Source organism: Pinus tabuliformis, chromosome 9 (genome assembly GCF_031772625.1).
Source record: "Pinus tabuliformis cultivar Carrire ecotype Pingquan chromosome 9, CPIR1, whole genome shotgun sequence".
Taxonomy (NCBI): Eukaryota; Viridiplantae; Streptophyta; class Pinopsida; order Pinales; family Pinaceae; genus Pinus; species Pinus tabuliformis.
The window spans coordinates 1,514,490,421-1,514,634,599 of NC_142307.1; the positions used below are offsets into that span (position 1 = coordinate 1,514,490,421).

A 144,179-nucleotide genomic window follows, 5' to 3' on the forward strand; every position below is an offset into this window, starting at 1 on the left:
AGGGTTTTATTCATATCTATACTATGTGCCATCAATTAACTAGGACTTGTAATGAATTCTGATACCAAGACGACTATGTTTATGAGTTCATGCATGAAAGGTCTAACATGTTTTTGCTCATTTCTATCTTTCAATTAACTTGAAACTTGATGAAATCTGACTTATGGAGGACTAAATTCATATTCTCTCTGGCATAAATCTAGTTCTTCATTTTTTGTAACACTCATCTTGTTTCTACAATGATAGTCTGAGGCATAGTTCCTTCTAGATAACGGTTAAAAATTCATTTATCTGATTAAGTTCCACTGTAAGTTTTATAGCAACTACCGAAGTGTTAAGCATATGTATGCCATTTATACATCTATGGTGCCTTCTCCTAGTTTTGTTTGATGTATCATGTGCACAATTTATGTTCATTCCATTAATTCTTATTTACCTTGTTGTAGTAGATAGGTTAAAGAATCTGTTGACAGTGTTGGATCAACCAATATTCAGGGGATCTCCACTATATGAAGTCCAAATTATACCTCACACCATTTGGTGTATAAGTCTCATCCAGTATGATGGCCTAGTTCCCATTTACTTAGAGATTTTCCTTATCTCTTGTTGTTCAGCATATGAGAGTGTTACATTGGTGTCTTCAAAAAGTGAGGTGAGTGTGCCTGGTGAGTGTGTAATGTGTGTATAGGTTCTCTTACTACAAAATGGGGGAGAGGAAAGTAAGCCTATAAGTGAGAGGCAATAGTACCGCCTAGGAAGAGACACACATGAACCTGAATGGTTTGTCCAACATCTAGTGGAATAGTCGAGAGTAGATGCAGCAGTCATTAAAACTGAAGTACAAGGGAAGATCTATCGACCGTCCAATAGAGTAGTCCACAACAGATGTGACAATTGTTATAACCAGTAAACAAGGAAGGTTTGCCTAGTATCCTGTGGAGTAGTCCACAAGGATGAGACATCAGTGGTAATCAATACAACACATTCCCAACAAGGTAAGTACTAAAACAACCAGAATAGTTCAACTATCTTAGTACATGTGAAACAAACATGAGTTACAAATGCCAAAAGAATAGTCTTACAAACACCTACAAAACATGCATGAGAACATGTTGGCCTTAACAAGACTTTTTATTAAGAAAAAAAATGCAAGACACATATGTACACCATACATCAGTAGCCCCAGTAATGGAACATTGGAGCCACTCCTCACTCCTCAAAGAACTGTTTGAAAGCTATTAATTCTTCGTGGGAGGAGCCAAGGTGAAAATTCCTTGCTCGTACAATGAGAGGGGCATATATAACCAAGGGTGATGCTTGACCCTTGTGACTCTTGGACTACCCTCATGACTGTTCAACTTCCTATGACTTTCAACTGACATGAATCTTTGTATTCATGTGTGTCTGTTGGACTTTCACTTTACATTACATTTGAGTTACAATATATATGGCCCATAATAGTGATGTGGCCTTTGACAACTCATGACACAACTTGACATGAGACTAATTACATGGGATAGCTAACTGTGTTGGAAATGTCAAGCTATTTTTGTTGTTGAGTAATGGATGTTTTCTTGGATGTGCTTTATTTTCTGCTATGCATGGATTTATGTTGTGGGGCCTTCGATGATATATGGTCTTGAAAAGAGGTTGCATGATTGTGTTCCCTTTGCTTATTCTTGATGAGATTCTTTTGTCCATCCAACTACAAATATGTCTTATAGCATGTTTGTTCCTTCTTCATCTCCTTCATCATCTCACCATGATCTAATAGTGTACATGTTCCTATAATTCACTCATGATGGGACAACATGAAATCCAAAAACTCCTAGTCTAAGGTGATGCATTGTTATCCATGGACTGGGCCTATGATGGATGATAGGTTGGGAAGTAGGACAAGAAACTATGCATTGTGTAGTTCCAGGTGACAGAGAGGGAGACTGGTCACTAAGACTGCACAAATCACATCTCAGGCTTGAATGAGGAACTCTAGAGCACAGTCTTCACTACCAGGAAAAATTTCGCAAAGGCCCCTGGGAAGGAGGATTGTATAGTTGGTATCGTCAGTGGTAGCTACAAGGTGAGACTCTGAGAGGTAGGTCTATGTAGTTTTCTGTGGGAAGAACGAACCAATGATAGAGGAACTAGATATGACAGTTCTATGCAGTTTTTGGGAGCAGTGAGTCCCAAATTAGGGAGGACACTAGGGGGAGACATCTGCGTAGTTCTAGGAAGCAAAGAAGGCTCAGGTCTTTATGTATTATGGGGTTCTAGCAAGCAGGTAGGAGGCCTAATGACTGATCCTGAGAAATGGGTAGTTCAGGTTAGGCTTGAGCTAACTTCTGCACAATTCTTGGAAGGAAGCAAAGTTTCTCAACTTTGGGATTGTGCAGTGCAATTGTCCCAAAGGATAGTCTCTATGTATAGCACAATTTTAGGCAGCAGAGCAACATCACTAAGGGCTGAGACAACATAGTGTAACTCAGTTGGGGTCCGGTGAAGGGGAGTTGTACGGTTGGAAGGATTTTTAGGAAAATGGATAAGTGTGGGAGGCAAGTGAACTTGTGAGGAACTTGACATTCTGATCACACACATAGCATAATTCGACGACACAACAACATAGACCACTAGAACAAAAAGACAAAGCATTATCCATTGTGAGACTATCTAGATCCAAAGCGACAAGTGTGACACTTGAGATAGACCTTGGAATGACTGTGACGACATTAGTGCGACAGTGCTTACAACTTCATGTATGAGCGTGACCGACGCTTACATAGAAAGGAAAATTCAAACACACAAAGACAAACCTTCGAAATCACTAGAACATGAGCGTAAGAATGATAAAGCGATCAACATTCCAAAAGAGGACAGTTGGTAAAATAAGAAAAAGGAGTGGAAAGACTCTAAGGGAGCTCACGAAATGATCTCGATTTTTTGCAACCATAAAGGGGAAACCAAGGAAGGCTCCAAATTCGAGTGCAAGCCAAAATTTTGGAGGGTGTTGCAGCCACTACAACACAAGGCGACACATGGTTGAATACCAACTTCTCTATATTGGTTCATTTTAGTGTAGGGCCTTGGTTCTTTGGGGAGTATTGATTCACTATGCAGATTACTTTTGTTTCGGCACTTACCCCATGGGAAAACATGGTTTGCCTTGTACCTTCTCAGCCGAACACAATATAAAATTCAGCCAAATCAGAGTGTTTCGAATCAGGAAGGATAGTTTAGTTTGCGAGCTTAATATTTTTAGAGTATATTTTTTCATCTGTGGTGTTTTTCCGTTGCTAGCGGGCTTGGAAAATACCCCAATGGAGTCACGTAGGAACACAAGCATTGCTCCACTTCCAGCAAGCTTGGATAGTACCCTAATGGAGTTTTTTGCTTCACCTCTCTGTGCAGGAAGCCTTTCTCTTCTTTCGCCTTTGTTATTTTTTAAAGAGAACTATGGATATGCAATTATTTAGTTTTGGGATGGAAGAGGGATCCCAACTTAATGAGAGCATGAGAGGTTGTTCATTCATAGAAGCATATGAAGACCTGTAATTCAGGTTTTCTCATTTAGATTTTCCCCTTCTCCATTTCTACTAATTGGATAAGCTTGAAAACACCAAAGCACAAAACTTAATATAGGCATGAGGTTTCACAGACTAGACACAGGTTCATGGATTGACCAAAGATCTCCTTACAGATGGGTCATATTTTATGTTAAGACTTCATCGTCCAAAAGTTACAACCAAACACAAAGAAGACAGATAAAGGACTAGCCAAGGGTTGTAGTGTCACAAGACTCATAGAACTTCATCGACGTTCATATTCAAAAGAGAGAATGCAGTGAGGCATGACACGTATTCCTAAAAAACAAACAAAAACAAAAGTAGGAAAGAAAAATAGAAAACAAAAAAAAGAATATGTACATAGCGCAAGAAGTGGCCCTGGATCTCATTGAAAATAACATTTTAAGCCCTTTCCACTAAGAGGGAGAGAGTCAATCTTCCCGTCAATTGATTGGAGATGATACGTTTGATGGACAAGCTTCTCATGGACAGTAAAAGGACCAATCCACATGGATTAAAATTTTGTGTGCTTGCCTCTGTCCTTGTGGGCTTTCTCTCGCTTTAAGACTAAGTCTCCCACACTGAAGCTAGTATTCCTTGTAGAATTTCTATAGAACCATCTCTTGATACCGTTATCATGGAGTGAAAATTTTTCTTTTGCTTTCATCCTTTCTTCCTGTAACTTATGCAATGTCTCCATCCTATGATGAACCAAAACACATGACTCACCTTGGGATTCTTGACACAACTATAGAGAAGGAAAGTAAATGTTTTGTAGAAGGATGGATTCCTTTCCATATACCATGAAGTATGGGGGAGAATTCAGAGAATGCTTAGGTGTGACTCAATCAGCCCATAAATCATTTACTAGAGCAGAGTGCCATTTTGACTGCTAAGAGTAAATGGTATTTTGGATGATGCGAATGAAGTTATTGTTTGTGGATTTGACAAGACGATTTCCCTATGGATAGTAATTAGTAGAATGCTTCAAAACAGTACCACTTTCCAATCAAAATTCATAAAGATTTAATGAATAAAAGTATGTTGCATTGTCAAAACAAGTGACGTAGGAACACCAAACCTGGAAATGATGTTCTGTTGTAGGAAGCTGATGACTTCCTGATCATTCACTTATTTCAGCAGAACTATTTCTGTCAACCACATGAAATAATCTATAGCAGTTAGAATATACCAGTGTTTCTTCCATGAATGTGGGAAAATATCGCCAATGATATCCAATTCCCAATGTTGGAATGGTTCTTCCACTAAAACAGGCTATAGTGGGGTTGCTGACCTTCGGTTTATGTCAGCGCACCTCTGACAGACCAGAAACTTGCCAGTATAAGAATGCGCATCCTTGAATAATGTAGGCTAGTATAAACCAGCCTGTATAACCTTGTGTGTTGTGGTGTTACCTATGAAGTTCCTCCCACCTATTCCATTGTAGAGATCACGTAAACATTTTCTGAATATTGTGCCTCCAGGCACCTGAACAAGATACCATTATGGTGCTTTCGTTAAAGTGCCCCATGCACCAGTTGGTATGACAAATCTTTTAGTTGGAGTGCCCTCTTTTGTTGCATAGAAAAATGAGAGGGAAAAATTCCATGCTCAACGTACTGGTGCACCTCTACGTACCAAGAGTTTCTGTGTGAAGTGGGAGGGCCTCACTCAACATTGTACACTTCTATTCTTTCTCCCATCTTGTTAGCTCTTCTTCTTCCCTTTGTGCGTGAACTGCTTCTACTGTTAGTTTTCAAAAACCATGACCCTTGATGGTATGAACTAGTTTGATGTCAAGATCATGCTCTTGTAGTCCTGTCATCCAGTTCACCCTTCTCTCACCCAGCTCTTATTGAACAAGCACTGATCTAACTGTTGGGTGTGGCACAAAGACAATGCAATTGATTTTCAACAGGTAGGATCTGAAATGTTTCACCGCCTTGTACACTACATAAGCTTACTTGTCCATGGCTAGATAGTTGAGCTCGAGTCCTTGTAGGATCACACTGATGAAAGAGATGGGTCACTCATTGTTAAAATGTTCCATCTGATTGAGCACCATAGAAAGTGAAGTGTCGGAAGAAAAAGTGTAGAGCAATAAATCTTAGTTGAAGTTTGTGTTGTATATCATTGGTGCCTCTCATATTTCTTTCTTGATAAGGGCGAACATGTCCTTTTCCCTCTTCCCCCAACTGTAAATTGCATCCTTCTTGGTCATCTCCTATATGGGCTTCACAATTTGTTCATAATCATAGATGAACTTCCTGAGGAAGTTGATCTTCCCTAAGAAAGACAACATAACTTTCTTTTTCACGGGGTAGGGAATCTACGTGTTGGTCCAAACCATGTCTGGATCTACATTGATCCCACTTTTGGCAATGATGTGTCCAAGAAGGTTACCCTTGGACACTGTGAAGATTCTCTTCTTGGGATTCAAGGATATCTCGTATTTCTGACATCACTCAAAAATATTCTTGAGATAGCGCAAGTCGTCTGGCCATTTTCTATAGAACATTGTTACATCATTGAGGTAGACCACCATGATCTATGTGATAAGCCCATGGAAGGCGATGTCCATTGCGCACTGAAATTTTACACCTACATTTACTAACCTAAACGACATTCTGTGAAAAGCGAGCATACACCACTTGGTACAAAATTTTGTTTTGAGTCTGTGAGGCTTTGCTACCAGAACCTGGTTGTATCTTGAAAAGTCGTCAAACAAAGAAAAAATCTCTGCTCTAGATATTGTTTGTAGTATACCTTCCATGGACGACACTAGGTAGTTGTCCTTGTCTGAGGCGTGATTGACATTACAGAAATCTACACACAGGCAAATCTCCCCAGACTTATTTCTGACAGGGACTAAATTAGACAACCATGTTGAATGTCACACTTTATAAATGATCTCAGCATCCAACAACTTGATCAATTATTTTTGTATAAGGGGCTCAAGTAATGGATGAAACTTCCTTAGTTTCTACTGAAAAGGCTTGGCCCCCTCCTTAATTGGTATGATGTGATGGATTATTCACGTGTCATATGTCTTGAGATGATCATATGTCCACACAAACGCATCACCGTATTGTTTGAAAATGTGGATGAATTCCTACAACTCTTGTGATGTACAACATGCACCGATATTCACAAACTTCGAATCCTTTTCTGTTCCCAGATTGATTTGTTCATGCATCAACATAGAGTTATGGGTTTTGGCATTTAGGGGTCTCTGAAATCAGTTATGCAAGTCATACATCTTCTCTGGTGATACCACACCCTTGGGGATGAGGTTTCCTTTACTTGTACTAGCTACATTCTGCAGAGACTATTCATTCTCATCCTCGTCTATTGTTGCATCCTTGAAGATGCCAGCGTTAGAAATGAAATGAAGTATTTGTTGATCATCATAAAAACCATTTAAATTAGTAATGTTATTTGGGAGATATGGTTTGTAAAAAATCTCAACAATAAATATATCCCTTAACAGTGACATCCTAGTAGCTACATTTTCCAAGACATATGCATTTGCATTATGCATTCTTGGTACTAAAATAAAGTTAAAATCTTGGAATTGAGAGATGAGTCGCCATAGCTCTTGTTGATAACTTTTACGACAAGGTGACATAGAGTGTATAGTTTTACACACTTGACTCACCACAATATTGAATCACCTACCACTTTTAGAACAACAACTATGAGGCTGATGGAATTCTGCAAGCCCAAGACAAGTGCTTCATACTCGGTATGTTGTTTGTGCACTTGAACTCCAAGCGGCTAGAGATTAAATGTTTTCTCTGCACTAGTTTTGTTAAAACACAACTGGCTCTAGAGACCTCCTGCGTTTTGGATCCATCAAAGTACATGGTCCACATATCATTTGTATAGGGACTACTCATTGTACTAGTACTACTATCACTACTGCTACTACTATTACAAACCACTATACAAGTTTCATTTTCGCTAGTTGGAAATGGAAGGAGACCTAACTGTGTGTCTGGTGGGGCAGGGGATGGCTCTGGAAGGTAACACCCCAATTGTGTCTCCAGAAATCATTGCCAAACATAAGTTTTGTGAAAGCTAGCGGTTCATTTTATCCATTCAAGGGTGTCACATTGTGTTTCATGTATCTCTCTAACAATACTTGAATTTTATTGTTTCTGCCCTTATGCAGAAGCCATAAGTGTGACCAGTTAGTGGCAAAGTATCCTTGCATCTTTCTTGACCAATATTTGTTGAGAAATACGCCCTATGCTTTTGAGATGTCCACAACTATAATATTGATGCATTGATGAACTCGTCCATCAGAATAACCAAATGATCACATCCCTAAGTTCCCCAATTGTTTGGACACATGTTTTATCTAGTTAGATGATTTGCGCACTTATCTTACTCCATTAGGAATTCATCTTCTTAGTGGTGGAAAGAGGCATGACATTAACTGATGTGCCAGAGTCAACCAAGTAGTTGTGAACATTGAAGTTGAAAATTTTGAATGATAAGAAGAATGGTGGGCAAAGTTAGTTTTATTCCTCCATCTGAAGTGCATTGAGCACAAACGCGAGCATGTTAGGAGACTTACTTGATCCCTTGCTAGAAGAGGTAGCATCACATGTAGAGGTTTTCCCAAGTACTTGTAGATGAATTTCCTGCTGACTCGTGATTTTTGTGAGCTCATACAATGAGATGTTTGCACAAGTCTTCTTGATGTCTTCTACAATGTTACAATCTAAAGTAGGGAGAATCACTAAGGTGTCGAGGGTGGAACCAAGTTCATGGTTTCCAGTGGGTTACTTTTGTATTTTCTGCTTGTGGAAACACTTTTCACTCAAGTTGTCTTCCCAGACTTGCTCTGAGTGTTCTGTGTTGAATTGACTGGCGGAACTACTGTCCTTAAAATTTTGGTCTTATTTTATCCCTTAGTATCTCAAACACATTGGGGACCCCTTCACTTCTCAAGTTATATTGATTGGTTTGCTTCGGGGCCAGACCGTCACTCGGACACTCCTTCTCGGTCGTGGCCTTCTGGGTTGTCTTAGTACACTGATACATGTTTACTACATGCCCAATACTTGGAGCTTCATTAGATGTGGCTGCTTCTTCTTCTTCAGTGTCAGGCTCAACTTGCTCATTAACCGTGATGGTGTCGGATAACTACGTAGCCATGTAACTCATTCCATGGTTCCATTCAGGGAACGTTCGTTCCGAATGATTTTCGTGCTGAAATGCATAGTATGAATATGTTGCGAGTTGGTCAAGGTTCAGAATTAGATTGGAGCTCTATGCAAATTTCTCCAGTTGGCTATTGTTATTTCATGAAGCTACATTCTTCTTCGGAGGGTATTTAGAAGGCCTTCTTCTCATGGTTGTCTCGCTCTTCCTTTGCTTATGTTCAACAAATTTTGTTGTCAGGGACTTGATGAGATGGGTAAAGCTCTCAATGTCATTTGCTTCCTTTTCCTTAGCCTTACTAACAGAGGCCTAAGACCTCTTAATCATGTCTTTGGAGTCCTTAGTGGATTCGTCATCTACAATGACTCCAATAGCATGCAAGTATTTCTCTACAGAAATAGCCTCTTCATATTTTTTTATCAATGTTGGTCTCGCAACTCGCTTAACAAACCATGCAATACTGGCTAGCAGTGCAAAAGTGTACTAGTCAATGGTGATGGAGTCATGAGGTTTAGTGTCAGCTGAGAACTTGATCAAAATGCGGTTAAACCTATGATTGAAATCTTTAACCTTTTATTTATAGTCCTTGTTAAGACTACCCAACTCCTTTAGCAACATGGTAGGGATCTTGTCCTCAACAAACTTTTCAAGAAAGATCCTTTTGAGCACCCTAGAGTTCTGGATGGAATTTAGAGGAGGGTTGTGGTACCATACAACTTCTATGCCATTCAACATATATGGAAACATTCTGCATGCAACGTCATCATAACATACCTCAAGTGTCTGCAGATGTAGGTAGAACATGTCTCAGTGATATTCTTCCTTCACTGTCTTGTTAGGGTCATATTTCGTTAAGAGATTCTCCGTGTGTCGCAACATATTGTGAAGTACACATGGAAGTGCCAATGGGCCTTGATTCATCCATTCCAAATTTTGTTCTGCCATGTTGTCCTCTTCATCGTCCTCCTTCTCCTCTTCAGAATTTGATAGTTCTTCTTATGAAATTGTTGGTTCTTCATCCTCTTCTCCTCATCCTTTATTTCCTTCCCCTCCACCTCCTCCACTAGAATTTGAGCCCGAGAGTAAGAGGTTGTCTTCTTCCTCCTTGCGAAAGATTGGGGGTTCCTCTTCTCTCTCCACACCTTCTACGATCTCTTCAAGAGTGGCAAAGATCGTTTCTTCAACATATGAAACTACCACTCTTGTGGGGGTATTATTTTGCTTCTTCTGAGAATATGGAAGAGCGTACACTCATGGACTCTTTCTAATAGGTTTTTTAAATTAATGGGTGAAAGGGACATACAAATCAGATGTTATGATACAGGATTTCACGTTTGGGTCTAGGAATTTGATGTATCGTGTGCACACAATTTGTGTTCATTCTAGTAATTCTTATTTATCTTGTTGTAGTAGATATATTAAATGATCTGTTGAAGGTGCTGGTTCTGCCAAAATTCAGGGGATCTCCGCAATATGAAGTTACAATTAGACCTCACACCATTTTTTTTAGTATTCCCATATATGATACGATGGCTCAGTTTCCATTTGCATAGAGATTTGCCTTATCGCTTGCTGTTGATCATATGAGAGTGTTACACTGGTGTCTTAAAAAAGTGAGGTGAGTTTGCCTGGTGAGTGTGTAATGTAACTGTGTCTAGGTTCTCTTACTACAAAAAAGGGGAGAGTAAAGTGAGCCTCTAAGTGAGAGGTAATAGTAACACCAAGGAAGAGAGACACACGAACATGAAATTTTTTCCCAAAATCTAGCAGAATAGTCCACAACAGATGTGGTAGTCATTAAAACCAAAGTACAAGGGAATACCCATCGACCGTCCAACACAGTAGTCCACAACGAATGTCACAGTCGTTATAACTAGTAAATAGGGAAGCTTTGTCTAGTATCCTATGGATTAGTCGACAAGAATGAGACAATAGTGATAAAAAATACAACACATTCCAAACAAGGTAAGTACTAAAAAAACTAAAATAGTTCAACTATCTTAGTACATGTGAAGCAAAGATGAATTGCAAATGACGAAAGAATAGTTTTACAAACATATACAAAACATGCATGAAAACGTGTTGGCCTTAACAAGATTATGTATTAAGAAAAGGTTACAAGACACATATGTACACCATACATCACTAGCCCCAATAGTGGGACATTGGAGCCACTCCTCGTTCCTCAAAGAATAGTCTGAAAAATCTTAATGATTTATGGGAGGAGCCAAGGTGAAAATTCCTTGCTCATACAATGGGAGGTGTATATGTAACAAAGGGTGATGCTTGACCCTTGTGACTCTTGAACTACCCTCATGACTGTTCAACTTACTATGACTTTTCAACTAATATGAATCTTCATATTCATGTGTTTCCGTTGGAATTTCAGTTTACATTACATTTGAGTGACAATAGATATGGCCCATGTGGCCTTTGACAACTCATGACACAACTTGACATGACATTGTTGACATGGACTAACTGGTTGTGCTCGTAATGTCAAGTTGTTGTTGCTACTATGTAATGGATGTGTTGTTGGATGTGCTTTCTTTTCTCCTATGCATTGCTTGATGCTGCGAGGTCTTTGATCATATTTGGTCTTGAAAATCGATTACATGCGTGTGTTCCATTCGCTTGTTCTTGATGAGCTTCTTTTTTCCATCCAATTGCAATAATTCTTATAACATGTTCACTCCTTCTTCATCTCCTTCATCATCTCGCCATGATTTAACAGTGCACCTATCCCTGCAATTCAATCATGATGGGACAACATCAAATCCAAAGCCTCCTACTCTAAGATGATGCATTGTTATCGATGGACTGGCCCGGGATAGATGAAATGTTGGGAAGAGGTCCCAACAATTGCACATTGCATATTTCTAGGTGACGAGGAGGGAGACAAGTCAGTGAAGCTACGCAGAGTGAAGCTCAAGCTTAACTGAGGAAATCTGGAGAATATTCTTCACTGTTGGGAAAAACATCATAGAGGTCACTAGGAGGCAAGATTGTGCAGTTGAGATCATTAGTGGCAGCTGCAAGGTGAGACCTTAGGAGGTAGATCTGTGCAGTTTTATGAGGGAAGACAGGACTGGGAAGCAGAGGGACCATATAGGACAGTTTTGTGAAGTTTTTGGGAGTAGTGAGTCCTAACTGAGGGAGGACACTGGGGGGACACCTCTGCGTAGTTCTGGGAGGAAAAGCAGGATCATGTCTCTACACATTGTAGGGTTCTAGTAGGCATGGAGGAGGCTTAATGATTGATCCTGAGAAATGTGTAGTTCAGTTCAGGCTCGAGGAAACTTTTGTGTAATTTTGGGAAGGAGGGAAGGTTGCTCAACTCTAGGATTGTGTAGTCCAATTGTTCAGAAGGAAAGTCTCTACACAATGTGTAGTTCTAGAAAGCAAAACAACATCAGTCACAGCTTAGACTACATAGTGCAACTCAGTCGGGGTCTGGTGAAGGGGAGTTGTACGATTAGAAGGATTTTCTGGAAAATGGATAAGTGTGGAAGGCAAGTGAACTTGTGAAGAACTTGGAATTTTGATTGCACACCTAACATACTTTGAAAACATTACAACATATACCACCAGAACGACAAGCCAAAGCATTACCCTCTGTGAGACTATCTAGATCCAAACCGACAAGAGCAGCACTTGACATGGACCTTGGGATGACCATGATGACACTTGTGTGAGAATGTTTACAACTTTGTGTATGAGTGCAATCGATTTTTACATATATAGGAAAACTCAAACATAAAAAGACAAACCTTTGAAAACGCTAGAATAGGACTGCAAGCATGATAAAGCAATCAACATGCCAAAAGATGACAATTGTTCAAACAAGGAAATGAGGCCGAGTGTTTGCAAACATAAAGGGAAAACCAAGGAAGGCTCTGAAATTTTAGTGCAAGCCAGAATTTTGGAGGGTGTTTTAGGTGCTACAACAAAATCTCAATTCTTTCTCGGCTACAGATGGCTCTATCAACATTGTTGGTTAGTTATATATTTATGTTTGTCACTATGGGAACACGGTTGTTTTTTTTCTTTCCTATATTAACCTTGTCTATCTACCCAGATAGTGGTAATTTTCCACTGATTCCTTGGGGCCTTGACTTCAAGGTATAAGCAGGAAGACTGAGTGACAATGTCATGACAATTTATTTTCTCAGATAAATTTTGAGCCCTCTACCTCTTTTCACCATATGGGTTTTTTTTTCACCTTAAGAACCGTTCATATAATTATCTAGATAATCAATCCTATTTACATTCTAACTGATTGCACTTTGTAACACATATTAAGCAGTCAAGGTCGATGCTATTTTTCACCTACAATATATGTGCTCTAGTCTTCTTAACATATTCCTCCTTAGTCCCGTTTTTATCCTAGCATGGTCACCACAGTATCGCCTACTTAAGTAGGAATAATGCGCCTCAAAGTTAATTAAATACCCAAAATTTACAATATGGGAAGAATTATATTAGTAATATCATGGTTAGAACTATACAAGTACATGAGACATTATTAAGTGATTCTTAACAATTTTCAAAACATTATAACTAGATCAAATAGATAACATCATCTATGAATGAATCTAAATTCTAAGAAATACACCCTATGGCCTATACCACAGATCCTCATGCATATGTATCTCTATGTCCATCAAAAAAGTACAAAATCTATAATTCAACAGTAATCAAAATGTATTTATTATCTAATTGAATTCTTCTTTTGTGTTGTGAAACTTCTCAAATCAAGAGAACCTCCTCCCAACCATGAACTACTACCACCAATTCCACTCAAGATAATTTTTCTTGTTGTTGGAATCAAGTGATCCCCCTTGATTCATGAATATTATATTTTATAATTATCTTTCCCAACATAATTTTGGGAGTGTTCTGCCTTTTAGGTCTACCAACCCAATTACCTAGGCCATTGAGTTGTTTTTTTTCTTCTTGGAAAAAAGGTACTTTCCTTTTTTCTTCAAATCCTGCCTTTTTCTCCCGTGATGCTTTATTTCACAACACACACCCAACCCCCCCCCCCCCCGCCCCCCCCAACTTAGTAAATTCTTCTAAGTTTTTTATTATGATCCTTTTCTCCCATTATATTAAACCTTATATTTTTCAATTATTTCTCCTTGGAATTTTAGGATTTTTTAGGGAAGTTATGGCTTGGATTTATCCATCCATAAATGTTTACAACTAGAAAGAATTTTTTGCCTCTCATGCTATTTCTTGGAGTAATTCCCAAAAATTTATTTATTAAGAATAATATCCTTCACGTTATATAAGTTACTATTTAATCATAATGTTTCACAAATTCAATATGGCTTCCTTAACCATGAATCCTAAAAATAGTACAGGTCTAAGAATAGAAATTCATTAACATAAAAATCAAAGGGGTATTACAGGTGCGCTCTCTAAAATGGTGGTTTATGAAAGCAAAAAACCAAATGAGTTATAGAAGAAAATTCTTCTATGGGAATTGGTTTAAGGCTGATAACAAACTTTGGAACTAGGCTTGAAGTAGTTCCTAGAACTATTTTGAATGTGTCTAGAAGCTAAAGTCTGCTATGAAAGGGAAGTGCTACTTGGTGATTGCTTAGCGATGACCAAAAACCAATAAAATTGGTAGTAGAAACTCAAATCTTGTATAAGAGGTGGTTTAAGGCTAGCCACCAACCAAGACATGCTCATGGGGCATGAATTTGTCTCTAGCTACAAATCTGAACTTGGTTATGGGTAAATTGGTTCCTAGGCTCTAGTACATGGATCCATTTTAGGTTGTTTCTTAGGCTCACATGTTATATCTTTGAAGCAAGTAGTTAAGCACAAATTTCCCCCCTGTCAAATACTAAGTGAGAAGGTGAAGGTATCTCCATTACAAGATGTATCAATACTCAAGAATGAACTCTAACATATGACCTATATATCTTATTTCCTGTTGAAGACCATTCCTAGAAGAAATCCATCCAAGGGGATTATTTGTTCTTATAGGAGTCTTGTTTATAGAACATCTCTCTAAATGATGCGATTGTATGTTGTCCATAACACTCACATTAGAGAAAATTTTAGCCTAAAACTGCTCATGAAATTTTCACGTAATTTCCATGTCATAATATGTAAACCAATCAAAATCCTTTAAAACAAAAAAGAGGTACATGTAAATATTTTGGAGGGAAAAGAAAAAAACTAATTTTAATTGTATTTTTGACTTATTTTCTTATAGGTTTACTCAAATTTCAAATACAGACACTTGTTGGATGCATAATTAAATTTTGTGTCCAACGAGTACCCATTATGTATAATTTTGAGAAGACTCTCATTGATAAAAATTGTGAATACATTAAAAAAATGTGTTGAAACACACTTTTTAATGTATCTATAATTTTTATCAATGTGTGTCTTCTCAAAAGTATGCATAATTCGTACTCATTGGATGCATAATTTAATTCCACATACAATGTGTGTCTACACTTAAATTTAAGTAAAAATATAAGAAGATAGTAAAGAAAACAATTAGAAAAATAAGTTTCTTCTTTTCCCTTCAAAATTCATAACTTGTATTTTATTATTTTAACTATTATTTTATTATATTTCCTTGTGAGGCCACTTTGAGGGTGAAATTTCCTCTAATGCAAGGGTGAAGATCAAAAAATTCATCTTTCACATAGCCAACTCAATCACAATGTTGGCACCTAGAATTATGATGTGCATGTGGAGCAGGATGTGGAATAGGTGCAGACGAATTATCCCAAGATAACCTCACACTATGAACATAAATTGGTTTGGAATAGTTTCTAATGTGAAATGAAACATCATTTTCATATCCAGGGCAAATTTTATTATTGTTGTTTGTGTGTTCTTCCCATGGTCTGATGGTTGGGTTGGGATGTGTGTATTGAATCTCTACATTTTCATGCAAATAAGTTCCTGAAGTGGCCTCATTGATCTAATTAAGTCCTAGATGTTGATTTTCAAAATGAAAAACAAAATTGTTTTGAACAAAAACTACTTCAAAATTATGAATATTTTGTTGTATTTCATCTTGTTGGAGAAACTCGACTTTCTCCTCTATGTTTTGCTAATAGGTTTAAATATCAATGACGATGCCTTTACTAATTTTGATTGTATCACTAACCATAGATTGTATCATTATATTTAGTAACTTTGACACCTTGCTATTTCTGGCCATTTTTACTAAAGAACTCAATTGAATCTCACAAGTTTTGGGATTTGACCACTTGTTATGCAACTAGAAATACTCGATCACGTGGGAACACATATAGATATGTGGTAAATCTATGTTAGGATTGATGATGTTTCAATGTAAAAGAGATAACATCGATAACAAATAACAATAACACAACATCCCTTAAGAAAGCACAGAAATCACAAAGCCTTTGTTCAAGTCATCCTGAGCTAATTATTGCATTTGAAACCAAGTTCAAGGTTCCTTAGACATCAACTTCTTTCAGAACAACCCCTAAAATAGCTCTCAAATCATCAAACGCATAAGTTCAAATGTGGATTCTATTCATAAATGATGAACCTCATCATTGGGTAATCATATGGGCCTTAATTCACCTCCTATCTTAGTCAAACCAACTCTTCTCACAACTTATTACATGTTTTGATTATATTTTGTTTAATGAGATGAGCTAAAGTGAGATATTATGCCTAGTGGACTAATATGCATTGAATGCAGTTTGGAAGAGAAAATCAAGGAATTTTGGCAAAGACTAAGGTTTAAAACTTGAATGGGATAAGGGAGAGGGATTGTAGTAGGTAAATCCTCCTCATTTAATCCTCTTCCGTTCGAATATTCCTCCATTAACCCCACCAGCTTGGAGTGCAAGCAGCCAAGTCATGAAGATTAGAAGGCAACCAAGCAAGTGATAGACAAAGAGTTAGTTCATCTCGAGTTTGGGAGCCGAGCCTCCCTAAATTTAAGGAATTCTTTGGGGACTTCAGTGGTATAAGTAGATATGCCTAGAGCCTCATTAGGATTTGAATTTTTGTTGTAAAAAAACTAGTTATTTTCAAGCTCCAAACTTGTGGAAGACTTTGATGTAATTTTTTATTTTGGCAACAGGAATGAGTTTTTTCTTGATTGAGTACTAAGATAACTCAGAGAGCTAAAGATCTTGGGTTAGGTCCCAACCTTATCAGCAACAGTTCCTCTTCTTGTATTTTTAGCTTGGCTTCATAGATTCATGGTTAAACTGGTTTTAGAAGTCTTTTATTGCAAGTAATGTAGATTTGATTAATTGTTCATTAGATTGCTTCCATTTGTGCCTTACTTCAGTAGCAGGTTATAAGGGATAAAAGAAGCACCACAAAGCTACCAAGAGGTTTCTTGGCCTCACTTCTTCCTTCTGGGATCATGATTTGAGGAAAAGACCTTTACGCAACCCCAAAAAGACATATTTCCATTTCTTTCATAAGATTTAAAGTTTGTTGTACTTAAAATAACATTTGATCAATTTTTAAAAGTAGGATTTCATTGCCATATCTTCTATCTTCATTCTTGCAGTAGATCTCATCCATGATTCCATTCTATTCAGCAATTTGCTCATGCATAAGGTAGACAATTAGTTCATTAAATTCTACTTTTCTAGCTCATGAGAATTCTTCTTGTTTACATGACTTTTTGGAAATTACACATTCTCTATGAAGAGCAGGTGCTTAAGAAGTAGAAATAAATATCATAGCCAATAACCACCTTCCAATTTCATCCACCCGTAGACATTCCTCGTTTTCATCAAAACCTTTGCGAATTTCATCATTTTACATAGAAATTTCTCCAAGCATGTTGAGCGAATCCAACCATATCCTAAACTTGATTTTGGGTTCTGAGTGATGCTAGGCCTTTTCTCACTCCATTCCACCCATCAAACACCTTCCCTAAGCCTTCCATCACCTCCAAAACCCATCATTTTGCTCTTGGTTGTATCCTGTAGAAATACAGGGAATCTTGTAGGTTTCTAGTACATCCTGTAGGTTTTCCTATAGTGGCCTAATTTGAGGCCGAATCGAGGGAAAACCTCTAAAAAGACTCCCAAGGTCACCCAAGGGTCTCCCAAACCTTCCAACCATCTCCTGAACCTTCCAGCCATCCATCGGCACCCCTAAACCACCTGCCACATCACCAAAAGAGATTAGCTTGCAGACTTGATTTTTCTTGAAAAGCACAAAAAGGAAAAACATATTTATTATAGTCCTTTACATGCATAATAGTGATGTTTGATGATGTTAACTTCCATGCTTAAGATAGTAGCATTTTGTTTATGTTAATTTAGCATTATCGCAAAGCATATCTCTTAGAAGTTAATTGGGAAATGGTGTCCCTTAGCATTGAATTTCGGTCATTTTCATTGTTACAGTTGATCAACTCTCTCTTAGAGTAGATTTCTATTTCTTTTATCAAGGAACCAAGCTTCTTAAGAATCCATAGAAGTCTGGCTTGAAAACCCTAGTGGTCTCTCGCTAGCTGAATAATGACAAAAGGAAAAACCATCACTTTTACTTGTGTATACAGCACTGTCACCTCCAAGTTTGTATGAACCCCGGGTTGATAAAGTAAAGTTGGTAGCTACAGGAGTCGCAACATTCTTGCTGCAATACTAATGCTCATCAGTAAACAATAATGTTCAAGTTGGAGCAATAATGTGATTACTTGAACTTTGGAATTGTGGCACCATTCCTAAGAAGTCTCAAGCCTTTTTTTCATAGGGAGATTAGTTTAATCTCTAAAGTAAGCTTGTCTAGATTTCTCTATGCAACATCTTAATTTTGGCCACGACCATACGAAAGTCATACTAAGCCTTCATTATGCATAATCACTTGCGAGTTATCCAAATTCCAAGCTCGACCCTATATGGCATGGATCCACAATTCATCCTACATGGATAGATTATACCAGGTCCATGTTCTCTTAGGCTTCCCTTTTCCAAATTTCCTAGATGGAAATGTCGATTGTAAGGTAAGAATCGAGGACCACAACTCTTAATAAATGAGCTAAAATTCCCTAGGTGTCTTCACCACTTGAGCTGCAATGATTATTTCATGACATTAGATAGTTTGTAATGTGATGCTGTAGGAATATAATATATACAGATTGTTTGTAGACTAAAACCACCCAATCAATCTCGCTAATCCACGCTTATTTACTTCCTTTGTAATTCATATTGTTACCATTGTATTGTGCCATGCATATCCCCTTTATACATTTCCTGCAACATATCCCTTTGTAGACTGGATTCTATGTTTATATCCTCCAATTTAACTTCACCAATGGGAAATGATAAAACTTCCCTAGGAAAACCTATTGATGGTACATAAGATGGTACTTCAACCTTATACCTAGAATTACCTAATCTTGTAAGAAATTTGAATTCTCCTTATAGGCCTTAACATCACTAAGCAACTTGAGCTAATGTGGTTGCAAGGCATAGGTTGAAGTTGTGACAAGCACATTGCAATCTTCACGATGATATGAAAGCAATAAATATTTCATAAAACCTAGTTGCGGGGAACAGATCCCACCAATGCCAATTTTCTGAAATTATGCTTTACACGTTTGACATAATGTGGGAGAACTTTTGTTGATGAAGACACTCTCCTCACTATCAAACTGTGAGGAAAGCTTTACGACCACATATGTTCTCAAATCGTGCTCAAATTTGATATTGGGAAGGGGTTTAAAGCAAGATTTTTTGGGCTCATTAGAAAATACTTGTAATGGCTTTGTACTTGGTGAAGGCAGCTGTGGACTTTAAGAATTGAAAGCCATGGAGCATAGAGAGTGCTTAGGGATCATTTTCTCTTTAAGAATTGAAGTCTGTGGAGCGTAGAAAATGCTTAGAGATCACTTTCTCTTCTAGAGGACAGATTTGTTTATGTAAAGTCCATAACCATCACGAGAAATATGTATCTTTGCATGAGGCGGAGAGGAATTATAGTGGGACAGGCATCCATGAATCTACAGTCAAGTAGAAGATTATTAAGGTGGGCAAAGAACACTATCAAATGACAGAGAATGAGGAAGATTGACAAATACTCCCCTTTAAAGCATTGATCATTCTCGTCCATTATTTTTTCTACATTTATGGGGGCATGTTAAATGCTCAGGATTTCCCAAAGGTTTAGAGTGGTAGATTCCTTAGTGCATGTTCAAAAAGCCGAGACTTACAATGAGTATATTAATGGTGTTACAGACCGAGATTTCATACCTTCTCTCGAAGTTGGTGGAACAGAGGAAGTGTATGTCATGCATGACAGACCTAGTCACAAGATGGTAGGAATAAATGAAATGCAGGGGCTAGGGATGTCTCTATGGTCTGATGCAACTGTTGAGCTCATTATTTAACTAGCCCAATTTCACTAGTAAATTTGGTGGAACAGGAAGTGCATCATTTTCAATTTATTATATACATTCAAATTCTAGAATATTTTAAATATTCGATAAATATAAGAGAAATTAAGGATAATTAATTCAAACTCTTATGGTAGCTGATTGAAATTGGCAACTTCATTTGAACTTTTAATATCTTTAAATCTATTATTCTTAAGTATTCCAAAATCCACCATTCCAATAAAAATAAGAATGACTGTCTTACATTAAACTTTAAATGTGATTTAACCATGATAAAAATTCCTATACGAGAAAAGATGTGATAGATATACCAGGTTTCCTTATTTCAATATCAATATCAATAGATCCATTTGAAATTCAATATAAATAAATAAATAAAAACAAATATCAACCAAATTAGATAAAATCATTTATAGAAATAATTTTTTTTATAAATTTCAGTTATTCTTTATTTATAATTAATTTAAATAAATTATTAGAATATTTTATTATTATTAAGATTTTTCATTTACTTTTCAATTCATATTACTTATATCAAACAAATAAACATTAAAATTATTATTGCCGGTAATGTGAAACGTAAATCTTACAAAATTATTTTAATATAAAAACAATAAACCATTTCAAAAATTAAAAAAATATGTTCGAATTCATTTTTAGTATATTTATTTTACATTTTTAAAATATTCAAGCATCTAGAGTCAAAATGTTTTTTTTAATTCTAATTCGACCTTTAGAATAGTTGTGCATGAATCAATTGGTAATATATCAACTTTATTATTCCAAACAAAATGACATGGTTAACGAGATTTAGAGTTTGATCGATGTCAGGAATTTTTGCGTCGATGGAAGGATTTGAAATAAATGTTTCATTGAGAGATACTTCCCATGGAGCTTTAAAACACAACTAGTTGTAGTATTTATAATGACCACTGCTGAAACATGACAATCATATTGTTTACTGAAGATTTATAACATAGATCATTATGATATTTACAATAACCGCATATAAACATATGCCGTTTGCTTCAACCTACAAATAACCATATTGTCTATGGAGTTTTATAAATCCATCTTGATACAATATCGACAATAATGCACACATATGCACATTTTCTCAACCAACAAATAAAATGATACAATGTCTGCATCTGCAACAAGGGAATTCAGACGCTCACACCTCCACCCTCAAAGTAATACCAAGATTCACCTTCTTCCCAAGAAGTCCATAATCCACTACAAAGTCAAATCTACATCCAATGTCCAGTGCTACAATCTAGTGCGACTTGTTCTCTCAGTGAACAATTACTGACTCATTGTTCTAGGGTGCACTCCCAATGTACATCTGATTCCATCTGGAAATGCTAATGGCCAAAACAAATCCATCCCCAGTCTCCCCTTCTCTGCTACACAGTCCCTCAGGCACTCAGGTCACCCTTCCATGCAGTCACTCACCTTCCAAGTTCTATTGGCATCCCCATCTCGGGCAGTCCATCCCTTGGCAAGGCTTCCTCGCATGGGAAGATATAGAAACCAAGGAATATCCATTCCTTAGAACCATCATACCAATCATAGCATGCTCACATAAATGAATGGACACTATTGGGTACCAGTGTCCCACAATGGCCCTAATCTTGAAGTGATTTACCAATATACTACTACATTTTCCAATCACTTTTGTTGTTACAAATTATTCCAGTCGATTTCAATCACCCAATCAGGCATTTCATGAATTCCTGTACCAAGCACATAACTTTCATTTGATTTAAAATAAATTCAAATAAATTCAAATCATACCTCATTCGTCTCTCATCAATAAGGTACACTCACACTCATGTTTACTTCCTATCACAACAAGTCAAAATAGCATCTTTGACCAAATCATCATGTATAAAAATATCTCGTCAGGTTAGCTCAAAACATAGCCATCATAGATCAAAGTCATAAATCACATGTAACCATCATAAACTAAAATCATAATTCACATGTAATCATCAAATATAGGAATCATAAATCACGTGCATAATAAAATTGAAATAACATATGAATACTTATCCTTTAATCAATCCTTACTTCTTCCTTTGTTCCTATTTCCTACAGATACTAGATCGGTTGCCACACTTGACAAACACACAATGCCTTCTCCTCAACCAAGTTCACATATACGTAGGGTGCATCAAAAACATACGACCACACATGACATACAACTCCATCCAATACATGCACCTACACCTGACATACAACACTTACACCTACGCCCACTGTATACAATACAACACATATGCCTACATCCAATGCATATCATAATACATACACCTACACTTAGCATATAACACAAAACAATACATCTACACTTGACGTACAACACCATTCAATACATACACCTACATAATGCACATACCTAGTACCACATGCCCTCAACACAACGTGTATGACATGCACACAATAACACACGTACACCAGTACCATATGTACCACATGTACACTATACCACCCGCACAATGTGTTCACATCATCACATGTAAACGATGCCACCTCCACAACGTGTGCACATCATCACATGTACATGGCGCCACATGTACACTACACCACCTTTACAACATGTATACAATACCACATGTACTTAGTACCACATGCACGACATCTATGCAACACCACATGTACAAATTGCCATGTGCAAAACATGTACACAACACCACCTGTGCATAGCACCACTTATACAACATGTACACAAAACCACATTCACACAACACCACTTATATAATCATGCACACCACACCATATGTACATAGCATCAGATGCACAACATGCACGCAACACCACATGTACATAGCACGACATATCCATCATGTACATAGCATCGTCTATACATAGCACCACATATCCAACATGCGCAGAACACCATATTCATATAACACTGCATATCCATCATGCACAAAGTACAATATTTACACAACACCGTATATCCAACATGTACATAGCACCATCTATACACAACACTGAATATAAAATATTCATACAACACTATCGGTACTAACACCTTGTACATAATATTGCATAAACAACATGTACACACACTACATATGCACAATACTGCACATGCACAATCATCACAGATTAAACATGTACAACATGTACGACATATGCACAATAGTAATGCCACACATCCGAGACCACACTACCTCTACCAAGCAACCTTTCTTCCAGCGTCTTATCCATGCTTGTCCTAGCATTCCACAGACCGCACTACTTTCATTTCGCTGATGTATCCCTTGGTATAATCTATCCATAACATAGATATAATATAATCACATAATATCAACTCATAACCACATGATATTGATCTCATATATTTTTCATGACTACACTTCCCAATTGATTCCTTGTAAGACCAAGAACCTCTTCATGTCATTTGCCTGCATAAGCAATCATTCCTCCACCAGAACAATTCTTGATGACCCTATCGGACAATGACATAGACAAATATACACATACATACATATACATAAACATTAGCATAAAAAAAAAGTATGATCCATGATGACCCTGTAAGATATCAATGTACATACATACATATATGCATATAATCATTAGTATAAAGCAATCATGATCACAACATAAATACTAGATATCAAGGTCAAGGTTAATATAACTTCTTTATTTGTGCACAACATTGAGAACCACCATTCCCAACTTGGTCAAACCATCTGACACCTCAAGTCCATTTACTTTACTTTTTCTCATTACCTTTCTCCTGACTATCTTGCGATCGTCCATTTACACTTATGGACCATGGATGTCATAGTCTTACCCTTCATTGCACTTACTCATGCACAGAGCTTCATATGAATCTTACATTACCTTTCAGGTACCACACAACTCTCCTGAGCTCTATCAACTTTCCACTTTCCCAAACAAATTCTTGAGACTCAAAACGTAAAAGGCAAGACAAAAAACAACCAAGAAGAAAACCATGAAAGCTAATAACAATATGACACCACAACAAAGTGGAAATTCCTTGCACTGGACATAAACAAACAACAAATCAAGCTCAAAAAATCACAAAAGACAAAAATAACAAGACTAGCAACAAACACCATGACTCAATCCACATGGTTCCTAGTGCTTCCAAAGGAAAGCTCAACCTAAGCCTCCTTCAAGATCTTATGGAAATCTCTTTTGTCATGCAATTCCCTACATCATACTGCCACAAAAACATAATTGTCATTACATAACTATTCATTACATCATACTAGTTCCCTTATGTTGTTGTGCCAAGCACGTTGCTTGCAACTGAACACATCCACACCATCTCTCAAGTGACTCCAATTCCCTTGCCAAATCCACCTGTAACTAGAGGCTAGATAATATACCTGTCAAGTACATATTCCTGAATCTAGCGTATATCCACATAATTTCATAGAAATCAAGGTTAAGAAGACTACCTATATGCAAAGCCCTCATTCATTTGGAATTAGGGTTTCTAAACATAGCTAAAGGAATTCTTGTCCAATTCCTTTCTTTTACCCTTTTACCTTGTTGCAATCGAGGCTTACTATGTATTGTCACATCACCCAAATATTAGTTATATAAACATATCAACTATTACCTTATCATATTAATACTAAGCATGTTTCCTGCAACTATTTACCCATGTCAATCACACATTCCAAATATCAAGACAATCATATCTATCAATTTGAAATCAACTTTTACAAACAATCATGTCATAATCCATAGTCAACTCATAGTCATTACTAATTAGACATAATGCTACAATTTTCAACTACATTCAAGTACTGTCTCAACACATGTGTGTTAGTACAATCATCTTAAAACAAGATCGTTTGAACACATACTCATATTATGCAATTCATCAAACATTCAACCAACTTTCAACCATACCATGTTAAATAAATCAACTAGATAACGTAATAGACATACAACACTGAAACACCCAATAGATGACATAATAAAAAAGTTAAGCACCAAGCATATGGCGTAAGAAAACTCATACCTTAATGTATCTGAATGGCGTAAATCTTGTCTGCGTAATCAATCTATGTTAGAATGATATATCTTCACAACATATTAACCCAAACATAAATAAGATCTTGATTTCCAAAATCGTCACTAGTTAACATGTTTACATCATAACTCATACACAATTATCTTTCACACATATGAATATTCAATCTAGATTGGTACAACACCATATCACAAATATGTTGGATCATACCTGAATATTGCAACCATAACCATCTGCATAGGCCAGTCCAAGTTAACACAATACATATATCATCAATATCTTCAATGCAATGAACATAACCATCATGCATTTAAAAAATCCAAATTACAACATCAAGATCTCAATGAAATAACCCTAATCATCAAGTTAACTAACATATAAAAAAAACAACTTAACCTATATCATACTCATCAACAACATATAACATGATCATCAAGTTATCTAGCATAAAACAAAAATAGCAATGCATACAACTAGAGATTACTATCCTTCATGACTATCTGACACATGTGCATATGACTATACTAATCAACTATCATCTATCATGAATGTAACCATAACATCAAAATGCATCTACATAAGCCTAATGTATATAACCTAATACATATGACAATCCTTAACTTACATAGCTGCATGAAAAACATACAATACCTGTATCATGATCTTCTCTTACCCCAAAGTCTAATGTTGCAACCTCATTATAATGATTTTCATCTCCTTCTCTATCTCAGTCAACACATTAGAATCATAACAACCAATAGCATCATGATGACCTAAATTGTATACCATGAATTCATAAGGCATGTTTGACCTACTATAATGCATAACTATAACAAAGACCATACATTCATGACAACTACATAATAAACCATACACAGAGGAAGACATACTCCATGACAACACCTTCAACCTTCACATGGCCACATCACTAAAACCATGATCATCACCATGCAAATGAAACAAGAACATGGACTACATGCATAAGGAACACATATGCAACCAACACGAAATCATGATCAATGCACAACCCAAGAAGAGCGCAACCACAATTTGATACCACTCTGTAACACCCTCCTACCACATCTAACGAAGCAATCAGCCAGATGGGGTAAACATGCGACGAGAATCCACTATGATCAAATTCCACCTTGTATGTGACCTTAAGGAAGTTGAATTGATGGAAACACAACACAGAGACATCCCATAGGTGCTTCAGGAGCACTAAGATGTAATCCACCACTTCAAGTGCCCAATCCGTGAGTTAACTTAGCATTTAAATGAATTAAACCCAAATTCGCTCCCATGACAAGGAATTCATGCGACTGTAACCCCAAAGTCGCTCTCATAGGCTTGCCTGCCAGTGAATAGACACCCAATTTGTCAGCTCTATGCCAACAACTCTGGGATTTGAGTCACTTTTTTCAAGCTTAGAGCCTAGGTCACTGCCCAGAATTGAACCATCTCTTCAAATCGGTAAAATAACATGGAAATCATAGTACTAAAGGAAATACTTCTTCAAGATCTTGACTGGAGCCCTTCTAGCCATGACAAACGTTTTGGAAAACAATTAGTAAATATGCAACCTACAGGTGTAAATAAGAGATCTGAGCATAGCAGTCTCATACTTATCTAAGATTCACTATGAATAATTTTTTCCTTATCACTTTAACTTGCATTCCATCCATTACATCATAGATACGTTGATCATTCAATTACAAGTAAAAACATGATGAAATCCATGCATGGTTGTTGCAATAAAACATATACATAACCAGCATAATATGGTCAGAAATACCAATGCAAGCACAATAATATAATCCATCATAATACTTATAAAGATACTAGGAGAAATAATCTTTCATTAATGATGCAAAATCTAAATCCGAGATGGGACTTCCACATTCCACTTGATCATAGAATGGGTGAGCCAAATCTCTCGTCAACAATTCACCCTCAAGCCATATTCCAAGCTTGAATGTGAGATCTTATAGAACACATCAATCAAAACTCATGTAGGGCTTCTATAGGCCATCCAACTTAACCCATCAAACAATGGTTCCACCTTACGGTCGGAAATCACAAAACCATCATCCAATTGGTCTTTATACCAGCCATCCTGGGCTCTAGAGCATTTGTTCCAAGCAAGGTTCCAAGATTAATAAATCAACCCACAAGTGTTGTTGGGCTCTAGAACGTTTGTCCAACCAAGGCTCCAGGACTATTAACTCAACCCACCAAGGGCTTTAGATCATTTTCCCAACCAAGGCTATGAAACTAATAACTCAACCCAAGATTTTCCAGGCCGCCAAAGCATTTTTCCAACCAAGGCTCCAGGAATTAGTAACTCAACCCAAGCTAAGGAAACATGAGAACCAACCAAAAAAAAATAGTGAAAGTAAACCCACAATCACCTTGACTATCGAGGGAATGGAAAGCCTAGGCAATCCACTGTCAATCTAGGTAATCCTCCATGCCATTGATAGATCACAACCAAGAAACCACATGCATGTGCCATGCATGCCAAAACTAGTGAAGGAAAGATACATGCAACTCAGTGCTTGCAAGAAAATCTGATGTAGTTGCTGATTTTGATGCCCTCTTGCACTTTCTTACTCTTCATTTTCCTTCTTGCTCCAAAAATCCAAGTATGCCACACCCACCAAGAGTTCTCCATGAAAACTCTAAGTCTCCAAGAGTATGAGAGAGAGAGATAATAACGAGATAGCTCCAAAACTGAACTAACCAACTCCTCCCCACTGATCTTGAGAAGCCTTTTTATTAATGAGGCCTCTATTTTCCTCATTTTCCATTATTTTCCTTCATTTTACTCCTCACATGCAACCTGTGACCTTTCACTTTTTTTTCTCCTAATTTCCATTATTTTCATAAATAAAATACCAATAAATGCCTCATTCATTTTCAAAGCCTTTTCCAATTTCCTTAGCCATAATAAATCGGATCAATGCCCATTAGGATGTTTCCCCCACCATTCATCTTGGAATATGTGTCCCATCACCATGGCCATATATGTGTGTGTGTCTATGTCTACATATATTTATATGTATATATATAGATGGAATTTTCACCAGAGTTCTTACACACGGTCATATGAGTGTGTTGATAAAAGAACATTTAGATGTGTCACTTGCCTACAATGTAGATGGAGTACACCTTTGGAAATCAAATATTCCAGTTAAAGTAGCTCGAGAACTTTTTGGACCTAAAAAAATCATTGAAGAGTCGAGGGGAATTCAATTTTCAAGAGGATTTTTTATGCTTGAAAAATTTTGGATTCACGCTGTTGATTTTTGGGTTGAGACAACCTCACAAGAAAATTCTCTCACTCTGCACATATCACCCTCAGCGGCCGAGAGAAAGATAGGGAAACACGAGCAAGAGTGTGGATCTACCAACGAATGCAAAATTTGGAATAGCTTTCCTCTTCAAAGCTCTGATCTTGAAAAGGAGTTGTACGAGTAGTATTGTGGCGTATGTCATGCAGAGACCGACGTGATTTGACAGGGAAACATGAGTGAGAGTGTGGATCTACAAACCACTACAAAATTTGGAATAGTTTTCCTCTTCGAAGCTCTTATCTTGAAAAGGATTTGTATGAGTTGTATTGTCGCGTATGTCATGCAAAGACCCACGTGATTTTCAATATTGTATCCACACATGACACCACTCCAAGACATAGTTGCCTATTTCACGTTTGTGCAATGCCATGATGAGTAGAAAATCTAATCATATTTTCACAGTGGATAAGGAGCAGTTCGATCTCAAGGCAAGATCCAATTTGAAACTGGCAGCGAAGTCATTCATGCCCCAGGTTTCGAAGACTAGATTCTTCAAATAGTCTTCCTCCCAAGAAAGGGTTGGATCTAAATACGGAGAGGGCTTATGTTTTCACTACTAAAAGGCTACTGGAATCTTCGGAAGATCTAGCAAATACGTAAATTTAATGTTCAGTGATGGACGAAGGTTTCCTCATTTGTCTCCATCAGAATCTTCGAAGGAGGAAGATACATATAACATGAATTTTCTACAATAGAATTTTATTCTTTAGATGTTTTGTCTCTTCTCTTAATACTAGCGACATCCATGTTCTTGAAAATGTTGACAATAGTAGTGACTAGTTTTGCTATTATGGACTTCAATTTTTTTTTAACAGTGGGTGAAAAGGTGGAATCACAGAAAATGGAAATCAGTTTTGTAGTCATGGTGTTTGTTACTTTTATTTATTTTTCTATCTTGGTTTGTGTGGAATGTGAAAGGTGCGAAAACAAGTGATGAATAGAGGAATATAATTAAATTAATGGTTCTCGATGCTCTTCGGTGCCGAGAGAACATATCACTAATTTGATTGTGTGGGTTTGTTATTCGATGATGGATCTTGTTGTGCTTCAGGCTTCAAGAGCATCAATTACAGGTTATGTTATGAGATCCATGTTTGTAGAAATGTCAAATGCATAATTAATGCTAGATACAGTCGAGTATCGAGATTGTCCTTCGGGAGATCGAGAAGGGCCAATTATACAAAGTTCATCAAAGATGGTTAGAGATGGTTTTGTCTTAAATGAGTTGAATGAGAAGCTTGAATATTGTGGTGGTGAAAAGAGCGTTGTCCAAGAGACTTCAGAGTGGGGATAAGTTTTGAGGAAGACCAATGTCACATGTGAATTGTAATTCATCATTTTTAGTATTAATCTTTGTAATAATGTAATGTAAGCATTAAAGGGGGGACTTGGAATAATTCTTACATTAGTAAATAGATAAGATTAGTTTGTTGAGAGATTTTCTCAACAACTGATTCCTTGTTTGGACTTTATTAGATCTCATGAGCATTATTTATGTAGCTTCTAATTTTGCTAATTTTGTGTGCATCATGTCTGTTTCTCCAAATTCCTTTTAATGTGAGTATGAAATCATAAATTCACCCAATAAAAACATAACAAGCATGCGTAAAGATATCCAACCATCTTACATACTCTTATTCACACCATGGGGAGCTCAAAACGAATCTAAGTGCCTTACTAATCAAGTCAAATAATAAAAGGAATGCCAACTAATGTCATAAATTTAATTATGAACATAGAAAACTAAGTACACATATAGTAATACAATCCTTTCCTCGAATAGAGGGTAATATTCCACGAAAGGAAATCAGTATAGAAGATAAACGACAATTTTCCGTATTTGTAAACAACATAGCAATAACTTTTTCGTTTTAGAATCCTAGATCAGCTATAAAAGGGCACTTCACCTCACCATAGGATTTATGTCATAGAGGCTACTTGAAACTAGAGTTATGGTAACAGTGTAAAATTTATCTATCATTATCGTTTGGTCTTTCACACCTAACCCAATTCCAAGAATCAAGGAGTGATAGATAATATTACCCTAACATAAAAATTTAATATATATCTTTTATGTTAATTTTTGTGTGTACATTATCATTATAATTGTTCATCGAAAAGTTCCTTTACGAAAATGAATAAGAGTGAATTCCTTCAACTAAATAAACATTGCTAATCTATTTCCTTACCTTAAATGCCTATTATTACTAAAAAGAATTCATACGTTATTTTTTCACAAATCGCGTGCAATTTTGTTCTCATATCTATTGTGGTACATAAAGTTTGGTATAAAGGAACCTTAGCTGGAAAAAGGCGCATAGATTTTTTTATTCTGCATATGTTTCAATAGATAAAAAAATTAAGATAATGTAATTCATAATTTAATTTATGAAACATTTTGAGAAGAAATTGCAAAGGAAAACTACATATTTCAAATCCTTTTACAAAAGCCCACTTAAAAAACAAAATAAATAAACCTTCGAAATGGGATCCACAGAGTGTAGATATGAGTGATCTAAAATCAATAATATATAATATTTATTTGAGGAAAATAGCATGAATTTTACAACGTGGCCAATGTTTTTTTTGGGTCAAATAGCTCCAATGAAGAAGTGATATGTTTCACAAACTCTACTTCCATTTTGAAATAATTAATATATATATATATATATATATATATATATATTATATATATATTTATTTATTTATTTATTTATTGGAAAAGAATAAGGTTTTAGTATTAAATAATTTATACAGAAATAAAATAATTGAAAATTTATTTTACATTTATGTTTTTGAAAAGATATTTCAATATCATAGAAAAAATGAAAAATTGGAATAAGATGGAATTTTTTAGAAAATATATTTTAGAGTAAATGATATCATAATTTGCTATGGTTTACTATAGTCAATTATAGTAGCCTATAGATAACTATGGTCAATATGATCAACCATTTTTAATCATAGATGACACTAATCAACCATGGTCAACAATCACCTTTGGTTAGCCATCATAAACCATGATTAACAATGGTCAAAAATGATCAACCATAACCAACCATGGTCATCTCTAGTCAACTTTGGAAAATGATAGTCAAACCATGCTCAACAACATGGAAAACCATGGTCCAACCTCAACCATGACCATCCATTGTGAACATGGATCATCATAATCTATGATATAAAGTTATGTTCAAGCATGGTCTACCATGATCAAACATGAACAACCATGGTCAACCATATTAAATCATAATCTATCACAGTCAACAATAATTAGTTGTGGACAACTATGGTCATCCATAATCGACTCTATATTAATCATAAAAAACTCTAGATAAAGATAACTTGAAAATATTTAGCGATAATCAAGCATCAACTAACACAAACACCTTACTAAATGTGATTGATATATGCCTATAATCTACTTATGAAAATAAGTCTATAGATGTATATTAACAAATTTTAATAATTTAAACTTAAAATAATTTTATGAAAACGTTAAAAGAAAATCATAATATTTAAAAGTATCGATTTATTTTTGTTAAATGTAATTTCACTTCTTTAAATACAACTAACAAACAGTTCCTTAGTATAGTATACTATATCATTACTAAGGGTTGTTTATACACATGTATCACTTTATTTGCTTTTTTAATTATACTTTATCGTTATGAAATACAAATTAATTTCCTTACCACATTATTATGAAATCATTTTATATGTGATTTGGAAAAACAATATATAAAAATATTTTTTTACGTTAATATTCCGCGAATGTAATATTATTTCTCACATGTCAACCGCGTTTATGGTGTACAACAAAATCCAGTGGGAGAAATTTAACCAATTGTGTAAAACTCGATCGTAACATTCGATTAACCCAAAAGATATTTAAATATCTCAAAGAATATATATATATATATATAAAATCACTGATCAACACACAACCATAAACCGTTCAGCTGAATGCCTGGTAAGAAAAATGACCAAAAGTAATAGAGCAATGCTAAATATTTGTCTCTATTTACAATTAATTAGCAAATTTGGACAGCACATATAAATGGGCATAAACGACGATCCAGATCTTTACTGCAATCTGTGGCTTAGGGCATACAGCGTATCTCACTAATCTTACTGCATTACATTAATATGGTTTACCCATTCGCTGCATTTAGAGATATATAACTCGCATACGAGATGTTATAGGATCAAACAGGTTGCTTGACATTAGATGTATTAAGTCCAGTTCTGAAACAAGGGCTGGCCGTTGGGCTATATTCTAAAACCAAAGCAGGTAATGCTTTTAAGCAATTCGATGTGTTGATTATTTAATTAACTGCTTCTTTCCTAAAAATTCAACGATTTGAGGGAGAGCAACGATCACAATCGCTAATTTTAGCATGTTAATAGCAAGATTAAGACAGAAAGACAAACTAATAAAATATAAAGCAACTTTTGGGTTCTTCTACGGACTTATACTTTGGACAGACCCCTTGTTCACAGAAGTCCATTCCAGTTTTTTGCTTCAGTCCTGATTTGTGCAAGTCCACTCGCTGGGCAATTCTCCTTTTGCAGGCAGTTAGCGTTTGAGGTGCCAAAAAGAAAAATAGGAATGGTTTTCCACAGTGATTCAGGGATTTGAACTGGACATTCACTTACACAAAATAACCAAAAATCCAACAACATTTACGACATACCTCTTCAGCAATATATCTCACGCTACCTTCTGCCAAAGAAGAGTACCCTGTAACTAGTCTGCACATGTGAAAAATGTTGGGAATTTTTCTGGTAAAATTTCAAAAACAAAATTACAGAACAGAGAACAAGGATGCTCTGTTTGAAACACAGGATCTTTAACACAGCGGAAACTTAAAGTTTATTTGCAGGGGACAAAGTTTTCACACACCAAAGATTTCTATTCATTAATAAAAGAAAGAAACTGTTGTTACAAAAATATGATCTTCCTCTCTCACAGAGGGATTTACAAAAGGGATTCAGACTGCTGTGTCTGCTGTATATTCTATTTCGCTGCTGCGTGTTACAGATGCACTGCTGTGCTTCTCTTTACAATACTCATTTACACTGCTGTGTATATTTTCATACGCACTGCTGCGTTCTTCCTTCTTCTCTATTTTTTCACAAAAAACATTACATATATATATATATGAAAATCAAAAGGAAATTACTTCACATTTTCACTGGCCATGCTTCCGTAAAAGACACAATAAAATTAAATGGTTTTACCAACTTTTACTTGTGCCCATACTCCCACTGAAATAAAATCAAAGTCTTTACCAAAACTTACCAACCCACAGTAAATTACATTTACTGTTTTACTGACCAAAACTGGCGGTAAATAAACTTTTACTTCACATCAAATTCATTTGCTACTGGCCTGTACTTCAACCATTGACTTCATTTAGATTGCATCGCAGAAATCGCATTTGGCGGAACACAAAAGTGGAGCACACACACACACTAGTGCGATCTGCGATATGCGATAATTATCGCATCGCAAAAATATATCGCAATCACCAGAAAACATAGCACATAACGGAGGGTGACAGGGTGAGTTTGCGATTTGCGATTTGCGATAGATCGCATCGCAAATCAAATAAACCTGCAGTTGAAATTATTATTTCTTCACTCCCCTTTAATTTCAACTGCTGGGTATTCAATCATACCCAAACATTTCCTCAAAAATTCAAAGCTCTTCTGATCCAGTGGCTTTGTCAGGATGTCTGCTACCTGTTCCTGAGTCCTGCAATGTTGTAGAACAATTTCTCCATTGTTCGCCAATTCTCTGATGTAGTGAAACCTTGTATCAATGTGTTTCGTTCGCTTCTGAAACACAGAATTCTTGGACAACGCAATAGCAGAGCTATTGTCACAAAAAATACCGTTGTTGTTGCCTTCTCTTGGCATAGACTTCTTAACAGTCTCCTCATCCAAGCCACTTGACACGCTGCTGCTGTAGCTGCCATGTACTCTACTTCTGCTGTAGACAATGCCACAATTGGCTGTTTCTTGGAAGCCCATGAAATGGCTCCTAAACCCATGTGAAAAACGTAACCGGATGTGCTTTTCCGATCATCTCCACTTCCAGCCCAATCGCTATCAGTGTATCCAACCAAATCTGAATTTTCTGAAAAAGTATACAAAATGCCAAATCTTTTTGTACCTTTGACATACCTCAGAATTCTTTTTGCTGCCTGCCAATGTGCATCTTTTGGCATCTCCATGAATCTGGAAATCAAACTAACAGCAAACATTATGTCAGGCCTAATTGCAATTAAATACATAAGGCTGCCAACTATGCTCTTATATAAGCTAGGATCAAAATCCTTGTTGCTGTCCTCTTTGCTGAGTTTTAATCCCATTACCGTGGGAGTGATTGCTTCTTTGCACTCTTGCATATTAAACCTGCCCAACACTTCATTTACATATCTTGCTTGAGAGATAAAAATTCCATTTTCATTTTGATCTACTTCTATTCCTAAGAAGTATCTTAGCAAACCCATGTCAGTCATTTCAAATTCCTCTTTCATGACTGATTTGAAGTTTTCAATGAGGTAGTCATCATTGCCTGTAAAAATCACATCATCAACATACAATACAACAATTAAAATCTTACCATCCTTTTCTTTGATGTAGACTGTGGGTTCTCCCTCACATTTGTCAAATACATTTTCCAGTAGATAGGAATCTATTCTACTGTACCACGCTCTTGGCGCTTGCTTCAGCCCATAAAGAGCTTTCTTCAATTTGCAAACTTTGTGTTCTTGGCCTTTCTTCTCATAACCTAGTGGTTGTTCAATGTAAACCTCCTCCTTTAACACTCCATTTAGGAATGCCGACTTCACATCCATTTGGTAGACTTTCCATTTGTTTTGTGCTGCTATGGACAGCACCGCTCTCATGGTTTCCATTCTTGCAACCGGTGCGAAAGTCTCCTCATAATCTCTCCCATACTGCTGCTTGTATCCCTTGACAACCAGCCTTGCCTTGTGTCTTTCAATTTTGCCTTCAGCATTGCACTTGGTCTTATAGACCCATTTGACTCCAATGACTTCTTTACCTTTTGGTAGTTCAACCAAATCCCATGTCTTGTTTCTTTCTATGGCATTCATCTCCTCATCCATATCTTCTATCCACTTCTTATCTTTAATAGCATCTTCGAAATGAATAGGGTCATCAACATGAAAGTACAAAGCAAACAAGGAATTCATTCTTTCATTATAAATGTCACTTAAATTTCTAAACTTCTTACCTCGTTCATTCAGTGTGCAAGTGCTTGAAGATGCACTTGAATTTCCTTCTTGTGGTGTGCTTGGAGAAGCACTCTCATTTCTCCTCAAGGGTGTTGCTGTTCTTGTGTTGGCGCTGCTGTTTGGGGATGTATTTCAGCCATCTCCTCATCATCTTCATCATGAGACAAACAGTTTTTAACATTAACTGTTTTCTCTATGCTTCCATCCCAAGCTTCCTCCTCAATGAACTGAACATCTCTGCTCACAAAGAATTTCTTGGTGGATGGGATATACAATCTGTAAGCTTTGGATTCCTCACTGTATCCAATGAAGATACATTTCTCCCCTTTGCTATCCAACTTCCTCCTTAGCTGATCAGGAATGTGTGCATAGGCCACACATCCAAAAACTTTCATGTGGGTGACTCCTTGCTTTCTCCCACTCCATGCCTCTTCTGGCACTTTGTTCATCACAGCTTTTGTAGGACACCTATTCAAGATATATACTGCACAGTTTACGGCTTCAGCCCAATAATCATTTGGCAAATGCTTTGCCTTCAGCATGCTCCTCGCCATATCCATAATGGTTCTATTCTTCCTTTCAGCAACTCCATTTTGCTGTGGGGTGTACCTTGCTGTAAATTGTTTATGAATTCCATTTTCTCTACAAAAACATAAAAATTCTTTGGAGATATACTCACCTCCTCTGTCAGTTCTCAAGACTTTAATACGCAACCCACTTTGATTTTCCACAAGTGCTTTGAAATTTCGGAATTTTTCAAACACTTCCGATTTGTTCTTCAAGAAATAAACCCAAGTCTTTCTTGTAAAATCATCAATAAATGTTAGAAAATATTGGCTGCCTGCTAAAGATGGGGTTTGCATTGGTCCACATAAATCTGAGTGGACAATTTCTAAGGGTGCTTTTGCCCTTATGCTTTTCCCTGAAGGAAAACTTTCTCTGTGTTGTTTTCCCAATATGCAGCCTTCACAAAGGCTGTCCGGTTTCTCTATCAATGGTAATCCCCTTACCATTCCTTTTTTGCTCAACAAGTTAAGACCTCCAAAGTTGAGATGTCCAAATCTCAAGTGCCACAACCAATTTTCATCCTTTGGCACACTTTGGAGAGCCTCTTGGGAAACTGCTGCAATTACTTCATTTTTCAATTTTGCCCTTATTCTAAGAGGGAACATTCTATTCCTTGTCAATTTCACTTCAACAATGCATCTTTTGCTGGGTGCAATATCCATGATGGTGCATACATCATTCTCAAAGAAAACATTGTAACCTTTTTGAACAAGCTGTCCAATACTCAAGAGGTTACATCTCATTCCAGGAACATAATAGATATCTGCTATGGTTTTCTTTTCTCCTTTCTTTGTAAATATTTTAACTTCTCCTTTACCCATAACAGAAATTTTTCTATCAGTCCCAAGTGTGACTTGTGACTTCACACTTTGATCTAGAGCAGAAAACAAAGCTATGTTTCCTGTCATATGGTTGCTGCAACCGGAGTCTAGAAACCATATATCTTCACTATTTGTTTCAACCATGTTACAGGCTAACAACACATTATCTTGGCTGACATTTTCTCCAGTAATATTTGCATTAGATCTATTATTCACATCATGCTGCTTCTTCCTACATTCACTGGCATAATGCCCATATTTTTTACAATAATAACATTGGACATTGGATTTTTCATACCTTTGTCCTTGAGCATGATGTTGTCCACTTTGTTGGCTGCTACCTTGGCCTTGGTTCTGATTTGGATTGCTGCCTCTTCCTTGAGCATTTGCTGGACTGTTCCTTCCACCTCTGTTCTGGATTCTGCCTCTTCCTCTCTTGTTTCCTCTGCCTTGACCTCTTCCTCTTCCAAAGGACATCTGGGTCTTGAAGGCTTGCTCTAGAAATGAGTTTTCATTTCTACTCAACCTCTGCTCATGTGTGATTAGTGATGCATGAAGCTCATCAACTAAGAAATTTGTGAGATCCTTTGTCTCTTCTATGGTGGTGACAATCACGTGGAACCTTAAGGGTAGGCACCTCAATAGTTTTTCCACAATCCTCCTTTCTTCAAGAACTTCTCCATGAGTCCTTATCTGTGTGACCAGACCAATCACTTGAGTGAAGAATGAGTCAATATTGTCTGACTCCTTCATGCATAGGTTCTCAAAATCTCTCCTCAGCAACTGTAGTTTTGCTGTCTTCACTTTCTCCATGCCTTGATAGGTTGTTTTAAGAGTTTGTCATGCTTCTTTGGATATCGTAGCTGCTGCTAACCTTGGAAAAACGCTTCCATGCACTGCTTGATACAAGAAGAAGAGGGCTTTTGAGTCCTTCTTCTTGTAGCTCTTTAACAAATCTTTCTCTCCTTGAGTTAATCCATTAAACTCATTTTCATCTGCTGGTTGTTCAAAACCATCTTCAACTATTTCCCATAAGTCTTGGGAAGAAAACAAGGCTTTCATTGTTATTGCCCAATAGTCATAGTTTTTGCCATAAAATAGTGGGAGCTGCATACCCATGCTATTGCTGGTGCTGGTGCCAGCCATTCTTGCACTCTTAACTATGCTTCAAATACCTCACTCTGTATTTAAAATAACATACTGTCTTCAACAACAACACAAAAAAAACTTGAGAAATACCTTGGATTCTTTTGCCTGAGTCTTCACACTGCTGGAGAAATTGCTGCAGTAAGAATCCTTCCTTCAGGTTCTTTGAACCCTTCAAAGAGCCTGGACTAGCTCCGATACCACTGTTGGGAATTTGTCTGGTAAAATTCCAAAAACAAAATTACAGAATAGAGAACAAGGATGCTCTGTTTGAAACACAGGATCTTTAACACAGCGGAAACTTAAAGTTTATTTGCAGGGGACAGAGTTTTCACACACCAAAGATTTCTATTCATTAATAAAAGAAAGAAATTGTTGTTGCAAAAATATGATCTTCCTCTCCCACAGAGGGATTTACAAAAGGGATTCAGACTGCTGTGTCTGCTGTATATTCTATTTCGCTGCTGCGTGTTATAGATGCACTGCTGTGCTTCTCTTTACAATACTCATTTACACTGTTGTGTATATTTTCATACGCACTGCTGCGTTCTTCCTTCTTCTCTATTTTTTCACAAAAAACATTACATATATATATATACGACACCCAAAAGGAAATTACTTCATGTTTTCACTGGCCATGCTTCCATAAAAGACACAATAAAATTAAATGGTTTTACCAACTTTTACTTGTGCCCATACTCCCGCTGAAACAAAATTAAAGTCTTTACCCAAAACTTACCAACCCACAGTAAATTACATTTACTGTTTTACTGACAAAACTGGCAGTAAAGAAAATTTTACTTCACGTCAAATTCATTTGCTGCTGGCTTGTACTTCAACCATTGACTTCATTTAGATCACATCGCAGAAACGATCATATCTTCTATATGGTACTGCGCAGTCTGAGTCACTTCACCCTAACAGTTGAAGAAGACCTGATTTAAATAGAATAGAGTAATGGTATATGCCAAAGGAACAATACCGAATCATATTCCCTGTAACACTTTAACACTTTAAAATAGACAATAACTTGAGATTAATTGGTGAAATATCCTAGAATTTTCCAGCATTTGTGTCCATTCTCAGCGTCCTCCGAGGAATATCCTGGGATTTGACTGGATATCCGTTGATTCTCAGTGTGCTTTCGTAGAACGAGAAGTCATTTTCTATTTTTCATCTTCCTTCTCAAAATGTTGTTAGACATGTGACAGGCCTTGCAGCATATGTATATCTGCACTAGGTATATGGATCACCAGAATACAACGGAAAACATTATGATGGGGAAAAATGACTCATCGGAATCATCTCCAACACGCATTTAATAAGAGCCTGCACATCTTGAGAATAAAAGTAGCATAAGTGTTGGAATATTAATTCCAACTACTGTGCAGGGACAGCGACGGCAGCACAGTCAATTGGCGAATCCGCCATCGTGCAGCAGGGAAATAGCTCAGGAAAACCAGCTACCTTATTGGACCGCTTTTGCTCAGCAAGTGGTTTTTGTACAAACTAGTCCGATGCAATAAAACTCTGCCACGCGTCCTCTCTACGTTTTCAAAACACCCTTTCTGTCAAGACATAACGTTCGTTTGATTAGGCCGAGCGATGATCGTTGGATGAGTGTGAAGACTACTTGCCGTCGGATCGAGGTCAAAGCTGGGTAGGCTCTGCAGGGCATGGAGATTGTGTAAAGTTTTGTCTTTCACCAGTAAATTAATTTATGAAGTACCTTCGCCATGCTGAGAATTAAATGGCATTCGTAGATATAGGTGAAATAATTAAATTTAGTGTTTTGTTTGTTTTACGCATGTAGTTTTTATTTTCACGGAACAAGTAAAAAAAATAGTTTTATTATTTTGCATATGATATATATGCGTTATGTTTTTTGTTCCGTTGACTTTCGTGAGGGAAACGGTGAAAAACGCACAGCTCGTAAAAATAAAAAGGGGAGACAGAGTCTATGGTTATTGGCATGCACAACAGTGCATAAGGAAATGAGTTGTTGTTCATTGACATTGTATTGAAGACATATTGTGAAACGCACAGCAGTGCGAGTAGAGAAGAACAGGGGAGCAGCGTGGTAATTTTTGTGTGGAGCTCATGCATTGAAATGCATAGTAGTGAAATGTAATGTGAAGAATGGATATGTAAGAGAGGATCGCACAGCAGTGTGAAAATGATTTCGATGTGAAGCATATGCATTGTATGATGTATGTTTTTGTGCTGTTGACCATTTTGTAATGAAACGGAACATACACACAGCAATGAGAAATTAGAGCAGCTCGCAAATGAACAGCAGTGTGTAGAAGAAAACAAAACCAGTGCAGGGGTTCTTGAAATGAGCAGCAGCGTGAAGATATTTTGTTTTTGTTGAAATGTTATGATTAGAAAATGCAGCAGCATGTGTAAGGAATTGCATCTACAGCAGTAAATGTAAGATTTTGTTTTTACACAGCAGTAAATGTAAATGAGATTTTTACATACAACAGTGTAAAATCTCAGGAGGAGACAGAGTAATATTTTGTTGTTGAAATGTTCTCTTGGTGAATCCCTCTGTTAAAGAGGAAGGTGCTCTTTAGCACAATCTCTTGGTGAATCCCTCTATTAAACAGGAAGGTGCTCTTCAGCACAGTCTCTTGGTGAATCCCTCTGTCAAGAGGAAGATGCTTTTCAGCATAGACTGGTGAATCCCTCTGGTTAAGAGGAAGATGCTCTTCAACATAATCTCTGGTGAATCCCTCTGTGTGAGAAATATGTTTTTTTTGTAACAGCAGTTGGAGAATCCATCTGTGTGAGGAAGATGTTTTTGTAAAAGCAGTGCTGGTGAAATCCCTTTGTTAAGAGGAAGACCCATTTTGTAACAGCAGCTGTTTCTTTTTATGAATACAAGTTTTTATGTGTGTGGGTAAAACTCTGTGTTCTGGAAACATTTTTTGTTTCCCTGTGTTAAAGATCCTGTGGCAGAAAAACAGAGCATTGTCTCTGTGTTCAGTTTGTTTGTTTTTGGAATTTTACCAGAAAAATTCTCAACAGTGGTATCAGAGCAAATCCAGGCTCTTTGAAGGTGTCAAAGAAGCTGAAGGAAGGAGTTTTTAGCTGCAGCAACTTCTCCAGCAGAGTGAAGTCTCAGGCAAAAGAATCCAGGTATTTCTCAAAGTTTTTTTTGTGTTGAAGACAGTCAGTGATTTTTAAAATACACAGTCAAGTATTTTGAGGCACAGTAAAGAATGGCAAGGTCAAGGAAGAAAGTCTTCAAACCTCCTAAGGATGTGTCTCCCTCTACTACTAAAATAGAAGACAATCAATTTGAAAGAATTATATTTGAGGCTCCAAGGTTCAATGGGAACTTTGATATATGGGAAATAAAAATGAGGACTTTCTTAAAGTCTGAAGGGATTGAAATTTGGGAATCAGTGATTGATGATAGCAGGATGGATAGAGAATCCAAGGAGTACAATGCAAAAGCAGCAAAGACAATCTTGGATGGGCTACCTGATTCTGTAAAGAAGAATCTAGGAAAATATTCATCAGCAAAGGATATATGGGACAGACTTCATGACCTTCACTCAAAGGGAGCACTGACCATGACCATCAGTCAAGAAGGAAATTCTGAACCCATCATAGAAGCTGAAAATGAGAAGGTTGACCTCATCAAGCTTCAAGTACAAGAAAGGGATGAAGAGCTCGCCAAGCTTAAGAAGGAACTTGATCAAAGCAAAAGGAAGCATCATGAAGAAGTCATATCCATGACAAATCAATTGAATAAAGCAAAGAAGCAGGAAGATACCTTGTCAAGTCAACTTGAACAAAGGCACAAGAGAGTGAACAAACTTGTAGAAGAGATTGAACAGTACAAGGTAGAGGTCTCCTCCCTTAAGTCTGAATTACAAGAAGCCAGGAAGCAGGCACAAGCAGTTGAGAAGAAAATGGAGAGCAGTCAAGCAAAGAATGAAGAAATCTCCAAAATGAAGTCAGATATCATCTCCCTTAAAATAATAGCAACTGAAGCTACTCGTAGCAAGGAAGAAACTGAGGAACAACTTGCAAAGAAAAATAATGTGTGAAAGATTGGAAGAAGAGATTGTCCTCCTCAAGAAAAAGGTTGAAGGGGTGAACAAAATTATGAAGAGCTCTCAAGCCTTGGATGACATGCTCAGCTATCATAGATCTTCGTCTGATAAATCAGGACTTGGGTATGTGGGTGAACCGTCAAACAAGAATGAAAATGCTTTAAGCAAAGGAGATGTGAAGAAGCCAGAAAGAAATTGTGATGCTCCTAGTTCCAGCAAAGGCAAGGAGAAAAATCAAGGCTACAATAGAAGAAATTCTACTCCAAGTAGAAAGCCAGCTTCAAGAAGAAATGTAGATGATGTCAAAGAGGTAAGAGGCAATGGTTATCATCAAAGGATCTCAAGGCAGAAAAGCTTCAGAAGTACATCAAGGAAACCACCATCTACCAGGTACAAAGTTCATTTTTTAGTTATTGTTATTCTTGTTAAAACTTTGGTCATATGGAAAAAGACTGTAGAGCATTTCACAGAGATAGATGTTATGGTTTCCGACAACCTCCAAGAAACAATTTTACAAGAAGAAATCATGAAATCTTATTCATGAAAAATATAGAATGTTTCAAGTGTCATAACATTGGGCATATGGCACGTGATTGTAACTTAACATGGGCTCTTACACAAGTTAGAACCATGCAAAAGAAGAAAGTTACACAAGTATGGAGAAGGAAGGAAATACAGTCCGAAAGTCTTTCGAGCTCCCTAGCCAATCTAAGTTTCTTTTGAAAAGACTCTGCCAAAAGGAGATGATGCTTACACTTAGGGGGAGCCTGTAATTCTTGATCATTATTGCTTAACTATATTAACAGTCATTCTTTGACGAAGATCTTCTTATAGGGGAGAGATATGGAATTAAATCTGCCATAAGAGCAGAGAAGAAAAGGTTGCAGGATAGCTTGGAGATGCAAATATTGGAAATCTTGCCTAAGGCAAAGAGAAAGAGGATATTACATGATTGGAGTGCCTGAGCACAGTAGTGAAAGCGATGAAAGTAAAGCTGATATGAATGGGCAGAAAAGCTTTGAATTTTTATGAAGTGTTTGGGTATGACTGAACGCCCAGCAGTTGAAATTAAAGGGGAGTGTTGGAATATTAATTCCAACTGCCGTGCAGGGACAGCGACGGCAGCACAGTCAATTGGTGAATCCGCCATCATGCAGCAGGAAAACAGCTCAGGAAAACCAGCTACCTTATCGGACCGCTTTTGCTCAGCAAGTGGTTTTCGTACAAACGAGTCCGATGCAATAAAACTCTGCCACGCGTCCTCTGTACGTTTTCAAAACAGCCTTTCTATCGGGACATAACGTTCGTTTGATTAGGCCAAGCGATGATCGTTGGATGAGTGTGAAGACTGCTCGCCGTCGGATCGAGGTCAAAGCTGGGTACGCTCTGCAGGGCATGGAGATTGCGTAAAGTTTTGTCTTTCACCAGTAAATTAATTTATGAAGTACCTTCGCCATGCTGAGAATTAAATGACATTCGTAGATATAGGTGAAATAATTAAATTTAGTGTTTTGTTTGTTTTACGCATGTAGTTTTTATTTTCACGGAACAAGTAAAAAAATAGTTTTATTATTTTGCATATGATATATATGCGTTATGTTTTTTGTTCCGTTGACTTTCGTGAGGGTTCCGTTGACTTTCGTGAAGGAAACGGTGAAAAACGCACAGCTCGTAAAAATAAAAAGGGGAGACAAAGTCTATGGTTATTGGCATGCACAGCAGTGCGAGTAGAGAAGAACAAGGGAGCAGCGTGGTAATTTTTGTGTGGAGCTCATGCATTGAAATGCATAGCAGTGAAATGTAATGTGAAGAATGGATATGTAAGAGAGGATCGCACAACAGTGTGAAAATGAATTCGATGTGAAGCATATGCATTGTATGATGTATGTTTTTGTGGTGTTGACCATTCTGTAATGAAACAGAACATACGCACAACAGTGCGAAATTAGAGCAGCTCGCAAATGAACAGCAGTGCGTAGAAGAAAACAAAACCAGTGCAGGGGTTCTTGAAATGAGCAGCAGCGTGAAGATATTTTGTTTTTGTTGAAATGTTATGAGTAGAAAATGCAGCAACATGTGTAAGGAATTGCATCTACAGCAGTAAATGTAAGATTTTGTTTTTACACAGCAGTAAATGTAAATGAGATTTTTACACACAGCAGTGTAAAATCTCAGGAGGAGACAGAGTAATATTTTGTTGTTGAAATGTTCTCTTGGTGAATCCCTCTGTTAAAGAGGAAGGTGCTCTTCAGCACAGTCTCTTGGTGAATCCCTCTGTTAAAGAGGAAGGTGCTCTTCAGCACAGTCTCTTGGTGAATCCCTCTGTCAAGAGGAAGATGCTTTTCGGCATAGACTAGTGAATCCCTCTGGTTAAGAGGAAGATGCTCTTCAGCATAATCTTTGGTGAATCCCTCTGTGTGAGGAAAATGTTTTTTTTGTAACAGCAGTTGGAGCCCTTTGTGTGAGGAAGATGTTTTTGTAAAAGCAGTGCTGGAGGAAGATCCATTTTGTAAAAGCAACTGTTTTTTTTTATGAATACAAGTTTTTATGTGTGTGGGTAAAACTCTGTGTTTTGGAAACATTTTTTTTGTTTCCGTGTGTTAAAGATTATGTGGCAGAAAAACAGAGCATTTTCTCTGTGTTCAGTTTGTTTGTTTTTGAAATTTTACCAGAAAAATTCCCAACAATAAAGTCACCAGTTTCTGACACAGGATTGAATCCTGATTTTTTTTTCTATGTGATCTTGATATCAGAATCCCGAATTATTCTCTATGTGATCTTCATAGCAGAATATATGACTTGCATCGCTTAGTGCTTCGAATTTCTCATACTGCTAAGCGGAAACTGATCAAAAGTTACATATTATCTAACTCTAAAGTATAGCGTGGCCGAGTGAGTTATCGCTCCAATGGTGTATGTTAGAAAATTTTGAACCACTCGCTTTCATGATCTATAAAATTTTGACCTAATTATGTTAAACCCGGTCCAACAAAGGCGGTGATCTTAATCGGAATACAAAAGCAAATCCGTTGTTCATCCTATCGTTCGAAGATTATGAACGCTGCACTAAGAAGTTTAAGTTAAAATTGAGATCAATGACAGATTACGGTGATGGTGGTTCTCCTTGGAATTGGTTATTTTATTTTTTTGCTAATTAATTTTTTTATTCGAGTTTAAATTTAAAAATATTAAAGAATTATATATATTTTGGTAGTGATGATATCCATAAATAAAATTAAAAGTAATAATTTCCTTATATGTCTAAATCATATATTTAAACCTTACGAAAATTAGTTTAAAATATACATTTATTTGAAACTTATACTTTTCGCATTAGTTAGAAATAAATTGAAAAATTAAAATATGAATTTATTTGAAACTTATACTTTTGGCGTTGTGAAACCTATGCCTGTTCAACTGTTTGCCGAGTGTTTTTTGGGTTAATGTAACTATTACCTGGGCGACATCCTATGGATTATGAATTCCGTCCCTCTTATACCTTTTCACATTCTCAAACTTACGCGTGTTCAACCATTTTCCAAGTGTGGCTGCCTGTGCGTTATGAATTCCCTAGCCATTCGAAGGTGGTTGCATTACGAATTCAGCAATGTGTTCTGTTAGTGGTTGTATATGACATGTCACTCATCCCTAAAGTGCATCATCAAATCTACTCATTCTTGGAAGTATGTGTAAGAAAAATATGTGAATTATAACTCTGTAAGTTAGAAATTGCTTACTTCATATTACAAGATCATTTGTTTTATAATTTTGCTATTAACCTGTAATGTAACTGGATTTTTACATTGTTTTTTCACATTATGATAAATCTAGATGCACATAATATTTTTATCTGAAAATCTAACTGTTAAACCAAATTACTTGAGTCAGTTCAATGGTTGCTTAAAAAATCTCAAAATGCGCATGGAAATGTTTCTTGTTTTATTTACATGAATATCAGTATCATACTATATTTTCTGGTGAACTAAAATTAAGGTTTATTTGTTCAAAAACAAGCACATGACTTCTACAATGATCTTGAAAACTTCTAGTGTTTTCACGGTTCCACTTTTAATCGTAGTTTCTTCCCCTCATCTTCCCCACTAGGTTTCGTATGAGTTATTTAATGGTTCACATCTTCCATGTTTGTTTGCGGTGACACGCAAGAATTTCGTGTACCCGCTCATGTCTGGTTCAGTACTGATGGAGGGCATCTTTGATTATTTTTTATCAGTCACCAATGATGATTCTTGAAAGCTTGATTCTTAGCACGCTTTTGGTTGAACCTCTTGAAATTTGATAGATAGCTAATGGTTATGGTTGGGTTGTATTGATATTTGTTTCAGAAAGCTAAGTGAACTAATGATATTTGATTTTTGCTTTTTTCGAAAATTGATATTAGATCTGAGTTTCATTATTTCCAGTCTTTTTATAGTATTGTCGAAAAATAGATGCATGATATTTTTCATAATCTTTTTCATTGTCTTTGTCAAGAAATGCTATTCTATTAAGAGTTTTTCGGCAATCCAATAGACGTGGATATACATCATAACAATTCAAGCCAGCTTGGAAAAGTTGTCTATAATTATTCTACTTAGCGAGTAACCTTACCTGAATATGTCACAGAAGAAGGTGTTGTACAGTGTCCATGAGGTTGCAGGTCCAGTTAGATTCATTTATTTAATTTACAATTACTTTCTACGGTAGATACTGATTCAATCTGTGAATATTTGTCCTTAGATTACTACACTGATTATTAGGTATAATTATTGGCCGTTTCATAAGTACATTTATATTTTGTGGAGATTTTGAAATATTTAATTTAAAAATAATTGAAGTATTTAATTTTAAGAATAATCTATGAACTGAAATCCAGATATTGTTTGAATGGTGCACAAAATATTATTCTTTGAATTGTAAACAGAATGTGATTCTTGATGTGAAAACTATCTTGATTTATTTTAACATATTGAATGACAACAAAGAATGGTGGAATTTTATGATGTGATCTAAACAAACATCAAGGCAGAATTGCGATGCAGTGAAACAAAAATTTGAAAAAAACTTTATAATAATACAAAGACGGAGCATGACGTAATTTTAAAATGAAATGTTAAGAACTAATTGCTAATTTTTGGACTTGTTATAATAAATGACACTTCTTCCACACCAACCTTAAATAGACTCAATATTTGCACATAGTAAAGCCATCCCTCGATAGTTTGGGTGACAGACTTTTAGTACATTCAAAGACAAAATGGGCTTATGTAGTGGAAGAACCATATCATTTCAAACCTTACTAGTAGGTTTTGTCGGATATTATTATCAAATTTGTTTATACGACATTTTGATGGTAATACAATTAAATGTTCTTGTTACGAAATAAAAATGAGATATTTTTATGTAAAAAACTCACTCAACCTACTTTAAAATTTGGACAAAACCATCGATAGAAACAGGTTTTCAAATTCCAACATTTAATATCAAGTTTAATGCAAAACTACTTTAAAATTTCGACAAACCCATCAATAGAGGTAGGTTTTCAAATTTCAACCTTTAGTATCAAGTTTAATACAAAATTTTATTAACTTTTCATTTTAAACGAGTGTCTTTAGGGTTTTAGTTTGGAAATCCAACCTAAGTTGTCTCCAAGTAAGAATTTGGAATTTGGTGAGGATTTATTGGTTATTTTTAAGATTTACTCGTTCTTATTTATTGGTTTATTCATTTGTATTTTTTTTTTAATTCAATATAAAACAATTAAAATTTATTAATGATTATTAAGCTACTGGAAATAAGCTGCTGCTCTAAATGATCTACGTCTATAGTGTTTTCTCCACGCAAAGATATCTGCAGGGTTAGAATGGCACAATTAAATGTGTCAAGCAAAAGCTATCGTTATCAAGAAACGGATTCGAACCCATGGTCTACATCTACAGTTTTTGTCTCCACGTAAAGATATTAATGTGTGGAGCAAAAGCTATCGTTATCAAGAATGGGATTGTAACCCATGATCTACATCTATAGTATTTTCTCTGGGCAAAGATATAAATGTGTGAAGCAAAAGCTATTGTTATCAAGAATGGGATTCTAACCCATGATCTTGAGTTCTATATCTACGCTACTTTCTCCACCCAAAGATATTTTATTTTCAAGGTTTATTAATTTTTATTTATTGGTTTATTTATTTTTGTTTATTGATTCAATATACAACATAATTTTTTTTATTAATTTATGAAGTGTTGTTAATAATATATTATTATTCATATACAATATATTTTTTTATTATTAATTTATGAAGTATTTTTAATAATATATTATTATTATTGGTACTCACAACAACAAATATATAACTAAATTTATAATATTAAATATTTCATATTTGTCATTTTAGAATTTTTATTTACATGTTTAACTAACCCTAACTGCTAGTTTTCAATAGTTCAATTTAGGCAACGATAAAACATAGACCAAATTTTAATAATGTGATTAATGAGAAAGACATTTATCTACCATATAAATTACAAAAATATGAAATGTAACCATTAAAAATTATTAAATATTATTAAATTATTAGAAATTTACATATTAAAATAATATTATATTATAATTATAATTAAATATAAATTATATAATTATAATTAAATATGTTCTACAAAATCAGCCTACACAAAACCGTCGTTTTCAAATTCCAACTTGCAAAATTCTATTAACATTTTAATTTAAATGAGTGTATTTGGTGTTATAGTTTGGAAATCCAACGTAAATTGCATTAAAGTAAGAATTTCACGACGATTTTATTGGTTATTTATTTGTTATTTTTAAGGTTTATTCATTTGTTATTTATTGACATTTTTAATTTATTTATTGGTTCAACATAAGGCAATTAAAATTTATTAATTATTATCAAGCGATCAAAATTCATTAATTACTTTTAAATTATGGGAAATTTCTATATATTAAAATTTATTAATAATACTTAATAAAACAATGTTATATTATAGTTAATATAATTATAGTTAAATATAATTTAATTAATCAAAATGTTAATTATAATTAAATATAATTTACTTAATCAAAATATTAATTAATATATTATTTTTTTATTAACTAATACAATGTTTTTTAAGGAATTAATTTATTAATTATTAATATATTACTAACACATTAATAAAATTAATGTGACATACATATTTGCATTATTAATAAGAATAATATTAGTTTATGAGAAATGTAGATATTAAAATTTCTTAATAATATTTAATAAAATCATTATAAAGTTAATGAGAGAATTTTCACCATAAATCACATGATATTTCATTTGTCAATGCATTTCGAACCACACTCGTTGGTTCGAAATACGTCAACAAATGAAATATCATGTGGTTTACGCTGAAAAATCTCTCGTTAACTTGATATGGATCACAAAAGCCTCAATTCAACAATAAAATCATTATAATTAAACATAATTAATATTATTATATTACTCTCTTGGGTTTAATATTATTCCCTTGAGTTCATAATCCCTTGGGGTTTTAGTATTAAACTTGGGGTTATTATTCCCTTAGGTTTATTGTTCCCTTTGGTTTATAATATCAATCCCTGAGGTTTATTAATCTAAAGGTTCATATTCCTAGGGTTTAATATTTCCTTGGGCTTATAATATCAATCATGGTCAACATCATCAATCATGGTCAACCATGGTCGAACATCGCATTGTGACAAATATTGTCTCAATAGGAAATCAATCATTGTCTCGACCATGCACCACCACCACATTATGACAAAGATTGTCTTAATATGATAAGCATGGTCAACCATGTTTTATAAAATCACACATGATCATCAATGATTAATCGTGGCTAACGACGGTCAACCATCTTTATTTTAGTGTTTATAATATTTATCTGAGGGTTTATATACCTTGGGTTTATAATACTAGTCTCTTGGGTTTAATATTATTCCCTTGAGTTCATAATCCCTTACGGTTTTAGTATTAATCCCTTGGTCTGATTATTCCTTTTCGTTTATAATATCAATCCCTTGGGTTTATTATTCCCTTAGGTTTATAATATCAATCATGGTCAACCATTGTTAGTCATAGCCAACCATGGTCAAGCATGCTAGAATGTCGCATTGTGACAAGGATTGTCTCACAATGAAAATCAACCATTTTTATTCTAGTTTTATAATATCTATATTAGATTTTATATACCTTGGGTGTATAATATTAGTCCCTTCGATTTAATATTATTCTTGTGGATTCATAATCCCTAGGGTTTATTCTTTCTATGGGTTTATAATATCAATCATGGTCAACCATGCTCGAATGTCGCATTGTGACAAATATTTTCTCAATATGAAAATCAATCATTATCTCGACCATGCACCAACGTTGAATTATGACAAAGAGTGTATTAATATACTAAGTATGGCCACCCATGGTCAATCATGGCCAAACTTGGTCAACCATGTTTTATAAAATCAAACATGATCATCCATGGTTAATTGTGGTTAACTGTGGTCAACCATGTTCATTTTAATGTTTGTAATATTTATCTGAGGGATTATATAGCTTGGGTTTATAATATTAGTCTCTTAGATTTAATATTATTCCCTTGGGTTCGTAATCCCTTAGGTTTTTAATATTAATCCCTTGTGTTTACTCCTTTGGGTGTATAGTATTAATTCCTTGGGTTTATTATTCCCTTAGACTTATAACATCAATCATGGTCAACCATCGTCAATCATACCCAACCATGCTCAACCATGCTTGAATGTCACATTGTGACAAGGATTGTCTCACCATGAAAATAAACCATATTGATTTTAGTGTTTATAATATCTATCTTAGGGTTTATATACCTTGTGTTTATAATATTAGTCCCTTGGGCTTAATATTGTTCCGGTTGGTTCATAATCCCTTAGGGTTTTAGTATTAATCCCCTGGGTTTATTTTTCCCTTGGGTTCATAATATCAATCCCTTGTGTTTATTATTACCTTCGATTTATAATATAAATGATGGTCAATCATGGTCAACCATACCCAGCCATGATCAAATATCACATTGTGACAAAAATTGTCTCCATATAAAACTCATGGATAATCATGGCCAACTAGGGTCAAACGTCGCATTATGAAAAATATTGTCTCGATATGAAAATCAACCATGGTCAACCATGTTTATTTTAGTGTTTATAATATTTATCTTAGGGTTAATATACCTTAGGTTTATAATATTAGTCCCTTGGGTTTAATATTATTCCCTTGGGTTCATAATCCCTTGGGGTTTTGTTGGACATTAGATAAACCAATGCTCCCCATTTGTTTTGTGATGTGGACTAACCACCTCTCATGGATCCTTATCTCTAGTGATACGATCATTGGTTAACACCTGCAGGTTTTGGTTTAAAGACAATTGTGATTCCCAACAAGTTTTAGTAATAATCCCTTGGGTTTATAATTCCCTTGGTTTTATTATTCCCTTGGGTTTATAATATAAATCCCTTGGGATTATAATATTAATCATGGTCAACCATAGTCGAATGTTGCATTGTGACAAATATTGTCTCAATAGGGAAATAAGCCATGGTCAACCATGGTCCAATGTCGCTTTCTAACAAAAATTGTCTCGATATGAAATTCAATGATGGTCAACCGTGGTCCAATGTCACATTGTGACAAGGGTTGTATCAATATGGAAATCAACCATGGTCAACGAAGTTTATTTTAGGGTTTGTAATATTTATGTTAGGGTTTATATACCTTGGGTTTATAATTTTGATCACTTGGGTTTATTATTCCGTTTGGTTTATTGATCTAAGGGTTCATATTCCTAGGGTTTAATATTATTCCCTTAAGATTATACTCCCTTGGTTTTACCATTGTCGAATGCCACATTGTGACAACAATTATCTCAATATTGAAATGAACCATGGTAAACCATGGTACAACATCATGTTCTCATAAAGATTTCCTTGATATGAAAATAAATCATGGTCAACCGTGGTCCAACATTTCATTGTGACAAATATTGCCTCAATATGGAAATCAACCATGGTCAACCATGTTTATTTTAGGGTTTATAATATTTATGTTAGGGTTTATATACATTGGGTTTATAATTTTTTCCCTTGGGTTTATAATATAAATCCCTTGAATGATAACAGGTAACGTACACGAAAGGACGATTGAGTGAAGAGCGGAGGGTCGAAGAACTGGGGTTTTCAGGCATTTGTAGGTGTAGAAATCCATGGAAGGGCACAAAGGAGGGAGCTCCACTCCCTCCTATAGGCAGGCAATGGCTAGCCGAGGTAAGAAACCATTAGAGAGTGACAAAGGTCCTTCAGGAGAAGGAATAAGGAACACAGAATAGGAACAAGAATTAAACAAGTCAAGGGAGAATAACAGCAATAAAGAAAATGAGGAAGTAGACAAGGAACAGGGAGCGAAAAGAAAAGCACAAAAGGGGCCATGTAAACCCAAAGCTGAGGTCACACCCAGAGTAGTTTTAAATGATCCTGCTTGATAGACACACAAGGACCACATGCGGACATATGCTATCATTTGTAAATTCATGGGATTATGGCCCACTAAAAAGGCTTTAGAGATATGGATTAAATACAACTGGAAACCAAAAGGAAGCATTGACTTGCATTTTGGGTCAAAGGGTTTCTTTACTATGGTCTTCATAGATATTGAGGATAAAGACAGGGTGTTTGAAGGAGGGCCCTACTTCTATGCAGCAGTAGGCCTCTACGTTCAACCATGGATGATGAATTTTGTCCCTGAGCGAGAAACTTTCACTTCGGTCCAGGTCTGGGTAAGACTCTACTATCTACCTCTTGATTACTGGCAAACGTAATTGTTATATACTATAAGAAACAAATTCGGGAATTTTGTCAAAACTTTTGAGGCCACCAAAAGGGGAAAGTACACTTCCTTCGCACGAATATGTGTGGAGATGGATCTCTCTAGAGCTCTACTGGATGAGGTCATCTTGGAAGTTTTTGATGAAGAATGGGTGCAAGCAGTAGACTATGAACATATTCCTTTCGGATTTCGGAGATGCCATGAGCATGGATACCTATTTAGAGACTACCCTCTTAGTAAAATAAAGAACAAAAATAAAGCGACCACAATGAAAGATACTGAAGGCTTTCACAAAGTGGTACAGAGAGGAAAAGGGGGCAAGAGGGGGCCAAAGCAACATCAAACAGAAGGGAAACAGGCTGATCTGAATAGGTTCCAAGTACTTGAAGAAGAAGAAGAGATAACAAAAGTTGATCAGGTAATGGAAGGAAGCTGAGTGGAGAAGGAGAAAGAGGAAGACAGAGTACAAACACAGGATATTAACAAATAGAAAGAGACTATGCTAAGCGATGCATAGCTAGAGATGGACCAAGAAATGACCCAGAATGAGATGGAAATGGAAGATCATGAACTACAGGAGATTCTTGACAGCGAACACCTAGATCTGGAAGGGTTCTTGAAATAGGGGACCATGAGTGGGGTAGACTCATTACCACCAGAAGAGTTCAATAGAGTACAACAGTTGTTCCTATGGAAAAATCAAGCTAAAGGGCTGGACAGGAAAAGAAAAAATGAAAGGCAAGGCAACGAAGATGTGAAAACTATGAAAATCACACCTGGATTAGCACCCAGAAACCCATGAAAGAAGAGAGGCGGGAAAAAGCAAAATGAGTTATTGATGGAATGTGGAAAGCTAATGATAGATTTAGGTAAGATGAAAGATCTAACCAACTACTCCTTTACGAATCTTTAATTATGAAGTTTACATCTTGGAATATTAGAGGTCTAGGTAGTAAAAGAAAACAAAGAATTCTTAGTAATATAATGAAACAAGAAGCCCAGGATATGATGTTTTTCCAGGAAACTAAATGTTCCGTTCAAAAAATAAAAGAAATTCACAACAAATGGCTCAACATATTTGAGTTTCTAGAAGTAAGAGAAGATAACATAGCAGGGGGCATACTTACTCTTTGGAGCCCCCAAAAGATTGGTGGAATAGATGCAGAGGCATATAGAAATTATTTATCAGTGGTTATATAGCTGGTGGGAGACAGGGAAACCTATTTGGTCACAAATGTATATGGCCCTCAAAGAGTGGATGACAAACTCAGGTTTCTAGATTCTCCTATGGAGCTTAGAGATAGACATGTAGATGTAACATGGATCTTGTGTGGGGAATTCAACGAGATCAAATCACTTTTAGAGAAAAAATGGGGAACCAGAACTTTAAGCAGAGATTCTATAGCTTTTCAAACTTTTATAAATAATATGAATCTTGTTGATACTGACATGAGTAATGGTCTCTTTACCTAGAACAACAAAAGAGGAGGAGGGTCTCAAGTAGCCTTTAAAGTTAGACAGATTCATAATCTCAGGGGCCCTTATGCTCACCAACAAGGAAATGATAGCGAGAATTCTCCCCTTTGGAGGCTCATACCATTGGCCTGTTCAACTTGAGGTTCAAGGCATTGTTACCCCTAAGAACAGACCTTTCAGATTTGAGAATATCTGGCTTACCCACCCAGACTTCATTAGCAACATCACAACATGGTGGATAGAAGATCTACATATTTAGGGTACAAGTATGTTCCAGCTACACAAAAGACTAAAGCACATCAAGCTCAGACTTAAAGATTGGAACAAGAATGAATTTGGCAATATTTTTGCAGCAAAAAAAGCAGTTGAAGATAAAATACGAGAACTGAATCAAACCATTATCAGAGATGGCTTTGATAAAGATAGAAATGACCAAATGACCAAATCACCAAACACCATCAAGACTGGGAGAATTTATGTAAGCAAGAGGAAATATTTTGGAGGCAAAAATTTAGAGTTCAATGGCTGAAAGAAGGGGAGCATAACACTAGATTTTTCCACAGATCTACCATAGCAAATAGATCTCATAATAGGATGTCTACGATCAAGGATGAGGGCGGTCATATTTTTAATTCCCATGAAAATATCAAAGAAGTATTAGTTCAACACTTTCATGGAATAGCACAGGAAACCATTTCAGACAATGCGTATTTTATCACGGATTTAACAGGGCATATTCCTAGAGTGGTTATAAGAGAGTATAATTTCAATCAAAATAGGCCAGTGACAGAAGAGGAGGTTAATGAGGTCATCAAAGAAATGAAGAATGTTAAAGCGCCACACCCTGATGGTTTCAATGTGGATTTCTTTAAAGCTTGCTGGAATATAGTTAAACAGGATATTCTGAACGTAGTGGAAGATTCCAGGTTGAATAGAACTATTTTGAAGGTGCTCAACACTTCCTTCATCTCCTTGATCCCCAAATAGGATAATTCTCAGACTCTAGATAGGTTTAGACCCATAACCTTATGCAATGTGGTTTATAAGATAATATCTAAGGTTGTTGCAAATATACTCAAACCACTTCTTCCTACTCTAGTTTCTCTGGAGCAATCTGGTTATGTGGAGGGTAGACAAATTCTCAATAACATCATTCAAGTGCATGAGGTGGTGCATTCATTGGCAAGCAATAGGAAGGCTAGTATGATTATGCAATTGGACCTAGCCAAAGCTTATGATAAGCTGAATTGGACCTATATAAGGAGCATCCTTATTGCTTTTGGGTTTGATCATGACTGGGTAAGATGTGTCATGGCCCTAGTAACTTCTTTCAGCTTTTCAATTCGGTTAATGGTTCTCCTTCCAAGACTTTTACTCCTTCCAGAGGCCTTAGGTAGGGTGATCTTCTCTCTACCTTTCTCTTCATCCTCATGATGGAAGGACTGGGTTGGTCTATCAAGCATGCGAAAGAAGTTGGTAATGTCAAAGGCCTCCAACTTTCAGAGACTGGTCAAGCTTTGACGCATCGACAATTTGTTGATGTTACTATGCTGCAGGGGATCCCCACGGTCAAAAAAGCTCTATCGTATAAACATATCCTGTCTGACTTTGCCACAGCTACAGGTATGGAAGTTAATCTCTCCAAATCTAAGACTCTTTTCTTTAATACCAATATTTCTATTCAGAAAAATATATCCAGGATTCTATGCTTTCAAAGGGATGTCCTTCCCTCTAAATATTTGGGAGTTCCTGTTACTAATAAGCCTTTGCACAATGGCATTTGGGAGCCAGTGATTAATAAGATGCAGGATAAAATAAGGAAGTGAACCTTTAGATCTTTAAACTTCGTTGGTTAGTTAGTACTTACAAAAGCTATTCTCCAATCAATCCTTGTCTTCATGCTATCAGCCCTTCCTGCTCCAAAAGGAGTTTTGTAACATTTTAGAACCATTCAAAGAGACTTTATTTGGGGTAAGGGGGAGGAAAGAAAGAAATGGGCCTTGGTAGCCTGGGAGAAGATCTGCAAACCTAAAATTTATAGGGGTCTTGGATTTGATGATCCAAAAGAGCTAAGTAAAGTTTTAGGAGAGAAATTATGGTGGTGCTGGGTAAAAGACCCAAAGGCACAGTGGGCTAGAATCTGGAAAGACAAATATGCCAGCAATTAGCAAGATAATGAGCTAATAAGGATGTCTGGCATCATAAAGGACTCACACATTTGGAATAAGGCCTGGGGGAATAGAGGATTAGTGAATAAAAACAACTTCTAGGAAATTAAAGATGGTGATCTTGCTTTGTTTTGGGTTGACAAATGGCAACAAGAACCTACACTGTTAAGAGAGAACCTTCTGGACCTCAAGAAAGAAATAGATACCAAAAGGTTATTTAAGGTAAAATATTTTTGGGATCAAACTAACAGTGAAGGAAAACGGAGAATCTGGAAGAATATGGATCACAAGGAAGATAGCCCACTGAAAGCCAAAGTAGAGGGGCTTCTGACAATGTTGGAACAAAGGAAAATATTAGTGACAGGGGGGCATGACCAGCTTAGATTGGGAAACAATAATTTAGGAACCTTCAATCTTAAGGAGGAAAAAAGCATACTCCTTGAGTTGGATTCCAATGAACTGGATAGGGTTTGGCAGAACATATAGAGACATCAAGGATGGATGAAGATTAAACTCTTCATTGGGTTAGTTCATCATAGAAAATTCTGACGTGGGATAAATTTCAGAAGAGTGGTGTTCTGGGCCCTTCCAGATGCCAGCTCTATGAAGCCAAGAGGAAATAATGGAGCACCTTCTCAATAAGTGCATTTTCAACTCTTGGTTGTGGGATACTTTTTCCACTATCTTCCAGTAGAAAGACAGGGAAAAAGGAAGCATTATTAATACCCTAATCAATTGGAGACACAACTTCTTGAATTTTGAACTTCTAAGCTTGGCCTCGGCTTTAACGCCAAGCTTCATAATATGGACTGTCTGGAAAGAACGGAATAATAGAATCTTTAAGAATGAAAAAAGGTCCTTCCAACGCCTTTTTGAGCAAATCTTAAGACAACTTAAGGAGACGGTAAGTACCATAGTGCAAACTTTCCCTAAGAATCCACGTTCAAAAGATGAAACACGAATACTTCTTAAGTTAGGTATGCAGGGGCTTATTCCATAGGGCCTGGACAGGAATGTTTTGAAAATGGATACCAAGAAATATTATTAGCATCCTCCCCCTCACTATTTTTTGAAATACAACATTGACGGGGCTTCCAAAGATAACCCGGGTATTGCTGGCTATGGAGGGGTGTTAAGGGATGAAAATGGCAGTCTCCTTTTCATTTTCCATTGCCATTTGGGAAGAACCACTAACAATATGGTGAAATTAATGGCTCTTGAACAATGTTTAGAATTCCTGAAGTAGGATAATCTCCAGAATGTTATTGTCGAAGCTGATTCAGAGTTAATCATAAAGTTGGTTAAAAGAATCAGCTATGGCATGGAGCCGGAAAACGTCTCAAAATAATGGAGGTTGCTCCAAGTCTTTCAAAGGATTCAGCTTCATCTCCATGGATTACGTACTGTGAGTTTCAACCATGTGCAAAGGATAGCAAACAAATTGGCGGACATCTTGGCCAATCAACGAGTACTCTGTACCAAAAGCAGCGTTGCACTGAGTTGGCCTGAGATGCCTCTGAATAGATTAAAGGTGCAAAGTCACAACCAGGTGGATAAGGACACAATGATGTTTCAAAACAAAGACATAGAGGCGGGGTCTCATTGATTTGGATTCTTTATGCAGAGTTTTTCTGAAGTAAGAACATTCTGGGGATGCAGGTCACTGTCGGCCTTCCCAACCCTCGACAGTACGAACACAAAAGTTTCAGATGGGAGTTGCTGAGTAGATTCAGTTCTATGGATGGTTGCCCGAATAGATGGATCATATTTTTGCATGGGTTCATACGACTGCAAAGAAGGGATGATGAGTGGGGTCGAAAATCCGGCTTTTTGGCAGCCTTAAAACCCCTGTTTTCCTTTCTGTGGCTGCCGTACCGCTCGTGAGGTGATTTATTATCCATCGCACGCCCTTCATGCAGGAAGTGGTTTTGCAGAGTTGGGAGTGATTCCACTCACCAAGCAACACGTGGCATAGTACAGGGAAATAATACTGCCCTCATCGCGTGGTAATCTTTGGTGTGTTAGGCTTGTGCAATATGCTCCTCAGCCATCAGATCATGCAAGATTGATCTACGGTTAGGAACAAGCGAGCATGTTGGTGGGCCCAGGATGGCTATTGCATGGTTAATCACCAGGCTACTTGGTATTGTGATATCATCCTTTGCCATTAGATCTGTCCTGGAAGATCGACGGTCATGGATAATGGCGTTGATCCAAGGAAGAATATCTTCCAGGCAGGTTTCGTGTCTTGTTGGGAATCAATGGCTTTCATGCACTCTACATGCTCGAGTGTTATCCCCCCATCCAGACCTGAAATCCGTTTAGTTGAGTCCCTCTTTCCTCGTTGGGTACGATTCTAAATTTTAATTGTTTGATTGTTTCCGGCCCGATTTGAACCTCGTTTGTCTGATCTCTGAGGCGAGATCAAACGATCTCTACTTTTTTTGTATTTTGTGGATATTGTAGTTTTTTTTTGGGGGGACCAAGCCTCAACGTTTAAGCCTTTTTCTCAGGGTCCTAGGCTGTAAGTGGATGGATTTTCTTAGGCCCTCAGTTCCTTTGGGAATGTTGTATATTATGTAAGTTTTTTTTAGATTTAATGAAATAGAAGGTACAACTCTTGCTTCAGAAAATTAAAAAATAATATAAATCCCTTGGGTTTATTTATCTAAGGGTTCATATTCCTAGGGTTTAATATTATTCCCTTAGGCTTGTAATCCCATTGGTTTACCATTGTTGAATGTCACACTGTGACAAAGATTTTCTCAATATGAAAATCAACCATGGTCAACCATGGTCCAACATCGTGTTCTCACAAAGATTGTCTCGATATAAAAATCAATCACAGTCAGCGATGGTTAACCATGGTCCAACATTGCATTATGACAAGGATTGTCTCTATATGGAAATAAGCCATGGTTAGCCATGTTTATTTTATCGTTTATAATATTTATGCTAGGGTTTATATACCTTGGGTTTATAATTTTAATCCATTTTGTTTATTATTCCCTTTGGTATATAATATAATTGCCTTGGGTTTATTGATCTAAATGTTCACATTCCTAGGGTTTAATATTATTCCCTTGGGTTTATAGTCCTTGGGTTTTTAGTATCAATCCCAAGGGTTTCATATTCCCTTGGGTTTATAATATCAATCATGGTTAACCATTGTCTACCATGTTTTATAAATTCAATCATGGTCAACCATGGTCCAATGTCACATTGTGACAAATACTGTCTCAATATGAGAATCAACCATGGCCACCCATGGTCCAATGTCACACTGTGACCAATATTCTCCCAATTTGAAAATCATTAATGGTCAAGCATGGTCAAGCATGGTCGAATGTCATATTGTGACAATGATTGTCTTAATATGAACATCAACCATGGTCCACCATGTTTATTTTAGTGTTTATAATATTTATCTTAGGATTTATATACCTTGCATTTCTAATATTAGTACGTTGGGTTCAATATTATTCAACCATTGTCAGCCTTAATCAACCATGGTCAGCCATGTTTTATAAATTCAAACGTGGTCAACCATGATCAACCATGTTTTATAAAGTCAAACATGGACTTCCATGGTCAATCATCGTCAACCTTGGTTGAACATCACATTATGACAAAGATTGTCTTGATATGAAAATCAACCATGGTTAAGCATGGTCAACCATGGTCCAACATCGCATTGTGACAAGGATTGTCTCTACATGAAAATAAACCATGTTCAAGCATGTTTTTATTAGTGTATACAATATTTATCTTAGGGTTTTTATACCTTGGGTTCATAATGTTAGTTCCTTAGGTTTAATAGTATACCCTTGGGTTCATAATCCCTTGGGTTTATAATATCAATCTCTTGGGTTTATTAATCTAATGGTTCATATTCCTAGCATTTAATTTTATTCCCTTAGGTTTATAATATCTTGGGTTTCTAGTATCAATCCCTAGGGTTTATTATTTCCTTGGGTTTATAATATCAATCATGGCCAACCATGGTGGAAAGTCACATTGTGACAAAGATTGTCTTGATATGAAAATCAATCATTATCTCAGCCACGGTCGAATGCCACATTATGACAAAGATTGTTTCAACATCACAATCATCATCAACCATGGTCAATCATACCCAAAACTGGTCAACCATGTTTTATAAAATCAAACATGACCATCCATGGTTAATCATGGTCAACCATGGTCAAATGTCAGATTGTGACAAATATTGTCTTGATATGAAAATCAACCGTGGTTAAGCATGGTCAATCGTGGTCCAACGTTAGATTATGACAATGATTGTCTCAATATGAAAATAAACCATGGTCGACGATGTTTTTTTAGTGTTTATAGTATTTATCTTAGGGTTTATATACCTTGGCCTTATAATATTAGCCCATTGGGTTTATCATCCTTCCCTTGGGTTCATAATCCCTTGGGGTTTTAGTTTAATCCCTTGGGTTTATAATATATATCCCTTGGGATTATTATTCCCTTGGGTTTATATATAATATCCACTATGGTGAACCATGGTGAACCATGATCAAATGCCACTTTGTGACAAAAATTGCCTCAATATTAAAATCTTCCATGATCAACCATGGTCCAATGTCACATGGTGACAAAGAATTAAGTATTATTATTATTTATTATTTTTTAATAATTTAATTAAAACAATTATTATTATTATTATTTAATAATAATTAATTGATTAACTATTATTTATTAATTATGATTAGTAAATTATTATTAACAATATTATTAATAACAATGATAATTATAATTATTATCAATAATATTATTTTTATTTTTATTAATATAAATTATTAAATAAAATAAGATAAAAATATTTATATTTTTCTAAAAACAAAATATTAAAATTAATCATTTAAAAAAAAATAAGTTATTGTTTATTGACATTTTATAAAAAATGAAATAATAAATTATTATTATTATTATTATTATTAGCTTGTGTCATAGATACAAATACAAATGAAGCCTTAAATGTATATAGCCACATTTACTAAAATAATAATTATTATTACTAAATAATTATTGTTATTAACATTATTATTGTTAATATATATTTATTTATATATATATATTATTATATATATATATATATAGTTAACACTAACTTAAGTACCCAAGGGGGATTTGAATCGGTGACCTATCACAAGGAGTCCCTTAACAGTGCACCCATTCACCGTCAATCGAAAGCTCTATGGGCATTGTTAATTAATATTACTAATATTATCAATTAATATTATTATTATATAGTTAATTATATTAAATAATTTGAAATTATATAATATTAAATAAAATTAATAATCAAATATTAATTAATATAAATATGAAATTATTATTAATCATAATAATAATAATAATATTTTTATTGTAATAATATTATATTTATTAATATATAGTTCAATGGTATATACAAATGAAGCCTCGAACGTATATCAACCGCATTAATATGTTTAATGTGGTTGTGCTCACACAACCACATTAAAAATATTAATGTGGTTGTGATAGCTCAAGAAAATTAATTCACATATAATAGTAATATGTTAAATGTGAATTATATTATAGTTTGAAATATTATTAGTGATGTATTAATTAAATATTATATAGTAACTTAATATTATTTTAATATTTAATATAATAATAATATGATTGTTATTATTTATATAGTTATTAATAATCAGAAATTGTTTGTCTTTAACAAAATACACATAATAATTATTAATGTGGTTGATATAAGCCTATCATTGTATATCAACCACATTGGTAAATGTGATTGTTATAGTTAAGCCATGGGCATAATAAGTGTAAGTAATTAGGAATATAATTTCTTTTTAACAACATATAATAGCATTGTCTATTTTAGATAAATTAATTATTAGTGACAGAATAATTAATATGGTGATAGAAGTGATTTATGGAATATTTCTTGTGATAATTAAAATAGATTTTTGTTGTGATAAATAAAATAGATTTTATTTTTTAAATGGTTTATGGTTCCTGTAATATTGATAGAACATTATATTTATTTATACTATTTTGAATAAATATTGTTTATGCAAGTCGTAGGATGATTGGTTCACGAGGATGCAAAAGCTTGGAAGTCAGGAAGATAGCTGGTCTCCCACTACTACATAAAAAGAGGGTTTTAAGACAATATTTGAGACAATTTTTTGGTAAATTATATTAACTTAAGACAAAAAAAAACTTGTGTATTGTCTTAAATATTGTCTTTAAGCGGGTGTCTCAAAGATTATTGTCTTAAATATTATTGTCTCTATAAAGACAATATATAACAGAAGCATTATTGTCTCTTAGGAGACAATCTCATTTTTGTTTCTCTAGAGACAATTTCATTTTTGACTCTCTAGAGACAACACCCAGATTAGAGATAATATGTCTTTAATACTACCTATTGTCTCTCTAGATACGATAAACAAATTATTTAAAGATCACTTTTGTCTCTTTAGAGACAATATAAAACAATGAGTTCAGAAATATCCAAGAAACATTTAATTAAAAATAAAATACAAAATTGTTGATTAATTCATGCTAGTGCACAGTCGAATTGAACCACCAACCTCCTGCTTGTGAGGAATACGCTCTTCCATTGAGCTAGCACACTTTAAAGAATCATTGAATATTAAATATCTAGTGTTTAAGCTGGTACAGATGCCATGAAAGCATATAATGATGGATGTAGTGAATCAATGATCGTAAATGTGTTGGGTTGTGTTATATTCTTTCCACGATTAACCCACGTAGTTAATAGGGGGGCAGAGCCCCCCTTCATTGCATCGATTGTGCAACGGGGGGTTTGAGGGTGGCGGGTAGCCCCCCTCTATGGGGTCCAAGTAGTGCCCTGAGAATTTTTTTTTTGGACCCTATATTAGGTTGGGCAGACCTACTGTTGGGCAATTTATTGGGCTTAAATTGCTTCATTAAATTATCGACCAGGGAAACTCGTAAGCTTGTGATGGTGCCAGAAAAATATATGCAGGAGTAGGCAACTAACTCTATGTCTAGCTAAATTATTTACGATTCAATATAATATGCAAGGGAAGAGGCTCCTAACTAAGGAGGTCCTGGTTCTCCTTCCCTACAGTGTCATAGAGAAATCATTGATTACATAAAACTAGAAACTTGAAATGAAGAGAAGAGAATGAACTTTAATTGTTGTTCAGATTCAAAGAGAGAGAAAGACTAACTTAGTCTCTTGATTGTCCTCTCATGTACTAATCCAAACTAAACTAAGATTCATCCATAAGCATAAGAAATGAAATAACTTGAAACTTAAAAGCAAAAGAATGAATTTCAATTATCATGCAAATCAAATAGAGAGAGAGAGCCTAACTTAGACCCTTGGTTATCCTCTCATATGCTGATAAGATTCTAATTTAAAACTCATTCATTAATCACAAACAAATCCTCAAACATCAAAAATCTAAGCAATTAAATGAAATAAGATCTAATATGAAATAACATGTTCCTTTGATCCTTCTAGAGTGAGCTCAATTCTCCTAAGAACAAAGTGACAAGCTATTCCATATACTACATTAAGGCAACTTATATCTAAAACTACATAATGGAAATATATGTACAACTTATATCGATAACTACATAATGGAAATATATGCAAAATGAAGCTTTATTCTATTCCATCATAAGTTGGATACAATGCTCTAAGAGTCCTCTCCTTGGAATGGAGGAGGTACTCCTATTTATACAATGAGATGAGATAACAAACTCATAATGATGATCCACTAATCTCTCTTTGGTTCCATACATTTCTCAACCATCTAGACACATAACCATGTCCTCCATGAGGTCCATGATTTTCTCCATGAGATCATGATCTTTTCCATGAGGCTTATCTTATCAAATTCGAATTTGATTATTCAAGGCCACATAAAGATGCCCTAGAAGCTTCCTTTGTACCTACACATGTCAACAAACTCATTCTAATTGTTAGGTATAAGTATAAGCATATTATTTTCTAAAGTTTAGCCATAAATCCACTTAAAATTGTTAAGAATTAATAAACTTTGGAAAAGCATAGTTATGACCCAATAATGAGGTAAATGTAATGATGTGGAGGTGGAATGGAGGTGACATGAAGGTAAAATGTGAAGATATTGGTGAATAATGGAGTGAAAATAGGGACCATTTTGAGGCCCAACACCTACCTATGGTTTTGTGCATGGTTTTTGCACATGGGTTTGGATGCGATGGTTTTCGGTCCATGGTTTTGGATGCGATGTTTTTTGGTCCATGGTATTGGATGCTTCAACATGTATAAATATGTATTTTAACATTGAAAGAAATGTAATGAAAAATCAAGTTGGTAGTCCTGATTTTGGGATTTAGTGGAAAATCTCTATGTATATGTGTTTTATGTGTTATGCTCTCTCATTGTTTATTTTTTGTGTTTTAGAATTCATATGCAGGTAATTTCTGTACAGGGTTAAAACCTACATTTGGTGTCAGAGCTGTTTTGGCTTCAAGGGGATGCCTTTATTGCTGAGGGATTTTTCTCAGGCTCGTGGTAGACCTTGTTTAGTGGGAGATTTGTGGGATCGATAAAAAATGGAGACTCAATGAGAGAGCATCTCAATGAATTTAATACTATGGTATGTCAGTTATTATCTATTGATATCAAAATTTTAGATGAAGATAAATGCATCAGTTTGTTTTGTTTTCTACCAGATTCGTGGGATAGTATGGTTGTTGCAATAGGTAGCAATGCAACTACCTTGAAGTTTGATGAAATAGTCTCATCCTTGTTGATGGAGGAGATGAGATGGAAAAATATGGAAAGCCAGAATGGTGATGACTTATCTGTACAAGGATGGTCCCAGAATAGAAACAAAAATAAGTCATCGATTGATAGATCTAAATCTAGAGGGAGATCTAAATCTCGAGGAAATCCTATAAAGGTGGTTTGTTGGAAATGTGGAAAGGAAGGGCACTACAAAAGGGTCTGTAAATCTAAAGTTCTTGACAAAAGGAAAGGGATCTGATGATGCTCCTTCTACAAAGGAAAAAACCACCTCAGATGAAGGTGGGGATGTGTACTTGGCTTCTTCAAGTACACATGTAGGTCATGAGGCATTGTTTATTGACTCAAGTGCATCCTTTCACTTCACTCCCCATAGAGAGTGGTTCTGTGAGTATGAGAAATACGACGGTGGTGATGTCTTCTTGGGGGATGACACGAAGGCTAGACTCATTTGTTGCAGAAAAGTAAAGTTGAAGTTACAAGGTGGAAGGGTAAGAACACTTCTGGGTGTTCTACATATTCCTACTTTAGCTAGAAATCTAATTTTTGTAAGCAAGCTGGATGATGCAGGTGTAAAAATAATTTTCGATAAGGATATCTGCAAGATGGTTTTGGGAGCATTAGTATTGATGTGGGGATTTTGGATTGGAACATTGTACAGGCTGCAAGGTAACACTTTTTTGATGGGTGCAATAGTTCTGCGGTTCCTGAAAGTGGAGCAGAAAATCTAGTGGTCTCTGGAGAGAAGACCATGTTGTGGCATCAAAGGCTTGGACATATTGGAGAGAAGGGCCTTCAAATACTTCATGGTAAAGGTATGGTAGAAGGTATGAGTAATATCTCTCTGGATTTTGATTTATGTGAAAATTGTGTATATGGCAAGCAAAATTGGGTGAATTTCCCCTCCGGTTGTAAGAGGGCGAAACAAATATTAGAGCTTGTGCACAGTGATGTGTTTGGTCCCACGAAGGTTCCATCACTGGGTAAGTATGTGTACTATGTATCATTTATAGATGACTTCTCAAGGAATACATGGATATATTTCCTTAAGAAAAAATCTAAAGTCTTTGACAGGGTTAAAGAATTTAGGGCTCTGGTGGAAAAACAGACAGGGAAGAAGATAAAGGCGCTGAGGATAGACAACGATGGAGAATTTTGCAATAAGGAATTTGAAGAATTCTGTAAGAAGTGTGGTATAGCACGGCAGAAGACAACTCCACATACAATTGAGAAAAATGGAGTTGCAGAAATAATTAACAAGACGTTGATGGAAAGGGAAAGAAGCATGCTCAATAGTGCCGGGTTAGGATAGGAATTCTAGGTAGAGGCGGTGGAGATAGCATGTTACCTGGTCAACAAATCACCTTCATCAACGTTGGAGAATAAGACTTCACAAGAGGTATGGACTAGTAAAAAACCCTCTCTTTCACATCAAAGGGTATTTGGATGTGATGCATATATACATGTTCCAAAGGAGAAAAGAACCAAGTTAGATAGTAAATCTGAAAAGTGCATCTTTATTGGGTATGAGGATGGTTTAAAGGGTTATAAGCTTTGGAACCCAGTAACAAGGAAGGTTGTGTACAGTCGAGATGTGGTGTTCAGAGAGGTGAAAGGTGTTATTAGACATGAAGTCCCTTAAAGGAACTTGAGAAGATAGAGTTTGAGCTTAAGGAGGAAGAATCAGACTCTACAATAGAGGAGGAATCAAGAGATGAAGAGCCACAAACTTTGGGTGTGAGAAGACCAGTTCGAGAAAAAAGGTAGCCAGAAAGGTATAGTCCATCTGATTTCTGTTCAAAATTTTCTTTATCTATTACTAATGATGATCCCTGAACTGTGAAGGAAGCAGTATATTTAGAGGATGGCAAACTTTGGAAAGAGGCCATGGTTGATGAAATGGCATCTTTGCACAAAAATGAGGCATGGGATCTAGTGGAGTTGCCAGCTAGAAGGAAACCCATTTGTAGCAAATGGGTGTTCAAGAAGAAGAAAAATGCAAAAGGAAAAGTGGAGAAATACAAATCTCGGTTGGTAGCAAAAGGTTTTTCCTAGGTGCTGGGAATTGATTTTGGTGATATTTCTTCTCCTGTTGCCAAGTTAGCTTCTATTAGATTACTTTTATTTGTTGCTGCTTCTTTTGATTTTTAGGTAGAACAGATGGATGTGAAGACAACATTTCTTCACAGGGATCTAGAAGAGGTGATCTACATGAAGCAACCTAAAGGCTTTGCGGTGAAGGGTAAGAAAGAATTGGTATGCAAGTTAAAGAAGTCTCTATATGGGTTAAAACAGTCACCAAGTATGTTGTATCAGAAATTTGATACATTTATACGGGGAGTTGGCTTCACCCGAAGCAAAGCAGATCACTGTGTGTATTTTAAATTAATTGGTGGTCATGTTATTTATCTGATCTTGTATGTGGATGATATGTTGTTGGTTGGAAATGACAAAGAAATTATCTAGGATTTGAATATGCAATTGTCCTCCAAATTTGACATGAAAGATCTTGTTGCTACAAACTATATTTTGGGCATGGAAATTAAAAGAGATCGGGCAAATAGGAAGCTCTAGTTAGACGAGAGGAATATGTCGAAACAATATTGCAGAGGATTAATATGCAGGATAGTAAAACGGTGAAGGTTCCTATTCCTGTATGTGTAAAGTTATCTATCAAACAGTGTCCCAAGACGCAATAAGAGGAAGAGGACATGTCTCATGTTCCATATGCAAGTGCAGTTGATAGTCTGACGTATGCAATGTCCTGTACTAGTCCAGACATTGCACATGCAGTGGGAGTATTGAGCAAGTTTATGTCAAAACCAGGGAAGGAGCACTGGACAGTAGTGAAGCGGGTTTTCAGGTATTTGCATGGAACTAGTGATTATGGTTTGTGCTACAAAGGAAGAACATGATTAAATAGAGTGTTGGATATTCATGGCTTTGTTGATGTAGATTGGGCTGGAGATTTGGATTAGAGAAGATCTACAAGTGGGTATGTGTTTAACCTATTTGGAGGTGCACTCAGTTGGATGAGTAAGAAACAATCTATAGTGGCACTATCAACTACAGAGGCAGAATACATGGCAGCCACTCATGTAAGGAAAGAAGCAGTTTGGTTGTAGAGATTATGTTCAAGTATGGGGTTAGTATAGGGAGCTATAAGATTAAACTGTGACAACCAAAGTGCAATTTTCTTGGCAAAGAACCCTTCTTACCATTCAAAGACAAAGCACATCAATGTTTAATATCAATTTGTGAGGGATATGATAGAAAACAAAAGGTGTTGCTGGTAAAGGTGGACACTTTGAAGAATACTGTAGATGCATTGAAAAAATCTGTGAGCTCTGATAAGTTCTCTTGGTTTAGAGAAATAGTGGGCAATGCAAGGGTGGATAAATGACTAAGCTCCCATGTGGCCCCTTTTGGAAGGAAAACAACAAGTGGGAGAATGTTGGGTTGTGTTATATTCTTTCCACGACTAGTGGAGCCTGCCTTTCATTGTGTTGATTGTGCAGCGGAGGGTTTGGGAGGGGTGGGTAGCCCCCTCTATGAGGTTCAGGGCAACGCCTCGGAAAATTATTTTTTGGACCCTATATTAGGTTGGGCAGACCTACCTATGGTTTTGTGCATGGTTTTCACACATGGTTTTGGACACGATGGTTTATGGTCCATGGTTTTGGACACGATGGTTTTTGGTCCATGGTATTAGATGCTTCAGCATGTTTAAATATGTATTGTAACATTGAAAGGAATATAATGAAAAATCAAGCTGGTAGTACTAGTTTTGGGATCCACAAGAAAATATTTGTGTATATGTGTTTTATGTGTTATGCTCTTGCATTTTTTATTTTATGTGTTTTAGAATTCGTATGCAGGTAATTTCTGTACAAGGTTAAAACCTAAAAAATGTCCATCCTACTTATGGTTTGTTGATGTCACGTAGCTAGGGTACTCCGTTGGAGGAAAATATTAAGTTTAACTTGTAATATTCCCTACCAATTACACAAATTCTCTCATGTATGCAGCTGATGAGATGGGTGAATATGTAATGAGTCTTAGTGTTGAGACTGTGGAAATTTTTAAGGATTTGATGAACAAGGATGAGAGACCTGAGCCTGCTAGTCTATGGAATATTAGTTTTGATCTGGCTTCTTCTAAAGATTGTTTTGGGGTAGGTGTTTTTCTGGTTTCTCCTGTGGGTACTCATCATCCTTTTTCCTTCAAATTGGAGTTTTAATGTACCAACAATGTGGCTGAGTATGAAGCCATGGTGTTGAGTCTTAAGACTTCTAGGAAGATAGGAATGAAAATGTTGAAGATTATGGGTGATTCTGAGCTATATATCAATCCAGTAAAAAAACAATGTAAAGCTAAGCATCCAAAACTGAGGTAGTACAGAAAGAAAGTATAGGATCTATTCTATTTATGCATCAGTATATATATCTATGTCATTAGTCATGAGTACACAATATTAGTGTACGACTAATCACCCACATCCCCCATGCTAGCTGCATAAAAAATATGATGGTTGAGTGAAAAAATCACATGGAATACATCATAGGGGTGTCGTGGATACGCCATGTATACACAGTACATCATTAGATAGAGGAGTATCTATTGTAAGCCCTATCCACATCTATATCCCATGCCTCATAGGGTCATTTGTGAGGTGGTGGTCCTCACTCTCATAACTCTAGCACTACTCACTATCTGTGATGTGCCTCACCTCTTCCTACCTTACTTGCTAGCCTCTTTATATCGGCTTAGCTCGGTCTATATACTCTCATTCTCTCTCATTAGCTAGATAAGCTTTGTGTCCCTATCTACTAGCATTGTACCCAACAGATCTATATCTGTGCCACAGTGTTTCATGGCCTAAACTGGTTGTGTCTCTACCACACCTATGTCACAATCACTAGATCTATGGTCACCTGTGTGGGTGTGTATCTATGTGATCTCAATCATCATATAAATAATTCATCTCTGCTACATTTTGTCTTACCAACTTGGCCAAAATATTTTCAACTGGGTCCTCTAATTCAACCTGTCCGAAGTAGGGTGTAGCATTGAATTGCATTAACTAGACTGTAATAACAATTGACCTTGACTCGTCAACATCTAGCACACAAATATTTTTTTTCAACTATTTAAAGCTTGATTCATTACTCTACTATGGCTACTCCATAGACCAAGTACATCATCAAAAGAGAAATATGTTGTCTATGACCTGTGAGAAATTTCCGTCCCAGGTATAAGATAGTAAGACATTTAGGCAAGGAAAACTAATATAGAATATAAAAAATTTACAACCCACATCTACAATTTACATCCTTACCTATTGTCACACCATCATTGACAATCTTCAAAGAACCATACTTGCTTTCCAAAACAACATTTCTGCCCTTTGGTCCAAGGGTGACTCTGACAAGATCAACAAGCTTGTTGACACCTGAATGCAAGAAAATTTGAAAATATTTTCAATAGAGGCAAAATGAAATGTTGGAATATATAACCTACATACAAACAACACATTAACATCAAATGTATATGGACAAAGAAAGATCTACCACAATAAAGTTTTATGTGAAAATAACCTTCCTTTAGATGGACTTTTTTTCTCTGACCTGCAATTTTTTTGTTGCTGACCCATCTTGGTTGAAGTACAAATCCTTTGCCATAGCTCTTGGATTGACTACCCACTCTCTCCTATGTAATCTTGTGGTTTGCCTTCTGCTTAAGAAATTGAAGGAGATGGGTGAAAAAGCAACAAGAGAAGACAATTGCCTAGCATTTTTGTTAGATATTGCACCCAACTTCCTCTCCTTTCCAATGTTACCCAAGGAGATAGAAGTGGAAATTGTTGTCATACTACCCATAGCATAGGCCATCTTCCCTTATTCTGAATAGAGAATTACAATATCTTCATATTAGCTATTATTTCACAAACATGAACGCCAAAGTAACAAAAAACACCTGTAACTAACACACTAAATAGCTATTAAGGCTTCTAGAAAAATCTGTAGCATCATGACAAACATAGCCTAAGAGAAACCCAGCCACCATCCTCATCTTAAACAATATAGGTTTCTATACTTGCACTCTTATTTCGCAAAAATAGATAAAAGCTGGCTAAATTAATACTATAACAGAATAGTATGAATCCAGTTTTTCTATGCACCCCAAGGTTTCCAAGTGAGCCTGATATGCACCTTCAAGGTTGCCAAGCTAAAGTGTAGTCACCAAGCTTGAGGTTGCATATTTTTTAATTTCAATATTTTACCTCTAGTCAATACCACCTACAACTTTATTGGCATACTCTAGAGAACAAATTCAAGGTTTGATTACATTTGCAAGCGAACCTCCTCCTTGGGGAGCATTCCATACAAAGCCCAATCAAGATGCTAACGAAGGGATGTGTCCTACCTAGCCTCTTATTACTGGTGACATGTTTGTGATATTAAATTTATGGCAAATCCAGTAAGTGTTGTTCATTTTATGGTAGTATATGATCAAGCCCAAGGGATCTTCTCTTGGTAGTAGCCTCTTGCTAAGCATTTTCATGATCCATTTGGACAAACTCTGCACTCACAGACTTTCTCGAGGCCTCAGCATCATCTAGCTGGAGGGATTCAACCAAGGCAGCCTTCTTCTAGGCCATCTTTCCCAGACTCTACTGGAGGTGTTCACCAAGTCCAGCCCCTTGTTCTTGGTGCAGTTATTCTTACTGGGAGCTAGATGAATTCCAACCTCATGAGTTTCTCTTACATGGAAATGCATTCTACTTTTATGGGAGAACCAACACAATATAATAACATTCATCCTAGCTTACCCAACAGAACACAATATAATTTGCAAATTCACCCCCATAGATTTAAATATGAATGACTGTTCACAAGTGCCCATGCTCATGCCTTGGCCTTTGAAGCCAAAAGTACATAATGGTTTGTTGTTTATTAACTTCGGAAACAAGGCACAAGCTTTTACGACAACAGAAAATCCCACAAGAATATATATGAACTGCAAGTATAATATTCTAGTGAATTTATAGGTATGACACCGTTGAAATGATGCCTACACTAGTCAACGAACCAACTGAAATCTTTTAGTGTTGTGGTATGATTTAAAACTATTACTTAGAGGAATATACCATAACCATCATACCACGAATGGATGAAACACTAGGAGTGTGATGCCATTAAACCAAGCAATAAAACAATGAGTTAAAGCCTAATGTGGGTGACTATTGCTAATGGAAATGGTCTAAAGTTTCCACATAAATAAATAAAAAATTTGAGGGCTATTTGACTCTCAACACTTAAAGAATTAATAAGTAGAATGCCCATTCAAATAACAAGGTTGGTTGTGCAATCTCTTAACCTTAGCGATACTATGGATTGAAGTTAACATTGTGATTCAACATTGCATCAAATTAACTAACAAGAGAATGTTGGACAGGGAATCCAATGCTGTGGGTGTTAGGATAATATATGGTTGTAGGTAATTGAATGTAAAAGTAATGTCAGATGTAGTTTTATATATAAAAATTCACATCAAATTGAAGCTATTACACAACCAAACTCATTCAAATAGTTATTAACATAGAGACAATAGATTTTTACTGCAAGAACCCAATATGAAAAACAAAAGTTTGTTGGAAAATTTATTTTTCTTCGGAAATGCTTAAAAAGAATAAGATGTACATTGATATTTCATGTATTGTTACTCACTGATAACAATTGCAACTCCTCATGCATGGACAGGCTCAATTGTCACTTCCTCCTCCAATCTTCAAGCAAGATTTTCTTCCTGAGTTTTTTTCTTGCTATTTCCCTTTTTCTTCATTTCCTCTCCATCTCTGTCTTCATTGTTTTTGCATAAAGAAACATTCTCTATTAATGAGCTACCTTGGAAATCCAACTGTCAAGAGGATTCATTTTCTTGAGGCCTTTTGGCCTTTGAACTTCAAGTTGGTTGACATTCAATCCCCAAATCAACCGCAACAACATGCCACACTGTAGCAGATGGAAACAAAAAAATAATTTGACAACAAGTTTTGACCCTTAATCTGGAAATCAACCTCAACAATATGGAAGCTGGAAATGGAAAACAACTTCAAAACAATTTTATTTTGACCTTTACATGAAACATATGAGACTATTATTATAGCAATTTCTAGCATTTTGTCTGGAATCAGTTTCCCTGTGCATGCTATGAAAAGAGAAACAAAAACATGAACTAATTTAGATCTCAAGAAACAATGGATAGCTCTTGTCGTTCTCTAGGATGTAATACGATCACATTAGGGGATTAAACCCCAAGCAACTACTTTGATACATAAATCTATTATGCACTCAAAATGGTACAAAGAAGAAATTTGTTAGTAAACATGTTGAAGTTACAAGCCCCTCAAGGTATTGTCCATAATCATGCTTTCTAAAGTATGGACACCCATTAACCTTTCTTTTGGGTGTCTTGTATCACTCATTATATGGACTTTTAAGAAACACTTTCCGATAATTCAAAATTAGATAAAAAATGATGAATCCTATGAACTCAAAGTACCAAATCTAGACTCTCCAAAATATGCATATCTGAAGGTCAAACTATGCAATTAGTATTTCTTATGAATGTTTGAAATGGCGATTCTATGGAGTTTTAATTTCAGTTATCACCCAACTTGAACGAGAAATATCTATTCTAGGGAAAATCCAATTGGTAGTTACCGATATATATGAACTTGATGAGTTTCACATGTTGAATATAATTCTGAAGGGGAATCTCCAGGTGTGTTATGGAATCCGATGATAGACTTTAAGATGCACACTAACATGGCTTACAAGGTGCATTCTAATGCTAACCGTAATGATCTTGGGGATGAAATCATGTCATATAAAGTGAAGTTAGACACTAAAGGAAAGGGAACCAAGAGATCTATTTCATTCTGCGTTTTGATACAATTAGAACTAGTTTAAGTTTGATTTTCGATATGTTTTTATATATGACTCTCCAAACTATGTGTATCTGAAGGTACATGTCACCAAATTTTGGTTCTATCTAGTTATATTTCAATGGCGCAACATTTTTCTACCTTGTACAAAATTTCGCCCTTTTAAAGAAACAAGAAGAGAAGTAGCCAATGTACACAACCATGCTAAGAAAAAAATTCTACAATATGAAAGGCATTATAAATTTAGATTCTAAAGACTAATAATATTTGGAACACCCAGAAGTCTTGATTGATACAATGGCCAAAAAAGACAATGTGTCCCTATCCATTGTGGTGGTGTCTATCAATAAAATCTGCAACACAATGTAATTTGGGCAAGAACTGAATGCATCATAAGAGTAGTATATCTTTATACGGTTGTATATTAATTTGCAAAATGTTTGCAGTGACATTAGATATTCAGTGAATATGCACAAATGTAAAATGAATCATACAGACAGAAGGAAAAATCCAATTGGTAGTTACCAAAATATATGAACTTGATGTGTTTCACATGCTGAATGTAATTTTGAAGGGGAATCTCCAGGTGTATTATGGAATCCAATGATAGACTTTAAGATGCACACTAACATGGCTCACAAGGTGCATTCTAATTCTAACCCTAATGATCTTGGGGATGAAATCAAGTCATATAAAGTGAAGTTAGACACTAAAGGAAAGGGAACCAAGAGCTCTATTTGATTCTGCATTTTTATACAATTAGAAGTAGTTTAAGTTTGATTTTTGATATGATTTTATATGTGACTCTCCAAACTACGAATATTTGAAGGTACATGTCACCAAATTTTGGTTTTTCTTCATTAGATTTCAATGGAACAATATTTTTCTGCCTTTTACAATATTTCACCCCCTTAAAGAAACAAGAAGAGAAGTAGCCAACATACACAACCATGCTAAGAAAAAAATGCTACGGTATGAAAGGCACTATAAATTTAAATTTTGAAGACTAATAATATTTGCAATGCCCAGAAGTCTTGATTGATACAATGGCCAGAAAAGACAATGTGTCCCTATCCATTATTGTGGTGTCTATCAATAAAATCTGCAACACAATGTAATCTAGGCAAAAATTGAATGCATCACAAGAGTACTATATCTTTCTACGGCTGTAGATTAATTTGGAAAAGGTTTGCGGTGACATTAGATATTCAGTGAATATGCACAAATGTAAAAGGAATCAATCAGACAGAAGGCAGAATCCAATAATGATAGTTACTGATATATATGAACTTGATGAGTTGCACATGTTGAATATAATTCTCGTAGGGAATCTCCAGGTGTATTATGGAATCTGATGATAGACTTTAAGATGCACACTAACATGGTTCACAAGGTGCATTATAATGCTAACCTTAATGATCTTGGGGATGAAATCAAGTCATATAGAGTGAACTTAGACACTAAAGGAAAGGGAACCAAGAGCTTTATTTTATTCTATGTTTTATACAATTAGAAGTAGTTTAAGTTTGATTTTCGATATGCTTTTATATGTCTCTCCAAACTATGCATATATGATGGTACATGTCACCAAAGTTTGGTTCTGGTTCATTAGATTTCAGTGGCACAATATTTTTCTGCCTTGTACAAAATTTCACCCTTTTAAAGAAACAAGAAGAGAAGTAGCTAATGTAGACAATCATGCTAAGAAAAAAAATGCTATAGTATGAAAGGCACTATAAATTTGAATTGTAAAGATTGATAATATTTGCAACAGCCAGAAGTCCTAATTGATGTAATGGCCAGAAAAGACAATGTGTCCCTATCCATTGTGATGGTGTCTATCAATAAAATCTACAACACAATGTAATCGGGGAAAAAACTGAATGTATCACAAGAGTCCTATATCTTTCTATGGTTGTATATTAATTTGGAAAATGTTTGCAGTGACATTAGGTATTCAGTGAATATGCAAAAATGTAAAATGAATCACACAGACAGAAGGAAAACAACCGCTTCATTCGTTCAAGTGCTCAATAGTGGAAATAGAGGGATGTCGGTTGACTCAAAATAATTGAAGCATTGGCTGGAAAGTAAAAATAGTTCTCAAAATTTTATTAGTGGTTTGAAATGGAAAATCCATTCAAACAATTTTCATTTCAAGGAGCAACATCTGATGGCATCAGAGTGGTGCAAAACTGTTTTCAGTAGAGATTCATTAACCTCAGAATTATGTCTAAGAAGCTCTACCCCCAAATTGAATCTGGAAAAATGATATCTTGCTAATGAAAAATATCAATAACCCTTGAAGAAAAGTCATCTTACATGTCAGGTTTTTACTTTACCTATAACTCTAACAAACCCAACGTGCAAGGGTAAGTGCTTATGGGGTTCCAGGAGGTAGCCTCGACCCAAGATGGGAACCCAGTCAAGAAGGGGCTAGGGCCATGGTAATCCTCTGCATGGATGCTACAACACCACGCACATATTGACGAGCCATGGTAATCCTCTGCACAGATGCTACAACACCATGCACATATTGACAAGCCATGGATGTGACATTCTCCTGTAAATGGTTCTCAAAAGTGAACTAGAAAGCAATTGTCAATACTGATCTAAGGTTTCCAGAGTTGCCACCATAATCAATAAATGTTCAAGCTCCTGCTAATCCAATTTCAAGGGAAGATGCAAGGTCCAATGTAAGGTTTGGTCTAAAGACACACTGTATGATGCATAACACAATTTGTAAAGTGATGCGGGCCACCATCCCAATCACTCAAAGGAGAAAGTAAACAGTGAAATCTCATCAGTGTCCCTATATACCTTGAAGAAAATGCAGGCCTTGCCCATCCGAGCAATCACAATTCACAAGAAAAATAGCTTAATGCCTTGTAGGCCCAGATTTCAAATAATCTGTATCTCCAACTCAAACATAAACATCTAATTGTGACTATTTTCCAAGTGTTTTCCAAACTCTTCCTAAATATGAGACTTTTAATGTTTCAACCCCCAAATATCTAGCAAAATCCAATACTTGCTAAAGATTTAAGATGAAATAATTAAAAAAACATATTTGAGAGAGACCGAGTTTCCATTTCTCAGAATATATTTCACCATAATAACATGACATGAGTTGTATTAATGCAAATATCAAATCAATTAATGTTTTCACAGGCCATGAGTTTTATTAATGTAAAGATCAGATCAATTAAAGTGTTCACAGTAATGATAACCCTAACAGACTGAACTTCGAAGATTGAACCCATATTGCTATAAAGAATTGTCGAATAATGTGCGATTTAGTACATTATAGATTTAAAAGTTTTGAACTCATGATCTCTAGTATAAAGTTTTAAAAATAATCATAGTTCAGTGAAAAAGATATACACATTGAAGGCTTTAGGCATGGGCATACCTGTGGTGGTAGCAAGGGCTTGAAAGGACTGTACAAATATGAGGCCAATCCATAGAATTCAAAGGGGAAAATGTACAAGTCATTTTCACCCCAATTTTCATCTGAGCGACTAGCATCCTTACATTGGTGTAGACATCTCTGCTTCCAATTTATTGCCACTACTTCACCATTGTTTATGAGTTTCTTTAAGAATAACCCGAGCTATCTTGTGTATGTAGTAAAATCAGAGAAGACCGACAATGTCCTAGAAAATCAATCGAATGAAAAGTGTAAAGTGTAAATGGGGACTATATTGTTCATGAAGGGAAACGCAAACACCAGATTCGACCTCAAGAAACTCATATCAATGCCATAGCTCAAATTGGAGAGAATAACGACATTGGGATTGGTAATTTTGGATGTTCGCTGGGATTGACAGTTTTGGATGTTTTTGATTGGCAGTTTTGAATTAAAGGAAGCACATAAATCATATCTCATAATATCCTGAACCAACATATCATTATCCCCAACAGTGACCTTGCAAAGGATTATCATGCAATATGCATCTTGGGCAACACCCACACTATTTGTCAAAGTAAAAAGTGAAAATATAGAGAAAGGGATGCCACTGCTACGTATGTACAATATATAAATTCCATATATAAAACCACACCTCCACACTTGTATCAGTCACACTCAAACATGGTCAAGTCCCCCATAAAGACGCATTAAGTTGTCAACAAAGAAGAGGCCATCCAAATCCACAACTATTCTTGCTCAAAGCTAAGGATAGGGGGATACAAAATAGAAAAATGTATCACGATGTCCTAAATCAAGAGCATGAACCAAACACACATGCCTACTGAATCCAAACCACAAGAAATCACATGATTCTGCAAAGACAAAGAAAGAGAAATCACTATGCCTCCACTCCCTTGAAAATGCTCAAAATTCCTAAAATGGGCTATTCCAATAGTTACTCATTTGCTTCTGAAGTTCCAAACCAAATTCCCCTAGGTTAAACAAACAAGTCTATGTCAACAGGTTTAGAAGGGATATCATCCACAAATGTGGCGAAGCATCCCCTGGATTCTGCATGAGATTTTCCTTCAAAAAACTAATAATAATGACTATATATATCGGGTTTGTAATGGTTTCAAGTCTGATTACCAAAGTGGCACATTCCATTGTTGGGATTCCATTCCTTTGGAGTGGCAAATCCCCAATGTTATAGCATCCTCCTTCACTCTATCATTAACATCACTAAATGGTTTTGGTGTCATGCCTTGTGGGCCCTATTTGGTTTGTGGTTATTATCTATGTTCAGATTTCAATATTTTTGTCTTATTAGAAAATGCCAAAGTTCCATCATGTAACTTTATGATATCCATGAAAACCATTGCCAACCTCATAGCATTAATGAAGAATCCTATTTCTGCATCCAATATAATATAATTAATGTCAACTTCTCAATTGTAGAAACCTTGCTTGGGTCCTCTCTATATGTATCCCTAAATGTAAACATATATTTCTTCTCACAACTTTTGTCACATATTCATCTTTTATTCCTTTGAAAATAAAAAGTTGGTCCACTTGAGCTTCCACCATCTTATTGGTATATTATGGCCTGTTTATTCACTCAACAGTCATCTCAAAGAATTTTGACCATCTTCATCCAGTGTTAGATGAGCTGGAAAGGTTAGAGGCAAATCCTTCTCAATCTAGCTTTTCCATTTCTTAGCAACACATGTTTGAAAAATAGGATTCATGGTGGTATTGCTTAGAATACCACCAAATTTTGTTCTCTCAAAAACTTGATCACCCCCTAGAATAAGTAAATTTTTATAACATTTCTCTATCCTTTGTGTTCGAGGTCCAACTAAATCTTGTCAAGGATCTTTCCTAAGATGCATGGAGACACCTCCACAAACAAGGCTCTCTAATTCTTCTTTCCAAACACATGACTCTGCATATGAGCCCAGAGTGGAATTTCTAGTAAAATCACCCACCATCGTATCATTTGTGGATGCATCCTAGATTGGATCGCTCTACATCATAGAACTCTTCTTATGAATCCTCCAAAGAGACATTATTACCATCTTTTAATAGCCTCGGCTCCCACAAAGAAAGACATTTGCTTCCACTTTTGGGTTCCTTGTTAATGACTTAAGCAATTTTCCTCTTCCTAACATGGAAACTCAGATTCTATTCTATGGCATCTAGAGATGGTCTTATTTGTGACCATGTTTTAGTTTTATGGTTTTCCATATCCTACTTCACATCATGTATTTTGGATAGCTTTTTAGGAGAACTTCTCTGCATGGTAGTAGTAGCATTATGACTTGTATCATTAAATGATTAAACAAATGATTCCAACTTTCACTTCATAGTGAATCTGAGGTAGATATTTGGGAAGAATTCACATAAGTTTCTAGAAATAACTATCATCTTTCTGATCTCTCCTCAGATGACCAACTCGGGAACTCTAGAACCATTCCATGCTATAGAAAATAACTACTGTGTAAGAAAAAAAATGCCATAATTAAAAATAGAATCTTTTGAGGTAAAGGAAAAGGGAATCTACATGGCCTCACATCCATCAGCTCAGAAAATATCTTTCCCTCAAACATATCACTTGACAGCTGTCAAGGGGATCTATAGGTACATATGGGGTACTAATGACTATGTTATTTTGTATGAGGAAGATGGAGGTAAAAACCTTCAGTTCATGGGTTTGTTGATGTTGACTGGGTAGATGATATGCACAATGGAAGTTCTACTTGTGCTTATCTATTTATCTTGTTTTGAAGGAATTTTTAGTTGGAGTAGGAGGAAATGAGTGGTTTCCCAATCAAGTATTAAGGCAAAGAACATTTCAATTTCTTAAAAAACGAACGAAGTCATTTGATTGAAGAAATTATGTAGAGATATTGGGTTTGAATAGGGGACCATTCCTATTTGTTGAGAAAAAAAATGACAAAAAATGCATGACATAGGATGTGTTGGTAAGGAATGATAGTGGTATCAATAATAAAAGATCAATAATGATGTATTCACTATATAGTCAAGTTCGCAAGGTCTTGTGTTATCCCCCGTAGGTACATAACATGGGGTACAAAGGGAGGTACCCAAGAGAATAATGTAATAATGGGATGGGCCATAGTAATAAATAATGTGGTTAACCCATATCATGTAAGGGACCACAAGTAGTTAGTAATAATGTAATGGGCCTATAGTATTAGATAGATGGTATTGAGGGAACCATGGTAATGACCCATGGTATTGTATGTATTAGGCCTATAAAGAGGCTAGAGACTCCACATTGAGGGATGTGAAGGATTATTGTATGAATAGGCATATGGCTTGTGGAGTGTTCTCCTTCCTTAAGGGGTGAATATATGGTGTTGCCCTACCTTAAGGGTTTGATCAATAAAGTGAATCATTTCTATCTATATTCAGATCTTGTTATTTCTTGGGTTTATTTTTATTGTCTTATATTTTCATATCAGATCTATAACAAGTGGTATCATAGCACTTTCTTGGGCAAAAATGTGGAGAATTTTTCTTATGTTTTGCAGGAAACTTTTGGGCGGCGAGTTTGCAGATTAGATCTGTATGTTTTGGTGAAATATCTACAAAATCTAATAACAGATCTACATTCTATGTGAAAAAATACCTGATTTCAAAAAAACAATCAGTCGAATCGGAGTCCGGGTGAAGGAGATATCGCTGATTTAAAAATCAGTGGGGTTGTAGACAATTTTTCGAGGCAATGAGTTTGCGGCACAGATCTAGACGTCCTAGTGCAAGATCTACAAAATCTAATTGCAGATCTAAATTCTTTGTGAAAAAATACCCGATTAAAAAAAATAAAATTGGTCGAGTCGGAGTCCGGATGAAGGAGATATCGCTGATCTAAAAATCAGTGGTGTTGCAAACAATTTTTCGGGGCAGCAAGCTTGTGGCGCAGATCTGTATGTCCTGGTGCAAGATCTACAAAATCTAATTGCATATCTGAATTTTTTGGGAAAAATTACCCAATTTCAAAGAAAAAATCAGTCGAATTGGAGTCTGGATGAGGGAGATATCGCTGATTTAAAATCAACTCTTTTTTGCAGAAATTTTGGTGACGACGGGAAAGTTGTAGTGCATATCTGAAATTTCAGTGTCTGGATCAGGATTTCTATCACGTGGGTAGATGCAGAATGGTTGTTCCATTTCCAAAAACAGGTCATAATAGAGATTCTGAGAAATATTGACGAAATTGTGGCCATTTCAAATTTTCGCCAAGTAAGTGAATTTTTCTCAAACCCTCTTCATGGAAAATTTTACTGGAAAAGATGATAGCCCTACTATTGAAGAATACATAAAGCAAACTAAGTCAGTATGGGCAAAAAATTGGAAGGATTCAGTGTGGCTTAATTTCAAATATGAGTCTTACAAATGGTATTTCTCACTTGACGACAAGCAGTTGTCCAAACTTTCAGATGCAGAATTTGAAAGAGTCTTTTTAAACAAATGGTCTCAGACTAGAAAAAAGGAGAATGAGACACATAAAGGGTTATTTTCTATGAGTGTCTCCTTATTGCAGGTTCATGGATTGATTCAGAAGGAGAAAATCATTGTATCTATAAATCCTAGTTGCAAGCACAATTTTATGAATGTTAATTTGGTAAAAAAATTGCAAGTTCCAACAAAACACATTGAAAACACACAAGTGGATGATGAGGATGTTCAAGTGTATAAGGATTTGAAGATTTCTATGGATAAGTATGTGTTGCATGGTGATTTTTATACTTCAGAGATGGATAATATGGATGTTGTTTTAGGATATCCTTGGATGGAATCCGTGGGTACTATCAATATTAATGTGCAGAAGAAATTCCTGAAGCTCTGGTATAAAAAGAAGTAAATTACATTACAGGATATTTCCATCAATAAACAAGTAGAGTCCATGAAGGTTGACGCAGAAGATGTTCCAGGGACTGACATATCAAATGATGAGCCATTGATGATCGACAATCAAACACAAACAGAGGCTGAAGCAGAAAAGGATACAGGTGTTGATACATCAGATGAGGGCTCAGTGGTTGAAGTAATATTGGAAGATAAGACACCACAGCAGGGTGAATTAAATAAAAAGACACTGTGGGTTAAAACTTCAACATATCATCAACCACATCACCCCACAAGAAAACAACCAACAAAATGGCAACCAATTAGCCACAAGGACAACAACCCCTGCATGACAGATAGAGAGGAGCGAAGATCCACCTACTACACATCAACACAGAAGAGCTACCACGGTCAACTTTCATCTCAAGCGAGCGAGGCACCAGCGAGATCAAGGGTTCACCTTTCTCTTGGATGGCTAGATGTACGTGCATGGTACCAGTGGAATACTCTTTTGAGTAGATCTTATTATTTGTGTTCTTCTCATGTTTCAAGGACGAAACATGTTAAGGGGGGTGGAATTTTATGTACCTAGGGGGGATAACATGGGGTACAAAGGGAGGTACCCAAGGGAATAATGTAATAATGGGATGGGCCATAGTAATAAATAATGTGGTTAACCCATATCATGTAAGGGACCACAAGTAGTTAGTAATAATGTAATGGGCCTATGGTATTAGATAGATGGTATTGAGGGAACCATGGTAATGACCCATGTTATTGTATGTATGAGGCCTATAAAGAGGCTAGAGACTCCACATTGAGGGATGTGAAGGATTATTGTATGAACAGGCATATGGCTTATGGAGTGTTCTCCTTCCTTAAGGAGTGACTATATGGTGTTGCCCCACCTTAAGGGTTTGATCAATAAAGTGAATCATTTCTATCTATATTCAAATCTTGTTATTTCTTAGGTTTATTTTTATTGTCTTATATTTTCATATCAGATCTATAACATCTTGATGGCACAATGAATCATGAGACAATAACAAATTGGACAAAATACTGAAACCATGAGGTCACATGATTGATTTTCATGATGCATTAATATTCCCTATGAAAAAATCCTCTTAACAGTGCTCTAGGATTAATAACTTGCCTCATCAACTCAATGTCACAACAGATTATGGTAAATCACAAAACCATTTCTCATTTTGAGAATATGAGAAACCATTTAGTACTCAGACATTTAAATAAAAATTAAAATCATTGATGTTCTCATGCACTGTGAAAAAAAAAACTCAAAATTATCTTTATCATACTATATGCCACTGTCAAATTTATGGTTCATATTTCAATATTTTTATCTTATTAGAAATGGCATAGAGTTTCATCATGTAACTTTATGATATCCATGAAAACCATTTCCAACCTCACATCATTAATCAAGAATCCTATTTCTCCATCCAATATAATATATTTCAAGTCAACTTCAATTGTGGAAACCATCCTTGGGTCCTCTTGAAATATATCCCAAAACCTAAACATATATTTCTTCTTACAACTTTTGTCACATATTCATCTGTTATTCCTTTGAAAATAACAAGTTGGTCCACCTGAGCTTCCACCATCTTATTGGTAGATTATGGCCTGCATATTCAATCAACGGGCATATCAAATCATTTTGACCATCTTCACCCAATGCCAGATGACCTAGAAAGGTTCGAGGCAAATCCTTCCCAATCTAGCTTTTCCATTTCTTAGCAACACATGTTTCAAAAATAACATTCATGGTAGTAATGCTTAGAATACCACCAACTGTTGTTCTCTAAAACCCTTGATCATTGCTTAGAATAAGTAACTTCTTATAACATTTCTCTATCCTTTGTGTTCGAGTTCCAACAAAATCTTGTCAAGGCTCTTTTCTAAGATCCATGGTTACTCCTCCAAAAACAAGGCTCTCTAGATCTTATTTCCAAACAAATGACTCTACATATGAGCTCTGAGCAGAATTTGTAGCAGAACCAAACACTAAGCTATCATTTGTGGATGCATCCTAGATTGGATGACTCCATATCATAGAACTCTTCCTACGAATCCTCTAAAGGGACAAGATTTCGATATTCTAATAGCCTGGGATCCCACAAAGAAAGACTTTTGCTGTCACTGTTGGGTTCCTTGTTAATGACTTAAGCAATTTTCCTCTTCCTAACATGGAAACTCAAATTCTATTTGTTGGGTCCCTATAATACTAGTGATTACCCCATTACTATTGTAGTTATACCCCTTATTAATATTGTTGTGCCCCTATTGCCCCCATATTGTTATTATTGTGCCCCATAGAATCCCTCTATTGTTATTTTTGTGGCTTTATATTATTATTGTTAGATCGGCTGGGTTATATTGTGACTCCTTAGACTCTTATATATAGAAAGGAGGTTTTGTCATTTGAATCATCCAAGAATTGTTCATTTATGTAATGTAAAGGAGGTTTCCCCCTTGAAGAGGCTGAATTCTAAGGTGTTGATCTATCTTTTCTATCTTTTCTTGAACTGGTTTCATAACATTTGGTATCGGAGCTTTGGATTCTAGGGTTTCGCTGCTCCAAACAGGTCATCATGGAATTTTCACTATAACTTTTTTCTACGATGTTTCAGAAGCTAAAAAAAAAACCCATTTGAGAAGACATCGTGCTGAATCTCAAGTCCGAATTTCAGAGCCTTTTGTACTACATTTGTCGAGATATGATCTGAGGAATTTTGTCTTTTTGCAGACTCCTGAATTACATTCCAAACAGATGACCTGGGGAAAAACATCATAACTTTTTCCCTAAGCATTCGATTGAAATTTCATAAGAAGTTGCAGAAAGAGGACATACTGTAGCTTCTTGTTTATATTTTTTAGAGCCAAAGGACAAAACGGTGACTCGTGGCACATCGTACAAGTTTGCTATACTGAACTAGTCTATAATCAGGTCACTGTGGGATATTTCGCATAACTCTTCCTTGGAGAATCCAAATTGGATTAGAATGGTGGCATTGGAAAGAGGACACAGAGGGATACCATAGGTTGCAATTTCAGAACTGGATGATTTGAAAGTGTAGAGATACATCAAAGGCAATATCGAGCTCGTACAAAGTGAAAAAAAAGGTGTGTAGATTCTTTTAAATTTTTGCTTAAGAGTGGTTTGAAAATTTATTTTGAAGGAATTCAAAGGGCTAGTAGAGCATTATTATCGGTAACTGATGCCCCGAGGAAAGAAAATGCAGACACCTAGTAAGGAACCTGAAAGCTCTAGCATGACTCATGAAGAAGAAGAAGAAATGATATATGATATATCAAAATTACAAGAACAAGTGCAACAAGTGTCACTTGCACAAAAAGAAACAGAATCTAAGATGGATGGTTTAAGGAAAGATGTAGAAGCTAAGATGGATGGTCTAAAGAAAGGTGTAGAAGCTAAGATGGATTGTTTAAAGAAAGGCGTAGAAGCTAAGATGGATGGCATGGAAGCTAAGGTGAATGGCATGGATGCTGAAATTGATGGCATGGATGCTGAAATTGATGGCATGGATGATAAGATGGAAGAATTGAAGATAAACATGAATAAGTTGCTACAAGAAATGGTCACTAATGGTGAAAGGGTACTAAAGGAAACTCATGATGAGAACAAAAGAAATGTTAATAATGATTCCATAGACTCTAATGTTGGATCGAAGACTCACCATATTCCAAAAATCGATTTGAGGAAGTTTGATGGCAAGGATCCCGCCACATGGATATTACAGATGGAGCAATTCTTCGATCTCAATAATGTGCAAAACACACAAAAGGTACGTATGGAAACTTTATGTTTGGAACCAAATCAATTTGTATGGTATCAATGGCTTTGCTCTCGTAAACAATTTATCACTTGGGCAATTTTTACGGAAGAATTGATAGCACATTATGAGGATACAAAAAGCAACACTTTTTTTTAGCCAATTGATAAGTCTCAAACAAAAGGGTTCACTAATGGAGCACATTGAAGAGTTCCAAAAATTGAACATAAGGGTAAAAGATATTCCAGAAGAGCATAGGATTGATGTGTTCATAGGGTCTTTAAAGGATAATATCCAACATGATGTTCGCCTTTGGGAACTTGATTCATTATAGAAGGCATTCAGGTTAGCAAGAAAAATGGAAAGCAAAATTATGGCAACCAGGAAGCATACCACTCACAACTATAAAGACGGAAGTGTTATTGCCCCTAGTCTTCCACAACCTATAAGGTTGACACCACAGCAATTGGAAGAAAAAGAGAAAAAGGGCTTTGTTATAGTTGCGATAACAAATACACTAAAGGTCATAAGTGTGCTGAGAAGAAATTATTCTACATAGATTGTGAAGAGGAAGAAGGAAAGGAGCAAGAAAGGTCAAAAGAAGAGGATATACTCCAAGAAAAAAGCCTAGATGAAGAACAAATAAATCCGACCATATCTTGTAATGCATTGGCAGGAATTACCACTCCTCAAACCATCAAGATAGAAGGACAAATCAAGAAGAAAAAGGTAATAGTGTTGATTGATTCAGGAAGCACCCACAATTTTATTCATTGTAAGGTAGCAAAAGAATTGAATTGCTTCCTATATCCAGCACCAGAGTGTCAAGTGATGATTTCAAATGGAGGAACAATAAATTTCTCTGGAAAGTGCCATAATATCAAGCTATCCATGGGAGAATATGTATTGACTAGCCCAATGCTTTCCATTCCAATGGAAGGTGCTGATGTTGTACTAGGAGTCCAATGGATAAAATCCTTAGGTACAATAGCTTTTAATTTTCAAGAACGTTTCATCGAATTTTCTATGGAAGGAAAGGAAGTTGAATTAAGGGGTCTTGCGGGGAAACCAGGAAAGATAATCAGCTCTAATGGTATGACAAAGCTTCTAAAAAAGGAACAAAGAGCTGTAATTGCACAATTATGTTCGCTAGATGTTTCCACATCGGAATCATCTATTTCTCTAGATCTCCAAAAAGTCCTGGACAATCATTCCAAGGTATTTGAGACTCCCAAAGGTCTCCCACCTATGCGTGATCATGATCATGCTATTCATCTGATTCTAGGAAGTGTTCCTCCAAACATTAGGTCGTATAGATATCCCTATATCCAAAAGAGTGAAATTGAATGTATGGTTGCAGAAATGCTAGAGGCTGGTATAATTCAACTGAGTCAAAGTTCTTTCTCTGCTCTAGTAGTATTTGTGCAGAAGAAGGATGGATCATGGCGCATGTGTCCAGATTATAGGGAGCTCAACAAGCTCACTATTAAAGATAAGTTCCCCATTCCTATCATTGATGACTTACTAAATGAATTGCATGGATCAATTTACTTCACCAAGTTGGATCTTGGTTTAGGATATCATCAAATCAGAATGAAGACTAAAGACATTCCGAAAATAGCATTTAGAACTCATGAGGGTCATTATGAATTTTTGGTCATGCCTTTTGGCCTTACCAATGCAACTTCAACATTTCAAGGTTTGATGAATTCAATTTTCAAACCATTCCTTAGAAAATTTGTGTTAATATTTTTTGATGATATACTAATCTACAGCAAGTCTTGGAAGGATCATGTTGAACATGTTGATAGGGTTCTACAACTATTGGAGGAGAAACAATTATATGCAAAAAGATCCAAATGTTTCTTTGGAGTCTAGGAGGTGGAATATCTGGGTCATATTGTATCTCATGAAGGAGTTAAGGTAGACCCTAGAAAAATTAAAGCCATTAAGGAATGGAAAATCCCCACATCCATAAAGCATCTGCGAGGATTTCTTGGGTTGACAGGGTGTTATCGCAAGTTTGTTAAGAATTATGGGAGAATAGTAGCACCTCTAACAACATTATTGAAGAAAGATGCATTTTCATGGACTCTGAAAGCAACAAAGGCCTTTGAACATCCTAAAGAGGCAATGTGCCAAGCACCAGTCTTAGCTACACCGGACTTCATAAAAACCTTTATTGTGGAATGTGATGCTTCAGGAAATGGAATTGGTGCTGTTCTAATGCAAGATGAAAGACCCATTGCTTTTGAAAGTCGTCCAATCAAGGGAAAGTTTTTAAGCAAAGTTATTTATGAGAAGGAAATATTGGCAATACTCCATGCACTTAAGAAATGGCAACCCTACCTAATGGGAAGACACTTCAAGGTAAAAACGGATCATGATAGCCTTAAATACTTTTTAGAACAAAGATTATCCTCTGAAGAGCAACAAAAGTGGGTCACAAAGATGTTGGGTTATGACTTTGAAATCATCTACAAAAAAGGGAAGCAAAATGTGGTGGCAGATGCACTCTCAAGAAAGGATGAGGATGTGGAAGAATTGTTGTGCGCCATTTCTATTATCCAACCAGATTGGATAAACGAAGCAAGAGAGGAATGGAAGAATGACAAAAAAGTGTGGGCACTTATTCGAAAGTTACAATGAGATTCCAGTATGTCTGATACATTTAGCTGGCAAAATGATTCGTTATGGTACAAAGATCGCTTATATCTCTGTAAGAATTCCCAGCTAAAACAAAAAATTCTTATGGAATTGCACACTTCTCCCTCAGGAGGGCACTCAGGATTTTTAAAAACTTACCACAGGGTTAAGAAGGAATTTTTTTGGGATGGCCTTAAATCAGATATTCAAAAGTTTGTGGCAGAATGTTTAGTTTTCCAACAAAATAAAGTTGAAACAATTAAGACACCGGGTCTATTACAACCTTTATCCATTCCAAGCCAATGTTGGGAGGAGGTTTCAATGGATTTTATCACAGGTTTACCCAAGTCTGAGGGAAAGAGTGTCATCATGGTTGTAGTTGACAGACTTACCAAGTATGCACACTTTTGTGCATTATCACATCCATTTAGAGCCAGTACAGTTTCTACTGCATTTATGGAAACATTTCAAAAGCTACATGGAAACCCAAAGATTATTGTAAGTGATAGAGATCCCATTTTCACTGGAAATTTTTGGACAGAATTATTTTCTTGTCTTGGTACTCAATTAGCTCATAGCTCATCTTATCATCCTCAATCTGATGGGAAAACTGAGATAGTAAACAAATGTTTGGAAGGATATCTTCTTTGCTTTGTATCTAATAAACAGACACAATGGTTCAAATGGTTGGCTCTGGCTGAATGGTGGTATAACACTTCCTTCCATGCATCAACAAAAACAACCCCATTTATGGCACTTTATGGGTATCAACCACCATCCATCACATCATATTTAAAAGAAAATTCTAAGGTTCAGGTAGTGGAACATCACATCGAACATCAACAACAAGTCCTCCAACTCTTAAAGGATAACTGTTGGCACATAATAGAATGAAACAACAGGCAGATAAACATCGCAGTGAAAGAAGTTTTGATGTAGGTGATTGGGTATTCCTACGGCTACAACCATATAAGCAAATGTCCCTCAAGCAAGCTAAGAAGGATAATAAATTATCACCAAAGTATTATGGTCCATACAAGGTGTTGCAAAAGATTGGTACTATGGCATACAAATTGGAGCTTCCTGCAGCTTCTCGATTGCACCCAGTTTTCCATGTTTCATGTTTAAAGAAGGTTATAGGCGACAAGCTCCCAGTTCAAACAATATTGCCAGAACTTGACGAGGAAGGAAAAATTATATTGGAACCAGAAGCAGTCACAGAAACAAGAACTCGACAGCTATGAAATCGATCAATTTCGAAGTATCTTATCAAGTGGAAGAACTTATCCGCTGAAGATTCCACATGGGAGGATGAGAATTTTATACAGAAGTATCCAGAACTACTCAAGCGTTGAGGACAACACTTTTTTGAAGGAGAGGGGCATGTTGGGTCCCTATAATACTAGTGATTACCCCATTACTATTGTAGCTATACCCCTTATTAATATTGTTGTGCCCCTATTGCCCCCATATTGTTATTACTGTGCCCCATAGAATCCCTCTATTGTTATTTTCGTGGCTTTATATTATTATTGTTAGGTCAGCTGGGTTATATTGTGACTCCTTAGACTCCTATATATAGAAAGGAGGTTTTTTCATTTGAATCATCCAAGAATTGTTCATTTATGTAATGTAAAGGAGGTTTCCCCCTCGAAGAGGCTGAATTCTAAGGTGTTGATATATCTTTTCTATCTTTTCTTGAGATAGTTTCATAAAACTGTTCTATGGCATCTAGAGATGGTCTTATTTGTGACCATGTTTTATTTTTATGGTTTTCAATATCCTACTTCACATCATCTATTTTGGATGGCTTGTTAGGAGAACTTCTCTCCATTCTAGTAGTACCATTAGGACTTGTATCAGAAAGTGATTAAACAAATTATTGCAACTTTCACTTGATTTTGAATATGAGGTAATATTTTGGATAGAATTCCCATAAGTTTCTAGAAAGAATTGTCATCTTTCTGATCTCTCCTCTTATTATTCCTTGTAAATTGTTTCATATTAATGATATTGCTGGAAAAGTAGGTGGCACATCACAAATCCATATATATCAGGGATGAGTTCCAAACTTAACTAATTGCATAACCTCACACCCTCTAACCTTTATCTCGATAGTGTATTTCTCTATCCGCCATTACATGATCATCTGAGAACCCTTGAGCAAGAGATAAGCTACAAAAAGACCCTCTTTCACATGATTATTAAACCCAGAGCACTGGTAAGAGGATATTGTCATAGGGAATATTAATGCATAATGAAAATTGACCATGTGACCTCACAGTTTCACTGTTTTGTCTAGTTTGTTGTTGTCTCATGTTTCATTGTGCCATCAAGGCCTTGGGAACTTGACTATCTTGTTAATACATCATTATTGATCTTTCATTCTTGATACCACTGTCATCCCTTAACAACACATCCCATGTCATGCATTTTTTGTCATTTCTTATGTCTTCTTGCATATTTTGAAATTTTCTTCACAACAATTATGAAACATGAATAATGGCTTAATTACATCTTCTACATCTTATCAAACCCTTTCGTTCCATGGAGACACTTATCCCCATATGGATTAAAGTCCCAATCCACATTTACACTTGTCTAGCAGAATGTGGTGGACTTTTGACCCATCCCATTCCTTTTGTTCGAGTACCCTTTGGATGTTTTACTCAAACATGGCTTGGATTCGACTGAAGAATAATATGAATAAAAAAAGGAGGGTTTTATTGAAGAAGAATCATATGAATTGGAATCGTTTATAGAAGGAGGTGATGAACACTTTTCCTTCGTGGTACCACCATCCATAAAGAGAGAACTTACAAAATTTGTGAGCCTTTTGCCTGGAGAGATTGACTACTTGGGCTTCTTGGAATCCTTAGCAGTTTTGTTCTTTCACTCAATCTTAGCATGATGATTTGTACGGTTGAAAGGCTTCTTTGTAGAACAAAAAGTGTCAACCATAACCAATGATTTTCCTCGTGAATCTCAGAAGAATTATCCACAAACATCCCATTTTCATGCTCTATCTCTACTACCATCCACGTGTTGATAATTTTCCTTTGTCTTAACAGTAGGAATGGAAGAAATATTTTAGTAGAGGGACTCCTATGTCAAAGTTTGAGTCAAGTTTAAGCCTTAACCTTTGACATCTAAATAAAAAAATGTGGTATTTTCCATGTATAGGTAGATATCAAGGTACCATTTTGGGATGCTAAGTTTCTCCCAAGGAAATATAATGAAACCATATTTTAGGTGCCTATTCAATGCACATAGATTAAATTCCTTTTCTAATCCAAGAACCAGGTGAAACCATGAAAGTTCAAATTCAATAATGATATTCAGCTTGTGGCAGTTGTTTTCCTAATCGAAGTAATCCAACAAATATTGATTTTGCAAAGCATGTAGCGAAAATTTTAAGGATGGAAATTTATCTTAAAGTTTAGAAACCTTGGCAAATCCCACTAGTCCATAATACGAAATCTATAAAATGTTTGGAGATATTTTTGTAAAAATATTCAAATTTACAATATTTTTATGTAGTCTATATATAGTTTTTTGGTGATTTTTAGGGTAAAATAATTTCATTCTATAAAATTTGGGTGAATCATTTTTACAAAAAAATAGAAATTAGCGAATCTTTTTTTTGGAAAAAGTATAGAAAATTAGCCCATGGGCGAATATTAGCCCCTAAAATTTTCCCTGAAAGCATGTGTTCAAAATTTAGCCTCTCTTTGTTTCCATACAATATTGTTATGTTTCTGAAGACAATATACATGAATTTCGTACGAATAAGATGCTTATAGCTAAGAATTAATATGAAGAGAGAAAAAATAGTACTTACAAGCACCATCCACATTCATTGTTATGGTGAAGTAGCACTTGCCTCACTTGTCCCAACAAGTGTACTGAGGCGTAACCAACCCACGATCCTTCATACAAATTTCGCCATGGCTTCTTTTTGTTCTCTACATCATATTACTTTTCAAGGGTATCCACCTCCCAAGGAATACACATTCAGTACATGTATGCAGCCCAAAGAGTTGTAAAAATCAATACCTTGAATTTTTTGTTTAAAAAACAAAGGATTCCCACATGGGCACCAGGGCTATGAAGTTTCTCTCCTACCCAGTTCCCCCAATCCAGAGAGGGCATTGAACATACCTAGGTAGTAGAATCACTTGAGGCATGGTTACATTGCAGAGTGCTCAGGGGTGACTCAAAGCAGAGCTTCCTCTTGGCCCACACCTCTCAGATGTTGCATTGGAGTGCTCAAGCGTGGCTCGATGTGGAGAATTTTCATTGCAGAGTGCTCTTTCCATAGTGCCTCTTGGCTGTTGCATTACAGTGCTCAGGGGTAGCTCGATGTAGATCATTTTCATTGCAAAGTGTTCAGGGGTGGCTTGATGCAGAGCTTCCTCTTGTCACGACGCCTCAATACCCTAGAACACATAGAGGATAGAGAAGAGGAACCCAAATTTTCTCAATGCCCTACACCACACAGAATAGAAGAGTCAAACTTGCATAGATGCACCAAAGGAAAGCAGAGTCGGGATATGATAAAATTTTAAGAAAAAAGGCTTTGAAAAGCATCAAACATCAGTGGCTTTTAATACAAAATTATTATTTTGTCTTAAATTGATGTTTTAAATATCTCAAGTTAATTGGTTAGCATCACTGCCACTCTTGAAATCAAAGTTTTTAGATAGGGTTTTGGTTTTCTTGCATGTGATGAAAATAGACCTATTTGTGAATAGAAAGCAATCAATATGTGGTCTTCTCTAACAAATTTCGAGGTTTCTGGTGTACTTCACCATGACTATAGCCACAACAAGAATAAGATAAGTGTTGGAATGATGTCTGACCTCTTTAGTCCATTGGGTAATGTGTCCCTTGGCCAGTGGGAAGAGAACCAAGGCATGTTTCCAATCATTCCAAGAGATTCAATCGATGCACTAATGAGCAAGGCATTATGGCAATGGCAACCATTCTAGTAATGTCAATATTCAATACAAAGAACCTATAAGGATACATATGAACTATTGCATAAGTAAATATATATGCATCACCATATGCAACAATTCTTAGAACCAAAGTTGAAAGTAATTAATAAATGACAATTACATTGAACAACAAATTAACTGGCCAAACCTTAATGAATTGGTGTGGATACTAATTAAACACGTCAATTTTCAAACTTGATCCTTGAAATATATCAAACACAGTGACTTAAGCTACGAAGGGACCCCATGTACCATGAGTAAGGAGCAACCTACATCCTCTCCAACATGTCCACACTACTCTCAACAATCTCAGGGTTTGGGAGGCTAACCTCATCTCTAGGCTAGAAAAGCTATTAAAGAAAAGGGGCAGGAAACCACTGGCTCCCTAACAAGCAACCATTTGGGTCCAACATTGACAACGAGGAATCAATCATTATTAACCCAAAGTTTGATGTTACTAACTAACGCCAACTTATATAAACCATGATGATCCACCATACAATGTTGTCCTCTACTCATCGCTGCCAAATTCGAGCCCCCCAGGCCATGTGTTTATTGTTACACCACTACATTTGTGGTGCACTATTTTTTGTATTAAATACACACACACAAGGGATTAGCTCAATCAACCATTGCCAATGTTATTGATTATTTGGCTATGTGAGAAGGTACCTAATTTGACTCCCCCTAAGTATGTTGCACTAGTCTGTCAATAGGTTTACTATTAATGTCATCCATAAGTGTTCTGAAGCATCCTATGGGTTTCCTCATGAAATTTTCCTTGAAAGAAAGGAAAAAAATAATACATATATGGAATAAACACTCAGAAATTTCACTTTATAGCCACTCCATGATGATATACAATACTAAGTGATAGCCTTCCCACATACTTCTTTGTCTCACATATACAAGGACAGGAACAAGGTAGTTGATGGCCTTTCAAAGAGGCGTTGGGACTAGAGCAAGGTTTTTGGACCATTTCAATTCTCAGAATGGGCATACAAATGATTTCTTTTATGAACCTTAGCTATAAAATACTCTATAGATAGATACTCTCACTTCTTCAATGATGTATTTTTGTTTTTTAAAGCCATGAATAGTATGTTTTATGTTGTTGATACATGTTTTGTGATAGTCAACAGCTTTCAGATCATACTTTTGGAAGGTCTAATATATGTCCTTTTAATTCAAGAAACAACTTTTCCTTTTTTTAATTAGCTCACTGATATGTAAGCCATGTATAAAAATTTGTCATGAGCCAAATGTGAGACCTCTCACCCAAAGTTAGGGAGGTTACAGATTCAACTATCTTGATCCCCTAGTAGTTAAGTACCCTAATTAGGGCCATTTCTTTACCGAATTTACCATCCATAGATCGTGGAAAATTACTTGAATGGTTTTCCACAAGGTGTTCTCCTAAGAAAAAAATACTCATGAGGTTTCTTTGGAAACAATGGTTGAACCTTGGTGGTTGTATAAGATGAAGCATGTGGCTAACAAGAGTAGATAGAAGTACAATGCTAGATTCATTGGCTGAAGATTCTCAGAAAGAGAGGTTACCTCCAGTATTTGGTGAATAACCAACCTCATATTTGCTTTTTTCTTTGTATAAATACATTGAGCCAGTTCAAGGAAATTTTTCTCAACTACTATAATGCATTTGCTTCATTGTTTGGAGGGCACATTTCATTATCAGTTAAGGTATGTTGAGGATGAAAACTTGATGTTGCATAAATTTTTGGATTCAAAATAGCAAGGTGAGGCTAGTTCTATGAAGAGCACTTCTAGGTTTTGTTTCAACTTGGGGTCCTAAGTATGATATCCTAGATCAGTTGGAAGCAAGCAACAATGGAATTCATGTGTTGGAGCTGATGGTTTTAAGTATTATGACAATCAAAGTTGCTCAACTCTCTACAAATCCAGTACTTCATGATCACTCCAAGCATATCGACATTTGGTACCATTTCTTGGAAGATAAGTTCAAGAAGGGAGCAGTGGTTCTTGAGTATGTTCCCTTGAATTTGCAATTTTTACACATTTTGACTAAGCCCCTGTCAAAGGGGAAGATTGAGATGTTGAGGGAGAGACTAGGCTTAGTGGAGAACACCTTCTCACAAAGAGGTAGTGTTACACATTTTTACCTTGTTTTCTCAGTAGTTAATTCTCCTTCCTCATAGCATAAGAATGATAGTATGTCCATACCTCGGAGTAGAAAATACTTACCATTAGATGTGAGCAGAGCATTGATGGTCGATGGAGTTAGGCACAACACTAGTTTACTTTGGGACAAGTGTGGTTGTCTAAGTTGCATGGTATAGTGAAACAGGAATGCATACATCCGAAACAAGAACGTCGTGGAAACATTAGATATATATCTATATATATATATATGATGTTTCCAGCACATTCATATATATGTGTGTGTGTGTGTGTGTGTGTGTGTGTGTGTGTGTGTGTGTGTGTGTGTGTGTATGATGTTTCCAACACATTCTTGTTCCCAACATGTTCTTGTTTCGGATGTATGCATTCCTGTTTCATTATACCATGCAATTTAGACAACCACACTTGTCCCAAAGTAAACTAGTGTTGTGCCTAAAGTAAACTAGTGTTTCAGTATACCATGCAACTTAGACAACAACACTTGTGCCCAAAGTAAACTAGTATATTGAAATTATTTAGAATACAGATAAATATTCATAAATAATTGAGCAAGTGCTAAGACCCAAGACCTAAAAAAATCATGCTACATCAAATACCTTCATATCATCGAAATCATCAATATCACACTCTAAGCATATTTCAATTACCTATATGGCAGTTTATTTCAATTACTAATATTGTTTAATTATATTCATATACTACAGTTAGTAGTCTACCTTTGAGAGGAACTCATCTCCAACCAACTTAGACTTCTTTCACTACTAGAAATATGAGTTCTTTCCACAACATAATGTTAACAAAAAAGATCTTCAAGAAGCATCGGATGAAATGCCTTCAATAACAAAACTTGAGTTCTCCTTACCAGGACTCAAAACAACTAGCCTCTCCAAAACAACATCATCTCCAAAAAATGAAAGGCGTAGATCAGGAGAATGTAGCAAAGTCAGCCTCAAATAACCTCTACAGTAGAGTAAAACAGGAAGGAAATCTTCAGTACATGTTATTGAAGATATCAGTTATTTTACATCACAATTCAAATGCTCAAAAACAAAAGTTCTATGCATTGAGCCTCTTACAAACCATGAATTGGACTGACAGCCTAATAAATATCATCCTCTCTTTAACCATGAGAATTTTCATATAAGGCTAGATTTCCTGATTATACAAGTGCTTGTTCCAGTTTGTTTCTTCTTAACATACTTTTCAGCTACATGACAGGAAATACATATACTAGTAAGAAGAATGAATAGGATGTGAATATATCAATGCATCAGAATCAACATGGAAAACATAGACTTGGCATATCTGAACCAAAGATTCAGTTAGCATGAAATATTCTCAACCTCTATGGTGATCTTAGATGCCGAATAGGTAAACAAACGAAAATGTACATGCAAGTGCACATATGAAAGGGCATTGAAATTTTAGATCTAGATATTGATTTTAGTTACCTAACAGACAATATTTTTTCTTTTTAAATGCAATGATTTTATAACATGAAATAAGTCCTAGAACAAAAGTAAAATCATATCCTATAAGTAATTATAAGACCATGATTAATGAAATTGTGGGATTTTTCAAAGAATATACAAGTTACAAACTTACAGTATCACATAATGCGAACATATCATATATCCCATTTGTCTTGTAATGAACTCTAACAACAAAGATTACTGGAAATTTTGGTGAGGAGCAGATTGTTTAATCAAATAGTCCACTGGAATTTCTCAAAGAGACCCTGAAATATTGGTTGCCATCTCTCTTCTCTGTGGAAGAAATGGACATTCTCAAGATGTTGTTACATAAGATGAAATTGTTGGGAATACGAGAGTTGTTGAAAATGGACCATTTAGTCTAGAGGTGATGGGGATCACAACATATTTTTTTTTGGGCTTTAATATGTCTCTATATTCAACAATGATCAAACACAACAGAAATGGATATTGCAAAATGGAGATGATGAATTGGTTACTTTAGATTATGGACTTCAGTTTGGAAGCTTTATCTTGAGATTTTGGGATTCGCAAGTGATCCCAAGAAGGATGTGTGTTCCCAATAGGAGCAAGATGCTACCCCTAGTTTGCATGAGGGTACTATAAGAAATTTGTTCCTCAAAATTATCCCACAATTTCTGGACAGAGGAGATCAATGAAATATTTGGATTTCTATTACTATGATCAGCCTCTACTAGCTCTGATGATAGATATGAAAGCCTGTGGGCTTTCTCCTAAATTAGAGACAAGGCTATGGTTTGACAAACACTTATGGGCAGTTGGATTTCATATCGAAGAAAATAACTAAGATAATTAATCTCATGGCTAGAACATCACCTGGTGTAAGTGATGATCCTAAAACAAAGTGTAACCTAGTGTGATGAGTAGACAAGTCCACTTAGCAATTTCAGTCTAGAAGCATTGAGTATTCGATCCTCGATTGGGTGTTACATTTGTCATTATATGGACTTCAAATTTTAGAGCTCATCACCTATGGGGGATATGCTTTTGTGGGCATAGCTCTTTCTGTTTTGACATGGATGGTTTGGAATGATTCTTTCTATGTTGTGAAGCCTTGCACATACCTGTGCATGGAAATTTTCTCCGTGTATCCTATTTGCTGAGGCCAATATTTATATATCGCCAGACAATCCAATATGAAAACAGCAAAACATTATAGCATAGGGTTAATTAACCCCACACAATCAGTTATGCAAATAGTAACATATATGCAATAGCAAGGGATTCGGTACGTTAGCAGGGAAATTTTTTATGTAAACAACACGACTGCAGGGGATCCAGTACCATGGAAAGGAAATTCGATGTGAAAATGGCACAAGATATGCAACAACAGGGGAACTAGTTACAAACTTATTGCTAAAATCCTTGCCTACAACAACATGCAAAGACAACAATAACAGAGAGAGTTTATTGCCCTAAATTTTCTATAGGTTTCTGACACTAACCTGTGGCAATATATATATATATATATATATATATATATATATATATATATATATATAGATATATATATATATATAGATATATATATAGCTTTGTTGTATCCCTCCTTATGTTGTCTCAGCAAGACCAGGCTCCCACCCTTGTACAACCAATTCCCCAGCTGCTAACTCTCTCCTTGCATTACCTAGGTTTTTCTTCCTTTCATTTTTTTTCCATGCTCCTATTTTTTCCTTGCTCCAATCCTTAATGATTCAAAACCTGAAAGGAGTAATGATAGGCACATTCTACAAAGAGTGTCCCTAAAATGAATTCAAATAGTCTGGCTTACTTTTCATTTCTCTTCAAAATCTATTTAGAGATTGAATCTTATACAAAGTAAGTAATATTTGTTTCTCAAACAAAAGTAGAGAAAATGCATCTTCCATCAAGACATCATTCGAGAATATGAGGTTTATTTGCACACTTTTTGTGTGAAGCAGAGACAAAAAAAAAATACCTATCTATCTGGTAGAATGATTTACCACGGCTCTATTATCATAAAACAAAACTCTTAAAGATACATATCATTGTTAGTTTCAGAGTTTTATGTGTCACATTCTAGAAATCAAAGTTTGTAGCTCGCCATATCCCTTTTCCTACTAGAAGGCCATTTGAATACAGGATCCACCAATTTCCTTATAGCACTTGTCTTTGCAATAATACCCTAAGCCAAAGAAAAAAAACATCAGCTTCATGTGTTATTTTGAAAGAAGGAAGAAAACTTGTTATTATTTGGATGATAAAAAAATGAAGTAGTATTTAGTCAAACATCCTAGTTTTTCAAATCAATAATGACAACTATATTTTACATTACACTTCCAATGCATACAATGAGTAGGCAACACCACCAACATGCACAATAAAGGCATGGTGCTTGATAAAGGGGAAAATAAAGATTCACTTTTTTAATTTTTAGTTTTTAGATTAAAAAATAAACAAAGATAATATAGTCAACACCTTGTGCTCTTCTCCTACATACAGGTTTGACAATCCCCCATAGCCTCCTGAACAACCCATATATTAGGGGACCTAACAAAAGATTATGAAAATGCTAATGCCCCCTTCCATAGAAACAACTTTGGCAACATATGCATTGACTGCTTTAGCAACATCTACACTGACTAATAAATTTCATATGGCACATAGAAGAACACATAAAATGTTGGGTGTGGAGCTTGATTATCTTCTGTATTCAAAGGTATCATGGCATTGGTCCCTAGTTCACAATGGTGTGGCAATGTTGCCTGTAAAATATTCATTGCGGGAGAGGTCCAGGGGGGGTGACTGTGAGCTTTGGGACCCCCCCTTGGGGGGGGGGGGGATCATGGGCAGTGCCCTCGAAGCTAAAAATAGATGTAAATTTTCCTTGTAAAATGTTGTAATTTCGTAGTCAATCTAGGCCATTCATTAGGCGAAGATCTGACAGTAGAAGTTATGTTTAATTTAGGATTTTTTTCCCTAGAAGGCAACCACTCGCTATATATGAGGGAATTGTATTGTGTTTATGTAGATAGGTATTCTAAGTGAGGAAGACAGAGGAGATTGATAGAAAAGAGGGAATTACAACGGATCTGTTGTAGGTTGTATCTCTTCAGTCTGCTAGACAATATAAAAGGAAAGACTCATTGTTTCTCCGTGGATGTAGCCCAAACTGTATGAACCACATATATCTGTGTCTCTCTTGTTTTATGCATTTTTTGTGTTTATATTTCTGCAGTATTTTATATGTTCAATTGCTTTGTAATATATAATTTTCTAATAATGGGTATCAAAGCCGAAGGTCTATTTGGTTGATAAACTCGCAAGAGAGAAGGGTTCTTGGTTTGAGTGGGAGAAATGGAGGAAGATGGTAGGTTTAGGGTCAAAAATTTTAACGGCCAAAACTACCAGATGTGGAAGATGTAGATGGAAGATTATCTGTATCAGAGAGATCTGTACCAACCATTGAGCAGAAAGGCAAAGAAGCCAATGAGTATGATAGACATAGAATGGGATATTCTTGTTAGAAAGGCAATTGGAACAATATGGTTGTGCCTAGCGGCGTCGTTAGCGTTTAATATTTCAAAGGAAATGACAACAGAGGGTTTAATGTCGACATTAGCCAAAATATATGAAAAACTCTCGGCCTCAAATAAGGTATTTCTTATGAAGTGTTTATTTAATATGAAGATGACAGAAGGTGGATCTATTTCTGATCATTTAAATGAACTTAATACAGATACTAGTTAGTTAAGTTCTGAAGGGGTAGCTTTTGATGATGAAGTTAGGGCTCTGTTATTTATGTGCTCATTGCCAAAAAGTTGGAATGGTTTAGTTATGGCCATTAGTAACTCTGTCTCTGGATCTAGTACTTTAAAATTTGATGATGTTGTTGGTGCAATCCTTAGCGAGGAAATGTGATGGAAAAGCTCCGATGAGACATCAGGTAATGTTCTGACTGCATAGACAAGGGGAAGAAAAATTGAAAGAGGAAAGATCCCTAGATATCAGAGTAAGTCAAGAAAAGCCAGATCCAAGTCCAGATTGGGGATAGTGTGTTGGAAATGTGGGAAGAGAGGACACCTAAAGAAAGACTGCAAGTCTTGGAAGGGAAAAGAAGTAGATGCGCAACAAGAAAATAATTATGAAGTGAATGTAACAAGTGTTGTGTTGCAAGATGGTTTGATTCTTTCTTTAGAAAATATTATTGATTCCTAGGTGGTAGATTCAGGGGCCTCATTCCATGCCACACCTGATAGGAAACATTTTCATGATTATGTTCAAGGAGATTTTGGACAGGTTAGATTGGGTGATGATAAACCATGTAAAATCAGTGGGATGGGTATAGTTTTCATAAAACTGCAGAATGGAAATCAATGGCTATTAAAGGAGGTAAGACATGTTTCAGATCTGAAGAAAAATCTTATTTCAACAGGGCAGTTGAGAGGTGAAGGTTGTGTAACTACTTTCACAGATAAAACCTAGAAGGTCACTAAAGGATCCCTGGCAATAACAAAAGGAGAAAGGGTTGGTACATGTATTTATGCAATGGTATTTATAATTCTGTTAATGCTATAACCTCTATAGGAGAAGATATGACATTGTGGCATCATAGGCTCGGGCACATGAGTGAGAAGGGGATGTAGATTCTTCACTCAAGAAATTTGTTGCCAAGTTTGAAGCATGTTGATTTAAAATTATGTGAGAATTGTGTTTATGGAAAACAAAAGAGAATCAGATTCCTCAGACTTGAGATAGAAAAGAAAAGTGAAAAATTGGAGCTTGTGCATACATATGTATGGGGACCTGCTCAGGTATCATCTCTTGGTGGCTCTCGTTATTGTGTTACTTTTATTGATGATGCAACTAGAAAAACCTAGATTTATTATATTCAGAATAAATCTGATGTATTTGATACTTTCAAGAAATGGAAAGCTTTGGTTGAAAATGAGATAGGAAAAAGGTTGAAGTGTCTTAGATCAGAAAATAGAGATGAATATTGCAGCAAATAGTTTGATAGGTATTTTTCAGAGAATGAAATTCAGAGGGAGAAGACAGTTCCAGGAACACCACAAGAAAATGGTGTGTCCAAAAGGATGAACATGACAATCATGGAGTGTGTAAGGTGCATGAGATTGCATGCAGGACTGCCTTTACAATTTTGGCCAGATCTTGTAGATATTGTTGTTTATCTAATAAGTAGAGGGCCTTCAAGTTCCTTGGATGGTGGTATTCCAGAGGAGGCATGGACAGATAAAAAGGTAAACTACTCATTTTTAAAAACTTTTGTTGTGAAGCCTTTGTCCACATTAATAAAGAAAATAAAACAAAGCTTGAGGAAAAATCAAGGAAATGTACTTTTATTGGATATGGTGTTAATGATTTGGTTATTTCTTTTATGATTATGAAAAACACAAAATCATTAAGAGAAGAGATGTCATATTCAATGAAAAGGTTTTGTATAAGGATCTTCTACAGGAAAAGAAACAAGAAAAAGAAAATAGAAAATACACAGTGCTTGATGAGATCACAGAAAAAGTGATGGTGCCTGAAAATCATAATGATTAGCCAGAACAACAACCACAACAACAGCAAGCACCTCAAACACTTGAAAGTGTTGTTAGAAGAAAAGTAGACCCCCTAAACGATACTCTCTTTCATTATATTATATATTGTTAACTGATTCTGGTGAACCAAAATGTTATGAAGAAGTAGTATAGGTAGAAACCAGGAAGAAGTGGGAGCAAGCCATGAAAGAAGAGATGGACTCTTTAGCACATAACTAGACTAGGGGCTTAGTCAGGTTGCCTGCAGGTAAAACAACATTGCAGAATAAATGGGTTTACAATTTGAAGGAAGAAGATGGAGGTAGAAAATGGTATAAAGATAGACTTGTGGTGAAAGGGTTTGCACAGAAAAAGGGTATAGATATTGATGAGATATTTTCTCGTGTTGTTAAAATGATTTCAATCAGAACTGTTTTAAGTCTAGTAGTAGTTGAAGATTTGATTCTTGAGCAGTTAGATTTAAAGACAACCTTTCTCCATGGGAATTTGGAGGAAGAGATATATATGTGGCAGCCAGAATGATATGAGATAAAAGGGAAGGAGAAACTAGTGTGCAGGTTGAAGAAGAGCTTGTATGGCTTAAAACAAGCTCTAAGGCAGTCGTATCTAAAATTTGATAGGTTTATCTCTAAAAAAGGTTATACTAGATGTCACTCTGATCATTGTGTTTATCTCAAAAGGAAAAATGATGGAAGCTATATTATATTCTTATTGTATGTAGATGACATGCTTGTTGCAGGTTATAACATGCAGGAAATAAGTGTGCTCAAAAGAAAATTGGCGAACTCATTTGCAATGAACGATTTGGGTGCTGCAAAACAAATCCTTGGTATGAAAATAACTGAAGACAGGAAGAATCGCAAATTAACATTGTCTCAAAGTAAGTACATAGAAAAGGTGTTGAAAAGTTTCAATATGCAGAATGAAAAGCCATTTAGTATACATTTGGCTAGTCATTTCAAATTAAGTAAGGAGGAGTGTCCCAAGACTCAGTAAGAAATGGCCCATATGTTTAAAGTTCCATATTCATCAGCAGTTGGAAGCTTAATGTATGTAATGGCCTACACAAGGCCTGATATTGCATATGTAGTGGGAGTTGTAAGCAGGTACATGAACAATCTAGGAAAAGAACATTGGATGGCGGTGAAGTGGATTCTCAGGTATTTGAGAGGTACCACAAATCAAGCATTATGCTTTGGTGGTTGAAACATTTCTCTATAGGAATATGCTGATGCAGATATGGCAGATGATAGAGATAACAGGAGCAGCACAACATGGTATGTCTTTACTATAGGTGGAACAACTATCAGTTGGGTCTCAAAACTGCAAAGTGTTTTTGCACTCTCAACAACAGAAGCAGAGTATATTGCTGCTACAGAGGCTAGTAAAGAAATGATTTGGTTAGAAAGGTTTCTGGATGAATTGGGTAAGAAGCAGGAGTTGGGAAGGTTATACAATGACAACCAGAGTACCATACATCTTGCAAATAACTTTTCATTTCATTCCAAGACTAAACATATACAACTTAAGTACCATTTCATACAGTCAGCATTGGAAGATGGACAGTTGAAACTGGAAAAGGTACACACTAGCTAGAATCCTGCAGATATGTTAAGAAAAGTTGTAACCAGGGAGAAACTGAGAATCTGCTTAGTTTCAATTGGTTTTCAAGAATGATGAAGAAGACGAGAAACAGCCAGGTCCAAATTGGAGTCATTTTCTAGCAAATGAAGCAGCGGTGGAGTTGCTATAATCAGTCTCCAAGTGGGAGAGTGTTGGGTGTGGATCCTGATTATCTTCTCTATTCAAAGGTATCACCGAATTGGACCCCAGTTCGTAATGGGGCAGAAATTATGCCCATAAAATATTCACTGTAGCGGGGGTCCAAGGGGGGCAACTACGACCTTTGGGAGCCTCCCTAGTGGGGGGATTGGGGGGAGGTCACCTGAAGCTAAAAATAGATGTAAAATTGCCTTGTAAAATGTTGTAATTTCATAGTCAATCTGGGCCTTTCATTAGACGGGGACATGACAGTAGAAGCTATGTTTAATTTAGGGTTTTTTTTCCATAGAAAGCAACCCCTCATTATATATGAGGTAATTATATTGCATCTATGTAGATTGGTATTTTGAGTGAGGAAGAGAGAGGAGATTGATCGTGAAGAGGGAAATGTAGTGGACCTACTGTAGGTTGTATCTCTTTAGTTTGTTGGATAATATAAAAGGAAGGATTGGTTGTTTCTCCGTCGACGTAGCCCAATCGGGGTGAACCACGTATATCTGTGTCTCTCTTGTTTTATGTGATTTCTGTGTTTATATTTTTGCAATATTTTATGTGTTCCATTTCTCTATAATATATAATTTTCTAACATAAAATTCACTTGTGGACAGCCTGATTGAGTGTTTCAACATGTAATTGGAGAAGTGTTGAAGCAAACTAACTCTCCAACTGCACACAACTAACAAGTGGAGCTACTAGCGATCATTCATTTCACAGAATCATCCATGGAAAATTAAATTGAGAAAGTTGTGTAGAATGCAAGGCAAAATGATACTGACTGACCTACAAATTGGGAATTTTTGTTTCACAAGATCACTTATGAACAAATAAGATTGAGAAATTCATGCAAAGGGCAATGTACTGCAAGGCAAAAAGAGACCTACTGACCTATAAATTGGGAATTTTGGTTTAACAAGATAACTTATGAACAAGTAATATTGAGAAAGGCATGCAAAGGGCAACGTACCTTTTTTCCTTCTCGTTGTACCCCTCTCAACATGACTTTAAAAGATCCAATAGGACCTAATACTACCTTCATGCATTGCAACTTCTGCCCTAGCAGGATTAATAGTTACACTCTCATCATCAATCACCACAAAAATCACAAGTGCAGTGACTGCTCTCCATAATTCAATGTGCAGAGAACCTATAAGCTCTCCAAAAGAAACGACCTGAAATTCACATCTAGGGTTATATCCTCGCGTGATACATCCACCACAACCAATTTCAGAAGACTAACCTAGAGTTGTGAATCCATTTTCCACTTGATGTTCTGAGAACCTACCACAGACAAAAACAGAAGAGACGTTGCATTTTCTAGTGTCGTCTCATTAGCATTCATCCAATTGAAGGATCTAAGCTTTGAAATATTACAATAATGCTTGACAAGTGCCCTGATAGCAACCCTGTACACATTCCCCAGCCCTAACATCCAGAGCTACTTAAGCCTTGGGAAATAGAGGGCCACAACATTGTATCACATCACTCGCGATTTTCTCTTATAAATCTGGCCCTAACTATAGGCTCTCAAATCGCTAGAGGTAGGTCACTAGATTGAAAGTGATGCCCCACATTCATTGCATTCATCTCTTGGATTTCCTATGCCTCCAGGTTTATGACCATGTTCTCGACACTAGCTCCCTAGAATCTTATGCTCTGCAATTTGTTAGATGCAGTGGTAGAGTCCATATGCATGACCAAGAGCCTAAAAATTCCTGCAAATGGAGGTGAGGCTAGCCCTATCAGAACCCCTACAAAAGGAGGCAAGGCTATCCCTATAAAACCACCTGCAATAGGAGGTGAGGTTGGACCTATCCCTGTAATTCAACAGGGAAAACAATGCAAAAATGCTTTCATCGAAAGAGTCGACTAGTCAACCACCTGCTCCTCGTTTGACATGTTTGTAACAATTACCTATCTGCAACCTTCATCGTGTTTACTTCCCTATTCTTTTTCATAATTTTCTCACTACTCTTTGAACGAATTGTCTTAATTTATAACTTAATACAATTAAAATAGTTTTAATTTTTAAATTAAAATAGTTTTAATTTTTAAATTAAAATAATTAAAATAATAATTTAGGATTTTAAGACACAATATTAGTTTGGTCTTAATTATAATGTTTTAAGATACCTTTATCTACAGTGATATAGTGCTTGTGGTTGTTTAATCATTTAGTGTCTTTATCTCAATGAGGATTACTACTAAAAAAAATTTTCATGAGGATTACCTTAAGATGTTTGTGCATAATTTGGGTGTAATTCTAAAATAATCCAATAGATAATGCTACTCTTGAGTGCTCTAAAGAGGACATGGATTAAAATATAAATTAAATTATAGACGGTCGTGATGATTTTCTTAATTAAAATTCATATAGTGATTATATAGAAACGTAGCAAAGAATATGCACCCTATATGAAAGTAATGCGTCCTATATGAAAGTAAAATCTAAATAAGTGAATTGTGATGACAACACAATCCTTGTAGCATGATAACATATACAAAACAACCACTGAACTCGAAGAGCTATAAAATAAGCATATTAAAATCCATTTCATATGTGTATGAAGTGTTAGAAAGTAAACCATACAGAAATTATACCATACCCTATCAAGCTCTTTCATGCAGTAGTGGAAGTGTTATCAAGTTTGAAATGGATGGGGGTAGATGATGTGAAGCTCTTGAAACTTATACAAATAAATCCACCCTCTAGAATGAGGACTTCCACCTCTCCTTTATAGAAAAGAATAGGAGGAGAGAGAATGTAGTTGAAGAAAGAGAAAAGGATCAAATTATGGTTAAAGGCCTATGTGTTAGATCATTTTGGATGTCACAATTCCTCTCCAGTGAATTTTCCCTCTTTCAAAACTAGGTTTGTTGAAAGTACACACTTACTTAAAACACTTTGTAGCTAATGTTTTTCCTTTAATTGACAAATATGTTGAAGGTATCTTTAGTGAGGCGCATGTCTTCTAAAATATGTGTTATTTTAGCACGTAATACTCATGATAATGCATTAAATGTATGATCAACAAGTCAACACAACACTACGACACTACTTCTCCATGATATCTATTTTTTTTTCTTATTATGAATTTCCAACCTACAGGAAATAGTTCAATATGGTGCCCGCTTTGTAATAATTTTTTGTTTTCCTTTAGTAACCATATATATCTATTGATTGTTTTTTGTATGGATGAAATATAAACATTGCCTAGAATGATCCTCCTTGAGCACACCCTCCCCAAGATTGTTCCCTATTTTCATGGTTGAAACACAAAATTTGCTAATAATAATCCCTTTTAATTACATCACCTCTCAATCTTTGCCTTTCTCATTGTAATAATCAACATGTGTTGAGGAATGTAGGTCTAATTCAACTTCAAGAAGAAAGTCAACCTCGCATATATGGCTAGATTGAATTGCATCATGAGGAGTTTCCAAAAAGAGGATCACATGCAAGTTGTGTGAATAAAGGTTTATTTTCTCTCAAATAGTATGATACCTAGCGACTAAAACAACAAAGGATAAGGTGTGTTAAAATAACAAAAGTCCCTCAAGCAAGGCAACCCTTCCTAGGCTATATTAGAAATCTTAGTCTTAAACACATGCATGCAAACTCTCTTTAAAGCAAGCACTTCACTATAAATAAGAAATCTTCCCAAACGCCACTCAACTCAAAATTAAGCAATAGAAATTTTGCAAACATTTAAAAATAGTAAAATGAAGATATTATTCTTTTCCTAATGTGGATGCACCACTTGTTAATGTGTTCCCACATTGTTTGTGGACATTGATATAAAATGGTAAATCATGGCAAATGGAAAACTATCGTGAGCCTTTTCATGCAAAATCTTAAAGACAAAGAATATATATATATATATATATATATATATATATATATAATTAAAAAAATAATTCCTTGAAATAAAGTTCCTGAATTTATTAGAGGAGAAAAAATGAACTCAAAAACTTGATGTTCTTTCACTTGCCGAAAAAAAAAACAAAGCGCAAGGGCTAGTGCTTCCTTACAATATGAGGTGTAAGTATTTTAGAAATGCATTGGTTAGTTGTTGGTATTAATAGGATTTTTTCATTGGTCATATGTATTGACATTTTAATATTTTTTATGTAGTTATGCTTCCTCATACGACCTAGAGGACAAAAGAGGAGAACAAAAAATGAAATGGAGACCCTCATTTGTGAAAAAGAGGGGTTGCTAATGTCATTATGTCGTAAAGGTTTTGGTTCAAAACCACGAGATAGAAATACTAACATATAACATGTATAAACATGAATATTGAGAAGGATATCCCTATCATGGTCAGCATGACACTTTAGGTGATGTTAGATATCATCAAGAATGGAACCTGGAAGTTGAAGGACCCTCCATTTGAAACCAAACCAACTGGCTATGTGTGGGTCTACAAAAACAAGTACAAATTAGATGACTCAGTAAAAAGTGAAAAGTAAGGATCATTGCAAATTGATTTGCATAGAAAGAAATCATTGATTATGAAGAGAATTTTTCATCCACAAAAAAGTGAGCCACCACGTACACTCTCTTTTCCTTGGAAACACACAGTAGATGGGAATCCCATCAAATCGATGCGAATGGTACTTTATCAGACATAGACTTGAAATATAATGCCATCATGTATCAACCAAAAAGCTTTGTTATGAAGGGAAGAGAATAAAAAGTGTGAAAACTCATTAAATCCTTATATGGCATAAAATAAGAACCAGAAGCATGGGAAGAAAAGTTAATTGAACACCTTCTAAAATTGAATTTTAAACACTTTAATCTTGATGATGCAATTATGTTTGACAAGAAAGTTGTCAAAATTGTTGTGTATCTTGTAGTGTATGTAGATGATTTGTTGATGATAGGGAATAATGAAATATATATTGCATCAATAAAGAAAAAGTTGAAAATGGTTTTAAGATGATACATTTGGGACATCTTCACTACTACTTGGGCATTGAAGTGACCTAGTATCTAAAGTACATATTCATCTCCTAAAATAAGTGCATTGGAGAATTATTGTATAGCTTTGGCATGGGTGAATGTAACCCTTATTCTACTCTAATTGAAATAATTTAAAGTTCACATAAAAAAAAGGAAATTCATTTAAGGATGTAACCAAGTACATACAACACGTTAGAAGTCTTATCTTCCTTAGCACCACCAAATTATACATTTCATTTGTTGTTGGGATAATTTCTAGGTTTGGGACATCTTCAATACCACTTGGGCATTGAAGTGACCCAATATCCAAAGTACATATTCATCTCCTAAAATAAGTGCATTGGAGAATTATTGTATAGCTTTGGCATGGTTGAATGTAACCCTCATTCTACTCTAATGGAAATAATTTAAAGTTCACATCAAAAAAAGGAAATGAATTTAAGGATGTAACCAAGTACATACAACTTGTTAGAAGTCTTATCTTCCTTAGCACCACCAAATTATACATTTCATTTGTTGTTGGGATAATTTCTAGGTTTATGCAAAATCCTTGTGAATTACATTGGTTTGTTATAAAAAAAGTTTTGAAATTCTTAAAGGGGTCTCAATATTTTGGACTCAAGTCTACCAAGGTGGATGAATTCATCTTGATTGGATATTCTTATTTAGAGTTGTTGATGATAAAAAAATGGAGTGTCGAATTTTAGGCTACCTCATGATTCTTAGATCAACAATTGTCCCATGGGGTCACATAAAAAATCAATTACAAAACATTCCACAACAGAGGTAGAATACATGGTAGTTAAAGAATCAATAAAGGAAATTGTGTGGTTTAAGAAAATATTTGAATATTTGTATGAGAAACGAGTGAATCATACTCGTCTTCTAGTTGACAACACTCATGCAGTCAATTTATCCAATAATTCAAGATTCCATGATCAAACCAAGAATGCCAAAATTATGTATTTGATTCGATATCATGTAGAGACCAAGTCAATTCATTTCAAACATTTTTCTACAAATGAAAAAATTATGAACATTTTCACCAAAGTGGTAAGAAGTGAAAATTTTGAAAGGTTTAGAATGGTGCTCATGCTCATAATAACCCCTTCAACTTAAGTGGATGAATGTTACTATGTTTTGTTAAGAAGTGCCATTCCATGGCATGTTAAGAAGTGCCAGAGTGTGTTAAGGAGATCTAGTGTGTGTTGAAATTTTCCAAATAGTGCCAAGTCATGCCAAGACATGACATATGCTAAGGCATGCTAGGGTGTGCAGGGTGTCAGGGTATGCCAATATATGTCAAGGAGTGTTAAGGAAACATAAGGAAGAACTAAACTAAAATGCAAGGAAATAAACACATAAGAGGGTTAATATGTCAAGACTTTATCTTTTTCAAAAGAGGCATGCTAGGCACACTAATAACAGGTTCCAATACATGCCAAGTGCCAATGTGTGCCAAGATATAATGTATGTTAATGCATGCCAAAGTGTTCCAGGGCATGTTAGGGACTATAGGGCATGTCAACACATGTTACGAGACTGCTATGATACGTTAGGGTCTACCAACATGTGCTTGGGTGTCCTAGTCATGACACGATTTTCTAGGTACAAAGATGTTCCAAGACATGCGAGGTGCCAAGGAATGTTAGTGTGGGCCAAAACATGTTAAGATGTGCCAAGAGTGTTAAGGAGTACTAGGTATCTCTCATTAATATAATTTACAAAGCTTGATTATGTATTAAATAATATAGTTACTACACGCAGTAATGGAACTTTATCTAAACGAAATTTGTTAGATAATAAACCTAATATAGATGAATCATGCATTGACTCATAGGAAAACTATATTATCATTACTTGATGAAACACTAATTGCTTCTTAACAAATTGACTGACTCTAAACAATATGGCCTTGGACACATAATGAAAAAGACTCCACACCAATGGTCTTAAATCATTGTTTTTTGACAAAAAATATAGTATCATGCACATTGTGTCATTAAAAACTCATTGGAATGATCAATGATGATAGACATTTTCTTGCAATAAAAGCATAGGGTAAATGGATTCAAGATAATCTACCACCTTGGTAGCAAATGAGGCAACTAGCCAAAGGATTCTAGAAGCCATGAATATAGAGATAGGGATCCTTTCCCTCACAACTTTGGGTCATAAGTGGAAAGGTTACATAGAAAAATGAAAAATTCAAACAATGATTTAGATTTTGAAAGGATTATTGGTAAAGCTAATGATAAGGAGTTAAAGGACTATGAAATAAACTCATTAATATAGAAGGTTCTTCCATCCTTGAGGGTTTCTTGAGGGTTTGTTCTTCTGTTCTTTAAAGCTCATCGAGGGTTTGAACAAAATTGCACCACCCATTGTTCTTCCATTCTTGAAATCTCCTCAAGAGTTTGAACAAAAATGGCACCACCTACCTCAAAATTTTATCTGATGACGTGGGAGACAAAATGTCTTAAAAAAGGGTCATAAATTGCCATTCTATGTATTAACAAGCTGATATGAAAAAATCAAAAAGAATTTATTCTAATTCCTCTCTATGTCTTCCATGCAGATGCATATGCCCTTGATTCATGTAGATTTCATTGATATTAAGGTTAATATATTTGAATGAATGGTTTATAATAGATATGGCCAATAACTTCATCAATGTTATTGGTCCCACCACATATATTTTTGATACATTATGGATATTTTTTTAGATATTTTTCATCAAATTTGTATACATTTTTTTATTCATAAATAAATAATGTTTTCAGTGTAATACTGAAAATTAAATTTTATATGATTTCATTATGATAAATTTAATTAAATAAAAATGGTTGAGATAAATGAAAATTTAAGACGAAATTAAATAAATGTCTTAAAAACCCATTCGTGTAGTAGTGATTCAATGGAATGGAATCATCTTTAAATTCTTTAGAAACCTTTTTCGAGGATGTTTTCAGACATTTCTCCTCCTTCTAGATAGTTCAACCCTTTTTAAAGGGGGAAGAGGCAACAATCTCCTGTAGTAGTGATTCAATAAAATGGAATCATCTTTAAATGTTTTGGAAACATTTTTCAAGGACATTTTCAGACATTTCCCCTCTTTCTAGAAAATTTCACCCCTTTCAAAGGGGGAAGAGGTGACAGTCTCTTTTTTCTCTTTCACAAAAGGTGTTATGTCACTCCTTGTCAAAGGGACTAAAGTGACACGCTTCAAAATGTCACATTTTCCCATGGTTTGAGTCCATATTTTAAGCCAGTGAGGTGGAAGGGTCTCTAATCTTGTTAAGGTGTAGAGTTAAAATGAACATTTCATTGTCATTCTCGTCTTCAAATATAAGCTCATGGGAGAGCTCAGTCTTCTCTTTTTATCAATCTGATAAAGAGTTTACATATGGAAGAGGGCATATCTTGGCTACAAATAGGGGCTATAAAGGTTGGGGTGGCATGGGACAAAAATAAAAAGGACCCTTGACAAATGTATATCCTCTCAATCTCCCCCTGGGATAAGGCCTCGATGCAAAATGGCTACATGAATCTTCAAAGGAAATTTAGGATGAATATTGTGTTCACAAGATGAAGCTTCATGAAGAAGAGATGGGAAAGGATATTGTTGGGACTTTTAAAAATAATTTAAAGTAGGATACATAAGCTCATAAACCCCAAGGAAAAGCCCAAGATGAACATATGAGCTCTAACTATCATCCTAAGTCATCCAATGCTACTTATTAACAATAAGTCTATTATTGGTGTTGGTGGATAAAGAAAAAAAGGAGAAAGATGCTAATGATAGGGAAGGGAGAGTGAAGACAAGATAGAGGAGATACAAGAGATAGACCTAAAAAAGACTAAAAAAGAGGAGGAATCACAAGTGGAACCCAAAGAGACTTCTAACCAATATCTTTCTTTTACCTAGAGTACCTTTGTCACATCTCCTTCTTCATCCCCTGCAATTGTTCTCAGTACTTCTTATATTTAAGCTTCCTCAATTCTTGTGATATCCCAATTAACATAAATGTGCATGCCTAGTGTTGACCCTTCTTCTAGTGCCTTAACTACCTTATAAGTTTCATTTTTATATTCCCCTTCTACTACAATTCCATCTCGTAGTATGTTGGTTGCCATGATTGCAGCAAACCCTGTGCCTTTTTTTCTACTACCGGTACCATGATCACCATGACAGTTTCTCAAGCCCAAGTTTCTACCTTGGGTACAATGTAATGATTTAAGCCTTGAGATTATTTTTTTAATTCTTTTGCAATAAAAGCATAGGGTAAATTGACTCAATATAATCTACCACCTTTGGTAGCCAATTAGGCAACTAGCCAAAGGAGTTTAACAACCATCAATCTAGAGATAGGGATCCTTTCCCCAGCAGCTTTGGAACATAAGTGGACAGGTTAGGTAGAAAAATGAAAAAGTCAAATAATGATTCATGTTTTGAAAGGATTATCGATAAAGCTAATGATAAAGAGTTAAAAGACCATAACCTAAACTCATTAATATAGAAGGAGGGCTGGTAATATAGCACTTGAGGTGTTGGGCTCCATAACTACTCCTCTGGTTCATAAACACTTAAGCTCAACAACTGCCTCTCTCACAACTACCTTTGTCCATCAAGGTGTTGCTCATCGGGCCCTAACTTGGACACTATCACGCTCTCCTCCAGTAGACCATAAGTGCCCAATCTTGTCCACACTTGGTCCACTCTCACGCTGCCCTCCAATAGACCATGAGTGACCAAGTCCATGATGTAGCATCTACACCTAGCTAGGGCATCCCCACACCTAGGATACCCTTACACATGGCTACCAACAAACTTCACCAATCCTCCCTTTGCTTCTATAATAGAGGAGATATTGCACAAATCTGGGCACCAATCATGTCCTCACCTAGGACATCTATCCAACTTTCATCAAGGAAACATTTGCAACTCTCCTTGCTACTATCCTCTTGCCTCTCATTTGATGTGATTGTTGTCACCTTGGTTGCTTGGTAGGCTTCCCAACAGTCCATGTGGGCTCCTCCAAACAGCTCCTAGGGTCTCCTACAACTTCCCATCAAACTGATCCAAGCAGTGGTCAAAGTCTTTGACCCAACGTCCCTCCAAAAATACTGTTGTAATAATGTTTTCACCTTGTTGTTCATGACACCTGGTTAGGGCACTTTCTACAGCCCTAAATCCTCCCAACAATGACAAAATAAGTCCTTAAATGGTTGTGACACACCTTAAGAAGCCTCCTCCTCACCCACATTTTTTATTTAGGGCATATGTCAACCCTTGAAAACCCTTAAAAAATCCTAGTTGTGTGTTATGTCCTACGGCCTAACACAAAAACCCTCCAACAGTGAGACAATCCTCAAAATGATTCCCAAACACACTCCAAACAATAATGTTATTGCGCACAAGGTACTTAGCCTCGCAAATAGTTGCTCGACCCTTATCACTAAAAACTTAGACCCCTGTTCCAACCCAAATGCAATCCTCGACCTCGCTGTGGTGTACATCTCTTGCCACGACTAGGTCTTGACCTCTTTCACATTGTCTAGGCCTCTTCTTGCATCCCAATTTCAGAGCTCCTTTTCCTTGAGAGGATGTTGCACAATGGATGATACAAAACACATCAAATCTACCTCTATTTATATCCAAACAAGTGGCTCCATTAATTAGTGAGGAGACACATCTATTGGACAAATTTTACTTCAAGCCTAGATTACTTGAAAACCAATAATTACTTGTCAACTTCAAAAATTCATTTCTCCTCAACAAAAACTTGGAATCAAATGACTCTCATTGGGTTAGAATCATCTTGACGAGCAATATCATCCTTATCCACCATATGTTGAAAACCCATCATGGTTTTGGCCCAAACATTGATGGGTGGAAAACCCCATACTTGGGTTCCAAGCCCCCAAGCCTACTTATGGCTCTCTAACTTCCAACACTTGAACACTAGGGCTGGAAGTACCTCCCAAGCTACTCAAGAATCAACATCACATACTTCCAAATGAAATTTCTACCTATCATGGTTTTGGATGTCATCTCCCCTCGAATGTTTGTAGTTTATGTAAGTTGCACTAACTAAACCTCAGATGCAGACATTAGGTGGCTTGGATGAGTCTTAAATCCCACTGGAATCAATGCTAACCATAACTCCATTGTAAAAGATAAAATCATTTACCTTCAAGTTTAATTTGGATTTTCAAGTTAAAGCTTTTAGAGTTGAAGTTGGGTTGTCAAGCTAAAGCAGAGGAGAGGTTGTGCACCCTGCTAAGAAGTATAGAGCTACTGAAGGTAGCCGCTCATTTTTCTTAGGAGAGGAAAAAGAATACTAACAAGTGTCTTGTTCCTTATACACCACACCAACATGCACACATCCATCTAGCCCTCTTCAGTGTTTCCATGGTTATGGGTAACATTTAATGTATATAAACTAATATTAGCATTACTTTCAAAGCTTGGAAATGCGAATCAAATAAATGCATCGAACAAAGATATTGTATGAATAATATCAATGATATGGTTTGTATTCCTTGGGAAGAGGCCAAATAATACCATCAAATATCTTATTGGTCCTCAAAGTTAAATTGATAAATTTATAGGTTGAGAATACACTGAGAACAATGGTCATTTTATGAACATGGTAAAGTTCATAAAAACTTTGGATTAATATGCACAAGTACTAATGCTAACTAATACAATCAATTACTATAGTCCCATGTCATAGATGACAAGGACTAATAAGAAAAATACTCCCATCTTCATGTCTCATAGATTAAAGTCCAAACTCTAAAGAGAGACTATGAACTACAATGAATTAACAAACTCTCAATGAATTTCTTGCTCTGTTGAAATATTTTGAATTTTGTAATTACTTATATATATGGTTGATGTTATTTCTTGTCTAGAGGTAGTGTGTTTTGAGTGCACTCTAAATATGTTTTTTTTTTTTAAATCTCTAGTGTTCCTGAGGGTTTTCGAGGAATCCCTAGTGAGGGATGTTACATGCGGCAACTCTTTAACGCTTTCTCTATCCCACTTGCATAATTTGTTGCTATGTTTCAACATGCTTTGTTTGTTTGATGTTGTGGAAAATATAATAGATCCTTTTCAATAGCCTCTTCAACATAAGTGTGGACGCAACCTCAACTATGAGTGACAATGATGAGTCATGAAGATAGGGTCAATTTTGAGACTCTCCTTCGAAGGATCTAGCTCTGGCCATATGTCATTTATTGGGCTTCACTCATCATCTTTGAACACTGTTATTCTCCCATCATGGGGTTTAAGCACATAACTTTTGAATGTAGTCAATAAAGTTTCTTTAATTAATTATCACATCAATAGCTTGGAAAATAGATTTTTGGGGCTCTTCATAGTGAGTCTAGCAGGGAAAATAGTTTTTCAAGGCTCTACATGGTGAGTCCACTCCAAGGGTTCCTCTGGTGTGGAGATGGTAAGGCCATGGGTCTTTGTCAAATCTCCAATAAATCAAGAGACTCCCAAAACTCCATCCTTGCACAAATCTTGGTTGAACAAATGTGGGACCAACAATGCCTATTGCTATAAACCCTCCTTACCCAACAATAACATGCCTAACAACAACTAAAAATATGTTTTTTTTTAGTATTATTGTGCATCGATTCATATTTACTTTCATGGTAGGTCTTCAACGTTCATTGTGGAAAGAGCTACAGATTATGATGGATCAACTACTTGAGAGTTGATATCAAGTGAGGTAGTTTTAGTCCAAATGAATAAAAGCTTATCATTCATCTGCATACCATTTTTAGAAAAAGGTTGGTTTAAGTTTCATCGATTTAATAGTTCTTGGTGGTGCATTAAAGGATTGACATTAAGATATATTTTAATGGATTAAATATGTGCATGTGGGCATACATAGCATTCCATCCACCTAGAAGAATAGATAATGATATTTAAAATTACTAGAACTCTTGGATAAAGAAAGAGCTTGTTAAGGGTGAGATAATCTCAAAGAATATTGAGGCTTCCAAAGTACATATTAAATTTCCATAGTTCTTGTTTGAAGAATCTGCATCTCTCAACAATGAGAGTAAGCTACTAAAAATTCAAGAATTTTAACCATCTCTAGAAACAAAAAATGTAAGAACCATAATTTGCAATATATATTACAATGGCACAATGATCTACAGGTTCAAGGACTCCCAGTTTCAAATACATTGCATGGATACAACAACTGGAACCCAATTGAAGGCTCCTTTTGTTATAATCCAAATTCAAAAAAAAATAATGGAATTACACTACATCATCCATGAATGAGAGTGAGTACATGAGATCCCTGAATATGGAACTTTTAATTTATTCTCATCAGGAAACATTGGATCTTGTTGATCATGCTAACATAGCTAGATTTTTGGAATTTGGTTCCAACTATAATGGGGTTGTTTTAGGATATTTCAAGTGCTTATACAACGATGAACATTATAACCATGGCACTAAAAATATTTGTAGCTATTTGCCTCCACTTTATGATGCTAGTGAATAATATGCAACCATTGATTTAAAATATAGTGCTCACAATTCACTAGTATATCTGGAGCAAAACCAAAAAAATGAGATCAATATAGCCCAAGAAACACGAGCATAAAATGTGAGAAAGGTAATTTAAGATGCAAGAAGTGGAAACAATGATATAACCAATAAATTGAAGATAATAAGCTAAACACTAGGAACAGAGCATTTGTCAAGATATAAATTTTGTATCGCCTCATTGTTGACTCTAGGAAAGGTCTTTCTTGAAGATATATAAGGTTCATTTACATCAAAATATGCTTGCCAAATCATGAATACATTTATATAGACTTACAAATTTTAATCAAATGATCTAGAATATAAAACATCAGTATGAAAACAATGATCAAATGGGAAAAGGGGTAGATTTTAAATGTGTGTAAGAACCAACTCTTGAGTTCAAAAACCTAGATTGTAGTTATACCCTCATCCAAGGTCTTCATGCATAGTTCACTAAAGGTGTATCAAGAGGCTATTAGTCTCTTGGCTATAGAATTGGACTATTTTATTTGTAACTCAGAGAAATGGAAAAGTTGTGGAGACAAGCCGCATTCTTCTTCTTTCACTGGGCCATGAAAAATGAATAAAGAAAATAGTATCAACCCCTTGGAAAAGGAAAGTTGAGAAAAACAAATACCATGAAGAAACAAAGAATATAATGCGTTCAAGTGCTAAAAAACATACCACCCATAAGAAACCATTCTATCCAAAGATTATTCTATGTTGGGCCATAACCAATCATTTCAATGGAAAATTCAAGTAGCCTACTACTACAAAGGAAACTCAAAACCCAACTTGTTGTTCCATTTCTAATTTTACCCAAAATTAGCTCATATTTAAAGGTATCGCCATATCTTAAACCAAACAAAGTTAATATATATATATATATATATCCTTTGGATAAATAGGATCATCAGACGAAATTGAGCCATACATATTAATGAACCGTATTTTTTATATTAATACTAGGATGAACCTATTTTCTATTGGAAAGAGAGAAAATTTCATATACACTAACGAATCCTTATACATTACCTACATTCAAATGAGTTAACAAAAATTAATGGCACCAGGAGAGTGATGATATTATGTTTTTGGTAGAGATCTTTTATCTCTTCCTCCAACACCAAGATTCTTCTTGTTTGTTGCAATAAAAATGGAAATCCCCAATGGAGATCGTTGCCTTCACAACTACTCCATTTCTACTAGTGTCTTGGGCATAAAATTGAACTCTTTCCCACTAGAGCTATTAGATTCCATTTCATTGATCTACAATGATAGGTGAGAGATATGCATAGCTCACCAAAGGTGTATCAAGAGGCTATTAGTCTATTGGCTATATAATTGGACTCTTTTTATTTGTAACTTAGCGAAATGGAAAAGTTGTGGATACAAGCTCCATTCTTCTTCTTTCACTGGGCCATGTAAAATAAATGAAGAAAATAGTATCAAACCCTTAGAGAAGGAATGTTGAGAACAACAAATATCATGAATAAACAAAGAATCCAATGAGCTGAGTCGAAAGGGGTATCCCTTTGTAAACGATCATCCATAGGCTTGTTAGAGTTAGTATGAATCTTTACTAGAAGTTGAGTATTATTCACATCACCAACCACATCCAATGAAAAGGTACCAACCCCTACAATACAAATGATGTCTCCAGATAAGGTGTAGTCAATACCAATAATATCATGTTTTGAATCTATTCTCAAACTTAAATGCCTCGAAATATAATGCAAAGAGGTCATCATCAACTACAATCATACCAACTAAATCACACATGTTATTCACTTATTTATTGGAAGCTTCACCATCATCAACAAGGTCTATTGTTGGATTCATCAATTCACAACTCACTTTGCAGTCACCATCCACATGTGTCTCACCACTGAAGTCCCACTACACAACTGACCTTCCACTAGATCCTCCAATATTTGGAACTAGTTTAACTAAAAAAAACTTGAGATAACTGACTTTGGTTGCTACAAATTAGCAATCCCACATGCTTAACTAAACTCTATCTCCTCCAACTCTAATTTACTAAGTAAACTAGGTGACATAAGCAATGTCACACAAGTTAACTTCATCCAAGTTGTCTATTGATGTGAAAATTCAAATTTTATCAATTTAATCAGGGAAAAATAAAATTGAGAATTTATTTCTCCATTTTTCAACACTCCCTCTCAGCAAGAAAGGGATTATAAAACACCCCTATCCCGCACCTGTGGAACTCAAACATCCCTCTTGACGAAGTTTTTTTCAAAATGCCAGCATCTTATTCCTCTATCGGAATGTAGTGTAGCAACATTATCCGTGTTTGCACACAGTTCCATAAATGGTGATACTAGATATCCATATGCTTGGATCAATCATGAAATACAAGATTCTAAGAGAGTTTGATGCAACTCTGATTATCACACTAGATCACAGTGGGATCCATCATCTAACCAAACAGTCCAACAAGTATCTTACTCCTCCATATCGCCTCACATGTTTCTTGACTTCTAGCCATATAGTCTACTTCTTTCGAGCTTAGCACCACATATCTTTGCTTCATGTTGTACCAAGAAACAACTGCAAACCCAATACTAAAAATTCCACCTGATTTACTCTTTTGGTCCAATGGACTTTGCGCCCAATCTGCATCTTTGAAGCCACACAACTTCACTCCCTTTGCCTGTCTATACCATAGTCCAAACTGGGTAGTGCCTCTGAGGTACCGTAAAACATGCTTAACTGCCTTCCAAAATAATTTGGTTGGCCTAACTATAACTTGGCTTAGCTAGTTTACTGCATAGCACATATATGGTCATGTGTTCACAAGATACATGAGTGAGCCTGCTAGTTGTTGATAAATGGTAGCATCCACTTCTTCACTTGAAGTGACATCCTCCTTCCTCCAGTTGTTTGCTAGAGGTGTCTCTGTGGGTTTACATCTCTCCATGCATAATCTCTGTAGTATCTCATTTGCATACTTGCCTTGAGAGACAAACAATTCCCTGTAGTCTTCCCATACTTCCAACCAGAGGAAGTACTGCATGAGACCCACGTCCTGCATTTCAAATAACCTTGCAAGGTCCTCCTTGCAAGATCTGATCAACTTCTCATCATTAGTTAGAATCAAATCAACAACATATAAGACAATAATAAGAAATTTACCTTCTACCAAGATGTGATTGAGGTTTGCATCCGCTTCAATTTTGGTGAAGCCCAAACTGATGAGATAACTATCGATCTTGGTGTACCAAGCACAGGGTGCTTGTTTGAAACCATACAATGCTTGCTTGAGTCTACACACATGAGACTCTCATTCAAATGTCTCAAAATCTTCTGGTTGCTCGATGTACACCTCCTCCTCAATAACCTTATTGAGAAATGTTGTTTTTACATCCATCTAGTGGATCTTCCACCCCATTTGCATAGCCAGAGCAAGAATTGATCTAATAGATGAGTACCTTGCTACAGGAGCAAAGGTATCCTCATAGTCAATTCTTAAATTGATATGTTTTTGTCTTAATTGTTAATTGTCTTAAATGGGTTTCGTCTTAAGCAGCCATTGTCTTAAATATAAAGCTGTCTTAAAATATTTTTGTCTCAAACTGTTTTTTTTCTTAAAATATTTTTGTCTTAAACTCTTTTTGTCTTAAATATAAAGTTTTTCATTTAAATATTTTTGTTTCAAATTGTTTTTGTCTTAAAGTTGATATTTAAGACAATTCAGTTGATATTAAATTTTAATGTAAAATAACTAAAATAAAAAGTAATTTTTTGAGACAGAAGATTTCTTTTGTCTTGAAAAAATGTCTTAAAAGTACCCTTGGTGTAGTAGTGTCCACAATCATTATCGTCTGACCATACAACTAGTCATGCCCTATGGAGGTCACATGGTCAAATTTGAGCAAAGGTCACACTTTCAATTGTTTCTTGGAGGTTTTGGAGTGCGACTTAGCGACCCTTTAGAGAAGATTGTAGACGAGGGATGTAAATAGTCGCATGGTGACATTTAACTAAGGGTCATGTTTCAGGGTGCATAGTTGGAGATCCCCTTTGCCAACTTTGCAATATGAATGAGAAGCTTGAGTCGTAGTCTTGTGTTGCACTACTTGGGATGATGGACATTGAACACAAAGACTCCTCATAGATTCAAAAGCACAAGTTTCATTTCTACCTTCTCCATGTCTTCATACGATGTCGTTTTCCCCAATTGCAAGTGTCTCATGAGTAGATATCCAATTTCCTTTCCCCAGAAAAATGGATAGAATGGAAAGCTTTCAAGACATGTGATTATTTTCCAAGGTGGACATTAATTATGTGCTTGTTTAACCGTGAAAAATAATATGTTGAGTGATGGTGATCCCACTACAGTCTTCATATAAAATGGGGCTACGATTTCAATTGGTAGTATCCAAGACAATGGTGATAGTGGCCTTGGTAACGTCGACTTGGACCTGCTTGTACTCTGATTCCTGCAAGTTCGACACCCTCACCCACTATATATTAGTGATTTTGGATGAAGCAAATGGAGTCCACAATGTTAGATTTCATAATTTTTTTTAGCCCTGGATAAAAATTTAGCACCACTATTCTCGCAAACTAATATTTGAAAACCACTAGAAGAATTTCCTTGACATACATGGTCATAAAGAAATGTGTGTGCCAAAAACCCTCTAGAAAATTGAGACACTGCCCTGTAGCTTTATAACCCTTATAACGTTGCATTGTTGCCTTTGAAATTTATCCATATAGAACCTTTTGTAGCCCTTATATATATCCTTTGTATTGTTGGAAATAATAATCACAACCACCGCAATAAATAGCCTCACACTAGCCATACTTGTCAGACATATTTTTGCAGGTTGTGTCTCTATTTGAGGATTGAAGGACTAAAGCTAGATGTGAACCATTCTGAAATTCAGCAAGGAATTTAAAGTAGTTAATGTATTTTGGTAAATAGATATGGGAAAGCATTTATTAAGCGCCCATTTCCCACACTCTAGAAACACTTGCTTGATTCTGATCAGACTCAACAACAACATCATATTAATTTCTCTTTGTCATGAGTTAAATGTAAAATTGTATGTTGAGTTAAATATGAATGTAAAAAATTCATTTTGATATGTTAGAGAGTAAGAGGTTAGAGAAAAAGGGAGCGCAAGTCTCTCTGGAGAAAATGGTGGAGCAAATTTTGGTAGGCGCATGAAAACAACAGTTACACTATTTTTCCGAGATGCGGGTGTACGTCGGAATTGATTTGCTGAGAGGGGAATGGGATGGCAAGTGGTTTTGCCAGATGGACATCCATAAACCCGCACACAAATCCATGAAACTAATTTACAGCAACAATAAATGGCATTTAAGTTGGAATTCTAATCAACTCACCCGCGTCTACCAGCCTCAGCTCTACATAATGGTGCCCTCAGGTAATTTACATTCCACCTCCTCTGTTTGTAATCCTATGCCTTTGAATTGCCATTGTCCCATGGCTACAGTGGAACCACATTCACGCACTACTCTGGGCAGGCACTACAACATTCTATGCTGCATCAAATTTGGTCGGAGTAATCATTATTCGCAGATTTTTTTCTGCAACCTTATTCTCCATTCTAAGCCTACTGAGCGTTCTACCTCTGAACCGACCTCTAAACCTATTGAGCCCTCTCAATTCTTAGTGCCGACTTCACACATAAATTATCTTCGACCCCATGTCATCATGTCTCAGCTTTGCCATAGAATGTGGTTTAGTAGAGGGAGTAGCAGAGGTAGACTACCTCGCTCTCCACCATCACCAGCCTCAGATTCCTCCTCCCCCTTGGCTCATTATGTCTCAGACCGCTATCTAGACACTCGCAGTGGAAGAGGCCGCGTACAAGCTCTCTCCTCCCAACCTTTGCGAATCGCCTCTCCAGCCTCTGACATCCCCTCTAACTCACAACAACCCCTTCACTCGGCCTAGTTCATCTATTGCTGCTCCTTGAACCAACCACTCATAACAACCACCATATCAATTACCTTCCACGAGGAGCCAGCCAACAAAGATGGATGCCCAACCTGCAAGCAACCAGCCAGTGACGATGGAAACCCACATTGCACAAAGGAGAAGAGGGATAATCCTCAGGACAAGAATACTGCAAAGGAGAAGAATAGCAATCCTTAGGCGAAGGGTGACACAGGTGCATTGCAGTAGGAAGAGGATGACATGGATGCATACAGGTGTTTCATCATTAAAGAACACTCATCAGCACCGCATGACACATGACTTGCCAGCATAGCATGACACATGACTCACCATGCGTCTTCGGGTTTCAGGTTTCCAGAAATCACGTCAATAGGATTATTTTGTGCATTTTTAAAAATTATGCTAGCTACTTTTTTCATTTGCTAGTTTCCCATGCGCGGGCAGCAAGCTCTTTTTTGCAAATTCATTTTTTGGACTAGACTGGTTTCCCATCTCTAGGCAGTCTCAATCTTGTTTTGATGCTTTATGCCTTGAACCTTGGCACTGACCTGCAAAGGCTAAAGCCTCAATGTATTATTATGCAACAGTAATAGAATTTAGACTTACTTAGGCAAAAAAGACAGTTACACTATTTTACTGTGTGTTTTTCCACGTGAAATTTAAGTTTTTACTTAGCGAATGAGTCACAGCCTCCTGTGAATGTATTTTCATGTTTTAGAATTCAATACTAAGTTTTTATTGTGTTTCTCCAACCTTATCTTGTTTATCTTTCAGTCTATGTAATAGCTCCATGAAATCTAGGTCCGCGAAATCCAAGTCTGTGAAATAGCTCCACGGTACACGAAGGTAGTTACATAAAATCAGCTCCGCAGTGTGCAGAGGTAGCTGCATGAAAGTAGTGTCATGGTGCATGAAGCTAGCTACCCAAAAGTAGCTTCGCAAAATTCACAGCTCTCTTCCCCTTCGCGAAAATTAAATTTCCTAAATATTTTTAACATGGTATCAAAGAAGGTCAAATATTGTTAGTGTAAGGACAAATGTTATTACCAGCAGTAACAATTGTTTTCAGGGAAAATTGTTTTTACCATATTTACAGATAGGTAGAAAGTTTCTTTTACGCTCAGAAATGGCAACATCAAGCACAAGCTTGAGTAATCCTCAAATACCTCAGTTTAATGGAAAAAATTATGATTATTGGGCTATTACAATGAAGGCCCTGTTTTCTTCTCAAGACATTTGGGATTTGGCGGAGAATGGTTTTCAAGAACTAGTAGATGTAGGAGCATACAATGCCTTATCTCAACAAGAAAAATATTTGTTAAGGGACAATAGGAAGAAGGATTCAAAAGCCCAGTTTTATATTTTCCAAGTAGTTCATGAAAGAATTTTCCTAAGGGTTGAACTAGCAACGAAGTCCAAGCAAGCATGGACACCCTCCAGATAGCCTACCCAGGCATCGAAAAAGTCAAGGCAACAAAGCTGCAAATGTCAAGGAGAGATTTTCAAACACTTTGTATGAAAGAGTCTGAGAATATAGACTTGTTTTTTTACACATGTAAGCGGGTTGGTTACTCAAATCAAGTCTCATGGTGAGACACTTGAGGAAAGAAGAATAGTTGAGAAAGTTTTGAGAAGTTTTCTAGAAAGGTTTGAGACCATTGTTGTGGCCATAGAAGAGACAAATGATCTCTCACAATTCTCAGTGGATGAGCTTAATGCATCACTGCTTTCTCATGAACATAGACTGAATAGAGCAGCAAGCTCCTCATTGGAGCATGCCTTCAAGACACAAGTATCAATTGGTCAAAGTCGAGGCAGGGGAAGATCATATGCTAGAGGAAGAGGAAGAAGCCCACACAGAGGTGGAAGAAGAAGCCCTTCAAGCTCAAATAGAAGAGGCACAATAAAAATCCAAGTCAAGGCCCAAGCCAAAATTAAGCACAAGGTCAGAGGTATGATAAATTTCAAGTTCAATGTCATTACTGTAAGAAGTATGGTCATTATGCAAATGAATGTAGAATGAAGCAATATGACATTAGTAACAAACCAAGTAAAAATTTCACGAGAGAAAATCAGAACCATGATAGCATGTTTTTAGCTTGTAATGTAGCAGAAGAAAAATAGAGTGATATATGGTATCTAGATTCAGGGTGTAGCAACCACATGTTAGGAAACATAGAAATGTTTTCTAATCTAGATGAGAGTGTGAAATCTGAAGTGACATTAGGGATTGATAGAAAAGTCTCTGTCATGGGAAAAGGAAGAGTTAATATCCTAAAAAAGAAGGGGGAGAAGAAATACATCTCAGATGTTTACTTTGTCCCCAGTCTGAAACATAATCTCATGAGCATTGGACAGCTCATGCAGAAAGGCTACAATGTCTTCTTCAAAAATGACGTGTGCACAATTTGGGAAAGGCCTCCAAGCAGACAGCTGATTCCAAAGGTTCAGATGACAAACAATAGAATGTCTCCCCTAAAAATAATATCATATTTGCAAAAAGAAGGTGCACAATCACAACTATTTATGAACTCACAAGAAGATGGAAGAGAAGAGATAGCTGTCATACAAGTAAACTTTCAAGCAGAGGTAAAAGATGAAAATTGGTTATGGCATTTGAGATTTCGACATCTCAACTTTGGAGATTTGAATTTTCTACAAAGGAAAGACATGGTGAAGGATTTACCACTCATAGAAAAACCAAGCAGCATATGTGAAGGATGTATGTTGGGCAAGCAACATAGAGAGACATTTCCAGTAGGAAAGCCAGTAAGGGCAAAGGCAACTTTAGAGATTTTCCACTCAGATTTGTGTCGACCAATGTAGACACCATCAATTGGTGGCAGCCACTATGTACTGACCTTCATGGACAACTACACAAGGAAGACATGGGTCTATCTCCTAACACAGAAAATAGAAGTGTTTGAGCACTTTCCCAATACAAGGCTCTTGTTGAGAAGCAAAGTGTACACTACATCAATGTCCTTAGGACTAACAGAGGTGGAGAATACATCTCAAATGACTTCCTTCAATTTTGCAGGGAGCTTGGAATTCACAAGCAATTTACAGCAAGATATACACCGCAGCAAAATGGTGTGGCAGAAAGGAAGAGTAGGACCATTATGGAGATGGAAAGGAGTATGTTGAAGGAAAAGAATTTACCAAATGACTATTGGGATGAAGCTATTGCTTGTGCAACATATATCTTGAATACATGTCCAACCAAAAGCATCCAGAACATAGTTCTTGAAGAGGCACGGAGTGGAAGAAATCATAGTGTCACTCACATGAGACTTTTTGGATGTGTGGCTTATGCACATGTCCTGGATGAGTTAAGGAAGAAGTTGGATAGCAAAGGGGAGAAATACATATTTGTTGGATACAGTGATGAATCCAAGGCATAAAAACTCTACAATACATTAACCAAGAAATTCATAATCAGCAGAGATGTGCAGTTTATAGAAGAGGAAGCATGGGATGGATGTTTAGAAAAGATAGTCAATGTCAAAGCATGCATACCACATGAGGACAAAGAGGAGTTAATAGCAACAAGTAATTCCTCAAGAGTAACTCCCTCTACTCCTATTCAAGCACAGCAAAGCAGGAAGCAAGCAATGCCATCAACAAACAATAGGATAGTTTCACGCAGCTAAGCAAGTGCTTGTCCAAGCACACTGTGAAGTGTGACACCAAGTGACATTTTAAGCCCATCTTCAGCAAGCACAAGAAGGCCAAAGTTCATAAATTTAAAAGAAATTTATGAGCGAGATGAAGTTGATAGTGGAATAGGTCTGAATTCCTTATTTTCATTATTTTGTCATATAGATGACCCAATCCACTTTGAAGATTCAGTCAAAGAAGAAAAATGGGTTGCGGTAATGGAGGAAGAAATAGAAGCAATAGAAAGGAATGACATATGGGAGTTAGTGAGCCTTCCGAAAAGAAAACATGTTATTGGAATGAAGTGGGTCTGTAAGACCAAAAGCAACATTGAGGGAAAGATTGAAAGGCACAAAGCAAGGCTAGTTGTCAAAGGATACAAGTAGCAACATGCAAGAGATTATGCGGAGACATTCATGCCAGTCGTGTCGATGGAGACAGTGCACGTAGTTGTGGCAATTTCCATGCAGCATAAATGGACAGTGTATCAGATGGACGTAAAATCCACATTCTTTAATGGAGTGCTAAAAGAGGAAGTGTATGTTGCAAAACTGCCTGGTTATGAGGTTGAAGGCCAAGAAGACGAAGTGTATTAGTTTTGGAAAGCTCTTTATGGATTAAAGCAAACACCACGTGCATGGTATAATAGAATAGATGCCTACTTGTTGGACAATGGTTTTGACAAATGTGATGGTGAGCCTTCTCTCTACATCAAAGAGAGCGAAGGTAAGATTATCTTTATCATCTTATATGTAGATGATTTGATTTTTACAAGTAGTGATGATTTCCTCATTGCTGATTTCAAGCAAGTCATGAAGAGTGAATTTGAAATGACTGACTTGGGATTGTTAAGATATTTTTTGGGCATAGAAGTGAAGCAAACAGAAAATGGAATTTTTATCTCTCAAGAAAAGTATGTGGAATAAATTTTGTAGAGGTTTAAAATGTAGAACAACAAGTCTGCACCAACTCCAACTGTCATAGGGTTGAAGTTGAGCAAAGAAGATTGTAGTAGCAATGTCAATCTGACATTATACAAAAGCATGATAGGCAGCTTGATGTATTTGACCGCCACTAGGCCGAATATAATGTATGCAGTAAGTTTGGTGTCAAGGTTCATGGAGAAACCCAAGGAGAAACATTAGAAAGTAGCGAAAAGGATTCTGAGGTATGTCAATGGGACAAAACAATATGGCATTTTGTACACAGCAACAAGTGATTTCAGACTAGTTGGTTACACTGACAGTGATTGGGCAAGCGATGTTGATGACAGAAAGAGCACGTCGGGATATGTTTTTCATTTGGATTCTAGAGCCATTTCATGGGCTTCCAAGAAGCAGCCAATAGTGTCACTATCAACACCAGAAGCTGAATATGTCATAGCAATAGAAGCCGTGTGTCGGGAAATTTGGATGAGAAGGATGTTGAGGGATCTTCGTCATGACCAAGAGGGAGCAACAACTATTTTCTCTGACAACACCTCGGTAATTGAATTTTCAAATAATTATGTCTTCCACAAGAGGACCAAGCATATTGATGCTAAATATCATTTTATTAGAGAGTTGATTAACAATGATGAAATTGTGTTGTAGCACTGCAGGTCATAGGAACAATTTGCTGATATTTTCACAAAGCCATTAGCATGTGAAAATTTTGTTTACCTCAGAAACTGTTTGGGAATTGTTAATGGTGACAATTGTGATTAAGGGGGACTGTTGAAAATAATAATGCCAACCACCACAATAAATAGCCTGACAACAACCATACTTGTTAAACGTATTTTTGCAGGTTCCGTCTCTATTTGAATATTGAAGGATTGAAGCCAAACATGTACCATTTTGAAATGTAGCAAGGAATTTAAGGTAGTTAATGTAGTTTGGTAAATAGATGTGGGCAAGCATTTATTAAGTGCCTATTTCACACACTCCAGAAACACCTACCTGATTTTGATCAGACTCAACAATAACATCATATTAATTTCTCTCTGTCATGAATTAAATGTAAAATTGTATGTTCAGTGAAATATGAATGTAAAAAATTCATTTTGATATGTTAGAGAGTAAGAGGTTAGAGAAAAAGGGAGTGCAAGTCTCTGGGGAGAAAATGGTGGAGTAAATTTTGGTGGGTGCGTGAAAACAACAATTACAATATTTTACTTTGTGTTATTTCGCGTGAAATTTTAGTTTTTACTTAGTGAATGAGCCATAGCCTCATGTGAATGTATTTTCATGTTTTAGAATTCAATACTATGTTTTTATTGTGTTGCTCCAACCTTATCGTGTTTATCTTTGAGTCTGTGTAATAACTCCGCGAAATCATTGTCTGCGCAATATAAGTCTGTGAAATAGCTTCTTGATGCGTGAAGGTAGCTGTGTGAAATCATCTCTGTGGTGCGTGAAAGTAGCCACACAAAAATAGCTTCGTGGTGCATGAAACTAGCTGCCCAAAAGTAGCTTCGCGAAATTCATAGCTCTCTACCCCTCCGCGAAAATTAAATTACCTAAATATTTCTAACATGTATTACATAATTGAATACTCGAAATTTGGTAGAGTTAGTTCACCATTCTTGAAATGCTTTGCCCCATTTCTTATTACTTTGAAAATAAATAAAAACATATATGTAAGTGCTGGACAATTTGGTCGCAAGTTGCATATTAGAGGAAGTCATGAGCCAACGTGACCCATGGAGGTTGCATAGTCACACCATAGTCCTAGTATAGTAAAAGGTGAAACTAGTCGCACAATCACATTTGAGCAAAGCTCACACTCCTAGCTACTTTCACAAGGGCTGAGAGTGCGACTGGTAAGAGAAGTTTCTTTACTTCAAGAACTTGACAACATCAAGCCTCTTTAATTCTGCATCATTTAAGTGGCCTAGTGAAATTCAGTTGACTTGATAGGCTGATGACTTTGCCATGAGAGGTTTCAAGACTTGCATGAGACAGGTTCATCAATATCTCCATACAAGCAACATAAGGATATGAACAGACAGTAAGGGTGTGCTTGTAACTACCATAGGTGTCTTCAAATAATGTGATTTTGATGTATGTTGATGCATGTGGAGGGCTTGAAATATCAGTTTCAAAAAGTGTTCTCCTTGGAAATAGAGACATGCAGCTGAATTTATTTTATTCCCAATCTACATATCACTTCAAATGGTGGGTATCCATGCCCACTGTATTTGATTCCAATCTTTTGAAATGCATCCCGTGAACATCAATCTTGGGAACCTATCTCTTCAAGTATCCCTTTTATCCTGACCATAAACTTATCCAAATACAACATAAACCCATGTCTCCTTAGGATATCCCATTGCCTTTAACGCATTTTAAGTCTTCCATTATGTCCCTTCAGATAGACTGCAATGCATTTGTTCATATGGTGATTTGCATGCTACCTTTAGAGGGGTATTTGAAGCCATCGCATTAAAATTGAGGCACAATATTGCATTTTCTTGGTTGTATCATATTTACATAACAATCGTTGTTTGACACCTTTGAATGCTTTGCATCATAGGTGTAGGTTATCTTTATAATTAAGGCCTTGCACGATCCTCCAATATTTTAGCTATGTTTTTCATTATGTGTGTATAATGTGAAGCTTCAATGTCATATTTACCACCTTGTATCCATGCCATGGACTAATGAACGTTCCTCCTTTCATGAAAAACAATGTTATTCCTTACGTTTAAATGAAACTCTTCACCCCTTCCGCAAATGGTATCTTCCCAATACATGGTTTAATTCCATCGCGTATCATTTGTTTAAGACCTCTTTTTTTAAACTCCTCATGGATAGCCATGTTTCCTTCACTTTATTTCCTCAGAGAGGAAAATCAAAGTAAAATTATTTTATATTAATGGTATTTCTCGTGTGAGGTCATCAAAGCAATTAAAAAATGACTCTCTCAAACAAGAAAAAAAAGTAGATCATTTTAATTAAAGCGTTGTGAGTTATTTAGGTTGAGCACATTATTCCTTAACTTGAGAACCACATCAAGTTCAGTTATGCTAATGGGATTATTAATTGTAAGATATTTTAACATAATGTGTTTCTTGTGTAGATGAGGCAATTATAATCTAAGTGCCTGAGAGTGAGGATTAGTTCAAATCAAGATAAGATATTTAGTCTCAACCATGTGAGGTTTTGAAGGTGTTAGAGTGAGGGGGGAAATTCATGTCATTGTTTCATTATAATACACATGATAGAGAAACAACATTGGAGGATTCATAGGACTTCTGACACATCACTAACAACTAAATGTGTTACAACCCAAATGCCAATGGGATAAATCAAGATCATGGCAAGGTGAGGCTATAGACAAGACATATTCCCCCAAACCTTAATACATCTGCATGGTCAAGATTTGAGATAAGATGAGGAGGGAACATTTCTTTCAAAAATCTAGGGTTTATCCCAAACCCTAATGTGGTCAACCATAAGGGAATGAAAATTAAAGTCATTCCCATTCACACAAAGGTGCCTCCACTAATTGGAAATGTACACTATAGGAGGATAGGTTTCAAATTCACAGAGCTCTCAATGCTCCTTGAAACAACACAATCCCAAACCATAATTGAAACATAAGGTTTACAACTGAGATAAAGCATGATGTGTGGGCGAAATGTGAGTGGGCACATCAACAAGGTTTGCCAAGAATGGTCATGGGGAAAATAACCAATTGAAAACCTTATCAAAACCTTAATAGCCTAGGGTAAGTAGAGGGGGAACACAAAAATTTTGGATATGCCCAAAAATTTGGAGTGTTGTTGTAGCGGAAACAATAGGCTTCCGCGAGGAGGTTTACATTGTAGTTTATATATGTGGCTTGTTGTTCGAGCCAAAAAACCTCACCTTTGCAGGATCATGAGGTTCGTTTACATATTCATCGCCCATGATTAGGGTTTTACGAATTTTAGCCCCACTCATCTAGATCCCTGCAATCTTCAAAAAATACCCAAATAAACCTACTCTAATACAAAATGATCTATAATCTTCCATGTATATTCCACTGGATAGCTCATCACAAATATGATAATATTATATTAAAAGAAATGAGATTCTAAACTACTACAATTTTATTTAATTTCTAGAACTGTAAATTTTATTGTAATTAGTGCATGCATGTAAAGGGAAATTAAGCATAAAAGTATATAATGACAAAATAATATCACACACACATAAGACACAAGATATTCTCTATGGGAAACCCTTTTAGGAGAAAACCCAACTTGAAGGTGAGGTTGCTTCACTCTCTTTCTCTATCTAGAAATATGGTTTCACATATAAAGAAGTAACGTTTGTGGCACGTGGGATACTACAGTGCACAGATCCTCTCTGTGTGTTCTACCTCTTATCTCTCTTGGCTATCTTTTCTTAGCTATGGAACAAAATTCTCTCAAAAAGATATAATGCCTCTTCCCCCTAGTGGCCCAGTTATAACACAACCCAATAACCTACTAGTGATTAATTTTGACTACATCAACTCTTAACTAGAGTTACAAAATAGACTCTTCTACACTATTTTACATCACAAACATGTGGCTAGACCATTTCCCATAATAATTGGGGATAATGTAGCATCCTTGCGAACCTTAGGTGTGAAATTAAGAAGGTCAACTTTTGAGTGGCAAAACATTTGCGTACAGACTCTCATTAACACGCCTTTTGTGTCATTGGAAAGGTATATGTGTGCAGAATAACATGAAAAGTTGCTATGTTAAAGAAGAAAATTTTTACTCCCAAAAAGCATCATCTGATGCCTAGAAATGCTCCCAGAAGGTTTTAGACATCGTTTCATCAAAATGGGTCCTGCTGGTAAAAACGGTCCCATGAGCTGATTCCTCCACTTTTTCCAGTACAAGTGCATCGAGATGGATGAAAAACAATATAATGATCCAATTCACATCATCCTTCCCTTTATCTTCCATACATTTTCTTCTCTTATGCTTTTCATCCCCTCTTCAATGCACTGAATATTGTGTGCATGTGTTTCTCTCACATTGTTTCCAAGGGAGAAATCTCCTTCCTCTGGGTATTGTGAATTATACTCTTTGCATAAATTTTCCTTTCTTGAATGATATCTCCTTGATGCCTCTCCCTCTTTCCATTGCTTCCTTTTTTCTCCCCATGTACTTTTGACTCCTCCCATGTTTTCTTGAGTCTACGTGGGGAGTATACCCATTTCCCTCCATCATGGAGGTCATTCTAACTATGTATTGGAATTAGATGCCATCCATTTCCACCAATGGAAAGCCTCCTACTAATAAATCTATTGGTTCCCACGACCCACTAGCCTACCATTTTGATTGCCAATCACTTGATATGATTCCAACTAATTACTCCTCTCCTCAGATTTTCTTCCCAAGACATCCTACCCCAAAGCTTGGAAGATGTCTCCCATGTATCCACCATTTTAATTATGCATAATGGTTATAATGTTTATAATCAGGTGGATTAGTCATGGGTTGTCACAAACCCCACCCCCTTAAAGGATCACCATGTTTGATGTTCTATATATGAAATCAAACTAAAAGAATGACTTAAACCAAGTAAAATGTCACTATGATATTTATATACACAAATTTGTATAATTATTTACATTATTTTAACTACGAAACAAAAATGGATGTGCTACATAGATACGATTTTCCATTTGTGATGTGGCTTCCTTCAACCCAAAGTGTCTCCCCTACACATTGACTTACTTGATTACTCAACTTTGGAGCTTCATCTTCCTTCAATCTATCATCCACAAAGGTTCATTCTAGAACACTCCCTCTAGTTCTACCTTTAATACCAACTAATCAATCATATGATTAGCATCTTGTACATATTTTTTGACTAAAGAAACATAAAAAAACATTATGAACTTTTATTATTGATAGAAAGCCCATCCTATTTTCTATTGGAACTATCCTTTCAAGAAATTTAAATATCCCACAAAATTGTAGTGCCAACTTGGCACAAGATCCAATTTTCAAAGAGCTTCTCTTGGGTCTCAGCTACAAAGATACATCCTCCCTAAATTTGAAATCTTCATGCACTCTTTGTTGAACTACATAGTTCTTCTAAGTATCTTGCACCTCCTTAATGTTATACCTTATGGTGATCATTTATTGCTACACTTCTTTGAGCATATTAGGCCTAATGAGGACTTTATTCATAGGACCACTTCAATTGAGTAGATTGTTGCACCTTCTCTCATAAAGAGCGTCAGATGGACTCATATTCAAGGAATCTTGATAACCATTATCATAATAAGACTTCATAAGTGGAAGAAACTCTTCCCACTTCCTTGGAAGGTGTATAACATTTATTCTAAGCACATCTTTTAATATTGTATCTATTATCTATAGTTTTCTATTAGTTTGTGGATGGTATGCCATGTTAAATTTCAAATCTATTTGCGAGAAAACAAATAACTTATTAGACGAAATTTCACACTAAAAGTGGTCTCCTAAGGAAAAATAATAAAATAATAATTAAAAAATAAAATAAGAGTTATGAATTTTAGAGGGAAAAGAAGAAAACTACTTTTTTTAATGGTATTTTTGGCTTATTTCCTTATAGGTTTCCTCAAATTTTAAGTGTAGATGCTCATTAGATGCGGAATTAAATTCCACATCGAACAAGTACCCATTATGCATACTTTTGAGAAGACCGATATTGATAAAAAAAACTTAAGATACATTTAAAAAATGTGTTCCACAAGCCTTTTTTAATTTATCTTCAATTTTTATCAATGTGGGTCTTCTCAAAAGTATGCATAATGGGTACTCGTTGGATTCAGAATTTAATTCCGCATCCAACGAGTGTCCACACTTCAAAATTGAGTAATCCTATAAGGACATAAGCCAAAAATACAATTAAGAAAAAAAAGTAGTTTTTCTTCTTTTCCCTCCAAAATATTTACATGTACCTCTTTTTAAATTTAAATATTTTTGATTGGTTTACATATTACGGCTTGGAAATTACCTGAAAATTTCATGGACTCTTTTAGGCTGAATTTTCCTCTAATGCATTCAAAAACTTGGAAGTGAAATTTGCATCTCGGTCTAAAATTAGTTTTTTTGGAATTCTATCCATTCTCACAATTTATTTTATGAAAATTTGAGCCACATCACTTGCTTTATGAGTGGATTCTACAACTACAAAGTGAGTAAACTGCCTTATTTTCTCTACCATGACAATGATGGAATCACATTGCTTGATAATCGATAGAAACCCTATGATGAAGTCCATTGGTAATACCTCCTACTTCCATTACAAGATAGGGATAGGGTGAAATAATCCTATTGAATGCTTGCATTCAATTTCCACTTGTTGGCATTCGATGCATTTATAAATAAAATCAACCACTTACCCTTTTGAATCAGGCCAATAAGAAAACCTTTCAATGGTTGATAATGTCTCTTGATAGCAGGGGTGGTCATAATATGGCATTGCGTGAAATTCGTTTAATATGAGCTTCTTCAAATTTCTCTCCTTTGGTAAATAGATTCTATTTATGAGGTTGATTAGTCCATTCTTAATGAGGTAAAATATCTTATCTTTATCACCTTCAAACTCTTGTTGTAGTTTCTATTTTTATTGTTGATAATTTTCACCTTGCTACCCTACAATTTTAATTCTTTCTTGCAGATCATTCCCATTAGAAACTATGTCTAATATATGGATTAGATGCAATATCCTTCTTATTGCATCAACCAATCCATTTTCTTTGCCATTAATGTATTTTATTTCTAAGAAAAATTCACAAATTGTGCCAACCATATAGCTTTTCTATAATTTAAATTTAGTCGGTCAAATAAATACTTCAACCCTACATGATATGTCATTAAAGTGATTTCCCTTCCAAGGAGGTAATGACTCCACATCTTTAATGCATAAATAATATCATCTAACTCTAAATCATGAGTCATGTAGTTTTGCTCGTGCCCATGTAGCTTCCTTGATTCATAGCCCACTATTTGGAAATCATACATTAAGGCTCCTCGAAGTCCCTCTTTGCAGTGATTCTTACACAATAAAAAGTATTTATCTTGGTACGTTGGTGCATGAGAAAGAAGTTTCTTCAAGTTCTCAAAGCTTGTAGTTCACTCAAGTATCCATTCAAATTTCTTCCCCTTCTTTTGTAATGTTGTGATTTGGTGACCAATTTAGGAGAAGCTCTTGATGAGCCTCCTAATAATCTACCAACCCTATAAATGATATAATCTTAGACAAATTTCCTGGTTTTGGCCACTCCATGATGGCATTAACCTTTTCTTGGTCAAAAATCACTCCCTCCTTTAAGGCAATATGTCGCAAATAATGGATTTGCAACTACGTTTTCTCTCTTAACAACTAAAACATTGTAGCTAGGTGATTTCATGTTCCTCCTTGGCTTTTGATAAAAGAAATATATTGGTAATCAATAATACCACAAAATTATCCAACTAGGGGCACAATATATTATTCAACAGGCACATATAAGTGGAAAGTGAATTAGTAATAAAAAAATGGCACAACCACAAATTCATAATGCTCAGGCATGTTCATGAATGTTTTCATATGAATTTATTCATCTTTAAAGTGCACCTAGTGATAACAAGACCTCAAATAAATATTTGGAAAGATTGTTCCTCACCTAAATTGATATAATAATTCACTAATTCATGGAAAAGGGAATAGATTCATAATGGTGACTTTATCAAGCTCCATGTGGGCTACGGATAACCTTAGTGTGCCATCCTTCTTTTCCACAAACAAGATCAGTCCTCCCCATGGTGATACACTTCGCCTTATGTACCCTTTTTCTAGCATTTCCTTGAGTTATAGTTTAATCTCCATAAATTCTATTGTACAAATATGATTTGGGGTTTTGGATGTTGATGTTTCCCTACAAAAATGTTCAATAGAAAGTATACTTCTCTATGTGGAGGTAAACCTAGAATCTCTTCTCAAAACACATCTTGGAATTGTTTCAATATTGAGAGATCTAATTGAATGTTTCTATCAGCCTAAATATTACTATTAATTTAAATAATAAGCATTATGCATCCTTTATAGCTGCTTCTTTTGGATTGCATATCTATAGTCAACCTCACTGATATGGGTTTTATTTTTCCTTACAACACCCTTCTTTCCCTAGTCTCATCAATTCATTCAATTTTTTTTTCCATAACAGTTGGCCTTCACTTGGTGAAGTGCCAACCAATCCATTCCCAATATTGCATCATATGCGCCCAAAAATAGTACATTAAAATTGGCCATTATGGCCATGTCTCTCAACATAAAAGGAGAAGACATAACCAAATGCTCATCTATTCATTTTTTTCTTGTGGACAATTATACCAACCACAAATCCCTCTGTGGTTCCTTGGCCAAATTACATTGCTCAATGATTTATGGGATAATATAACTAAAATTTAACCCTGGATCAACCAAAATAAAATAATTATATTTAACGATCATACCTTCCATCTCGATATTGGATGCTTGATAGTCATATTGTTTGTTGGCAAAAACTACATAAAATTTGGGCACATCCTAAGCGATGTCCTGGATTATTTATGAGTCTTGGGAATTGTACACTCATAATCCATCCTTTATTTGTTGTGGGAAATCATTTTTTGTCTCATTCTCAATGAAAATGTAGTATTTCAGATGCCCTCTCTCAACACCCCTAATTTGTTTTCCCACAAGATACATAAAGTGGTATTTGTTGATTACATTAAATTTATGTTGGGGTCTGCTATGCCTAACAATGGTGTTATAGACATTTTTGTGCCTTACAGCATAGAGCATGAAATGTCAATAATCTAAGGGATCCAAAGTCCCTAAACATGTTGTTCCTACCCCTAGAGGAACAAGGTCAGCAAACCACAACACTTCAGATCAGTTCTCCACTGAAAAACACTCAAAAACAGGTCAATTTTGGATCAAAGCAGCTGCTCCACTAAGCATCTGCGCTGAATGACAAAAGCTCTATGGTGTACCTGCGCTGCATAGCAAGTGCAACAAAGGCTACCTGCGCTGGGCGTACTTTGACATGTGGAGGAATCTTTTCTCAATGTGCCAGTGCCCAGGAAGCTTCCAAAATGACACTTGGATCAGAAGATTCACCTAATGATGAGTTAAGAGCTTCTAAAACTCCAAGTGGAAGGTAGAAACTCCGAGTGGACTCAAGGACTGAAGAACAACTGGAGTTGAAGAGGACAACAAGTCACACATCAAGCTGACTTATCTTCACTCCAAAACTCTATATAAGGATCTCATCCCATGGGATCTGGAGGCCGGAATTGAGTGCAAAGAATTGCTGTTGGTTTACAGTTGTGAGTATTGGGTGATTGCTTGAGGGAGGTGAAGAGGAGATTTCTTTCCGTCGGAAAGGTGATGCTAGATTGGACCTCTTACGGTTGTATCACCGCCTGAACCTTACTTCCTTATATTAATAAAGCATTTGAGGTTCTTCTATTCGCATGTGTTTCAATGGTGTATTGTCTTACTTGCGTATTTGATTTATGCTAATCCTTGAATCAATTATGAATGCATGCTTCTTGTAGTTTCCTTTTCTTGTCTTGTTCGCAGGATCTCGTGTAGCTGGGCCCGTGAGAAGACTTGGAGCTGGGAGCAAGCGGCAAATAGAGGAGATTGGATTGACCATTTGTGCAAGACATCAGTAAGTGGATCTCTTCCTTTCATCTCTTGCATGTCATAAAGAAGTAACTTTAGATAGCTTTGCTTCAGTTGTTGCTAAGGAACTATCACCCTTAGAGTGGGATAGGGTCATTCCGTGTTGGATACTTTTCCCCACAACAGACTGGCGACTTCGCTGGGGATCATGTCTTGTTGGTAGCTTGTGTTTCTTGCTATTCATTTCCTAAACAAAGGGAGTACCGAATCGAACTGCATTCGAATCCTTCGAAGGCAAAGTAGAGGGCAACTACTCTAGCTCAGTTCTGGGCGTGTTTATGATTTGAAGAGCTGATCCACAAGTACTCTTATTAGCTCTTTGTGATAGTGTTCATCTTCCTTTAATCATCCTCTAGGGTATACTTGATTGATAGCCTCTGATTTGGCCAAAAAGAGTTGATTTTTGAGCAATCTGTGACCCGGAACCAAAGAGAGACGAGAGTTTTCTCTTCAGTGCAGCTGCAGTGAAGGCTACCTGCGCTGCAACGCAGGTCCCGAAGGGGCTACCTGCGCTGAATTTCAAACTGACAGTGTCTTACCTGCACTGAACCAGTTTTGCATTGTGCAACTGGGGTTCCCTACTTTCTGTTGCCCAGTTTTCAGTATTGTTTTTGCAGCCTGTTGTCAACCTGTATACCCATCTGAAACTACCTTTCTTTGCCATCATTCCGCCTCAGTTGTGTGAAGAAACCGTGATTGTTCTTATTGTATTTCTTACTTTCATTCACAGTTTCCCATAGCGAAAGTGAACTAGTCTTGCTGTGGCCTCTTGGATCTAGACCTGTGATAAAGTGTCGTTGTGATTCTAAGAGCTAGCTTATTGCTGTTCATAGCTGCTTGAGCATTTGCTTTCGTTATATGGTTTGGATTTCAGTATTTCTCGTGTTTGAAACGAGTGAATCTTAAGGTGTTCTTTTGATTATTGGACAAAAACTTGTTTGCTTTCGCTTGAAATTGAATTCGAAATTATACAACAGCTTTCTTTTTGTAATACATCAACATTAAGGAAGAAGAAAAGAAATACTTGCATTGTGCATGTGCATTTTGACAGTTTGCATGTCGATTTAGGAAAGTGCATCAGTGTGTGCTCTATGATCTGTTTGAAAAGATGATGTCTTTCTTTTCCTTCAGTAGTTAAGATTTTCATAAGTTGAAAGCATTGAAAAAGCTTGCTTATCATTCTTAGACTGCATTTAGGAGTTGTATCATACATCACGTGGTGATCCATAAAGGCAAACTGCTAAGCAAGATCAACCTAAAAAGAACTGAATTTATCTAACAACGCTTTGAAACATAATGAAACACAGTAGAGGTCTAGGTAGAGACGTGAACCGGCGTCGTTAAACATAGTGACTGTCGATCTCTACGAAGGTGGGTGATTCCTCCTGAGGGACGATAGCACTAATACGAACTTGTGCTCCCGCGTACCGTCGCGTATATTGGGAGACCCCTATAGGAATAAAACCTTTATCCATAGGAAGCCGCGTCGGCCACCCTACTGATCGCGATGCAGTGAACACAACATTCACGAAGATCGACCACTCGTACCGTAAAACGTATTCTGTGGTTTCGCGAAAGGTTTGGCACACCCTCTGCCTAGAACTCCAGAGTAGTTTCTTTTGGCCTTTTTCAAACTCTATAACTGAAAAAGTCCATCTGAGCATTTGTCACTTCGGGCTCGTTAATACATCGAAGGAGACTAGAGTCATCTTTAGCTTTTTCTCGACTCTTAAAAAGTGAAAAAGCAAGTTGTGTCTAAAGCGTCGTCATATAAAATTCATTTTAAATGGAACATAATCACCTCCTATTCCTGCGTTGATCTTCGAAGTTAGTCTTTTGGCATCGTAAGTTCTTGTAGAATCGCTAAGAAATCTTTTGGATAGACTAGATATGTCTGAACAACCGTCGACATCTAGGACCGTGTCGTCTGACACAGCAGCAGCAGAACCTCCTGCCGCTACTCCAACGATGTTCGCTGGTATACCATCTGTCCCGGTAAATTGTCAACAACAAGCCAGAGTCCAATCAGGGACGACAATATGGTTAGTTCCTATTTCTTCATCCGGATTATCATCTGGTACTTCTTATGTTGAAACTCAACAAATTGATCCAATGTGTCTTCAAAGGCCAATTTACCCTTTAAGTACTGGATTTCCACCATGTGGAGGGCAGTATGCTCTTTCATTGTTCCCTCCTAGAGAACAACCATATGAGAGTTTACAACAAGGATCAGGTCAAACTGGAATTACATCCAGCGGTTGGGTACCAATACTGCCTCAACGATTAGGAGTTGCATATTCAATGCAACCAGTACACCCTGAGTCGAATATTCCCACCACACCTGCTATGGCGAATGCGTCGCAAGTACAAGCGCTACCTGTTGTAATACAACAACCTCTTGTCTCAGTGACTCAATCACAATCTCAGGGTAGTGCCTCCTTATCTGGAGCGACTCAGGCTCAAACAAGTACTGTGACTCCTAATCTTGGTCAATCATCCAGTATTGGTCAACAGCAAATGGTCCAACAACCAGAGCTGTTTCAATCTCAACAACCTCCATTCCAGCAATCATATCAAGGACCTGAGCAACAAGTCTTTGTAAGTAATGGGCAACCATGCTATAATGGTTTTGCCCATCAACCTTGTCAAAGTTGTCAGCATTATGCTGGTCTGCAAAGACCCATTGCTCAGGCGATACCATCTTATCCTGGATATGCTTCGCCTAACCTGAACCAACAGTTGCCCTTTGTAGCAACTCTAGAATTACCAGATCTAAACCGGCTGACGAATGATCCAATTGCTTATGCCCCTTGGTGGCCAGCGATTCCGCATAAACTTCCATCGGACATTCCTAAATTCAATGGAAATCCAGGTGAAGATCCGTCGAATCATGTGATGACATTCCATCTATGGTGTTCATCAAACACCCTGAATGATGATTCGATAAGACTTCGCCTCTTCCAGAGGACATTGACAGGTCCAGCGGCTAAATGGTACATTGAATTGCCAAGAGCCTCTTTCGACAATTTCAGCTCCTTAGCCACGACTTTCTTAACCCATTTTCAATTACCAATCAGGTATGAAACAGGAACCGAAATACTGACCAACTTCAAACAAACGACAGCTACTCACATATCTGATCATATACATGAGTGGCGTCATCATCGTAGGATGGTCAGAACTTACGTTCCCGATTAGTTGTTAGCTGAATGGTTTATAAAGTCGTTACTTCCGGCTATAACAGAAGATGTGGCCAAAGGAGGAGTCGTAACAGAGGAGCAAGTCATTGCTCGCGCTCAATATTTAGACTTAGTATATACTCAGTCTGGCATGCTCTACGACAAAATACCTGACGCCCCCAGACCTGAATTTTCAATTCCTCCCCCTCCTAAATCGAATACTGACTCTCACGCCAGTAATGGCGTGACTGGCAAACGCAAAATTTCTAGTCAAAATGCAAATGAGGAACTTCTTTCCTCAGAAGTAAATGCCATGTCGACCGATAAGGGCAAACAACTGAAGCAACCAGGGGGCAAGAAGAAAAAGAAAAGGAAAGGGAAACCCCCGACAGGGTGTCATATATGCGATGAGGATCATTGGACGAAAGATTGTCCACATATAGCTGAAGTTAAGAAGCTCTTTAAGAGTTCGAAAACCCCAGCAGTATTGACTGATCCGTTTCCTAATCCAAGACAAAATCTGGTTGCTAATCAAAATGCTTCCCGATCCCAAGTGCTTATGTTGTCTACCTCAAAGCAACAGAATAATGCTTTGACAAGGAATAAAGATTACAGGAGTCTAAAGCAGTTGAACAACAAGGCAAATAAACAACCTAGTAGTTCAACAACAACTTTGACCAAAGTTGTGCCACCCATCGTTCCTAAACCAATGATAAAGTCGCCAAAGGGAGTAGTACACAAATCGACATTTAATCCTCGTGCAAAAATAGCACAGAATTATAATATAGTAGAGGACCTGG

General features: G+C 36.1%; 1 pseudogene; it reads left to right on the forward strand.

Moving 5' to 3' along the window:
- Nucleotides 1–43,320: 43,320 nt before the first annotated feature.
- LOC149154347 (uncharacterized) lies at nucleotides 43,321–118,982 on the forward strand (annotated as a pseudogene).
- Nucleotides 118,983–144,179: the final 25,197 nt, after the last annotated feature.